We start from the raw sequence: 107117 nt of genomic DNA on the forward strand, positions 1-107117 counted from the left end.
TCACAGGATATTAAATGAAAGAACAGCCAAGTGGGATTTTAGGCCTACGGCCTACCTTCCAGGAGAGGGTTTCATAGTTATGATACTTTTAATTCTAGCGCAGGCTGTTATCAGGATAATATTATATTATAATTAAACTATTTTGATTTTTTATTTCAATTAAAATATTTTGACTTTTCTAGAAATCGAATTTATTTTCAATTATGAGATTTGTTCATTTTTCTCGTAGCAGTCGCAGCTCAGCTAGTAGCATAGTCGCGCTAATGATCTTCAGGGCGAAGTTCACATTCATATTCACTTCTCTGCAGACAGGAAATGAAAGGGCTCATAATATTCTGGTGCTTGTGACATTTATTGAAAGTTTCTTCATGCTATTTTTCATAATTCCTTGAGGAATTAGAGGGATATCTAAAGAGCGGCTATTTAATTTTACTTGATTGATTGTTGAATTAAATTTTTTATTTATGAAGTCATACAAAAGAACTTCCAGTTTGTCGAAGACCTCGTCGAATTCACTTCATGATAGCAGTTCGGGATAACAGGATCTCATGGTTACAGGATAGCAGTATAACAGAATCACTGTTGAAAATTTCATCTCAATAAATTCGGCTGCAAAAATTTCATCAAAACCGTGAAAATCGACGAGTCAATAAACTCGACGGAGCCACGGCGGATGACTCGGTCTGTACTCAGGTTGTGCGTATCTCATCATAGATTCGTACGTGAATAAAACATCGAATATTGGCTCCATAAAATCGACTGACCTAGAAGTTGATTAATTCTCGATTCGTCCATGTCTTCGTTTGTAAATGGAATCTGCGCTATTGACGGGAATCCTATACAGTATACCGTATATCAAGTCAACATATAAAATAAGCGAAAAATTAAATGAAATTTTGCTATCTTGAACTCAACAAAATCCATATCGTGCACGTGTATCTCCAATCTACAACGAAAAAGGAAAATCAAACGTCCAAGAATATCTTCCCCAATTGGTGAAGGGAAGGAGTTTGGTGAGCGCAGACTCTGTTTGTACAAGCCGTTCCGCAGGATCGGAGCTCCAAAGCAGATTAGCGGACGGACAAAAACGTTCGGAACACATTGTGCCGACCTCAGACTCATTGTTAATCAGTTTAGCGGACGCACTTCTCATTCCGTCCGGATTCAGTGCGATTCATTTAAGATTTGTTATTTTAAGATTCGTCATTTGGGGGCGATGCTTCACGTCTCGATGATTGATCAGCACGATGGATTTGACGTAGTGAGGTTCAGTGCGTCATGAGAACACCGACAGTGATGACGTTATCAGGTATATGTAATTGTTACAAGTCTTATAAGCAATATACCTCTTCTATATCAGGTATATTGTTTACATGTTTATATATAAAACAACATCACATGTGTTTTCTATGATGCCAGGTCGGGACATAGGAATCGGTTAACAAAATTACGATGTAAACATCTATATAAACACAAGTTTGGTCAAAGCAAAATAATGTTTGTATGAGTATTCATCTAAAATTGCATATGGTTTCAATAAACTTTATTTTTGATTTTGGTTCGCTGAGTCGTGGTTATTCATTCCATTTTTTGTCTAACTTTTCTTTGTTAAGTTAATATTTGATGCAGGTTTCCAATGATTTGAATGTATCGATCATCGAAGTGTATGAACTGCGGACTTTATTCTCAGTCTTCCAGTAATCTGGTTTAAAATCTACGTATTCTCAAGCTTGCTTATGACGAAGAAAGAGATTTTTGTCGAGTGGATTATTTTTTGCTAATTATTTATTATCATTTACCCGCTAGTTGAACATATTTCTTGGAGTTTTACACGTCTAGAAAATATTTGGTTTTACTTTAATATAGAAAGCAGAAAATATTAAAACTAAAAAATCGTCATTTTCTGTATATTCATATTTTAGCTCACTAATGCAATATAGAGTGCATTAGTAATTAGGATTTATGGCCCAAGTTTGGATTTCTTTTTACAATTCGACATCGATATGAGTTGTATTAGTAATTATGTAAGTCTTGTTTAATTAAAGTTCCCGCTCAAGTTTCGAAGTTTTCAATCAAAGGAAAACATAAATTATTGCTAAGCGTTGAACACTTGGCAATGAATAGCTATAATAATATCATTAATAATTGATAGCTATAATTGTATCTACTAAAAAATGCATAGCAATAAACCAGAGCCACATCTCATTAAGAAAGATTCAATCTCTGTTATGGATGCTTAGCAGACAATCGCTTACATTGACGCTTGATTTACACCTAAACTCTAATAAACTTCGAATTAAAACAAACAAATGCCAATCATTATTTACCATTATTACTGAAATGAGATGTCGAAGCCCTTCTGATCTTGCTCATAGCACGATAAAAAATGATAAAATATGTTTTGATAAATTTAGTTTATATTAAATAATAGTTATCTAAAGAGAGCAGAATATTAATTTCCCTTAATAATTCTTGTGATATTTTTTTCAGGAAGTGTGAGGCTCTGTTGATCTATTGATGCANTACATTCTTATTTCCTTTAAATTAAACTGTAAAAGTACATCAATCATTTATCGACAATAGAATATATTCATATTATATTTCATGGTGTCGGTGTCAAACCATTCATGTATAATTTGCTTTATGAAGTGGTATTTGTGACTTAATGTAACGGAAAATGCTGCGATTTTGAAGCGAAGAGCTAAAAAAATTGTGACCATGGGTCGTGTCGGGGATCATATTTGTGAGAAAATGTGTAAAAATGTGTAAAAGATTTTCGGAACATCACCGGAGAAAAAAATCGAACAATGAGTGTAATCACTTCAGTGAAAAGGACTGTAGTTCTCAGTAAAAATTAGTATTAATTATGCGTGGAGACCAAGAAAACGTCGTGAGTAGGACGTCAATAAAGGAAGTTGACCTCAGGCCAGCTCCGGTCAGCGTCATGGTCGATCGTCGTCGGATGAAGTGGCCGACGCTGGCTCTGATATTCCTGGCTCTGGCCTTTAGCTTCCCTGCTACTGCCTTCGACATCAGTAAGTACAAGATAGACGTTACAAATATAAACAAATAGTTATACTTAGTTTTGATTTTCAGGAAATTAATATCAAAGTAGGATGATTAATTTTACCGTGTTTATTTTTGAAGAATCCTCATTTAAGTTTCATTTAGAGCAGCGAGTAAAATGTTTCACTCTAAAATTCAACTTTCTATGTTCAATATATTCAATGCAGATGAATTGCAAAGTCTCTATTGCAAATTTTTATTTTCGGTTTTGAACCTGGATGCTTGACTGTCTTATAAGAACTTCGGATGAACGATTAATTCAGCCTTCCAGCTACTTTCAAAGATGTGGCAGGTTTTTGAAATTAGGTGGCATTCATCATCTCAAATACCACTGTAAAAATTGGAACGAAGACTTTGAATTTTTGAACAGACGAAGACTTTGTCAATTGATCAGACGAACAATTTGTCAATTGATCAGACGAAGACTTGGACAATTCATCAGTCGAAGACTCGGACCAATTGATCAGTCGAAGACGTGGACAATAGTTTTCACATTCTAATAAATATTTTTTTGCCCGATTATATGACCAAAGAAAATCTTTCCACAAATTTCAACTAATGAGAAGAAATATTTACACCGAATAGTTAATTGGTGGCAGTCGCCGTGGTAGTATTGGAAGCCATGCTCACTGAATAATTCATGGTTTTAATTTTAGCTTAAACAAATTTGGAATTTTCGAGAGATATTCCGACCAAATGTTTTGAAAATATTCCTGTTCACTGGGCGTGGTTTCGTTTTGTCTGCATGGAACGCAACTTATTTCATCAATAGCAGAATATTACGTTAGGCATTAGTTGTCCTTAAGACTCTTAGCTTAATAAAAGCTACTAAGTGTAATTTTTAGATAAATTCATGATGACTTCGTGCGTTAGATTGAATTGTAGTTATTTTTTAAATTTAGTTGTTGCCCAATAATTTTATTTTAAATCTCTCCGAAGTATGCAAATGCGAATACATTGAATGATGAGAAATAAAACGAGCTTTTCATTGAAATGTTTGAAGTTTTTTTCAGCAGAATTAAATCATCCAATAATAATGTTTCGAATGATCACAGAATGAATTGATCGACGTGTGCCATCACTCGATAAGCAGTCGATTTGTTTGTCTTATTCCTTGTTAATGCTTCGGAAAAACATATCGATCTTTGGCAGCTTTTGTAAATGTATACTTTTAAACTCACGAACTTGGTTTACTCCTGGGCCTATACCTTCGAAAAAAGTTAAGAGATCGTAAGTTCATCAGCCAATCATTAACGGCCTTCCAAGCAAAATACAGCAAACATAGACAAGAAAATAGAGCGTAAGTACTTACGTTCAGTTTTGAGAGTATGGCCCCTGGTCACCTTTCTCCAGGCATTTACTGATCTCGAGCATGACCGAAGCTAACAGAGCCAGAAGACGTCGTGTCGATCAACTTTAGAGATGCGGATTGGTTATGAAAGTTCTCAATACAATTGAGGATAATAGGAGAAAAACTAATTGGAGGAAATGGAAACGGTCAAGAGATAAGACCCGTTAGTTAGGAAATAATTTTCTTTTGAATTTTAGAAGTTTAAACAAGTGTTACATAATTCGAGATTTAAGAAGATACGTAAAATGGAAATTTATAATTATTTATTCCAATTAAACTTCCGAAGGACTGAAAAGTGTATACTTTGATAGTTTCGGGGATATTATGATTCGCACATAAAATATTAATTAAATTAATATCCTAATCGAAAATACCGTCTTCACGGGTACTGAGACCACCTCAATCTTGGACGTCATCAGCGCAAGCTAATTACTTACGTGGGTTTCAATTTCACGGGACTGATTGGGACAAAAAAGAAAGTATTGGGAGGGCATTTTCCCTCATTCCTTCGATGGCCTTTTTGAAGAGGCCCTCAGGACATCGTCTAATGAAGGAGTGCTTGCATATATTAGCGATGTCTGGAAGACGTGCAGCGGCTGTTCCATCTGAATTCTATCTCATTCAAATTTCTTTTGCATAGTTGGCACGCTGGTAAAGTTTAACGTCCAGCGTGCTTACCTGGCGCCATACTTTCAAAACTCGCTAAATGAACTTAAGTACTTACGCTCTATTTTCTTGTCTATGATTGGTGGATTTTGCTTGGAAGGCCGTCAATGATTGGCTGATGAACTTACAATCTCCTAAATTTTTAAAGTTAAGTATGTGCCCTGAAATGCTCTGATTATACATTTAATAAATTTTTAGCTAGTAGCTTTTCTCTAGGAGAACGATTGATAAGTGGTCGCACCTCTCACAAGCAACTTCTACGAATGAAACCTAAATGAAAATAATGCTCTCAATAATGCTAGTGGATGAAGGTCTAAATAGACTGTCTCCAAATAGAAAATTTGCCATGAGATTAGAAATCTTTGCATCCACATTTAGGGACATTCTTATTTACATAGGCTGTCGTTCATCAGCCGATATAATAATAATCGATCCCGAGCAGTCCACATATGTTATTTTAATTCGCTCAGTTACTATTTTTCACTTTGTGCAACTCGTCCACGAACCCTATTAAGCTGATAAAAATTCGTCACCACTAATGAAATTCAAAACCAACTAAGAGTCGAGTGAAGTGGAGAAGTGTTGTTTCTTAAAATGTGTCGAGTGAAGTGTAGAAGTGTTGTTTCTTAAAATGTGTCGANGACAGGTGTTGTATCTTAATATGTGTTGAGTGAAGTGGAGAAGTGTTGTTCCTTAAAATGTGTCGAGGGAAGTGGAGAAGTGTATCTTAAAATGTAAAAAAAAAACTCAGCAGATTTGAGAGCTTCTTTCGATCTATCAAGCTCAAAGGCGAGGTTCAATCGGCCCTGAAAGCCGTTGTATACAAACTTTTGCTCGCAGGCTTCAACTCTGAAGGTTCGATAGCACAGTTCGGTTGCTATAGGCTGGTTAACGTGTCGACCTCAGTATATGTAAGTGGGAGTGAACATTTTAAAACATTTTAAAACATTCGCAGATATATGTAGACATCGCTAAAAATATCAGTATTAATACAGTTTCTTAGTACGCCTAACTATTTACTTGCAACGGAAAAATACATACACCTGAAAAATTATAACAAGGTATTAATTAATCACTTTTGTTTTCGCTCAGTGAACGACAAAAAGCGAGCACAAGCGCTGCGCACTCTAACGAGGGGCTCCACACTTCGCATTCAGATGCAAACACTAATTATCATTTTCGATGGTCAGGCTCATAAGTTGTCAGAAAACAGACACGTATTTTGCCGCATGGAAAACAGACACGTTTTTTTACCTGTTTTTGTTGGCTTTACTGGCACGCGGAGAAAAATTTCTTGTTTTTGCAACCGTTTCAACTGATTGTCGGCATCTCATTATATATAATCTTTATTATATAGAGTATATTCGCATTCGCTGCTAAAAAACAAGAGAATTCTTTAATTTATCATTTCAATTTATAATTAATTAGTTTTACAAGCATTGATCAGATAAATATAGCTTCTTGCACATAAGGTCAATAAAAGTAATGTATTTCATGAGATATTTTTTTACCATAAAACTAATAGTTTTCGGTAAAATTAATTAGGATTAGAACCATCTTCAAACTAATTTTAACGCTGTATCTTCCAACACAATATGAACGTTGTTTCTATTATTTTCAAGTTTATTTCCTTATATGTCTTTGATTCTATTTTACAGCGAATAGTACAAAATGTTTTTTTTTCGGGACCACGTGCAAGTATAAACTAATCTTTAATCTTTTCACAAATAATTACTCGTCAACTTTCTTGATCCTCGCTCATATATTGACGATTTAAAGATGAACAACATTGTCTTATTCGATCTCATCAGTCGCCTAAGTTTGTAACAACGAATCATTTAGATTCTAAACCATGACACAAGTGTTTAGTAGAATAGCAATTTTTGAAAAAGTTATAAATGAATGCGAAATCGTTTGATGAAAAAAATTCGTCTACTTATGATAGTTGAATTAATCATAAAATCGTAATTTCAACACTACACTTTAATGTACTCTAAGGAGACATGATCTAAATCAAAATTATCGTATTATTAAATTATCCAATATTTTGTGAACTAATTCGGATTGATTTACGCATAAAGCTTCTTCAGCACTCGTCTTCATAAATCTCGTACTTCAATCCCTTGCAATATTCAAGTAAAAAGCCAAAGTAAATCATTTTGCCTTGGCATAAACTTTGCGTTGAGGCCTCGACAAAAAGTCAGGCCGAGTTCAGGAGGAAATTACGCACGCGCCAAAACTTCTCGCGAGGTAACATTGCGTTCCTAACGACGCATCTGAATACGGGAATACTCCTATATTAACGCTGCAATTTAGTACGGGAATGCAATAATTCATGATATTCTTGCAGCATACGGGACACAATACGGGAACATTGTGAGGCAGCAATGCCCTGGTGGAATTTTGTTCTCTTTGAGTTTACTTGCATTTTGTTGTATCTTGGTAATCATAACATTGGATCGCAGGTGCAATACATGCAAGCGATCATTCGCCAGCTGTTTAGAGACAATCAGGTTCCAGTCGTTTGTATTTTTGTCCTTGTATTTGACCGGCGATGTAACCAAGAATGCTTTAATCAGGGGAATTTGAAAAATTTATCCGCATTGTTACTCATGAGTCAAGATTTCTAATCTAATATAACAGAATTATATAACAATATAGTTATGCAATTACAGTTTCGAATTTTTGCATGCAAAAGCCATGACTTAAAAAACAAGCAGATTCATGACCTTTGATTTGTATCGCATATCGAGCCTCATATTTACGTAAGCTTCACCAAAATTTCAAAAGACCAAGAAAATAATATTATTTTCAGGCATGATTTAGACCATTGACAATACTTAAAAGATAAGCTGCTTACTGCTTATCTATCGAATATTTATTTAACATCGAATATTTAATTGTCAGATCCTACGTCTTAACCGAAAAATTCGTACCCAATACTCTAAACACATATCATGGTCTTCATTATAAACTTGGCTTGAAAACAACCGGAGTTCGTACTCATTTCATAGTACAGAGCTCATAAAGATGGCGGTGATCTTGCTCGCAAATAAAACTATACGGAGCAATCAAGTAGAATTTGAGTCTCGCGGAAAACTCTCAGGCAAATTGCAAGCCGCTTTCCGGCGTTGGGATTTTTCTTCTGCATCAAAGTTAAGAGCCTCGTAGCTGAGTTAAACAAAATTCACCTGAATCAATTATTCTTATTCATCTGTCATATTGTAAAGGGTAGATTTATGATACTATTTGTTGGATTTTAACAAGATTTTAATATAAACCAAAATTACTGACCAGAATTCTGTTTATTCCTTGTTCATGGTTTCACTAACATCGTTTGATTTTATTTTAGAATTTATGAATATTTAGGAATAGGCGGGCGGGTTACGAATAATTTTACCAAAAAATCGGCGTATTAACTAATAGCGTGGGTGGGTGTTAGGTATACTTTTCGTAATCCTCCATTAATTTGTGAACAACTACGAATATTATGCTTTTGTTTCAGCAAATGTGCACTCACTTGTATCTAATAAATTCATCGTAAATTAAGATTAGTTTTAGTTATACAACTAAATTACAGCTTATCTCATGAAGATTACATTGACAAAATTAATCATTCTTTTCTTATTTATGAATAACATTTGCGATTACATATCAAAAGTTACGTAAATTCAAGTTTTAATCACGAATATCTATTTATTTATTCATGTATTATATATTTAGAGAGTTTTGTTGAAAGCTGTCGCACATCTCGCAGCATGAATGTTCCTGAATGTTCCCAGCACCGACACGAGCGGCACTGAAGAAGTGGTCAATATTTGTAGTACGTGACTGGACGGCGCATGTTTACGCTCACTTTTAAATACCACAGAAAAAGTTGTGACTGCGTTGTAAGTTTGTCGGGAATTGAGTTATTCAGCGCAGCGATGCAGCGGCCGTGGTGCTAACGAGAGACAAATGCGACGCATGTAAAATTGTCCTTTTCCAAACTCGCAAAACAAGGTCCGAATACCAAAACTTTTATTCCAGTTGCTGTTTAGTTCCTTTGAATGCCAGGACTTTTTAAGAACTATGATTCTACAATGCATTTGAATTGCTTATGGCTCCTTTTGGAGGAGGATGATTTGTTATATTGGTCTTTTGGAATGCTAAGTATGTTAGTCCTACGATATTTCTTATTTGATTATTTTTTATTTGATTTGTTGACTCCCTTAGCTGCACAATTAATTCAACGATTCAGTTATGAACATCGGTGAAAAATTAAATGCCTTCAAGGTTAAGGTTCGAAACTCCATTGAAGGAAACTATACCCATTCAGCGTCTCAAATCAGAATACAGTCGAACATATCTCTGTCAGGTATATTTACTTCTAATGAAACTTGAAAACCCTTCGTAATCCTTCGAAACACTTTGCACATGAAGCATATCTTAATCCTTCCTCAAATGCAAATTTCTTTTCATTTACGTCAAAAATCCTGTTATTGGATGGTCGAATCCTGTTTTTGGATCCAGATGTTGGATAGTTTGGATGTTGGCATTCTGACTTCTTTTTCTTCGACTTTCCGCCCACAATAGATTTTCTGTTGAGATATTGAACCAATTTATTGAAGCCCTCAAGATAAAGCAGAGAAAAATCAACTTTCATATACATGAATGACATCAATAATATAATATTTCAAAACAAACGACAAAACAGGAATTATTAAAATTAGAAAATATTTACGGGCATTTACATAATGATGGCGATTTTAAGATTTTTTGGTTGTAGAATATTCTAAAAGAAGACGAATTTATCCTGGTAGCACAAGCGTTTGAAAGCGACGTGTTTGGGGGGACTTTACGAGCCTCGAACATGGCGTCATTTTAATGGCGCTCCTCATTAAATTTATTCTCTCGGAAAAATACACTGCAAGATCAAGAATATTTTTGCTCGCAATGAGAAGATCTAAAAGTTCCTCTATGTCAGAGACCAAATGCGAAAAAGACTCAACTGTGCGTTTTTTTTTGAATGTGGAATTTTAAGATAAACGGTAAGTTTCATGAATTTATTTGGAAATGCAATATGACATCGTTTATCATCAGGTTAGCTCTGTAGAAACTTGTATCCATTATTGCTATGCTAGATTAATCATTAATTGCTGATATCTCTTGTGATGCAATCAGGGTTTAGCAAAAATGCCTCTTCGCGTTCTTATACAGAAGATTTATCAAAAGGTGCAAATCTCCGTTTGTCTATTTCGTAAAGAATTTTTTTCATGACGATGCCAAGAAACTTCCCTTAAAACTTTTCACTTGGAAACAATTTTTAATTTAATAATCTTGTGGTTTAGGCCGGAATGCTCATATATGAGATCGCAGTGGTGTCGAAATCCGGCAGCCTGCTGTCTTCAAAGTCCGTTCAGATCTGAGCTTCACGCAAGTCCCCGCATCGAACGGATTTTATCCAGGATTCTTAAGGGATTTACGCTAGAATTTGGTTAGGATTTGCCGAGTTTTCCTTCCAAGCTCCTCCGAAGTGTCGAACGGAATAATATTGCCACGTGTATTTTTTGGAACGTCGTTACTTGCAGAGCTACATCTCAAATGTAGATATTCTCGACAGTAACATGTTACAATGTGTACTTCTTAGATAACTAATTGAGATGAAATTAGAGGCTTATTCCGTTCAGTAAAGGCAATTCGGGGAAATTAGACGTTAAAAAAATCATAAAGCAATTGAACACAAATATGCTTGCCGAACAAAAATTATTAAGTAAAATTATAGTGTTAAAAATACAAGTATATAAACGGCAATTTGAAGATGTAATTGAATAGCAGTTTCTCTGCAGTTGAACTACTAAAGTGTGTAATAATATATAAATTGGATTTGACTGATTGCATACCAATACTAGTCGTTGTCGTTTGCATCGCATTTGTGGAAGAAATTCACTGATTGGTTGACAAAAACGAAAGCTGATCAAGTTTAAAGTTGTTAAATATTATAACAACTTGGGGAAAATTGAAGCTCATAAAGATGTATTTTTGCCAAGTAAATACTAGACACGCATTCAGTTCGTGTGAAGATCACGTCAATACATTATTTTAGGGTGTTGTGTTGAACACTCTTGGATAATTTACATTGTTAAAATTGTAATTGGAATTTAAAGTTGAACTTCCCAATAATCTAAAGCAAAAGAAATTCTAAGTATTTACTGTACGTTCAAAATAGTCTTTACTTACTTTCAAATCCTCTGTAATGAATACATTAGCTCTCCAACTCGTATATTACATAACTATAGAGAAGAACGGAAAAATATAATTAAAATAAATCGAGCTTCTTGACTGAACTATTTTATAAATGTGATAGAAAAACTCGCATTAGACATTATGAAAATAGTAATATGATTAACATTGTCTTTCCTCCAAAAATGCGGATTCGTTTCAATAAAAAAACAATACACTTACTTGTTTGGTGTAGAATTATCCTGCGAAATTTTCTCCATTGACATTTTATTAAAAATAAATATATACTTACACATCATTCTATTAAAAATAGGAATACGAAGAGATCCTATTTCCTATATTTAATGACAATACGCAGTAATATGAGAAAACTCTGTACATGACCTGTGTATTCCCAGCCATTTTCTGGCGTGGGCCTAACTTGCGGAAACTCGAATAAAGAATAACGAAGTCCGGCGTCAACTGACCTCGTCTACGCGGATTGGACAAATCCATCGGAAAATAACAAGCTCGCCCTCGCGGCTGTCTGTCGTGGTCCTCTCTCAAAATACGACTCACAATCTTTATTTTATTTTACTACAAAGAGATTCCTTTTTGCCGGGCGTTCGTCACACGCCGGAGCGCAGTACTTCTTCTTGAACACAAAATGTTTGCGTTTGAAATTGTGTGTCTAACTAAATTCTCTGCCAATGAGGAAATGCATGTATTATAGTGCCTATGTTTATATTCACATGAACGCATATTAAAATGAAAAGAATTATTTAGTTAAATACGAATATTGAGAGTAGAAAGACAGAATTTTTTCGTGACAGCGCTCATCGAATTGGCCGTTACGTAATGTGAAAGAAAGATTTGGTTTTATTTAATTTATAGTAGTACAAAAATTTTGTTTTCCAATCACAATCAGGCTGTTGATGATTACCCTGAGAGATGGCGTTGAACGATCAGTCGTTTACTTACAGGCTCCAGGGCACAAGATTAAAGACATCGTCGAAGGATATCAAGCTTGTCGAAACCCAATAATTTACTTTTGCATGCAATAGAATTCAAGGCTGTTCATATATTTCCTCATATTAAGTCAATTACTCCTGTGATGCCAAGCCACGTGCCAATCGTTGCCTGCATGCCAAGCCACGTGCCAATCGTTGCCTGCATGCCAAGCCACGTGCCAATCGTTGCCTGCATGCCAAAGCAAAGCAACTTCCAATTACACGAAATGCATACAAACCTTACGTGAAATGCAAACCTAATTCATGTTTAAGGAATCTTTTATCGAGAGTTTCATTATCAAATAATCGAAGCGTAGCTTTACATCCACGTATAAAGTTCATCATTCTCATTCCAAATGCTTCTTGTGAGAGCAGCTGCAGTAATTAAAGATCGCTTAATATCAAAGAGCTATTACAGTGTAAGTCCTTTAAAATAAAAACAACGTAAATAATGATGCATGGAGTTTTTTTACAGCTTAACCAGATTGGATAGCATATTCCTTTCACAAGCTAGTAAAAAAAGACTCAACATCTGTTAATCTGATCGAGAACAGATGGACTGATGATTGAAATTGCGAGCTTTTTATAGTTTTCCCGAGTTATATATACTGGCAAACAAAGCTGATTGGGTATTCTAATGAGCTTAAGGTACAATTTACTATTTATTTTACATGTAAAGTCACAGGCACATTCCGAGTAGCTTCTGCATCGATACAAGAGTATGTCGAGGCTGAAAACGATTTTACATTTGGATTTAAAACAGAACAGGGTTAAGCAAACGGCAGACATGGACTAACTGCAGACAAAGCATAAGTTCCGAATATATTGGAAATTATCATTTTACGTACTAAAAGGGGTACACGAAATAACTTAGAAGATTTTTCACACATAGATGAAAATTAGATATGCACAAGTGGGTCCGGCAAGTACCAAAATAATTAAATTTATTTTAGTGATTGCTCTAATATTTTTTAAAGTATCAATTGCAAAGATAATAATAATTCACGTTGTATGGATTTTAAATAAGATGCCTTCACTCTTCTTATCAGTAGTGATATTACAGTAGATATTCTAGAGTGTCTCGGAGCAGAGTGTGGGCGCTGGCTGCGCAAGACGACAGCGGTGACACCCTGGGGGACTTGCCAGATTTGTAGGAGCTGATTAGACGTGACGGGGCTTGGCTCGGGGACCGACCCTGACAAATTTCTTCAAACAAGGTCCAGTGCTAAGGAGAGCAAAGAAAACCTCTCGCCAAGACCCTTAAAGCTCCAGCAAGAAAAAAAAGACTATCAAGGGCTGGGCGCTGCAGTCGTATTCGGTCCTTGATTTGTCCCGAGCAAGGGGCGACCGCTGGATTAGGTTACACTGACTGACGAAAACCTAGAGTACAGACATGCTCGAGTGCATTATGCTATTTGGGCCACATATTAATGCACATTTTTAACTTGAGAACTTCCCCATTAATTGTTGTGGTAGGGTTTTCCCACTTCATCACACTCTTCAGTGTGGTTTACTGGAAAATAAGAGGTGCCCAGCTAGGTAACAGTAAACTACTTACTTTTCAGTACCTATTTACATATGTTTAAAGATAATCGCATAAAATTAGAGCAAAATTAGAGCCCCATTTTATAATTTATAAATTTTAAATTGATTTAAGTTTCTGTAACAGACGCATACTTGTGTCAAAATAAAATTCATGAATCGTTCACTGAACTAAGATGAACTTAGTAATAAATAAAATAAAATATCTTGAAAGACTAGTATAATATACGAATAGTTATTACAGGCAGAAAAACTTATTCGTTTTTTATTTAAAAAAATCATTGAACAATGATTGAAGGCAGTCAAAGCATTATGTTTGTCAGATCATGTTTGCCTGATTCTTTATTCAAGAAGCCTCATGCATGGTGGAGAATTCCAAGATCCTGACCGCGCATGAAAATCCTCAAGAAATTCAGGTCCCATAAAATTCGGATTCAGGCGTCAAGAATTTGATCAAAAGCAGCAGCCGGACCGAGGCTTCCATGCCACAAAAGCACGACGCTCTGCTGCACTGTAGGCCACCAACTTGAGGCTTGCTTTCATCGGGGAATAAACATACCGTTTTATTGAAAAAAGTGTAGTATTTGAAACTACATTCATGCTCAAAGAACTAACTTTAAAATTCTTTGAACTAAGATTCATGGAATGCATCGATCTTAATCGAATTTCCTTCTATGGTGCTAAGAACTCGAGAACTTTACTTTAAGAATATAGTTTGTATGAATGATCCCATTTATTGCTTGAAAAACAGGAATTCAAAGATGGCGAGTTTGAGTGAACTACATTTGGCTTTGGGGAACAATTTCTTAATGAAGATAATATTGTATTAACGAGCTTGAGTGAAGTCACTTCGGGTTCATTTAGCTGCGTCATAGTTTATGACAACGGGCATGAATCGATTTCTGCTAATTAAGAAATTCATTTTAATTGATTGAATTGAACAATAGTTCGTGATGAAGAGAAATTTCATTCTCTACTGAAACTCGTCTCCGCCATACTTTTGAAAAAATATAACTCAGTACTCACTGCAGTGAGTGACAGAGAGCGCATTTTCTAGTCGACGAAAACGTGAAGTCACGGACGGACGGACGGACAGACGGACGGACATGACGAGCACAATAGCGCCTTTTTTCCATAAATGAGAAAATGCGCTAAAAATGAGGTATTCGTCCAAAATAATTTCAACCGATATATTATTTGATGTTAGAGTTTATGTATTTATATTTTACGATGTTTACTGACTATAACTGCAGCAATGATTTTAAAGTATTGAATTTCTGAATCTTTTCTTGAATTTGCCGATGTAACTTTCAAGCGGATATAGAGTGTTGGAGGCCTATAACTCGGTTGGTTATAGGATTTCAACCTAAACTTTGTCTTCGTACAAGATTTTGATATTATTGCTTGAAAATTGCTTTTCCTTATTCAGGAATAAAGCTGATAATTTGATGCTATATTTTATTCGAAAAATTGTTAACCTGCACGATCTTTCCCAACAGCTTGGTCGATTTTCAATTTGTCCTGAAGAATTGAAGCCTCGACAGCTTGAAAGGAGAACTTATTACAAATGTGATGTGAAACTCTCCGACATTCATAAGATAATTGAGAGAAATTTGATCTCGTGCAACTCTGTGAAACGTAAAATGTTGAGCGCCATGTCCTAACAAACCTCATTTACGATATAACCTAGCAACAAGACCGCTTTAAATTTCAGTCCACGTCTGACTCCCCCCTGCAGTGGATGCATTTTATTTCACTATTTGCGAAGAATATCCTGAAGCTCGATCAGAAGATGGGCCATTGTGTGACGCTATTTGGACAGCCGTCTTATTAAGGTTTGATCAGCTCATACAGCCCGGCCTGATCCCGAGAAAAGCATTCAAAACATCTCCATCTGAGTGTATTTTTGGCGTGTAATTTTTCCTTGGTGTGACTTGAGGGACCATACTTCATTGCTGGGCGTTGTAATGGTGGAGCCTAAAAGCCCAGACCGGTCGGCAACAGTTCCTTCCCACTGCGAGAATGACGTTGAAACAATGTTGAATTACGATGATCTAACGAAACAACGTTTAATTCAACGTGGATTCAACGTTAGATGACTAATGGGAGCTAAGAGCCCCAGGCTTTCAGCAGCAGCGGCAGGCTTGTCTCTTCCCACAGAAAGCGGTACCGACGACAGCTTTGAATTGACTTGCCCCAAAAATAGAAGCAATTCAATCATTTACCTTCATTTGCTTTGAAAGACTGCAATCTGGTAAATTTGGAGCAATCCAGCAGAGAAACACAATGTATTTGTAATGAAAATTCTGCGAAATATAAGCACAATTTTTCCAAAATTAGCGCAACCGAACAGATATGACCACGAAAATAATGGCAAATAAGAACAGGTCAACCGATGCCCTGATTTGTTATGAACAAATTATATAGAAAATCAAATTTCATAGCATCCCGTTTAATTCAGTGACATTGTTTGAGCAGAAATAACTTGTAAATATTTGGCTAAAAATATTGAGCTATCAAACACTTTTTGATGTACATATGTTTCTATTCCTTCATTTTTCGTTATGAAACTAATAAGAAAGTATATTTATAATGAAATATATATAATATATAACAAAATAACGAGACAATATATGATGTTCCTTCATCATAATAAGACCATATATTTTAAGCGAAAATCAACACGTTCTCAGTGCATCTCTGATCTCACGAAACCACGCTCCTACAACGTGATGGTGAAATCCGTAGAGTTTCTGCCTCGCCAGCAAACTCCAGAGACTTGGTTCTTCCCGAGGTCCATTCAGACTCAGCATTTAGACGGCAATCAGATGTGTCCCTCATTTTCTGAGGGCGACTCGTGGAAGAAGGGCTAAAACATTTTAGACTTTTGTTTGTAAATAACAAAGATGGCCAAAATAAAGAATATATGCTCCAGCTATAGGGCTGGAGATGGGACTTAATTTACAACACATGTCAGATAAGCAAAGAGTAATACACTGGAACATACAATTATCGCTGTTTATATTTATAAGTAGATTGATTCAAGCACATAATAGATATCATTCAAGTCCACCATTTAAATGTATAGGATGTTCAATTGATCATAATTTATATTTTTGGCAGAATTTTTTTCCCTCGAATAATTTACCCCACGTATACAAAATATTAGGAGCTTTCGATTTGTATATACACATAAATATAAATGGATATTGAGCGATGAACCAACTACATTTATCTTTGTAGGATTAATACTTACAGGAATTATCGGAATGATACTTTTTCGATTGATTTAAGTTTTTTATGTAAACGCAAAGATGACAATTAAAAAAAAAGCTTTTATTTGAGCAGCATTTTTGTTCGAAAAGTTTGTTTTGTTTTTCCTGTTCACACTTATTCATTTCTATTTATTTATAATTAATCGATGTTCAGTGATTGCCGTAAATTTGTCCGGGCGCGTCGATGAGATATCAGATATCCAACACCCCCCCTCAAGCGGTCATCAGTTTACCAGAACTCACTGTGGCGTCAGTTTGTTTGAAACTCGATCATACCCTAGCCGGGCTGTAAATATCGGCTTGAAGTTTAAAACTAATATAATTAGTTGATGGTACGGGTATTATGATGATGAATGCACTTACATTAAAGAGAACATTTTTCACAATCCAGTTCCTAGATACGGGTTTGCTTGAAGTCAAGTCACTCAGTAAATTTTGGCGGCCGTGAGTTATGCTCTGGCCATGCCAACGCTGGTCCCAGGTGAAGGGCCCTAATTTTGCCTGGTGTTCGGCCACTTTAATGCTCGGCTGTGAGCGCAAATGAGGGCCTCGAGGCACGTTCTGTAAACTGACAAACTGGCGCCCCTACTCGGGCCCCAGTTACGGCTCTGCAAACGGCCTCCCGATCTCCATTGCCCCTTCCCTCTGACGCCGTGACCAACTGCTTGCGAATAATTTGGGCCCTTGATATCGGCATCCCTTAAGAATTTTTTAAAAGTTAGTAAATATGTGCTAAAAATGACTCAGCCTGCATATATAGCACGATCAATTTAATAAATTTGATTCGCAATTCTGGTGTTTTCTAGATTAATTCTCTACTATTAATTATTAGATTAAATAATTAATTCTCGATTAATCTTGTTACCCTCAACGTCACGGCTCTCAGCTACAGTCCATGCCCCCGTGCCATGAACACTTTAGTGAGCATACGAAAATCTGCACATTAAACATAATCGCAAAGAAAGTTCACGATCTTTCTTCTTCCACAACTGTGATTTCATCTCATTCAGTCCATAATTATTTTACACTAGGTTTAAATATTTTGCGTATGTTGATGGAAGCATAGCAGTAGTGAACGGTAGTGGACGGTTTTACTTCACTGTACGATTTGACACGCGTGCGGAAATTTCTGGACCTAATTTTCACTCCATTAAAATTAAACCATTTATCTCTTTCTCCAGAACAATGCACTGCGCCGCTGGGGATGGAGTCAGGAGCCATTGTGGATAAGCAGATCACAGCTTCTTCCTCGTATGACATCACCATCACCGGACCAGCTTCTGGCAGGTACGTAAATATTTGAACCTTCTCTTCCCACTCTGGCTCGCTTGTCCATCACTCATCAATATACGTGATTTTCTCAAAACCTGAATTTGTCTTCCAACGTTACTAACGACATGTTAGTGTCGCAAATGGTACTCATAGAAAGTTCAAATCAGCCATCAACTTATTACCACTGAATTTTTGAAAGTATACCGCTGTATACTTTCCAATTTAAATTACATGAAGTTCTAGAAAAATAGTCCTATTTCAATCCGAATTTCAACAGCTCTATTTCAAAGGCATGGTGAAAACCACGAAAAAACACCTCCAATCATAGCGACAAAATATTAACCTCTTAAGTAAAATAAATACATTGAAAAATATTCTCAGGGTATAACGTCTACTTCTCAGGCTGAACGTTAACCGCCACGGTGGTGCTTGGTGTCCACGAGAGCCTGTTGGTTCGAACGACTCGGTGAAGCAGTACCTGGAGATCGACCTCATCTCCATGCATATGATCTCTGCGGTGGAGACTCAGGGTCGCTTCGGTAACGGCGTTGGAGTGGAGTTCGTCAAGACATTCCTGCTGGAGTATTGGAGACCTGGCTTCACAGAGTGGCGTGTATACAAACTCTACAGCGGCGAAAAGGTGAGTAGCAAAATGGATCATGTCTCGGTACACTCAAGTAAAGCTTGTTTTGATATTATCTGACGATAGTAACACTCATATCTTGAAAGCTGGCTGGCTTTTACCTCCTTTGATTAAAGTTTTCACCTTTTATTTCTTTAACTCCAGATAAATTGAAGTCATGGAACTGAAAACTTACTTTTTCTTCATCTAACTGCTTTTGTGAAAAAAACATTAGTGTTAAGTCGTAATTTGAAGCGTACGCAAGCACCCATGTCATGTCCACTGGCAACGGAAAATTCAGAACAGCTTTAATGAATCTGAAACGCTCGTGAAAAATTTGTGCATTACAAAATAAATTCAATTCATGATTTGAATTAAATAAAAAAATAATTAAAATAATACGGCCGAGCCTGATAATACGGCCAAATCTTGAAATCAGAGCGGATGAATTTTTCATGTTTAAATACAGATAAAATTTGTCGTACACTCGAAATCAAATTATATTATGCAAATCTTTTTTAATTTCACTGCGCAAATAAATTCTTTGCTTCTGATTGCCGAGATAATTTGGATCAATGAATCGCGTCGAGACGTGCATTCTACAAGAAACCAAACTAAACATAATTAAACAGTTGTTGAAAACACACTAATCATCAGACTTCTAAATATTACTACAAGATAAATCAATTATACATAAAAATGAGCACTTAGTAAATCATTTACATTTAAGCATAAAATTTTAATGCAAAAAAAATGTTTCTTTCTTGTTTAATAGTACCTTGATTAGATTTGAATTTCAATTTCGGACGGTATTTCTTTTATAACTTTCGGTCTAAGAGATTTGATCGCAGCCACCATTTTTAGCGCATTTTCTCATTTATGGAAAAATGCACTATTGTGCTCGCCATGTCCGTCTGCCCGTCTATCCATACGTCTGTCCGTCCGTCCGTCTGTCTGTCCGCCCGTCTGTCTGTCCGTCCGTGACTTAACATTTTCGTCAACGAGAAAATGCGCTCTCTGTCACTCACTGCAGTGAGTACTGAGTTATATTTTTGAGTAATGTACAGTGCATCGGAAATAACATCGTACAGTACAGTAATCGTACAGTACAGTACAGCACAGTAATGTACAGTGCATGCACACAGATTTTTAATCGGAAATGGCCCAATATATTCAAAAGCTCTGTGCGTTGGAATATAATATACCTGTGCCCTCCATTGAGCTACCTTGCATTATATGTTCCCAAGAGCTATTATGACAATAACGTTCAAATAGAGTTAAAATATTTTTGCCCATATATATGGTCCCCTTAAACCTCGAAACGAAATGCACAGAATTGGTACTAAATACTGAAATTAGTTGCATCAAGATGTAGGTAAAGTAATACAGACCGACTGTAATGATCGAGAAAACTAAAATCACGACTGGAAGAAGCTAATGCTAGATTCAAAACTCGGAAATTAATTAGTCTGTGGTAATTGTACGAGTTAACCCTTCGAAATATAGGTGATATCTTTATATCTTTAAAAGAATGATATTTCATAAAATGTAATTGCAATTTTTTTAAGAGTAAACATTGTATCCTAACTCAGGTAACACCTAAATTAAATTTCGCGCGTCAGTGAGCAATAAAACATTCACTCATGCAACACCGAAGCATGCGAGTGTCGTGAGTGTGCACGTTGCGTATGTGAAGCTCGGGGGAAATCTGTGAATTCATCGGCATCGCCTGCAAGCCTTGCTACCCCATGACCCCTCAGCTACATGATGCTCACTCATAAAATGCTCACTCACACGGTGCTCACATACACAATGTTCACTAACACATTGCTCACTCATAAAAGGCTCACTCACACGATGCTCACTCACACAATGTTCACTAACACATTGCTCACTCATAAAAGGCTCACTCACACGATGCTCACTCATAAAAAGCTCACTCACACGGAGCTCACTAACACGATGCTCACATACACAATGTTCACTAACACATCGCTCACTCACATGATGCTCACTCACACGATGCTCACTCACACGGTGCTCACTCACATGGTGCTCACTCACACGATGCTCACTCACACGATGCTCACTCACACGATGCTCACTCACACGATGCTCACTCACACGATCGCTCACTCACATGATGCTCACTCACACGATGCTCACTCACACGGTGCTCACTCACATGGTGCTCACTCACACGATGCTCACTCACACGATGCTCACTCACACGATGCTCACTCACACGATGCTCACTCACACGGTGATCACTCACACAGTGCTCACTCACTCAATGCTCACTGCACTGACCACCGCATTCATCATTTACTGAGCCACGAGTGAACTGAACTCCAGCGAACCGAAGCAAAAGGTTCAATGTTTGCCGAGAAGTTATTCCCCTCTTGTCTCTGCTGCGCATTTATTACCCTAAAAGTTCGCGTGACACGCAGCCATGTCACTCGCATGAATCTTCGACGCCTGTAGCCTGTAGGGAAATACCCTAAAATCGGCATGTCGCCAGCGCGCTCAAAACTCGGCTGGAGGGAATGGGCATTTCCAGAAAATGTCTGCATTTGATGTCAGTCCTGTGAATACAGCTGGCGTCATGTGCTGGTGGTGATATTTGTAGGATTTTAGAAACCTTGTCTTTGCAAAAGCCTCGGTATAAATTCAGAATGCGAATTCAGAAATGTGTTTACATTTGCAGATGAAAGGAAGAAATTAACAAATGGCTGGAAGAATTCAGTGAAGATGCAATATATGCCAGCTAACGCATGTTTATTCATTAACCTTCTTTAAATAATGTTCAAAGGCTTCATATGCACTGGTACGGTTTACCAGATCGGAATTAATTTCTAAAAATGGAATAAAATCATAATAAATATTAAATGAACTTGTCATGAAATACCTTCTAACTTCAATCAATTAGGATGGATGAGCGATATCAATAAAGTAATTAGTTTAAACGTAATTAGTTTAAACTAACTCAGTTACAAGTTGTCGCATGATTTCATGAGTTGGTTTAAATTAAAATAAAATATTTTTCAGTCTGTCAATTACAATAACAGTTTTTTAAACAGCCAAAATTTCACCCAATTCTGGAAATGCAAAAAAAAAAAATTGATGCAGAGCTTTTTCTCTCTTAATAAGATGATAAGTCGTAGCTTATCATTGCAGTTAAATTTCCAGAAAAAACGTTCACAGCTGCTATATAATCTGACCCCCTGTTAACATCTTTACCTAACATCAAATAGCATCCTTCAAAATTACTCATTATTCAACGATAATTGAATCTACATGTAGTAATATTTTAATCAAAGTAAAATCCATGTAACGAGGCTCCTGACTGTTGCATTTAGCGTTAAATTCTCACCAATGTTATTGATTTTCCAGGTTATGAGTTCGAAAATTGCTTGATGTCTTTTTACTAATGGTTGACTAAAAATGCCTCATATTTCAATATTAAAGGTGCAGAGGAAAATTGTAATGTCATTCATATTATAAACTGAGATAATTGAGCAATGCCGATCCGTCCGCGCTTTGCATTGCACCAGAGAAGCTTGGCTAAGCTCTCGTTTATTCTAAGAGCGTGAAGCTCATTCCATAAAATTTTAACACGTTTACAGCTCTCTAAAGCTCTCAGCCAAATTGCAGTTTCGGTTGTTTTTTTCCGAGTCATTCGCTCCGGGGAAGAAGGCGGACGATGATATTGCACTTAACCTCTCGTTGTCACGCAAAAATAGTTCCATATAATTTCAGATTGAAAAGTCCAAGCGACCCGAATTCATTTTATTGCACTCTTATCCATCGAATTTAAAACAGAGTTTTAATGTCCTGCGCTTATGGCTGGACTCGTAGCAATGAAACATAAATCAGTTACAAATTATGTCTCGAATATTTATTTCGGTCATTTCTGATATTGATTACTTTCTTGCACACACAGCGCATGAAAAATTTGTCATCCAAGGGCTATAATTAATTTATTGGTTTGATTACGAGCAAATTTCGAGAAATAAAAGTCTATGACTTTTGACCTAAACAACTTATATGTTTTAACTTTAGTGACTAGTTGTTAAACCAGTTATTTTGGATAAAATCCGGAACCCTTTCCCACCATGGGCCAAAAAAGAGACTTATGGAAAAGCAACAGACATTAAATAATCGATTAAGTAAAATAATGTAAAGAATCGACATCATGAGCCATCATGTGTTTCATTTCATCGAGATGCACAACTCTGGTCCACTCCTGCTGCGATAGCAGCAAGATATCCTTCAGGTTCTTACTCGTTCTTGCTAAAGTCGGTCTTAATCTTCGTTGTCGTCTAGAAGTAGATGCCAAGAATTTCTAATTTCCAGCCTGCAGCAATAGAACTGTAAAGTGACACACTTTGTACCCTATAAATCACTTTTCCTGTTAAGTTTGTGTACTTACATACATTAAAATACGATTTTTCAAGTGTACGAATATTTATTTCCCCCCACTGTATATGTTTCATCTTGAATAACTAGTTGATAAACCAGTTATTTCGGATAAAATCCGGAACCCTTTTCCGCCATAGGCCAAAAATTAGACTTATGCGGAAGCAACAGATATTAAATAATCGATCAAGTAAAATAATCGAAAGAATCGATATCATGAGCCATCACGCGTTTCACTTCATCGAGATGCACAACCCTGGTCCACCCTGCTACGATAACAGCAAGATATCCTTCAATTTCCTACTCGTTCTTGCTAAAATCGATCTTTACCTTCGTTGTCGTCTAGAAGTAGGTGCCCAGCATTTGCTATTTCCAGGCTGCAGCAATAGAACTGTAAAGTGACACACTTTGTACCCTCTTTTGACCCGCATTGAACCGCCTTATGTGCGTCTGTCAGCGTTTTAGGAGTGGCGTCAGCAAATCATGCTGACGCTCATGGGAACAGTTGTGGCTGGCATTGGCCACCATGTGCATGTACATGTATTGCTGGCTACACCGAACTGTCTCTGCTGGTTACAAGTCTCTGTTGATGAGAGTGAAAAACCGGTATCGGCAGAAATGGGTATAAAGGCAATGAATTCCTATTAAAACGTTTAGGATAGGTTCAAAATTCTTTACATTATAACGCAATTAATAAAAACTTTGCATTGGCCTTGTGAACTTGACCTTGTGATGAGTTTAGGACTTCGTAGTCCACGGTCAAGCTGATGCTCCGCCTTCGTCGTCCTCCGTCTCCGAGTCGTCGTCGGATGTAACGTTGGACGTGTTCCGTCTATTTGCCCTCATTTGGGCCAGCTGATGCAAGATGCTGTTGCTTGTCACTTGCTGATGGTAGTTTCCCATTACTGGACAATCCGGGATCTTTCTCAAACACTTGTCCAGTCGTCTCTTGAATGTTGCAAGGGTGAACATCGGATCCTCTCAGCGCTTTTGGCAAGGCATTAAAGAGCCTCGGTCCTACCACGGACAGTGATCCCTTACGAAGAGGCAGATTACAGATCCTTGAACCATTAATTAAAGGCAGATTGCAGATTATAAAAAGTTATTACCAGTCATATTATGTTTACTTTGAAGTTATTATAATTAAGAAATCAACTGCGATGCAAATCAAAATGAGATGAAAACGTGCGAATTAATTCCCGAGTTGAGGATCATATGCAAGACATTAAAGCCGACAACCGTCCAGCATATCATGGGAACTTCAAGTGTTGCTGGAGTGAACTTAAGAGCCTGGTTTGTGCCTCTCAGGACCATTCAGACGCTCGTAAAACGAAGCGTTCGTGCCGCCCGTGCGCAATGATAGCGAATATTTTAGAGCATCAAATCGTGACGCTCACGACTCCGTAACATTCACGACCTGACCCCGTAACACTCACAACACCGTAATACTTACGACACCGTAATACTCATGACACCGTGAAATTCACAACACCGTAATACTCACGACACCGTAATACTTACGACACCGTAATACTTACGACACCGTAACACTCACGACACCGTAATACTTACGACACCGTAATACTCACGACAACGTAACACTTGCATTCTGGTAATATTCACAATACCTTTACACTGACGATCCCGTAACATTCACGACCGCGTAACTTTTACGACCCCGTAATAATCACAACACTGTATTACTTACGACATCGTTACACTCACGAAAACATAACACACACGCAGTTTATTTAAACTTGAACATTCATATTTTTATTTCGTTCACATTGCTGTTATAATCATTGAGAGGTTGTTTGCTTTATAAAATGCGAAAAGTACAGTTAATAAATTTTCTTGAAGAAACGTACCGGAAAATTGCAAAGCTCGCTTTTAACGTTACATGGAGACTCATGAACGCATTTCTCCGTGAACTAAACAAGAACGAGTATAATGTAGGAGTTTATTATTACTTTATGTTAAAGAGTAGCTCAACATATGCTTCTATTTATTGCTTATTATGTCATGGTCGCCTTCGACTTGAATCTTGAGTAGTGTATGGCTCAACAGGATACAAACACAGACACAAGCAGAGATGTGTATTTCCAGTAACCGGCCGACACGTATCTGAGACAGAGACGAGCTGTGTCTCTTGACTACAACTATGCCGCACGGTCACAGCACTGTAGTCCCACATGTCTTAGTAACTCCGGTACAAGTAGTGAACTAAAATAAGGAGCTATATATGAATTGTGATTCGAAATACAATTATTGAGATAAGACGTACGTACCTGCATTCACATTTAAAGAGCAATTATTGAAATGCGAAGTACGTACGTGCATTGACATCTGAAGTACAATTATTGAGATACGGAGTACGTTCATTGACATACGAAGTACATATATTGAGATACGAAGTACTATTGCAATATGCTGCAATTTTACTCCGTTTTGCAGTGACACTCACTGGACTTATTAGCTGAACTTTTTACCGCTTTTGGACCGTGAAGGCTTATTTTTTGAGATGTGATGTGATCAAAAATCTTGACTTTTGTGCGAATAAAATAAAATCGATATATAGTTCACTCTATTTTATGCTTGATGGCGGAAAAAAAACCATTGAACTGAATAGAAACTTGGCTACCTGATATTCCGCCCAAAATTTCGTTGCATTTAAGCGAAGGAAAGGGCTTGGCTAGCTTGCCCAAGTGTTGGTGACGCGCTAAGTGGATGTAGCTTAGGAGCTTAAATTGAGATGAGTCAGTTACTCATAGCCAGTTCAGTCCACGGCACTCTGAGGGCTTAGTGTTGAACCAAAGAGTAAACAAGTGAGGCTTCTGCTTGTAAACAACCTGCCTTCTGCATGCCAATGGGCTTAATTGGTCGAGCTCGTGCTGGCAGTAATGTGACTTTAGCCGCACTTATAGACCCTGGATAAATATGACCTCGCGGTGTTACTGGATTATTGAGGGCAATACTAACTAGTATCGTAAATTGTGCATGGCAACTGTGGTTCCCGATGCACAATCGTATATGTTAAAACAAATATTGACTTCGTTGACGTTGATATAAACAGTATTAGGGATTTTATTTACGCTGATGGTTCATCCCAAGACTTAGGTGGGCTCAAAAACTCGTCGTTCTGAATACTGCGCTCAAATTTAAAATAACTGTATTGACGTGATGAACGAAGTTAGTACCATGTTTATACTATTGACCACCTGATAGTATTTTTTGCCAAACCGTGGCTCCCTTATCGGAGGGTTTGTCTTGCAGCGGCTCCCTCATCGGAGGTTTTGTGTTGCAGCGGCTCCCTCATCGGAGGTTTTGTCTTGCAGCGGCTCCCTCATCGGAGGTTTTGTCTTTCAGCGGCTCCCTCTTCGGAGGTTTTGTCTTGCAGCGGCTCCCTCATCGGAGGGTTTGTCTTGCAGCGGCTCCCTCATCGGAGGTTTTGTCTTATTTGTCTTGCAGCGGCTCCCTCATCGGAGGTTTTGCCTTGCAGCGGCTCCCTCGTCCCGCAGGCTTCATTTCTATGCACACAAGCGAAGGAGGAGGCGAAAAAATCAGTTCCGTGAAGAAGGTCCGACAATTGGCCGCGGTCTCGAAACTAACCTGGGCCCCTGAATGTCTTCTGAAAATAAATTACTTAATTAATCGACTGCGAGGCTGCGGTAAAATTTCTCCTCCAAATAGTAGATAAAGTTTGCTGAAGTTGGTTCTCCATGAACGTTCTCGTGGCTTGATTTGCTAGAGCATACTATTATTATTCAGACTATGACGTATCTTAGTATTTGAAAGACAGCTACTCCATATTCCGTTGAGCTACCTTTAGTAAATTGGAACCACTATATACACCATGTTTATCTCGTTTGAAATTCAGCACGCGTCCCGTTCTGAATTTAGTTTAAGTTTTACACTCTGCATTATTCACATAGCTCTTTTTGTCGCACTTTATTATTCGTTCTATTTCAGATTTTTTCTTTTTCCTTCTCGAACTTTTGCGGTCTGTCACATTATCTGCATGCCTACATCATGTATTTATACGGTCGCTATATCTTTATTATAGTTACTTTCTTCATCGTCTCCATTTCACGTCCTCATTCTCCCTTTTTCCTCAGTAGGACTCACTCATTTGTACGTAATATTAATTTGTTATTATTATTATTTGTTGTTATATTATTTGTTGTTATTCTTGGTATATATTTAGATCCGCTGGTACAGAGATGTGATCGACCGACCCTGCCTGAAGCGCACAATGGACACAGGCGGCACACGACAGCGCAATATCCCTAAAGCTTGTTTTTTTTCTGCGCCTACTGTTCTCATTTACAGGCTGGTGCTACTGGTGTTGTTGATGGTGCTGCTGGTGTTGTTGATGGTGCTGCTATGCTGCTCAATATTCAATGTGTACGCTGCCTGTGTAGAATTCGTGGTCGATCATATATCTCTTATCAGAACGTCTAAAATGCCTTAATAATATTATATAAATAATAATGCCACACGATAAACCTTCAGATAAAGTAAAATAACTAATTTGTGATGGAAAATAGTTATCATTTAAAGAAAATTTTGCAAAAAATAAAATTCAATAGCCATATAAGAATAAAATTGAGTCTAATCCCGACGCAACTACTGGTCGATTGAATTATTTTTTTATTTAAGTCGCTAACAACATAGCAATAGTTTTATGTGCTGTGAATATCGGACTCAATGGAGATATTCTGTCCTGAGGGGCTCCCTGCTTCCTCTTCATAATTCCGCGTCTGGAATACATAATTTTTTTACTTTGTAAGACTTAATGTGATTTAAAAATACTGGATATTTGTACTTACCTCGCAGCGCCTATTTTTACTTGCATTTTATAAAAGCATGTAGTCTAGGACCTTGAGGAGTCACTGAAATGTGCTCACGTCATTTACGTCGGCCAAAACTTGCCTACGACGTACAATTTAAAGAAGTACTCTTTCGCCTCGATTGCAGCAAGTCTTTGATTGTTCCCATTTTTCGTTATGAATCTGCTGCCATATAATAAATGAAAGCATTTTCAGAGTTTTATTCATTATCATGTCACTAATGTTATAGTTCATTTATCCAATTTGACACCTTAATTGGAGTGCAGCAAGGCTCTGTTCTTTGACATGTTTCTTTTAATGTTTTTTTAAATAGCATCGCCACATCGCTTATCAAACACTGTTAACTTTTCGCTGACTGCCATTATTTGTATCTCGAGTAAATTATCCGTAAGATACCGCGGCTGAATGTCATGCAGATGTTGTTGGAAGTGTCAAGGTGTTCCTGAACTGAGAAGTTAGTAAGTGTTAGTCTTCATATAAATAAAATTAATCGTTGTATCAGTTCTCATTTTTCGAGATATTAATTTCAAAGGGACGATTTTGGATTAGGTTGATGTTCTTAATTATCTGGATTTAATTTGACGGCAAGATTACTTCAGTGCATTACAGCAGAGCTGCCACAAGTTGTGTAAAGCTTCTGTTATTACCCCACCGTTTTTTACCGTTTCTTGGTTTAAAGGAGTTCGTTGCATTTTTTAATGTTATCTAATCCCTTAATAGGTGTGGACTTCGTGCACTTTGATTTAATGAAATGTACTATTTCATGTATGTTTGAGGCGAGTTGTAACGGAATCAATAGTCTCTTCTCGAGAACCGATGAACTACAATATATAGTCAGTCGAAATTGTTACAAATTGCTTTTGTATATAAATTCGGACAGATTTATTAGAAACATTCGTTGCTTCTAGGGGATACTTAATTCAACAATCATGTTATTTTATTTGAATTAAGTAATCACAATGGGATAAAAAGAAGAAAAAAATAATGTGGAAAAATTGTTTTCCGACTTATATTAGCATATTGTAGCATAGCATCTTCTGCGTTGGAGAAATATAGGCCTGTTTAGGCCTGTAGCTGAACATTGTACTTTTGGCGACAGATCTAAAAACTTGCCTTGTGACCAGATATTTTCAACTGACGCTGGTTTACGTCATCACTGAACTTTTACCCTTATTGAACAAAATGATATGTGAAAAATACATCAATTTTCTGCCAGATTTACTGACGAAAATATAACAAAATAATAATATAATATGGATCAATAATACTCTCCCTTCAGATCAAGCTCATAAAGATTCCATCATGTCGTTAGCTAACCTTTAACGATTATCTCTACAGAAATAATGTATTAACTTACGATAGAAAAAGGCCATCTGAGTCTTATGTGACCGAACCAAATAAGATTTAAGACTGTATCTCATAACCCTTTATTTACATTAATCTCTAGAATAAGTTCACATCATGTACGTTCAATATTTTTTTCGTAGATTATCATTGTTCGGTTTGACTGGATTAGAATTAGTTTGGATAAATGCTCTTGTCATTAATTATTGTGCTTAATTTCGTCAGAAATTAAGCACAATAATTAATGTAACTGTATCTCATAACCCTTTATTTACAATTCACAATTTTAATATAGTTATTATATTTATGTAACATATATCATTTAACTAAGATATATGACGGTAAGGGATATTTCTTATGGAAATCGTGAATATGTCATCATGAGTATTTATATGTCGGAGATTAATACTTAATAAGCTATGTATATGGCAGTGCTGTGAATATTTTACGTTTTATTTATTTGGGTGGCACAATAAAAGTTGTGTCCCATTACTCTAAAAACCATGTAAATTTCACAAAATTAAAATGAGGTATCACAATTTCATCACCGAGCTTATTTTTTATTCGAAAATTTTTTGCGTCAACCGCCAAACGTGAAATTGACCAAATCCCGAAAAGTTTGGTATAAATGTGGATTAATATCCATTTTTCTAAGTTCCAAACGTTCGAAATTATTCTAACTTGGAATAAAGATTATTACAGGATTTCTCGTCAGTCGGGCGTAAGGCTTTGACATACCTTCAGCAGATTATGAATTTTTAATGTTTAATAAAAGTCTCGAGATGACGTTTCCTGCGGAAATAATGAGAGCGTAACCGAGGGCTCCAGTTTTAAAGTACAGGGCCTAATATCGTTCAATAAATGCCGATATAGATATAAATAAATTTAAACAGGCCTTAATATCGTTCTATAAATGTCAATATATATGATATGTATTCATGGGCTTAATATCGATCTATATATGCCAATAGATATAGATATGTATACAGTATACACAAACCTAATATAGTTCCGTATAGGCCAATAGATATTGGGTGTCTCTTTGTTTTCAACAAAATGACGAGACACGCTTTATTTGGTCAGTTTCTGAAATTTATATTCAAAATACTAAGAAACACCGCATAATTCATCGCATATGAAAAATAAAATTTTAATTTAGTAGGTTCATGCTACCTTAGATATTTTTTGCATTGAAAATTATACCTGCAGCTCGAAATGCACTCGGTCCGCAATATGATCTTCTAGGTAGCCAGAAGCTTGGCAATATGGGGTAACTTTTTCTTGCCAAGGTTCCAGCTGTAATAAATAAAACTATTGTGTGATATTGGAAAAGTTGTATGATTATACAATGTTAACGAGACAAATGCAATAGCCGATACAATATACTTTTCAGCTGACATGACTGATGGGTTCAGGGAGAGATTATTCCAATTTATAATTGCAATGCATATTTCTTTACGTTTGGATTAGAAATGAACATTGTAAGGAAGTTAACGGGACAATATAAGCAGTACATTTTCATCACGTAAATTTAGTACATCATTAAACTTTGACAAAACGCATCAATTTTATCAACATTCTTCAGGGCTCCATTCGCAAAATCTAATTCCGTTTTGTTGTCCGTCGAAAGCCGGGTTTTAAACATCAAATTTCATGTAGATCGTAACATTTATTTTGTCCTGTAGGGAAATATTCCTTACGGAGGTAATCCTCTTAAGGGAATGATCAAAAGGCAATCGCTAAGCAGGAAAAAAATAAGTGATTATCAATATAGGCATTTTAATGAGAATTTATTCAAAACTTCGCATTTTCTGGGCAGTTCTTCATATTCAAGGCAATTGAAATCTATTTAGAAAGCTGCGTCCAGGTTTAACTTAATTTGGCTGATGTTGAAGATTACTGGAGATACTGGTAAAAACAAACGCATCATCGCAGAGTCAATAAGCAAGTAATAATTCATATATTTCAGTAGTACAGTGCTTACGTTAATTAAAGAATAAGGCTCACCTTAATAATTTAAGATTAAGTGCACATATTTCGTAGTGCTTTTAGATGTAGAAATTAATTATAGTAATGATTATTGATTTATTTTAACGCGCGACACTTCCGAATTTCAATAGAGGTCACCTTAGTACAGAGAATGACCACTTTGGCCAGTCAAGTTATTAATTTTAAGGTTTAGAGGTTAACAGCTAAAGTTTAAAGGTTTTAAGGTTTTAAGTCGAATAGGCAATTTGACGAGCCGGCTAAAGTGTTCAAAAAAGAAGTGAACACCTTGCACCCCAAAGAAGTGCACCCCAAAACTGAAATATTTACCTAAGCAAGAGTGCACAACAAATAAACACCTCATATTTTATGAATTAAGGAAACTAAGGTAACAGCGCTAAGCAGGAAAAAAAAAAAGTGATTATCAATATAGGCATTTTAATGAGAATTTATTCAAAACTTCGCATTTCCTGGGCAGTTCTCCATATTCAAGGCTGTTGAAATCCATTTAGAAAGCTGCGTCCAGGTTTAACTTAATTTTGGCTGATGTTGAAGATTACTGGAGATACTGGTAAAACAAACGCATCATCGCAGAGTCAATAAGCAAGTAATAATTCAGATATTTCAGTAGTTCAGTATTTACGTTAATTAAAAAATAAGGCTCACCTTAATCATTTAAGATTAAGTGCACATATTTCGTAGTGCTTTTAGATGTAGAAATTAATTGTAGTAATGATTATTGATTTATTTTAACGCGCGACAGTTCCGAATTTCAATAGAGGTCACCTTAGTATAGAGAATGACCACTTTGACCAGTCAAGTTATTAATTTTAAGGTTTAGAGGTTGAAAGCTGAAGTTTAAAAGTTTTAGGTTTTAAGTCAACTAGACAATTTGACGAGCCGGCCAAAGTGTTCAAAAAAGAAGTGAACACTTTGCACCCCAAAGAAGTGCACCCCAAAACTAAAATATTTAACTAAGCAAGAGTTGTGCACAACAAATAAACACCTCATATTTAATTAATTAAGGAAACTAAGGTAACATATTAAGTAAGTAGAAGAACTGGACACGACCACGCAGGTAGAGTTTTCTCATTTAAACTCATTGGAGAGCAGCGGCTCAGCTTTATATGGACTGAGCACGTTCTGCTTCTTCGCAGTAGTCTTTCCAGAAGCCCGGATCGGAAATTTTCCGAACAATACTAAATAATGAAGTGTTTCCTGTTTTATGCGATGCATATTTTTCCACATGTACAGTACTAAAGAGAATATTTTATAATCGCATATCAATTTTTCCGCTTGAAATAACTTTAATATTAAGAAAGAACAATAAAGCCCATTGTTCATCCGAGCATCCGACCGACAAGGGCGCCGCTCATAGCACGTGATTCCTTGCCCAAGTTCCGCGGCAAAAATTAGCACAAGTTCTTCATTGTATGTTTGATCCTTTCATCAAAAGCTCTCGGGACCTGCACGATCGTTGATGTAACTTTCCGTGTGCTTCATTTTAAGTTTACGTCCCGTGGTGGTTTTTGCGTTGCTTTGAGTTCCCTGGAGAAGTGAGTTCAGTTTAAACGTTTAGTTGCAAGCGAGTTGAAGTTAAGCTTGTGTTTCGCAAGTGAAAAACAGCATGCAACGTGTGCTGTAAACCAACGCTTGTTTGGTCAAGTCTAGCTTCGAAGATTTTTTACTTAACATGGCTTAACCAAATGTTTGTCATAGCATTTGTTCCATCGCATGGCTTAACCATATGTTGGTCCTAGCATTTTTTCCTTAACATGGCTTTACCATGCGTTGGTCCTGGCATTTGTTCCATCGCATGGCTTAACCAAGTGTTTGTCCTAGCATTTGTTCCATCGCATGGCTTAACCATATGTTGGTCCTAGCATTTGTTTCATCGCATGGCTTAACCAAGAGTTTGTCCTAGCATTTGCTCCATCGCGTGGCTTAACCAAATGTTGGTCCTAGCATTTGTTCCATCGCATGGTTTAACCAAGAGTCGGTTTTAGCATATGTTCCATCGCATGGCTTAACCAAGAGTCGGTCCTAGCATTTGTTCCATCGCATGGCTTAACCAAATGTTGGTCCTAGCATTTGTTCCATCGCAAGGCTTAACCAAATGTTGGTCTTAGCATTTGTTCCATCGCATGGCTTAACCAAGAGTCGGTTTCAGCATTTGTTCCATCGCATGGCTTAACCAAGAGTTTGTCCTAGCATTTGTTCCATCGCATGGCTTAACCAAGTGTTGGTCCCAGCATTTGTTCCATCGCATGATTGATCAAGTCTAGCTTCTAAGATTTTTTCCTTCACATGGCTAAACCAAGAGTTGGTCCTAGCATTTGTTCCATCGCATGGCTTAACCAAGCGTTGGTCCTAGCATTTGTTCCATCGCATGGCTTAACCAAGAGTTGGTCCTAGCATTTGTTCCATCGCATGGCTTAACCAAATGTTGGTCCTAGCATTTGTTCCATCGCATGGCTTAACCAAGAGTCGGTCCTAGCATTTGTTCCCTCGTATAGCTTAACTTACTATTGATCATATAATATTTGTCCCTCGCATGGATTAACCAAATGTTGGCAACATTTGTTACCTGCAACTGCAAGTGTTAATTTTACCTTACATTCACTTGTGTGACTTCGCTGACTCACGAGAAAGGAAGGAGACCAAATTTATTATTGAATTCTCTATCGGTAGACTTCAAGACTACCACGATCATTCCCTAAACGAATGGAAAATATGTTACTAGTTTTCATACCGCTACTTTAATCGAATGAAGACGCATTTATTCTTTCAAAGATTAAAGTTATGCATCAATTCCCTATGACGAGTCGCATGTATATTCTACTAATATTTTAAACCTAAGTCAACATATTTCGTGGAAATATATTTCTCTATCGTGAACGAACAAATTTTATTTGTAACGTAAATTTTGTTGCAGTGAAAAGTTTCCCAGCTCCCAGTACGAGCTTCATTCCATTTACTGCTCATTACCGAATTTTAAATTAATTATGTCATCATCAAACGATGAAATTTCGATATTATTCTGACTTTTCACTGGAGGATTGTGTCAACAGTTAATATTTACAATGTTTGCATATCGGTTCAAATGTCTTTAGGCTTATTTATGTGCAAGGAACACCTATAAATTAAATTAATATATATATAGTAGTAGTAAAGTATCTTCGGCATTAAAGAATAGGCCTGGATAGGCCTGTCGATAAATAGATTGCCATTACATGATTCTGTGCTGATGTATGAGCGAGGAATAGAGATGTTGAGCAACTCGGGCCAGTGATGAATCTAAAAATCGCTCATACATTTTTGAGGATTCTTTAAGAATGAGATGCAGGGAGCACTGAAATATATGATAAAACAGGCAATGATAAATAGAGAAAATAGCATTCATAGGGCTAACTCACCAGCAGGCCCGCCTCTTTTCATCATATCATAATAGAAAATTTAGCATTTTTACGGTAAAAATTTGTATATGCCGAAAAATGCAAAAGCTGGAAGGAATGCATGCGGTAACTGTTGTAAAATATGTTAGTTTCAATACTGAGGAAACAATTGCTCGCTTATTGATCGTAAAAAACGGTTATCATTCCCGAAGTGGTAAGCATTTAATTTTAAAAACGAAACACATCTTAATTTTTTTATATATTCGAAAAAATCGTACATTAATCAAAAACTAGCTCCTGAATACTAGACTTAGAATAAATTAAATTAAAATCAATATATCAGATGACAAGAAAAATTTTTTATCCTTTACGAAAACAACATTTCTTCGTAAAATTTTTCGATTATAAATTTTAGTTCGAAATGGTACCAAATCAGCGACATCGATTGTTGACAGAACACACAGTTTGTTACAAGTTTTCTGTGCCAAATTGCATTTTTTCGGCTGCCAGATCTCAAACTTTTCCGCTCCTATAAAAAGTTTTATTGCACTCGCGTAGAGTAAGTAAGCAGTAAATTCAATAAAATTAATATGGAGTTTGCTTATAATATTTATTTCTGTACATGAAAGCATTATACATAATTTTTACGTATTTTGTACAAAACTAACTGATCTTTGAGACAGTGGAGCAAGAGTCTTTGGCTGGGATCTCTTTGTGCTTGCTCGTCTCTACGACACACTTGTTTTAGTTTGAACATGTTTGAAAAATATAACTTGCATTTGTCATATCATCATTCGCAGCGGCAAAATTATCTGTGTGGAGCCATTTGCGTTCTACGTCGATTAGAATACAAAATTAAAGATGCTTGAAAGAAATTCAAGAAATTCAAACAACTCATTCACAACATCAAAAAAAAAAAAAAGAAGTAACAGACCCAAGAAGTGATGAGCAGTCCTATCATAAAGCGCACTTACATTTTGCCTATGCGTGCATAAAGTCCCCTTCATAGTATACTTTCAATAAATGTTTCGAGCTAAAGCAAATTTTTTGATACTCGTTACCAAGAGTCTCAAAGGGCTATTGAATCCAGCCTACGCCACGCTAACCATACAAAAATGAAATCGCTCAGTTGTTTGTGTTTTTTAATATTAATCTTCTACGTTCACTGATTTCCCCCAAAAATATTCTACATCCCACTGAAGCAAGCGCGCAAATTGCACACCATAGCTGTGAGGTAGTCGTGCTTGGCTGACAAGCAATACCAGCGGCCAAGGTATAATACCGCCCCCAGCAAGGTATAATACCGCTTTTAATCCCAGAGTTAGCAGCTCTACCTTTATTGCTTCACTAAATGAAGGCTAGAGCTGGCAGGGCGGCTATTGCAGTGTGGCCCGTATACGCTGACCGAATGTGAATTGCGTTGCCTTAACTGTAATTAATTTGCACTGTAATTAATTTGAATCGATGTAACTAAGGGTATTTGAAGGGTTCTCTTCCATCTAAACTATATTGGGCTTCCGCAACACCAGCGTTGAGAGTCACCACAAAAACTGCTGTCCTATTTCTTATTCTGGGATCAACTTTTTTAAGAATTATTTAGCCAATTAGTAAAGACAAAATTTTATCAAAATAAAAACTTAATAAACCAATGAAACATTCCAACTCACATCAAACGGACCGATAAAATTTATTTCAATTAATGAATTGAACATAATTAGAATAATTAAATTTCTCTATCACGAGATGACTCACACGAGCAACCATCTTTTTGCATAGAAGATATCAAAGTTATAATAGTTATAATAAGTTATAATAAAAAGAAGTATTTATTTCTGGTACTCAAGTTACTTTCTATGGAGTCGCTAAGATTAAATTGTCAATTCCAAGTATAATGATAGGAAAGGGTATATTTTTCAGGATGCTTATAATGATAAAAATACCTACTATTATAATCATATAATCTTTCAGTTTTTTGTGTATTTACATACAAATTCGTGCTATTGATCTGCTAGAGAAATTGCAATTAGGATGCCAATTATCCCCATTTAGTGAATTTTGATCTGTTCTGCCTTGCCTGGTTTCATAACTTTGGCTTTGACATAAGTTGTAAGTTGTTCATGCGGCTGAAACTACGTAGAATCCGACGCCTACGTTGATTTGGCTTCAAATGTACGTGAAAACTTTCTGAGACAGCGTAAGTTGAACTTCAAGTTATTTTCTCGCTGGAAAAATGGAACTTAATAAAACTGTATTTTAGGTAACTCGTCCTTCAAGTTTTCTGTTTTAGCTTGTGTAATTTATATGTTCCATAATAATTGTACAGAACAATCAACATAGAAGCTCCAGAATCGTCTTTCATCTTCTTGCAGAATAGGATGCGGTGCGTGAGTCCTGCACTGTATCTCTCACGGCAGGCACTCTTCCGGTGACATCGTAAAGTTCTCGCTAGAATTTACGGCCTTTCCAGTTCATAAATACGTAAAGTGTTCGAATGTGGCTCTTATCGCTGGTGGCAATGCGAAAAAGTCTTCAGAATTCACTGCCTCGCCAAGATTTTCTCCGACTTCCTGTGATTTCACACGATGAAGAAAGACTGACGACGCCTTGTGGAAAAAAGTTGGTCCCTTGGCGAAGAAACGTTTTTTGTTCGTTCAAAAAAGTGATATTTCGAACTGGGCAAAATTTCGAGTAGCTATATACTTCCCTCAAAATATGAAACTAAAATGATTTGAAGGCCAAACTTGAATTACCCAATGAAAAATGTAGCTTAATAAATAAATATAATAACTTATAAATAAATATAATAACTCTCGTAATTTTAGTGTGCCTTTTCGCATTATCTTGCTGTACATCGTCAGAAGATTAAATTTGCATGAACAGTAATTCATGTAATTACATTTTCATGACCTGCACTTACTTCTCATTGCAGTGGCTTCTCGTTTATTTATGGGCTATTGAAGAATGCAAATAACTTCTCAAGCAAACGAAATAATATATAAAGAGTCGGAAGCCTGTGCATTATTGTTTTGGCAATGCCGACGAAAGCGTCAATCATTTAAATTTTATCGGAAACTATTTTAACAAACGAGAAACAGATGGAGAAACATATCCGACGATCAAATACCTCGATCAAAACCTCGCTCTTTGCATCTAGAAATTTGAAGCTAATGAATATTTGACCGTATCTTTCATTAATAATTGTTAATATCTTGTACTCGCAAGTCTGTAATTATGCGAGTTTAATTTGCAAAATTTCAAAATTAGAATTTTCTTTTCATCGTATTATAATAGAATTCAACTTCAGATGTTGATGAACGAAATCATGTCCATACATCAAGATTGGGTTTGTATATAAATATCATAAGCAATATTATTATCACTTTCGCATTACATTATAAAATCTCATAAGTGTGGACATTTGGGTAAAAATACCTATAGAATATCGTTATCCTTGATGTCGCTGCTGCCAGCGACTCAAAACGTAAAATTTCGATAAATATTACTCGACATTTGGCAGAGCTTTGTCGAAGTTCTTAATCGTCATAGCCTTCCATATGCCGTGCCTGTAAGAGCATCTTTCAGAAGTAATATATGGTATTACTAAAAGTTGAAGAATGGCTTTCATCGGATACTTTATCCATTGTATCCTCTATCTCATTGTATCTTTCTGTATTACTTGCTTCACTGTATGGATGTATTTGAGGAGCTTTGTATGAGCTCTATAAGATACAGGAAGTCGTAATGAGCTCTATAAGATACAGGAACCATCTCTACTTCCTAATTTGTGCCGCCACTTTTTCTTGCGTTGTTATAGGAACTCCGGTAGTTAATTGGCAAGGGCTGGAGTCAAGTTTGGCTTCCATAGGACGACCCTCGACTTCATATTAGACATTATTGTGCAAGCTTAAGCTTCATAAATCAAATGTAGGGTCTCCCTTGCAGCGATAGGACAGCAACGACGCATTTTAATGGAGATCTTCATCTAACGCCGGTAATAGGACGGATTAGTTATGCTACCGCTGCACTTGTTGGCTTTCGCTGCTAAGCATCATGCGCTGGTATCCATAATTATTCATTTATACAGATGAATTCCCTGCTGATGTTGCCTTCGACAATGCCTTCATAATAGAAATTCATGCAAAATAATTCAGATGCTTGTCTTTAAAATTTATCAAGACTATACCGTTACTTATTTAGTCTTCGAAGTTGGATCTGACAAGGAGGTGACGTAGGCGCCAAGAACATAGTTACAGTATATTTCTTACATTTCAAGCCTAAAAAGTAAATGTTTCTCCGTTCTCTGTGTAATCTACTGTCAATGTAGACTTTATCTACCTAGTCTCATTCACGTTATAACAGGACAATTTTTTTTGTACATTTTCTCAATACTGTCGTACAGGCTGTGTTCTACTCGCATCATCTACCTTCTACCGTCGCTCAGGCTCTGTTCTACTCACATCATCTAAATGGAAAGTGAAATATTCCAATTAAAAATTGTATGGTTACACGCATGCACCAACAATGTAGTTGAAGCCAATGTACAGTCATTTGCAAAAGTTTAAGACCACCCACAGAATTTGACCTAAATCAGGAAATGACCCTTTTTGGGTGAGTGGTGTACAAGTTTGAGCCTGCGGGGGGCGTAACGGTAGCCGCAGGCGATCAGAGGAGTGTGTTCATGCATTTGTTACATCCCAGCTCTTGCATGAGAAGATTTTAGCTGCATGACAGTAGAATATTCATTTATTAGAAATGGGTAGAAAAGCTTCTCTTACCGAAGTCCATAGGGCTCAAATTGTGCTCCTACTTTACGAAGGTTATTCTGAACGCCAGATATCTCTAAAGATGAGATGCAGCAAGACTGCAGTTAACAATGCAATACGCAAGTTTGAACATGATGGCCATTATTCAGGCAAGAAAAGATCGGGGCGTCCGAGGAAAACAACCAGCCATGATGACAACATGATGAAGCTCACTGTTGCCAGATCTCCAACAAGTTCCTGCAAGGAAATTCAAGGAATGTTGCTTCGAAAAGGATGTGAGGTGAGCATCAGTTCTATTTCACGCCATTTAAGCAAAGAATTTCACCTGAAGAGTTTCAAGCCTGCTCAAAAACCAATGTTAACTGCAGCCATGAAAATTAAGCGATTGAATTTTGCTCGGAGACATCAAGATTGGACGGTTGCCAAGTGGAACACAGTGTTGTTTTCAGATAAAATTACATTTCAGCAGTTTGAGTCATGCCATCAACACATTAGGCGACCAGTTGGTAGAAGATTTGAAGAGAAATATACAATACCTACCAGTAAACATCCACCAAGTGTCATGGTTTGGGGGGCATTTAGCCATAATGGACAGCTGGATTGTACTTTCTGCCTCAGAAAACAACCATGAATGGAGCAAGGTACCTCAAGCTGCTTCAAGAAAAGCTTGTACTACACATGAGAATACACCATGGTGTATGCAAAATAGTACACTGCAGTGTACTATTTTCATGCAGTATGGTGCTCCATGCCATCGGGCCCGGCAGGTGAAAGATTTTTTGACCTCAAACAACATTGAATTGCTGTACTGGCCTGGAAATTAGCGCAATTTTGAATCCCATTGAAAATTTGTGATCAGTCATGAAGGATAAGGATTAAGGTATAGCAGCAATGCAGCCTTCAAATTTGAAGTCATTAGAAAAATGCATTAAGCAGGTATGGTGGAAAGAATTTTCCTATGAGTACTGTCAGAAACTTATCAGCAGTATGCCACGAAGAATCCATGCTATTTTTAACAATAGAGGAGGACAAACTAAGTACTGAATATATCAAATGTATCACAAATTGCTTGTTATTTCTTTACCTTGGCTCATCAAATCCAAACAGTTTGAATATCTTGCTTCAATATCAGTTTTTAATGCAAAAAAAACAAAATTTGGAAGGTGGTCTTAAACTTTTGCAAATGACTGTACTGTAGTCAACGCTTCAAAACTCCTCCATTTGTGGAATTCTAGTAAATATAAGTAGGAAGGTGATCGAAAACCTACAGCGTCTGAAATTTACACTAAATTTATTTTCTGAAAAAATTTCAGTGCGCCTTTACTCAGGAAACGCCTTGATTGCTCATCCATAAATAAATCGTCGATCTGATTGGAATTTAGACACAATGACAAAAATTATATAGAGCAAATAGGATAATAGGTTTGGAAGTGAAATGAACCCGCATGAACGTATAATTTCACATAACAATTATAGCTGAATTGAATGTAATTTCAGTTAATTTTAATTATACACTTCTCGAGCACTAATCAAATCTAATGCAAAAAAAAGAAACATTTTGATTCTGTGGTGCTTGAACAATATAATCGAGAATTCTTTTATTTTCCCCATAAATCTATAACATATTGTTCACATATTAGACTGAATAAATAACAATTGTTGCAGCTCTACATTCTCGTGCTTAAAATAATAAAATAAGTTAAATCTTCGGATTAAAACCCGTAGAGTAATAAACACGTTTTGCACTTCGTTACAAATAAAATGATTGAATTGACACGAAAACCATTGTGGATTATCATTTAAAAAGTATAATTTAAACTTCGACCTGAATTGGATTGACAGTCGTAAATTGAATAACTAGAAGGTCGTAATATTTTATATGATCAGTCCGTGGGTATTGCCGAGTCCACAGATATTGTACAGTCCACAGGTATTGATTTTACCTCAACTATTGTACAGTCCCCAGGTATTGACAAGTTCTCAGGTTTTAACGAATCCAATGTAAGGGCTACTGAATATTCAGGGATGCGCTCTGTTGGCGTTCTGTTCAACAGGTCTCTTAGCTACAGGATGATGATGGCCTGCAATGAACACAATAGTGATGCGCCATTTAATTAGTCATTAATGAGTCTTGCTGAGTAAATTTATTTAATGGGTTTTCAAAATTTAGAGCACAATTTGCAAAGTTTCAGTGAATGTTGCATGACTTATGCGCGGCAAATCATCAAGATTATTGTTCTAATACTTTGATGGTATCGGTATTTAAAAAATTGGGATTTTATATTGTAAACTGATTTATTTCGAACAATTGGTAGCCAAACTCTACATAGATCAATGATATGGTTGATGAATCGAATAATGTTATGTGAAATTTCGCCTTTACCTGCTTTCTTAACTGAAAACTTGATTCCTTTATTATTGATTGAAAAATAGTTAATGGTTTATTTTTAGCTTGTCTTATGATTCAAGGCTCACGAGGGCAATAAAGCGGGGAGTCAAGCAATAGCTGTAATGAAGGCTTTGGTTATATTTTCAAACTCTGGGACAGAGTGTAATCCTCTTCGTATGACAAATTAAACAAAAAAAATATTTATACTATCACGTTTGCCCTGCTTTTGTAGACAAATTTCTTTAAACAACAACTTCATTTATGAATATGGTAGTGAACGATATTTATGCCCTTGAACAGATGATCGCCTTCAAAAATTTGCAGCGGCACTACATGAAGACTAGCGATTTCAATCGTTGGCACTCAACATATCATAAGATCATAATATTGAACTAGATTTCATAATGTGAACAGTGGTATTTATTGTGGCCAATCAATAACTTAGTTTGACGTGTAATCTAAAAATCTGTAAATTCGTTTAATTGTGAGTCGCCGAGCTGTAATATTTTGTATTAGTCAACATAACGGAAATTATGAGTTTGAAATTTTTTTTCCGAACAGTGGCACAATTTTACAAATGTTCATCAAGGCTCAAATTTTATTTTTCACAGAAGCGATGAAAAAATCAATCAGCGAGGAAGATTGTATAGAAAACTTTTATTCATGATGGCAGGGGAGAATTCAGTTTCACGTTTTAGCAAAAATCAATATCATACTAAAATATTGCTCGAAATGGTTTGTTGTTGAAAGCAGTGAATAATTTAGGTAAATGACCAGCTATATCTCTTGTCAAAGGAACTTCGAAATGAAAGTTATTGGTGTTTTCCCTTCATACGTGCATGTGTGCTACCACCAAACAATTTCTGAGCCGTCTTGTTGCTACGGCCATCCATCATATAGATGTATTGGCAGAACAATTTTGTCCATGCAAATATCCATGGCTTTCCTATGCCTTTTTCAACCCCAATATTGGAATATTTAATAGGACAAGGTGTCCTTGTTCTACTCGGACGCCGCAGGTTTTGTATGGAAAAACGTAGTTATGGTTTTTCTATATGGTTGAGCTTTTTAAGTTAAAACCAATACAACGAGCAGTTGTGTCCTGGGCTTGCAGTGTAATGTAGTAATCAATAATATTATAGTGCGGAAATAAGGGCTTCGGAAAGATTATTAATATTCAACATTTTTGCTACTGTATAATAATATCGAATAAAAATTGATAAAGTTTTAATAAATAGCTATTTATTCAACCGAATCATTTGACAACAAAAGGTTGTCATTTCTTGTCTCATAAAGGATGGTGAAAAGTAAACGTATCGACTAAATGGATTATGTCAAAAACTTGATACAGTTTGGGTTGTTTTATCTCTACTTTATTAACAAAATAATTCAAATCCCATTAAATGAAAGTGAGATAAATAATGTGGAAAATTTATTATTTATTATTATTATCAACTCATAATTGGTGAATTATGATTTGGTAATGCCAGGTTGTGCTCATGTTCAGCGTGGATCGAACCGTTCAGAGCCTTTGTTGATGGTCGTGGATGCACGCCGCGAGTATGCTTCAATCTCATTAAAGAATATCCACCGCCAGAATATCATCCACCGCCAGAATATCATCCACCGCCAGAATATCATCCACCGTCAGAATATCATCCACCGTCAGAATATCATCCACCGTCAGAATATCATCCACCGTCAGAATATCATCCATGTCTCTTATACACATNCACGCCTGCCAGTAGAGTTGTTTTCTCTTAACTTCTTAGATGCATTAGATGTCCTCATTAAACTTTTCTTTCCTCAAAATTCGTTCAATAAAATTAAAGGTCTGTTAATTCGTAAGTGAAGTTATTAATTTAAACTAACGAGTTTTATATCATTGACTGATTAGAACATTCGAGCTGAAATCACTTTCTTTGTGATTTGGATACTTAATTTTCAGCATTAATTTTTCGTCGAAGAAGTTTTCTGCATTAATTCTTCGTCTTTCTTTCTCCACTTCCTCTACTTCCGACCTGACGTATTTATCCTCCGACACCCTCTGCTGATCTGAACCCCTCCATACTGTGGGCCCGAATGAATAAAAAATACAAGAAACCAAAGCCAAACCACAAGAAAAAAACTTGAATCTTAACAAGGTTTTAAGGGGCCGTCGAAAACGCCTTCAGCCCAGCCTCCCGCTTTGATATTATTCATAGACACGTGTCTCTGAAGATATTGCCTGTCGAAACTCTGACTAATGCTGTCTTTAATCTCAAGTACGGTGCTACAACAGAGAAATATTTCCGTCTACACTGACTCATATTCTTGCGTGAATCTCAAGTACGGTGCTACAACAGAGAAATAAATAACTCTACACTGACTCGTATTCCTACATGAATCTCAAGTACGGTGGACAGTTGCGAAATATTTTGATCGTCTTTAGTGTGAGCTTAAGTAAACTCGAGCAAGCCTATCTGATGGACATGTCATGTCCATGAAGCTGTTTACATGATGGACATCTAATTTTTCATGAATTTAAAGTTAAATAAATTTCTCAACTGCGCGTACGGAAGTTGTTCTTGTAATGCACTGACCGAGGATCATTTCTGATGCGCACTAAAAATTAATTTCAATAATGAGAATAAAACAGTAACATAATAAAATTTCCATGTAAACATATTATTTTCTAAATATTTATTGGCATGAGGTTTTAGTACTTGCTTTTTGAAATCTTCATTATTTTCATGAAATTTATTTCAAAACAGTTCTAGTGAAGAACGATGTTTTCTTTAACCCAGGCATGTTTAATAATGGTATCAGAATAGGCCTCATTCCTCACAACAGATTTGAAAAATCTTCAATTTTGGGCTGGTTTTCCAGGCGCATCTCTCGCTTTGTTCGCGAGACACGTTCCTGCGAGACACTTTTCATCTCGAGACCATAAGTTTAGCTGCATAGAGCGCGCCTCCACCGAAGCTTGCTAGCCGTGCCCAAGGCATCGAAATTCAGGCGTTTCTCCGAGCCTCACAACTTTGCTCATTGCTTTTGGTATTCGTATTACGTAATCTTCTGAAACTTCTTTTGCTCAAAAACAAGTTTTAAGTTTTTAGTGTTTGTTTTTGCTCATTGTATTAACTTTTATATTTGTTTTGAGGAATATCTCATTTAATTTGTACATGCTGGAGCAGCTTTTTACGGAATATTCTACATTATACATGATTTGTGGCAGTCGACGTTGTTGGGCATCCATGAACAGGATTTTTCTCAATAAATTTTGTATAGTCACGCTGCTTATTTTGCTTGTAGTGCATCATTACCTGGCTTCAACAGTAGATTTTCTCAAAAAATATCATAAATTTCTCTTAACTCGCGGTAGTATTTTTGTCGCCGGCCATTGATATAAATAAGTTATTTTATGAATAAAATCGAACCTCAACTTTTAGCGAGATCTGTTATACTCCGTAGTTATTATGAAGTAGGCGAACCACGCAAATCGTATTTCTGACCAGCATTATTGGTTCATTTTGATAAGTGGTGAGCTGGGAGTGGTATCTGCCGAGTGGTGACTCGTGTGTAAATAACGGTAGTTAATTAAGTTAACAAATTTCCCGAATTTACAGCAGAAGTGCTTTTCCTTGAGCTGACCTGGCCACTTCCACTGGACGGATCTCTTTCTTGTATTAATCGGATATACCATATCTTTGTTTAATTGCATCCAATTATTTTCTAAACTAGAATGAATATAAATCCATTTCATTATGTTTCCCGAAGAACGAACGCCCCATTATGAACGAAGCTCTTATTTACGCTCCATCGATATTCACGTTCTATTCGCGTGTGTTTACTCAACTGCTAGCTTGCAAGACTGATGAAAAACTTTATTTATTTTCATTTCAAGTTGTATGAGTTTTCTTATCATAAGTAATATTATTGCAGTAAGTGATCAAAATGACAGATTCTTGAAGGGAACGTCAACACGTACTCGCCCGAGCGCCGCGACCTCAACCCGCCCATCCTGGCCACGAAACTTCGCTTCGTACCGCACAGCGACCATCAGCGCACAGTGTGCATGCGCGTCGAGATACATGGCTGTCCATACCACGGTACGTAACTTTGTTATCGTGAAAAAATTCACAATATATTCGTAGGTAAATTTATCTGGAAAAATGTGTTAATGTACATAGTTTCCTCATTATGCATAAATGTTTTCGTTTAACGAGTAAATCTATTTCGCAAAATGTGTTCATGTACAGAGTTCCCTAATTATGCTTTTAAATGTTTTCGTTTGAAGATTGTTCACATGCACACACATTTTCGTTTCTCTCGGTTTCTCTGATCAATTATTTATACGAATCGAGCTTCCTCATTCGTAAATTCAAAAATACTGAAAGTATAAATAACAGAGCTATAACATCTACATGGGAGATATTAAACGTAAATATCGTGATCATCACGCGAGCTAACGTGAATATCTATTGATTAAAAATTTCGAATGGATGAGAACCATAAGTCAACGCTTTCGTTTAAAACATGTAAAGATTCAAAACATGTAGAGATTCTTATATCTGAAGCATAGCAAAAGAGGTGGAAAAATATTAAGTCTACAATATTAAAATCACGGCTTGTACGTTTGGTTTGAATGCGTGTAACAGAATAAGGCGGATGGGCGACTATTTTTTCAAGAAAATGTCATTTTTCTAGAAATTCATTCATGCCCAGGTGTTCTTCTAATCTAATGCAGTAGTTATGCAACGTCATTCTGATGCTCGCGGATAAGCTACACATGAACTAGGATCACATCTGGGCAGGAATAACATCTTTAAACTTTTAAAGAGAAACAACTTTACAATTTTTAAACATCAATACGTGCAAGTTGAAATTTGGAATGCATTTAATAAAATAATACATAGAACTCGTCGGAGAGAGTTCCCAAGCGGATCCTGAGAATGGTAAATAGCAATAAATAATTTTCATACTATGCATCAATCATGTGTGTATTAAAATTTTTGTCCCGATTATTCACACCCCAATTTTTGCCCCGCTCTTGTCCTCGTCTCATGTGTTCACTCAAGCGAACGTGGTACGGAAACACCTCCACTGTAAGCTATTGGGTTCTTCCTTAAGGAGATTTGCAGTCTCCAATCTGGAACCTATAATAGCTTTAGCTTGTTAAAACAGCCACGCCTCCAGCCCGCCACTCTTTGTAGTAAATACAACCCCTGGCAACTGAATAATAACAATAGCCTCGAGGGGTTCCTTTACCTTGGCGTGCTAGGCTCACGGTTCCAACGAACATAAAATATTCGACGTCAAAGAAATATTGGTCGCGGTTTTAACCCTGCCGGTGTTGTATAAATTTAATTTTTAATTCAATGGAAATATTTTATAATAGTGTAATCTGAAATATCCACAAAAACAAACCAGATGCGCATTAATTTATTAATTTATAATACTGACACATTTTCTATGATTGAATTATTTCAGACTGGTCTTTTAGCCTAATAAGTGAACCTGGTCCACTGATGAATGAAAACATAAAAGCGATTATACAATTAACTGACATATATTTTCAACGACCAATCTTGGTTCTGGTATGCGCATTGCAAATTCTTATCTTCTCGTCCCTATATAGAAAAGCAGATGCAAATAGTTCACAACAATCACGACGTTCGGTTAAGAAACGAAAGCTCAATTGAGATTAATTTGAGCAAGTACGAAAAATTCAACGTTATGTAACGATAACTAAATGTCAAAAGGAGGCTACAATTAATTCAATTCCACCGCATGATAGTTAGCAGAAATAAAGAATACAAAAGGAGATGAAAGCAAATAATAATGGAATGAATAATAATTATTATTTTCAGACATTTGATATCACAGAAATTTGGATGATTAGGCACGAAAAGGAAAAGAATCGGCGACAGGCCACATCAGGCCTACACTTCAGCGCCGACATCGCTATGTTATGTTATGTTATGATTGATTCGAAAATCGTTGACAAGTAATGGACGATGTTCGCTTGAGTTATATAACATTTTATTTAGCGTTGTGTTACAAAAAATAGTGAGTGAAACGATTATTGAATACTGAAAGTTCTTATTTAATTAAGATTGCATTCAACTTATATTAATTTCAAAATTTGTGTATAGTAAAAATTTGGGAGTGTAAATCATTGGCATTTATGTAAAAATATAAAAAATTATAATTTTACCCTAAAATTTCCCCGCCAAACAATAATCTTTACGATAAAGTCACGATCAAGGTCGAATAATTTCTTTTCACTTTCAGCTTGAATTTTTTTTACGGTAGACAGAAATTTGTATATATGTGTATTGTTGGACAATTTGAACAAAGAATGCGATATACCGTAATAAAGGGCAAATTTTTTGCACTTTGACGGCATTAAAGAAATTCTGTAGGGATTTCATGTCGCAATATCTTTTAATCATTTGTGTGGTTTGTTTACAATGAATAACAGGAGATTGATTGATTATACAGTATATGATAGAGACTGAGAAACCAACTTAACCATTGAGTGGAACACAATTAGACTGAAATGAAAGTCGACCATAAATAAAATATATTTTATTATTTATTCATAAGTTTCAATGTCAGTAGACATAAAGAGAAAATATTTTCATAATAATTTGTTTGTCGCAATGCAAAAATTTCTGCGTAATCGAAATCTCAAAGATATGAGATACCAATTAATCTTTTGCTAAATAACAAATCAGTGTATAATTCGCTGCAATCTCAGTCTTCAATGCATAATAATTTAATGAGAAATCCTACCATCGCAATTTCGGTTAAAAATGAGTCGAATAAATAATATCTCATTTCAGCATATGTCGATTTCCTTTTTTCACAATATTGCGGTATTTGTATTAATAGTTCAATTTTAGGAATGAATTACTTATGTACTCGATAGTGAATATAGCGATTACTCAACCTGTACTCAATGTTTGAAGAGCGCAACGGTGCTGATCAAAGATAATTTGCCTGAAATCCTGCTAATAGAGAGATAAAATGTCCAAGTGAGATATTAAATACAAATCCCGATTCGAACATCAGTTGCTTTATGTGTGTGATAGCTGAACTGGAACACATTCACGTATATCATAGAATGTCAATAATGTCTAGACGGTTATTTTTGGAAAATATTTTCCATTTCGAGAGTTATTTCGGCGGACAAATATCTACGCTATTTTTCGTTAGAAGGTATTCCATGTCCTCTCTAATGACTATTAAAATGACTTTATGTTATTTCGCCGTTGAAATCTTAATTATTACATTTAATTCGTTTAACATGTTCGGCAGAGGGCGTGTTGTCGTACTCCGGGCAGCAAGGCTCGGACCGCGGAACGGAGCTGCTGCTGCAGGACGCTACGTACGACGGCAGCGTCTCTGACGGCAGGCTCTTCGGGGGCGTAGGACAACTTACGGACGGTGTGGCCGGGGCACATAACTTCCGCTCAGACTTGGGACACGGGAAAGGTAGGAGTTATTGTGTAAAAAAAACTACTTTACATGATAATTGTTATGTAAAACAACAACTTTATATGACAGATATGTATAACAACAACTTTAGATAACAGTTGTTATGTAAAACAACAACTTTAAATGACAGTTATGTAAAACAACAACTTTAAATGACAGTTATGTAAATCAACAACTTTATATGACAGTTGTTATGTAAAACAGCAACTTTAGATGACAGTTGTTATGTAAAACAGCAACTTTATATGATAGTTGTTATGTAAAACAGCAACTTTAGATGACAGTTGTTATGTAAAACCTCAACTTTATATGACAGTTATGTAAAACAGCAACTTTAGATGACAGTTGTTACGTAAAACCTCAACTTTATATGACAGTTGTTATGTAAAACATCAACTTTATATGACATTTATGTAAAACAACAACTTTACATGACAGTTATTACGTAAAACAACAACTTTACATGACAGTTATTATATAAACTGAACTGAAACACACTTAGAGATTGCATACTAATCGGTAATTTGTATAAATCTTTCATAATTCAGGTTATTTACCTGATAATACAAATCTAGGCTACTGCGCGACTAATTTATTTAGAATGCAAATAATTTTTAATTTAATTTTATTAGCAGGCAATGGCTCATCCAAGGCATTAGAAGTGACCGTATATTTAGCGATTCGAATAAATCATTACAAAAACGAAATATTTTTGTTGTGTTATGAGAATCTATAAAAATAACCCAATTTTTTTCATTTATAAAATCAATTGTTTCTTTGTGCGAAAGTTATTCCTCAATTAGGGTTCGCTATCCACAATTAATACAAATTTGCTGTGAAAAAACGAGTGCATGTTAAACTATTAGAAGTCGAAAACAACGACATTTTAGGAATCCATTCAATTAAATTTTTGTGGAGTTTTCTTTGCTTTTAAGTTTTTGGTTAATTAGATTCATCTAAAATAAACTAAAATGTACATCTCTTGATTCATAAATAGAGTTTGATTATTGATTGATTATCTCTTGATTGATTAACTTATTATTTTACGTCTGGTGCCTCGTCGCAGGCTTCGAGTGGGTTGGTTGGCGCAACGATACAGAGCGACCTGTGGAACTTGTTTTCGAGTTCGAGACTGTGCGCAATTTCTCGCACGTCTATGTCTTCACGAACAACATGTTCAGCAAAGACGTGCAGGTCCGTGACGTGGTTAACATGTTCAGCAAAGACGTGCAGGTCAGTGACGTGGTTAACATGTTCAGCAAAGACGTGCAGGTCAGTGACGTGGTCAACATGTTCAGCAAAGACGTGCAAGTCAGTGACGTTGTCACATGTTCAGCAAAGACGTGCAGGTCAGTGACGTAGTTAACATGTTCAGCAAAGACGTGAAGGTCAGTGACGTTGTCACATGTTCAGCAGAGACGTGCAGGTCAGTGACGTAGTTAACATATTCAGCAAAGACGTGCAGGTTAGTGACGTGGTCAACATGTTCAGCGAATTCCCTTCTTCGTTTAGGGAAGACAATTTTTCACTTCATTCCTCCTCATAAGCGTGGACACTCATTTGTATTTATTCAATGACATTTCCCGCGCCACTCTTAAGACATTACGCTGAGCAGCTCGCTGATTTACAAACGCAATTCAGAAATCGACTTTATGACCTGCTTCATGTTCGGCGTCCTAAATAAATTCAAGCCAGTTTAATACAATATGTATTGTGCTCAGGAGTCCTGTTCTATTTGTAATCCCTGTAGTATAGAGGCTAATAATCACGGTTCAATTTAATTTTTCCGTTCGGTCACAGAATTGCAGCGATTTTCTTCGCAGATGCGATTTTACGGGAGTTGAGTCACTTAACCCTCTACCGCCGTATGTAAGTCTTCGGGAACATATAACTTTCAATTTTAATTATACATAAACTATTGATGTTATCATGTTAGCAACCTGAGGACGTTTGTACGCAACTGAGAACATTTTAAAGTTCTCGTATGTATCGACAACCATCAGTGCAAGTCATTTTGCGCTCACTAGAACGTATCCTTTTTGGGAAGTAGTCTTGTGACATTATTGCTGCGGTTACTCGTGTCAGGCCTTAGAAGGTTAAGTCATTCACAGTAACTTGAAGTATGCTGCTACTTTTATTATATACTTGCACCACAGCATAACGAATTAGCAGTGATACAGAATACCGGCACCACAACAATACAGTATACCGGCACCACAACAATACAGTATACCGGCACCGAAACAATACAGTATAACGGCACCACAACAATACATTATACCAGCGCCACAACAATGCAGTATACCGGCACCACAACAATATCCTACTCTGGCACAATAACAATACATTATACCGGCATCGCAACAATACAGTTTACCGGCACCACAGTAATACAGTATATAGGAACCACAACAATATCGTACACTGGCACAATAGCAATACAGTATACTGGCATCACAACAATATCCTACACTGGCACAATAGCAATACAGTATACTGCGAATCACATGTTCTCTCTGCTCGGCGTTGGCACCGCGGAGCAAAACAAACGTAAGCTGCGTAGTTGTGGCGGTGAAGGGAGAAAGTTGGTCTGAAGGGCTACTCAGTTCGCTGCTTTTCTGATCGACGGCGTCCAATCAACAAACACTCAAACGCTAAAACTTCTTGACAGCCTTAAAAACTTACCCAACTTATGGCCAAATTGCCACAACCCTCTCGGTAGACTCGCCGTTTTTATGCGGTATCCGTGTTTTCTGTTTCTAACTTTCAAAGAAAGGCAGCTCTTCACAGTGCCACATATTTTTTTACACAACTAAGAAGAGTCGAATATTATACAGGACTGTATAAGACTTTAAGTCTACTTCTATTCAACTATTTCACTAAATAAAATTATTCTATTTCGATCAAATTGAACTCTGAATTTATTATTTGTCTTTATCAGGAAGATGGTATTTCCGTTTAGGAATATGATTGTTTTCTTCCCAGTCCAAAAATTAGGCCATAGTTTGCTATGTAATGAGCATCAACAAGTATTTTGATCGGTAACTAATTTGTATTTATTTCGGCAACTAAAATTCTTTGAAATTCGAATTTGCAAAAACCTGAGCAGAGAAGCCGGTGCTTTTTTTCATTACAATTTGCCACATTATCTCGCATTAAAAAATTCACAGCTAAAAAGTGGACCAGCAAAGTAGAGGTCGCTGGTCGCAAAACGGTAATCATGATTGATTTCTCATTGATAATTCATATTTGCTTCTGAAATAAACTTGAAAGTTCCATTTCTATGCATGAGGTATTGGCAATGTGCAAGAACACATAAATAAAATTTCAAATCCTGTGATGTTTTTCGACATTTACATCTTCTGTCACAGTATTTGACTTGAAGGCGAAGTATACGTTGCAAATACATCCATCTTAAAGATTTCTAGAGTGTTAATTCCAAGACAGCATTTTAAAATCAATTCCCTTTTGTTTCTTGTCTGGCTCATCGCACCTTTATCTTTGAGTTTTTTGTCAACACCATTCGGCATGGAATCGTCTTATTTCAGGCGAATTTTGCCCCTTTATTTTAATTAGGCCGTTCATCAGAAGGTTTTGTGAGGGGCCCTTAGGCCCCTTGAGACATTTTTATGGAAGCTTTTTGCCGCCGAGACGTTCACATTATCCGCGAGCTTACGACCCAATGTCGGCGGCGCCCTCCGTAGACTTGTGTTCCCACCTGCGCTTGGCTCTTCTATAATATTGAGCTTTGTTTATGAGCTGGTATTACATGTGCGTCTTCTTATTTATAGTCTATTAATATGTGCGTCTTCTTATTTATAGTCTATTAATATGTATGTGCCTTCTGATTTATTGGCTATTAATACAAGCGTGTGCCTTTTGATATACTGTATTGGCTATTAATAGATGTGTGTGCCATCTGATTTATGGGCTATTAATACATATGTGTGTTCCTTCTTATTTATAGTCTATTAATATGTGTGTGCCTTCTGATTTATTGGCTATTAATACAATTGTGTGCCTTCTGATATATAGGCTATTAATATAGGTGTGTGCCTTCTTTTTTATGAGCTAGTAATACATGTGTGTGCTTTATAATTTATAGTCTATTAATATGTGTGTGCTTTATAATTTATGGGCTATTAATACATGCGTGTGCCTTCTGATTTATGGGCTATTAATACATGTGTGTGCCTTCTGATTTATGGGCTATTAATACATGTGTGTGCCTTCTGTTTTATGGACTATTAATACATGTGTGTGTGTCTTCTGTTTTATGGGCTATTAATACATGTATGTGCCTTCTGTTTTATGGGCTGTTAATACATGTGTGTGCCTTCTGTTTTATGGGCTATTAATACATGTGTGTGCCTTCTGTTTTATGGGCTATTAATACATGTGTGTGTCTTCTTATATATAGGCTATTAATACATGTATGTGCCTTCTGTTTTATGGGCTATTAACACATGTGTGTGCCTTCTGATTTCCCACTCAACACTCTTGCTCAGTGCGCGATCTCAATAATGTAACTTTTCTTCGGTTAAAATTATTTCACTTACTTCTGAAATAAAACACTTGATCGCAATTTTTCCCCACCGTCTCTCAGATCTATGGATTTGCGATGCTGAATTTCCTAGAGGTGCATAAATGTAATAACCCCTGGTTCAATCTAATAAGTCAGGCCATATGCCTCTCAGAATCACTAATACTATAGGTAATTTGCAAGTGCAATGACGGCTATTGATGCCGAGCTTTCCAGGGCCAGCGCTACGTGTCGAGGCATGCGCTGTAGCTGCTGAATACGATAACGTGTTATGTGTGTGTCAATTTTTCGGTGCCGGTACGTTTGTTGAACACGGGTGAATTTTTTTCCACTTGAGACTTGCGTACATGATTTTAATTAATCTACTATTTTGATTGGTTTTTATATTTGACGCACGTAGTTGGCTCTCTTAATTTAAGCTCATTTTTAATTCCTACTCAGAATTAGAAAAATTCTGCAATTTTTATTAGCCGTTTTTCGCGTCACTTTCCGTCACTGTTGAATAAACTCGTCGCAGGTTGTCAAATTCTTCTGCGAATTTCTTCATTTGATTGAACATACCGCAAACGGTTTCTAAAAACATACAATTGAAAAAATTGTAAACTATACAAAAATATAATATGGTTAATACAAGCATAATATTTCAACAAAATATAAGAAAATAGGTCAATATTTAAGGTTAATAATCTAGGTAGAGGAATATTCTCTTACCAGTGCGGGCAATGTGCTGTCGCACCAGTCGCAACCCATGCAAATTGATACAAATTTCTATCCATCTCGGCCTTGCCTACTTTAAAATAGGAAAATATTCAGTAATTAGTTCTGAAGACGACTCAAAAAATTTACGGCTGCAGAAGTATATCTAATCACACTCGCTTATGGAAATAAGGCGTCCAATCTCTTGCACAGAGCGGAAAAATTCATGGTGAAGAAGCCTATAAAACTTGTCTGTAGTAAAATATGAGTATAAGCTGTCAGATTATAATGGAGTTTCCGTCAGTAGCATGCATTCACGTTCCAAATTACAATGGAACTTTTGCGTGCCAAAGAAGCTACTGCGATGTCATGGATTTCTGAAACTGTTACTTGAAAAATAATCGTGCATCTGAGATCACACAAGTTTTAGAGCATTAATTAAATAATGGCTTTTAATTAATTCGAGTCTCAAACTAAAGAAATGATTTAACTAGCCATGAGAATGATATAATCCATTTATTTATTAAATAAATCTATTGATGATTAGTAACCACACTAATTTCTCTCGAGTAAAATAATGGATAACGTCGAGAAAGTTCCGCCATCATTGCCTTGATCCTAGTGAGTGACACAAGGCTGTTGGTAATTCCGATGAAGCTGGAAAAAACAGAAATGTTAAGCTCTCAAATCAATAGTTTAAATAATGTCAAGGTTTCCTATACGATGATCTCACTTAATGAGTTCTGTACAAGAGGAGTAGTGAAAAAATATCAGCATACTAAATTTTACTGAATATTTTATTGATGGAATTTTCAATTGGAATTTCTCAGGACAGTTGCCTGGAATGCGAATACGAATGAGCTGCGGACTCGAAAATTTATCCGGCATGAATCTCGGGCACAAGTTGAATCAATAAAAATTACACAAGCAAAAATGACAAGTACAGCAAAAATTAGATTGAAATTACTTGCAGCGTCAAATCTAAAAATTGTGTATTCCTTCTAATATTCTAGACCTAATATTGTCTATTCCTTCGATTGATTGGTATTATGTGTTTTCTAAGTCTGATTAGTTTTTTATCATTTTACTACAAGATTTAATACAAAAACTTTCTATTACATATATTTCTACACTTATTTCATGTTCTATTTAAATTCAAAAGCTCAATGCAAATACCAGATTGAAGAATAAATCCCGGATCAAGCTCCTGTAGGGAACACTGATGCATAATTAATACGGAGTCTCGCAGCGTCGAGACCGCTTCCCGATATTAATGTGACAGCTTATTTCGCTTATAATTGAACATGCAAGCCAGCGGTATATTTTACTTGTATTTATACAAGCAATCAATCACTGGAAGCACCTGGCTTCAGCCTGCGTCGCTGATCATCACTTTTTAATTGTAATTGGTGTTCTTCATCTTGCTTAGGATGCGATTAGAGCGTCAGCTTCAATATTTCATCCTCTTATTAGCCCTTAGGTAATATTTCAGACGCTGTAAGGTACCGCTAATATTTCAAGACTAATATCCATAAAGCTGCGTCGGGGTCGCAAGGTACAGAATTTGCTAGACGTGCGTACCTTCAATCTTCATTATTTAAATTTAGAGTTTTTTTCAGGATTTTACTCCTTTCTATCATTGAAAAAGTTACGAGGTGCTCGATGTAATCCAATCAATGTAATTTCGGGGATTTTAATACTTTTTTCAACTGAGGCGTAGTTTTTTTCTGGTCCACAAGATTAGTTCTTTCAATATATACACAAGCGGTCAAATAAAACAGCAAATATTGCAATTTTTCTGCATGGTAACATCCATGTACAAGTTTTTCAACAAAAAAATTTGATTAGTTATTCGGGTTGGGAAATTTTATTTATATTTTCGACCCAAGCAAGAGTTGAGAGGCTGACGCTGAAGCAGTTGGGTCTGTTATCGCTGTAAACAAGACAGAATAAGTTTTTATTCTGTACACAAGGAAGATCATAATCTGACCGATCCCTAGTTTTGACGGTTCGACCATTAGGATTTTCACATAGCCCAGCGATAGAAGGCAAAAAATTTGCAGGTATGCATGACGCAACATAGATGTGGTCAGTCTTCAATCTCTGCGTGAAGGATCCCTTTCCGTAGCGGGACCTTTGGATATTTAATGCCTCACATTGAGCATAGCGGAGGAGGTCATCCTACATAGAGACCTTCAGGAAGTGACCGCATATGCTCTTAGACACTATCTCTCACATCATCCGCCTCTCTGCCACCACAGTTTGCAAGAAACAAGCCACACCATCGGTGCATCAGCTGACCCTACTGAGGGCGGATGAGCGGGAGTTATCTTGTACTGCCCCTCGGGGTCCTGGAGGCGAGCATGTCAGAACTGCCAGGGCTCAAGACGGCGTAAAAATGAGGCAGCGTTCCAGAGTTGCATTCGATTGCTACATCCGAAACATTTACCTAGATCATTAATTAAACTTACTCCAATAAATTACAACCGTGGTGTCTGTAACCGTCTGGAAAATGATTAAATCTTTCGAACCGAGATTATAATAATCCAATGGCTGCCCCTAAATGAGTTCACGCAATTTATGAATATTCATACATTTAAAACCACTGAATTCCTTCTTATTCACTTACGCAAAGCAGTTATTATTTAAATTTTGTCTCTTCAAGCAGTTCTTTTCAAGCAGTCTCTTGACTCAGTTCTCTTGAGACTCATCAAGGATCAGTCTCCACTCATCAAAGACGAGTCTCGAGCTATCAATTTGCAAACACCTGGATTTGTCAGGAAGTTGAAGTTGTTCCCAGATTAGTTTCAAGTTTTGATTTCGAACCGTGTATACGATTCCTTTTGTATGTATTTACGTCATTTCAAAATTTTATGTGTATTAAAACTCTCCACCTATTGAGATTGAATATTCAAAACGTCGTATTCCAGTGAAATGTCTTTTGGTAACCTGCTCTTTCATCTCCCAGCGCCAGCACGAAATTTTGTTCGGCTTATTGAAAAAAAATAATAATAAATTGTTCATAAAAAGCATTCTCTTGTCTTCAATCAAACCAGCGTAAATTAAGAACCCTATCGTCAAAATCATTGCTTTGATCGACAGGTGTTCTCAGAGGCCCGCATGTGCTTCTGAACACCTGTTTGTGCTTCCTTTTGCACTATCAATAAAAATTCTGTTCATCATTAACCCATAATCATAATCTTCAACAGCATTTCTGTAGTCAACAAGTGTTCACGGAGGTACTGGTGTGGCTGAGCGTTGGAAGGCACCAGTACCTCGGACGTCTTCTCACGTACCGATACATGGAAGATAATGATTAAATTAATGTTAATCACTAGCTACCATCATCATTGTTCTATTCAACAGGTGTTCTCGGAGGCGCGGGTGTGGCTGAGCGTTGGAGGTCAGCAGTACCTCGGAGGCCCGCTGGTGTACCGCAGTACCGCTACATGGAAAATGATCACCTAATTTACTAATTAACCTAACCTAATTTGAAAAATGATAATTTAATTTACTGCCATCACTATCATCACTATCACTATTCAACAGGTGTTCTCGGAGGCGCGGGTGTGGATGAGCGTTGGAGGCCACCAGTACCTCGGAGGCCCGCACGTGTACCGCTACATAAAAATGATAATTTAATTTACTTTCATCACTAACTATCGCCACTATCATCATCGTTGTGGTATTCAACAGGTGTTCTCGGAGGCGCGGGTGTGGCTGAGCGTTGGAGGACAGCAGTACCTCGGAGGCCCGCATGTGTACCGCTACATGCCGGACCCGGTGAGCGAGTACGCACGTAACGTGAGCGTCGCGCTGCGCGGGGCTGTCGCTAAGTACGTCAAACTGCAGCTCTTCTTCGCCGACAAGTGGATCCTTGTGTCCGAGGTCTACTTTAATTCAAGTGAGGCAATGGTGATATCAGAATTATTATAACATATATTATTTGATCTATAGGACTTTCCCTCCGAGGTCTACTTTAATTCAAGTGAGGCAATGGTAATACCAGTGTTATTATAACATATATTATTTGGTCAATTAGACTTTCCATGCGGTTTTTAGGACTTCAGAGAACAATAATTAGTGTAGAGATTCACGTTCAGTATGATAGTCAGTGTTTGTTTATATATGCCTCGAAAAAAATTTATTGCTGTTGTAAAGTAAATTCGAAAATTTAAATAATCGATGCGGTTTTTAGCACTTTAGAGTTAAAAAACAATAAGGACTGTGGGGGGTTTACGTTCAGTGTGTTAGTCGGTGTAAGTTAAGGACGCACGACGTCTATCACGACGTCTACCACGCAAATACTAATTTTATTGTTGATGTTGAGTAAATTTGAATACCTAAACAACCCTTGGATACACTTCAAAAGTCCGAATGCCTAAGTGGTTGTGATAACTCACGTGAAAAATATCGTCATTCAAACATATTTTTTCCATTTCAATTATAATAATAATGTAATAAACATGTGCATTTTATCATTCAACTCTAGAAATGATTATTATATGAGATATATTATTATGAATAGTTCAATAAAAAAATCAATTTCCAATTTCTCAGCCATCGCCACGGGAAACTTCACGGAAGAAACGGAATCGGACACAGCGCAGCGGGAGGTGGCGGGGGGAGGGTGGAGCGCGCGAGGTTCGGGGGGCGGTTACCTACATGATGGCACCCCCGTCGGGGGGACACTCCATAAAAACCTTGGTAAGATTGTAGTATTGATAACTTATAATATTTTTACTACAAATTGTTCTTTTTATAACTAATAAGTATTATTTATCATTAATTCCTAATGATAACAAATAATTGAAATTTATTCTGAATAACAGAATCAAATTAAATGCTGCTTGAAAATTCTTTCTCCTAATCATGGACAAAAAAAAAGATTCGTGCAAAAATAGTAGGGGTACTGAATTAAGCTATCATGTAGGACTCTACGTAGATTATATGGATCATTCAATTTTTATTTCTTTTCTCAATTCGGCTAAGTAGACTTTTAATAGGTTTTGGAAATTCAAATTTTCCGAGCGAAATTCCACTCTGATTTTACGAAGGTTCGCAAGAGGTCGGATATTCGAAGGTCGGAAGGTTCGAAGGTCGGAAGGTTCGAAGGTCGGTATTCATTATCAAGTTTAGATGTACGAAAAACTCGCCACTCCATATTGCTGACGTTTCATTTCTTCTTATCTAGAGTAATTTAAAGTACTTTCTCTTTCCATCATAACATATGGCGTTTTTGTCTAAATATTTAAGATAAGCCAGAAAATATTGGGCGCTGAGAGATTTTTGAGTATTTAAGATAAAAGAGAATCCCGCTTTCACCACTCAATCAAATTGAGCAAAAGTCATGCGCGTAGAAGAAGTTTTTAGGGCATTTTCTCATTTATGGAAAAAATGCACTATTGTGCTCGCCATGTCCGTCCATCTGTCTGTCCGTCTGTCTGTCCGTCCGTGACCTCAAGTTTTCGTCGACGAGAAAATGCGCTCTCTGACATGCACTGCAGTGAGTACTGAGTTATATTTTTATGTCATGCCGAACACACGCGCCAGACGCAGTTTAATTATTTACCGTGGCATTGCCGAGCGTGAACGAATGTCAGCGCCTGGGATTAAGATCTGAGCTGGTGATCAGCAGACACCATCGAATTGCTGAGTTAACACGCTGGGTTAAATTTGTTAACGAAAAAAATTAGGACAAATTAAATTTTCTTTGTCAATATTGACGAATGTTCTGTGAATAATTATGGTTCGTGAAAAGCCGGAGAAATTTCCGAAAGACTCTGTTACCCACTTGCAAAATTTTTAGTAAATGAATAGTGAAATAGTGAAAGATGTTATACATAACTAAAGTTATAATTAATGAATTCGTCCTAAAAAATTTATTTTCCGTCCAAAAAAAATATTAGGTTTCAGTATAACTGTTTTGGTCGCTCGTGATGAATGATCGTAACACTGCTACGGTATTTCTGTGGCAGTAGTGACAGACCTGAGCGCCGGGGCTGGCAACCACGAGCACGTGGCTCTCATCATCGGCGTGCTGGTGGCTGTCATATGCCTGCTGCTATCGGCCATCCTGCTTATCTGCTGGAGAGCTCGCCGACAAAAGGCTGGACACATCACCCACGACGTCTACACCGGGCCCTTCGGCGAGAAGCGCGACGTTGTCAACCTTAAGGTGAGTGATGCACGACGTCTACACCGGACCCTTCGGCGAGAAGCGCGACGTTGTCAACCTTAAGGTGGGTGATGCACGACGTCTACACCGAACCCTTCGGCGAGAAGCGCGACGTTGTCAACCTTAAGGTGAGTGATGCCACGACGTCTACACCGGACCCTTCGGCGAGAAGCGCGACGTTGTCAACCTTAAGGTGGGTGATGCCACGACGTCTACACCGGACCCTTCGGCGAGAAGCGCGACGTTGTCAACCAAAAGGTGGGTGATGCCACGACGTCTACACCGGACCCTTCGGCGAGAAGCGCGACGTTGTCAACCTTAAGGTGGGTGAGCTATATAATGAAGAATAAACCTCGCTGTTGTGGAATCAAGGCAATCAAAAAGTAATATTTCGACTTCTAACTCGTGTGCCTCACCTGCATGCGCAACGTAAATTTGCATGTTTCAACAAAAACCAAATTTGTATTTAATGTTATTTATAAATCAGCTGCGGATGCGAAGAAATGGGACTAAATTCTTATGTTCATTCGAGAAAAGATCGATTGTGAATCTTACTTACTTCGATGTGAAAAGAGAGCAACTAGACGTTCAAAGACCAATCAACATCTTTCAAGGCAAGATTTATTCTCGAATGTATATCCGATCATTAACAAATAATGCGCGTCATTGTTACAGTAAATCTTTCTCACACTTCTCTCACGATTGGCAAGTATCATAATTGTGTTAATTATACATGGTTTATTTGTTCATTTCTAGCCGCTTAAACATTGGCATATAGTCAATCAATTACTGTCATAATAATAATAATTAAAAATCTTAATGATTTCCATTTGAATATGGAATGATAAGCTGGTTAACTGCCTGAATAAATGTCATGACTCAGCATAAGTCGCATCATGACCATAAATGTTGCTTGCAAGGATGGGAACATGATGAGATGTGATCAAATTTTAAGTTGTGTGTGTCTATCAGCTTAAATATAGGAATTCCTATATATTTATGGGTGAATCGTTACAAAAATTCCCTCTATGCCTGGTACAAGTTTGAAAACCTGTTTAAGAACGTCTGAGGAAGTACTATAGAAATATTGTACAAGATGTTCCTATAGCCGAACCATTAGCAGAAGTATTATCTCTGAAATGAGCAATCGTCATTAGAAAATTCATAGGGGAACATAGCGCACTTTGAGCAGATTGTCCAAAAAATATGAGGTTCATTTTTATGAAGTTAATAACCTTAGTTTAAACCTAAACAGCATTTTATGTCCAGCGTCCAAGGAAGCCGAGAAGAGGCGCGTATGTGACATATGAGATAGAGATGAAGATGACGGGTGAAGTGGATGATGAGAGAAGGAAGAGGAAAGAAAAGAATACCACATGAGGGGAGAAAAAAGGCCCATGAGGATATCAAAGATAATGGGAAAAGGGGCTTGAAAAGAAAGGCTGTATATACCGTAAAGTAAACAAAACGTAAAACATGAGGCGAGAGCAGATGTCGTATGATCGTATGCAAAGATCGGGCAAAGAAAAAATGGTGAATATATACTGGATGAGAAGTGAAGACAAGCGGTAAAGTGTAAGTGTCTTGGCAACTTAACTCTTAAAATTCGCAGCCTATACAGTCGTTTCCCCATCTTCCCCTTTTACAGGTGGACTTGAAGTATTTTTCCTAATCCCACCGAAGTGATCTCTCATATTTTTACCCTCTCCCCCACTCATTACTTAGCATTTTTCTCCTGCAAAGATCGCATTTTCAGCATCATCCCTCTTATCTTCTTGACTCGACTTCACAAAGATACCAAGAAGAACAAGATCTGTCTAAAAAAACTTGGTAAAAAACCAACGCCTGAAGTTGTTTGCTGATTCTTTGGTGCCAGCGATATTTTTTTCCAACCGTCGGTCGCATTATCTGTGCTCTATTCTACCCCACATCTCGAGTCCTAGCTGCTATTCTTGCTCCAGTGGGAGCTGGAGCTTCTTTTTACAAGGCTTTTGTGCGGAGATATTTGTATTCGAAGCACCTTGCAGGCTCTCGATTCAATACAGACTCCCGGCACACTGCGCACCGGTGCAGCGAGCTCATTCAGAGCACGTGCGCTCATGCGATGGCTTATACGCATTTCTCTATTGAGTCCATCGCACGCTGCTCGGGTCATAGACTCCATGCGCTATTAAATAAGAGTATAAATGTATACTCCGAACTATAAGGCTAACACTTATTTCATTGTAAAGCTAGAATATTCACTGTTGTTTAATTGTTGTTTGTTGTTAAAAACTGTTGTTTTAATTTTTGTTGTAATGTATCAACATTCCCATAGATCAACACACTGATATCATTCTTGGCTGTGAACTCTCTCAAAGCCAAGTATTTGGCGGCACTTAAATAGAGCACAAATAAAATTATTATTCATCATTATTAATAATAATTATTATTATTGCAATGAAAAATATTATTTATCACTATTCATTATTTATAGTGACTTACTGTTCATAGCGTCATTTTTTAACTCTGGATATGAGAAGTCCCTGAAAACCATTAAAATGCTTTTCCCGTTAAGTCTAAACATATAATTTATTAAGTCCATTCTTAAGTCCATTCTCATTAACACACCACAACTATGACCTTACGAAAAATTTAATTACTCTGCAATAGGTTAGATCTGAGGTCTAGGAGTTGCTAAATTGGATCGTTAAAAATATAATCTGACGTTCCTTACTGATATCAAATGAAGTGTCTGGTTTACAATCAAAATTTCTGCCTTAATATATCCTATGTTTCAAACATGAATTATAATCCGCGAACTGACGCAGGACGTACAGAAATACTTGAAGCCTCCTGCTGTGCTTCAGCCTTCCTACGCACGGCAGATCTCAGCCCCTCGTCCTAACCCTCCTCTCCGAGCATCCTTCTCCTCTCCTCGACCTCCAAAACTCCAGCGTCCTCACTCGACTCTTCCTCGTCAGCATCGACAACAACAGCACAATCCCTTGCAGTTCAACAACAACAATAACCTCATCTCCTCAGTGCAGCTGGCCAAGCAGAGACTCAGCCACCAAGAGGGCAGAGAGCGAGAAGCCGACACAGAGTCCAGCAGCACCTCGCAGGTAGCCTGGGCCAAGAGGTCGCTCGGATTACGGTACCAGCACTTGTTCCTTTGTTGACTGCAGCACCTCGAAGGGATTTTCTGGACAAGATTTCCAGCCGCACAGTCATCATTTCTTTTATTGTTAAATTGGTGACTTGGGTGCAATGTTTAGCACATGTCTTCATTGGCATTCACGTAGGATTATGGAGTATCCTGCGCCAAATGTTTGGCTCACTGCATGCGTTACCACAATAACATGATCAGCACTTTTATTTTCCTACACTCTGGCGCTTGGATGAGAATCTCAGCACTTCTGTCTTTGTAGTATGCAGTTCTTTGAAAATTTTTAGTGCAGACCCATTGAAATTATTCTAAATTGCCCATTTAAAGTAGCAATTACTCGTTTGAATAGAGCATATCTGTTACGCATCTGGTAACAGTATTCAAAGACCCATTAATAGCGCACAGATCAAAAAAATTCTGCTCCAAGAGTTAAATTAAAAACTTAGAGTTTATACATGCACATCTCTTGTTAATTATTCACCATGGCACTCGAATGAGATACTGTGATATCTCCGGCACTTCATTTTGTTGCTTAAATTGCATGGCTGGGTTCAAAAACAGACATCAATCACAAAACTGTGCTTCAATCACGTGTTTCTGTTGTCTCAATCAGATGCTTCCATCAGATGATTACAAAATCCATCACGAGGCCATGACCGGAGATCATGAGGCAAAAATTCAAATAAACGAGTAGAAAATTTTCAACAAAATTTTCAAAGTAGATACAAAAGCCCAATTTTGCAATTAGAAAAACAATAACGGAACAAACAATCTACAGAAAATTTGAGGACAGAAAGAAGCCAGAAGAACGCTATATTTATCAGCCTTTTGGTACTTTCCGCTCCATAAGCTCCACTCGTTCTCAGTAAATACCTAAGAATATATTTTAAACTCAATATTTTACAGCGAATAAGAATAGTTTCTTCGAGGAAAGCAAATGAAGGAATCATCAGTATAATGGCGTTGCTTTGCACTCTTCAATTATGGCATCTCGAGCACATCACAGCTACAAAATGCTACGAATATGTACTTTAAAAATCCTTTTAACCTTGAAATTCTTGAGCTATCCAGTGCAAATCTCAACGGTTACGTGATCACGGCAAGCGACTTTATCGCACGCATGCTCTACTAAATTAAAGTTATTCGTCGTGAACAAAATTTTTGAATTGAGTATATATATACTTGGCGTCTTAAGTTTACACGGCGTCGTATTAGCTAATCACAGGGCATGATTTGTTTGAAATTATTATGTTCGCCGGCCATGCTTTTCTCAGTACCTCTTCTCGCTTAAATTTGAGGGCACTTTGATGCTTCTGGCGACTATTTTTAATATGTACTTTATTCGATGTTAATTATTTATTAGGATATTTTTGAACTGCATTGAATATAGCAAATTTCAGTAACACTATTTTTATTGTATGTAAATTGACTGTAAAATGTAGCATGGATTTTAAACCTGTCCAAAGTATTATTAATTATTGTTTTTTTAAATTCTCCAACCTTCGATTTATAAATCCAGCAATCAACTGTTTAAGTGATCACTATATTGCAATCTTGATCGGAAATACATATATGAGTTTTGGTTTGTAAGTACTGCGCTGGTGAGATGGCGCTGGCGCTGCGACAGACAATCCTTAGGCTCAGCCAGCCTATCGTTTTTCAATTTACTTAGAAGCTACATTTTTATATATATTCATAAACAAAGCCCTTATCATTTATTTTCTCATCAACTTGTTTTATAATTTTCCCTTCTTCACAACTGATACTGATTATAATATTTGGCGTTTCAATTACACAATATCTTTCTTCTAACTGATTTCATCTGACAGCTTTGATAAATTTTCCGTGTTAGTCATTTTTTATTTTACCTCAAGTTTATATAGACAGTCGTTCAGAAATCACGAAGGTTTATTTCATATTTGCTGCTTTTCGGCTTTCAATATTTGGAGCTCCCCCCTACTTGAAAACCGACCTCCCTTATTCATCCGCCACTGAAACTTTAATAAATCGTTTCTATTTTCCTGAACTAAAGCACTTCAAGATGATATTGTCCAATTTTCTTTTTAGGTTACCCCAGGTTGACAGTGATCGATCCTCCTAACGTAACCGTCAATATGACACTCGAGTTAAATCAATAATAAATTTCCTCCATGTGAGTTTGCAGTGGGTGAAAATTTGAAATTATTATAGAAAAATTTATGTGGCTGAAAATTGGGATCACCTGAAATTAATTGGTCTTCGTATGGGTGTCAAGGCTTCAAGATGTAGATATGTATAATCAGATTAAATATTGCCATTAGGGCCAAATTTACTGAGTAATCATTCATCAAAATTATTTTTCGACTATTATTGCTTGTATTTAACATCTCTGACGATCGATCGCTCGCTAAGAATTAGCTTACGATTGGCGCGAAGACAATCTTCATCGTTGTCTTTCACCACAATGATGAATTCGCGCGGATTGTTCCCGATAAAACCAAAATCATCCGTAATCAGTTATTTATATTTTATATTTTTTCGATCACTGAATTGTCAGATTTTTACAATTATTATTTTGTGCTCTGCGGAACTAATTGTATCCGTCATCTAGATATGTACGAAGTGAATGAAAATTCCTTGATAAGTAATTGATCGGACTACGATCCTACGATAGTGGCCACTATTCGATCAGATGAACGCCATGAAGATACAGCCAAACTTTTCTAATATTAAGGGCCGAAAGGTCATCGGGTTTCAAACGAAGGTCATAAAATAGCAATCCCATGACAAACCAGACACTTTTGTTCAACTTTGAGTCGTATTTCGTGTTTTAGAGACCATTCAGCATAGCCCCATTACCTTCCCAACGGCAGATGCACGTGTGGTTTTATCTAACTTCCGTTGAAGCTTTTATGCCAACCTATGAACTCTCAGCATTATTAATGAAGAAATCATTCATAGAAGTGAATCTACAATAAATAACAGCAACAGGAATAAATAGAATGAATGAAGCATCTTCATATGTTTATATACTATGCAACGCAAACATTTTCTGCAAATTCTGCACAACTTCGTCAACTCAGGAGGAATTCTTGTATGTAATAAATGTTTGTTTATGCAAGGCCACATGCATCAGGACTGACACCTACTGCGAGGGATCGTGCGACGAGCGTCGCGGACCACTTGTGTTTTTTATTAATCACGTCGTCATTACAGTAAATCGGTTATTGTGCCCCGAGTTCTTGCTTTTATTCATGATTATAATGTGTAGTAATTAATAATTATTCATTGTTGTTGCGATTTAAATACTTGCACTCTTCGTCAAATTGTGTTCTAATATTTAGCTGCTCACCAGTTCCTGCCAATCACTTTTCTAATGATGATTTTTTTTCTCTCAAAAATTTTCCTTTCTATTTAATAACTAAGTTATTTGTTACAGTAGACTCATACCCCATTTTCTGGTCATTCGATATTAATAATTTATCATAAATTGATTGATAGTCAAAATAATCTTTCCTGTTCTACACATTATTTGCCTTAAAGAATTTATGATATGATTTTTAAATAAACATCATGTTTCCTCACTAGTGAGCACCAATATAATTTTCAAAGAATTACTGCTTCTACTTACCATATTTTCAACCAAGTAAGTATCCTAAATTACAAGAAGATAGAAGCACGACAATTCACAATTCTTACAAATGATAAAATCCTTATAATCGCCATTCATTCTGGCCAAGCAAGTATCTCAGGTGCGAATAATAACAGCAAACTGACTTACAGATCTCTAAACTACATCCTCTAATGTAGAGAGTAACTACCGACTCAACATGGACAATACCCCCACGAAACTTTATCGACGTCGGAAGACCAACAGAAAGATTTTTAGCGCATTTTCTCATTTATGAAAAAAATGCACAATTTTGCTCGCCATGTCCGTCTGTCCGTCCGTCCGTCTGTCCGTCTGTCTGTCCGTACGTGACTTCACGTTTTCGTCGACGAGAAAATGCGCTCTCTGTCACTCACTGCAGTATATTTTTTTTATTTAGAGGAGACACAGGGTTTCTTGTAGCCTGTTGTAATTGCGTCCATGCATTTTTAAGTTCAGGAGGCGTCATCCTTCTTCTTAAACCATAAAACTTCTTTATGGTGAACTGCTGCGAAGACCATAGCATGTTTTCTTGTATTTTTATTTGTTCATTTTTTTCAAACGTTTTTAATTTTTTTTCCTGATTCATGACTAATTTTTTTGAGTCGTCAGGCAATGTAATTTACGCAGCATATCCTCTAAGGGTTTTAATAATGCTTTGATAATATTATTCTATGCCATTGGGTACGGATGGTTGGTACCGATTCCAAATTAACTCAGCATCAACGCAACGAATTATTCATTTATAATTTATAACCTGCATTCCTATGGTTATGTTTATTATTTGACTTAAGCTGGGACTGGTCAGCGGTAGCGTCTCACCGGGCCTACATCGTCATTCGGCAATGCATATTCAGTACATTTATTCATGCAAACTTAACAGATATATTGGCTCTAGTTTATAATGTATTTTTAGCGCAATTTCTCATTTATAAAAAAATGCACTATTGTGCTCGCCATGTCCGTCTGTCTGTCCGTCCGTCCGTGACCTCAATTTTTCGTCGACGAGAAAATGCGCTCTCTGTCACTCACTGCAGTGAGTACTGAGTTATATTTTTTTGCTTCAGCTCGGCCTGGGCAGTGGAGAAGGCAAGTCAGGTCTTTACTCTGAGCCCTACCAGCTTGCGTTCAGCAACTTAGTGGGCTACCCTAGAATGCATGGCAAGGACTCGTCCCTCAACAGACTTTCGTCACCCGACTACACCGGTAAATAATTATAATTCCATATTAAAATTTGTCACGCTTCTGCCCACGTCGCACATTCGACAATTTAAGATCAACTCTACCTCAAGGCTAACATTAATACAGCACAATTTCAATATATTGAAAAGCATAGAGGTGATGAATTTTTTAGCAAACATCGGTGGTAAAATGGAAAAATATTAAAAATTTCCTGCTAATTTCTTTGCTGTCGGTTCTAACTAATATGTAAATTTTATTTCCACTTTAGCTACAATATTATTTTGGATTCTAACCTTCGTACAGAAATACAGGAATAACTCTACACGCCCGCGACGAATTCCTGATTCACCCTGATATATTATTTTTATTTTCAACTTCAATTATTACTTACATGTCCGCAATTCTTTCATCATGAAAATCTATTGCACATTTTTGATACTTTTATTTGTGATATAATGTGTTAATACTTTTGTGATAATAATGTGATAATACTTTTGTGATAATAATGTGATAATAATTTTGTGATAATAATGTGATAATACTTTTATTTGTGATTATAATGATAATATAATGCAGTGCCGCACATCACGACGTCTGGAACGGAAGAAGAAGTTTTATACGCGCCCCCGCTGCTGGCACACAACAAGGTCCCTTACCAAGGTCCTTTTGCATCCTTCATGAGTAAACACTCACTACTGGGCTCTCACTCAACCTCCTCATCCATCATAGCCAACCCCATGGACAACGGCACCATGCCTGCTTGCTCTACTCTCAGCCACCGCAACATATCGAGTACTCTTACCCGCAACATGGCCGCAGATTTGAGTTGTGGTGAAAACAACACAATTAATTCAATACCTTCTCGTCATGGTGGGGGTATGAACACAAGTACTCTAGGCAGCACCTTGGGAGGTACCCTTGGTAGCACCCCTGCAGGTTCCTCAGGAGCTACGGTGTCTTCCAGTTCTGGAGGATCAACCAACAGTGCTGGGGCGACACATCAAGAAGAAAATTTCTACGCAACTACTGAGATTTTGGAGGTAAAACTGGAAGATAAACAGGTTTTTTCACTGCCTTCTTGTGCAGTTTAAAATAGACTTCGTTGAGATAAAATGTCAGGCAAAAACTGCATAAGTCAAAAATAGTCATATCAGTGCTGTGAAAATCTTGAACAGTTTAACATTCGTGAAACAAAAATTGAAGTAATAATTGATGAGGTAATAATTTAATGAATAATAAATTACTGACAATGTAATGAAGTAGTAGAGTAATATATAATGAACGATATTACTAAAATATATCGTGATGTACTCGGTTACTCGCGTCAGTAATTCCCTGCACTACAGAACGGTGGAGGCCTGATGGCAGGGGAAGACGTGGTAGCGCTGATGGAGACCAGCCCTCCACAGGAGATAGCGCAAGATAAGATTACGTTGCTGCAAAAACTCGGCGAGGGACAGTTTGGCGAGGTGACCGTCCTTTTCTGCACGAATATTTCCAGGGAAACCTGAGACTTTCATCAGATTCACTTCTCTGTTGTTGCTTGCTATCAAATTTTCATTGGAAGGAATATTGTTGGAAGGAATGTTGTTTTGAGTAATTTTTTTAGGCCGCTATAAATTTAGGAAATTATGAAATAATTTTGAACGTTTATTCATTGCATTAGATTGCATCATGTTAAGCACTTGCATCTTTGATTGAGTTTGGAACCTTTGCTTACCTTTGGCAAAGTTAAGTTTTTTTTTCGAGCCTTAAAAATAACTTTTTTATATCGTAGTTAATATAATTTTGAATACTTTTTTGATGGTATTAGATATGGTTAGTTCAGTTCTTAGATTAGTTCTAAATGGATTTATTCCTCATAACATCACATTTCGGTGGTGTACGAATCATGAAAAACTGTCAATGAACTGTGTAGGTTTCTGTGATGGAAATCACGGTTTGGAGTTTAAAATCGTTATATTGAACTCATTCAAACGATTTACACTTCAGATATTGTGAAAGGTATTCAGCTTCACTCAGGTCCAGCTCAGGTCCCTTAAACTCAGATTCAACACAAATATTCCTGTGCTACAATATAAATTTTCCTTGTAATATCCTAGAGCTGTGTAGGAATTAATTTTTGCATGGAATACGGTAGTAATCTGATTCATGATCTTTTTATCAGCTAGTCCTAATTAATTACCTATTATTACCTAGAATTAATTACCCATAATTGCCTATAATAATTACCCATAATTACCTACATTTATTTACATATAATGACCTATAGTTACCTATAATTACCTATAATTACCCATAAATACCTATAATAACCAATAATTACCTATAAATACCTATCATTACCTATAGTTACCTATATTTACCAGTAATTGCCTATAATAACCAATAATTGCCAATAATTACCAATAATTACCTATAATTACCTATAATTACCTATATTTTGCCTATAATTGCCTATAATCACCAAATAATTAAATTCACCAAATTAAATAATTAATTGGCCATACTTGTGCATGCTTGTCTCAGGTGCACCTGGGCGAGCTGGCGCACGACGGCGGCCGCAAGCAGGTCGTGGCCGTGAAGACGCTCAGGCTGCAGGCCTCCGCCTCAGTTAGGTGAGGCTCGTGAGGCTAGACGAGGTGAGTCTCGTGAGGCTAGACGAGTCTCGTGAGGCTAGACGAGGTGAGTCTCAAGGAATTTAAAAGCAGAGAAAACGCCAAGAAAATTCACCATATCGATATTGAAAGCGTTTCGGAGTCCAGCTCCATCATCAGTTCGACTAAACTAAAAATGAATAAAATCACTTTAAAAGTCAAAATTCAAAGACAGACATAAAACCTAAACAGGACCTAACATAAAACCCTATTTGAATACACCAAATTGCTAGAGAATTAAGCTGCTCCAGAAAAAAAATATATATATATATTTATACACAATAGAGTCCTGCAGAAGCAAAGAAAAAACTTGCACTTAGATGCCCTCATAAATAAAAAAAATGCCTCATAAAAAGTTTTGAAAATGCAATTAGTAGAAAATTCCCAAAATGCAATTATATTTTCTTCAAAGACATTTGAAAACACTCCTGAGCTGCACTAGTACTGTAGATAGTTCAGCAGCTTGTGTCATTGAACACATAACTTCATGCATTAATGGAAATTTGCCTTTCTTAATAACCAGAATTTAGAATGCATTTTTGACTAAATTCATGACATTACTGGCTGCCCAGAGGAGATTTTGTGGATGATGATGATAGCATTGTTATGTAGTCTACAACTGGTAAACTATTTCATACTTCACCAGCCAGTCAATTGTTGCCCAGCAACTTTTTCTTATTAATTTCTCACATTTTTATTTTTTGTTTCACAAATTTGGAAAATAATTGATGAGAGCAAAAGCATCTTTGTAAATATTTTCAATTGTTGCTATAAAAACTTGGCTCCCAATGAGGTGCACATGATAAAAAAAAATATTAAGAACAATCACTAAATAACATTTCACCCTATTTCTCAGATGTCATACTTAACTATATATTTAATGCTTTTCATTGCATTTTCAGCAGAAGTGTACATACATTAAATATACAAACAGGGATAAATGGCACCTTAAATTATGACCAAAAAAGCTTAAAAGGACAACCAGGGGTTTCAGGAAATAATGAGCTGGGCAAAGAAGCTTATGTGGATAGCATGAGTTCAGTTAAAATATGACAAATTGTATTATTCAGTTCAGTTAAAATACTCACCTCCCTGAGAGAACTCAGAATCCAGTTCAGGTAGCTGTGCATAAACAATATCCCCCAAAGCATCTTGGGCATAATTTGTGATTCCTATTTTGCCACTGCTGCCAGACACCTCCACCCACTCATGCTTGTCACTGAACTTTCGACCTGCAAGAAAAAGTCATACATTAAAACTAGGAAATCAGTCTTCATTGATTCATCCTCTATACCTAATTCTATGACCTTTAATCAAAATGATAAATCTTGATTGCAGGCACTATGAATGATTGAAATAGCTGTAAAGTTTTATAATATTTGTGTACATCCTTCATATATACTGGTATATAAATGAGGTAGATTGCATTTACCTTTCCTACCAGCACCTGCCCACTTTCCTGCATTTAACTTTCAGCTCACACACAAAACAGCAGGCCCCCTCCTCTGCCACGATTTTACATGCAAGGACAATAATTCAGTGAGGAATTCTCAAGAGGCATTTAATTAACCAGTACACATAGCATGAAAAAGCCATCACACAACCTATCACAGAGACACAGTCTGAAGTGGATACATCACAATCAGAGTCTGAAGATTGACCTGCATCCACCCAAAAATGGCAGAGACTTCGTGTACTATCCAAGAATTCCACACTGAAGTACATTGATATTTCAACATTGATTTTTCTGACAGGAGTTGATAGCACTGCCTATTAAGTGATAGCATCTGGCACTGTTTAGTAAGGGCGGCCACAGTAGCAAGATACAATGCACAATTACACATTGCATTGAAAATTCTCCAAAGCGCTCCTTTTTGACAATTTTCCAGGCCCATCGTTTTTAATGATTAAGTTTAAGTTAAGTATTAAGTTAAGTTAGTTTAATAATTAAGTTAACCAGTACACATACCATATTTGGGCACAACCAATTGCAGCTGGAAAGGATTACATAACAATCCCATCAACCAATCACAGCTGGAAAGGGATGTCATAAACAAATATGTATACAATGGATTGAAAGTGGAAAGTACCTGGACTTTCCAAGCTTTCAGGTTTTGCTTTTTAACACGTTTTTCTTAACTTAGCTTCGCGTTTGTTTGTTGTTAACATTGACAACAAAAATTAGCCAACTTCTGATTGCTCTAGAGATCTGAAATTCGGCATGCAAGCTATTTTCGCCTACCAATTTCAGATACAATCAAAAAAACTAGCAATTAGAGACCTAAATTAGCTTAATTGAGTAAAGTATATATATATAGTATACCTTCAACCGGGGCTACTCAGGACAGATTTGAACGATTAGTTTTAAATAACAGTTAATAACTTCTTACAATGAAACATTTCATAAACAAAGTTTAGTCTCATTTTATAGCTGATTGGCAGGGCTATCGAATGGCGTTGTCAAAAAAATTCCATATGCTATTCGTAAGGTGCCAGACGCAAAATAGAGATTGTCCCGAGTAGCCCCAACTGATGATGGAGCTGGACTCCGAAACGTTTTCAATATCGATATGGTGAATTTTCTTGGCGTTTTCTTTGCTTTTAAATTCCTTGTGAACTTGAGGTGAGTCTCGTGAGGCTAGGTGAGGTGAGTCTCGTGAGGCTAGACGAGGTGAGTCTCGTGAGGCTAGACGAGTCTCGTGAGGCTAGACGAGTCTCGTGAGGCTAGACGAAGTGAGTCTCGTGAGGCTAGACGAGGTGAGTCTCGTGAGGCTAGACGAGGTGAGTCTCGTGAGGCTAGGCAAATCTGAATCTCACGCATCTGAGAGTCTATTTGTTCATTTACTTTATACTCTAGAATATATTTCCTAAAAAGCCTGCCTGCCTCTTAAATATTAGCGAATTGCATACAAAAATTATTTTTACAAACATCGTCGTACTTTTAAGTATTTTGTCCGGCTCAGGGAAACTCAGTTTCATCTAAATTAAAAAAATATTCTCGTCCTCAGGTGGATTAAAAAATGTGCTAAAAAATATCGCCGTTTTATCCACCAAAAATTTCTCCAGCACAACAACAACATCAAATCGTCAGCTTACAAAAAGCGATTGTTGTAGTTGTATTTAACAATAACACAAAGTGCAGTTGCAGCCTCGTAGGAGTTATCTCGGTATTCGGATAATCTAATGGCGCACAAAAATGTTCCGTAGAGAATTTCTCCAAGTCAGTTTCTCGGAACACTTCATCACTTTCAGGGCCATTGTGAGATGAATAATTTATTGACAAAGAGGGGATCTCGGCCCCAAATTCATTCCATTATCCACCATTTGGGTTTGTTTTAATAAGTTGATGTCGTAATTCCGTGTGATGTTTCTCGCGCCTAATGGAAACCGACGTCCCAGTGGGGCCGTTCTACCGTCTACAAATTGACCATTTCACAGCTCTTAACTTCTTTCCTCATTTCCCTTCTTCCCCTTGTTCCTGTCTCCCCTTCTGACTTCTTCCTCTCCCCCTTTTTTCTCTTTCGACTTTTCTATATTCCTACATAGCGAACACTATTATGTATTTCTCTCTTTTAATAATAATAATTTGCGCCGTTATTAATATAATAATAATTAATAATGATTTGATTAATAATGTAATTAATAATAATATTTTTAATAAACTTGCCTATTGCTTCTTTGACTCATATTATTGAAATTGTCTAATCTGATTTTCATGCCGCGAATCCCCTATTCCAATTAATTTTCACATATTGTTCAGTGTTACGAACTCTATTTGTGAACGTTACATACCTCATCCCGATTCTCTAATAGATATTCCAATTTATTGCTATTTTTGTAATTAATTTTTAGTAAATAGAGTTGCAGCATCATTCTTATCATAAAAATACCGTTGCCGATAACATTTTTCAACATTAGTTATTTAAAAATTGATGTTTGTCAAGTTCCTCGACGTGGCATAACTCAACAAATTTTACTCGCCCGATCTTTCATTATACAAACCGCCATTTCCAAAATTATTTGGGTTTGTAAATTATATGTGCAAAAAACTTCCCTTCGTATTGACTATTTTTAATGAGTGTTATTTATGTTACATGCCTTATTTTTGCTGTATTTCACAGTATGTTCCAGCTATAGCGTAGATCTTGACGCGCGTCTACCAAGCCTCATGTCTACCTTCGCTCGACGCCTTGAACAATACGCTTGCATCCCTCCTCCCTCACAGTCCTTATCCCCTTTGTTCTCTTCTTACCTGCTGTTATCCCCTGGTCCCCCTGTTTGGGCCCCTTTTTTCCATCCTATTCCAGGCGATTGGCCCCCAAAGGGACCATAAAGTCCCCTTTACGGGAGCGTCTCTAAGTACCACCAGCGGACCTCTGATCCTCTATTGCAGCGTCCGCAAGAATTGATATCCGCATAAAAATTGGCATTGGCCGTTTCTTTCATTATATGGAAACTAAGATATTACGAAGATAACAATCAACTAAGATATTAAGAAGATATCCATCAACTAAGATATTACGAAGATATCCATCAACTAAGATATTACGAAGATATCCATAAACTAAGATATTACGAAGAAATCCATCAACTAAGATATTACGAAGATATCCATCAAAATAATGAATTTTGGAGCATTATGCTGCTTACAATAATCTCAAAATGAACTTAAAGATTTCAAAACCTATATCCTGCTCTGCAAATGCTTAGGAAAAGTATAAAATATCGCGAGTTTTTTCCGTACTATTGAAATGTCAGTTCGGTGTTGACGTGTTGTCAATGAACACTAGTTTATTTGTCCAAATTGGTTATTCTCTCCACACCTCACGTTCGTTCATTTGTTATTAAACTATCTCATATCATATCACAAATTGATTTAGTCAGATAAAAATAACAGACGAATGAAATACCATAAAAAACTAGGCTATTCAAATTAATTTATTTTCAACTTCTTTGAACTAAAATCCCATATAAAAATGAATCTGCGAATTCAGTTCAGAAAATTTGCACGTATATACCATACATCTCTAGCACAGCAATCCTCTTGAAGATGCTAAGCACTCTCTATCGTTTTGATGACAGCTGTGAGAGCTTCCTGAGGAGAATACTTTGCTGTGACCGCACCATCTCATCAGGCCAGATCATGCCATTTGTGGCGGTTATGCCAGCATTGCCAGTTTTTTAGTGGCACTCGGGCCATGCAGTGCAATCTCCATACTGTCGTCTGCTGCATGTATTGTACATGTGCCATATATGGTCTGACTGCCGGCAATCTTTTGTGTACTTTTATATAATTGAATCTCATGACCTTTCTATTTGCCTGGCATATGAAGGAGATTATTGTGAGTGGTGTGAAAATTAATGTAAAGGAGATTATTACTTTCGTGAATTTAATTGGAAAAGGCGGCTACCCAAACGATTGTTTCCCCCATCAAGCAAGTGTCAATATTGATTAAATGAACAGTAGATAGTACAGTGCAACTCATGCAATGCAACAAAATAAGTAATATTTCTAGATCCATGACTACGTTTACTGCAAGAAAAACTTTGCTGTAACTCTAGACTTAGGTAGGACGGGTTGCCTTTCCAGTAACTTATTTCTCTTCCTAAATCACTATTATTGCAACATTATCAATCATCATATCAGCAACATTATCTCGTTATTCATCATTATTGATGAAATAATTTATCCTTGCACAATCCAATCATTTTCTGTAGACCCATCATGTGTCCAAAACACATGATGATGAATTTACTGTAAGAATTGCACAAGAGAAAAGCTAATGAAGATATTGGAAATTGTAGCGCAAGTAAACCATTGAGGTTATTGAGAATTGCATTTCAGGTAACCCTGTGAGGTTATATAGTGCATTGCATTGCAAATAAACCCCTGAAGTTATTATGAATTAAGTAAGCCAGCAAGGTTATAGTGCATTGCATTGCAAATAAACCCCTGAAATTATTATGAATTAAGTAAGCCAGCGAGGTTATAGTGCATTGCATTGCAAATAAGCCAGCGAAATTATTAGGAAATAAGTAAGCCATTGAGGTTATAGTGCATTGCATTGCAAATAAGCCAGTGAAATTATTAGGAAATAAGTAAGCCATTGAGGTTATAGTGCATTGCATTGCAAATAAGCCAGTGAAATTATTAGGAAATGAGTAAGCCAGCGAGGTTATTCACCTCGTAATTTACACGGCCAGTTCACGAGAATGGCCTGGAACGAGCTCGCGGTGCCAGGCTTTTGCACGAATGGTCGCCAGGCACGCGTAGCGGCCTCACGAACTCCAGCCTTTCTCGGTCGTTACGAAGAATTGCTTCCATTAGCTTCATTACTCTCACAATATCGCGGTGTGCACTTCCACCGCCTTGTAATGCCGTAGAAATTAATAATCCGCACCTCGGAAAGTGCAGCTTTTTAATACAAGGCTTCCGAATTACTTTTCGATATCCCGGAGCAATTCGGCCTGAACTTCGGAACGCGTTTCGGCAACTCCATGGAAACAAAGATCGTAAAGAGCATCTGGATGACGCTGGTCGTATTGAGCGAGAAGATGGTGCGTGAAAGAGGCTCCTTTTTATACCGTGCCAAACGTGGTGTTGATAGTGACATCTATTCGGTATGAGAGTTACAATACAACATTGTATTAGGACCTAAATTACGTATATTTTTATGGTGATGATGTTGTCAACAGCGGAAATTCGGCGAAAATGTACTGGGTACTATGGTACAAATACAGACCCGTGAAAGACTCGGTATAACATAGTGCGTTTAATAACTATCAGTATAACAAATGTTGGAATTTTGTGCGGAATATCGCAAATTTAGGAATATACTGTATATGTAGGAATTTTATATATAGGAATTTCTTGCCCTGGAGGAGCTTAAAAAAATTGATTAACTACTGATACTCTTGAGTAACTTCAAAAACCTAAATCAATAATTGATTTCACATTTATAAATAATCACTTGTACGTAATTATTTTGCTTTTTTGGGTATTTACTTAGGGTGTTTTTTTTTCATTGTAACGCCTGCCTCATATTGAACGCGAGGTCGAGACATAAAATTTTTATTGCAATATTTAAGCCACTATGAACTAAGCTCTCAACTTTGACCCCGAAATTTTCATGCGGAAATGAATAAATTTCAATATTTTTGTACACAAGTAAATAATTTGGTCCCTATGCTGTCCATGATAATGGTTATTCGGGCTATTCTAAGATTTTTCCTGGACCAGCCACGAGCTAAGTTTAAATATTTCTTCGTAATACAAGCCACATGTTTTAATTTCGTTGCCATGTTCCCGCCCTCCTTCAATTTTTTTTTTTTTTGCATCAACACTTTTTCAATTTACCAGAGCGGATATGAAACTCGCTACATGCAATCCTGGGATAGATAATTTGCGTTAAGCTCCTGATTTCCGCCGAGGCGGACGATCAATATTAAGTAAGTTTGTGAGTATCGGCCTCCTGCGTGCCGCACGATCCATTTCAGCGGCTAAATGCACCCCCAACTAACTCCGTAGTCGGCGAAAGTTTTCGGCTACGATTTCTTATCGTCAAACTTGGATGAGGAAAAGTTTCGCGATCTAAAAATGGCAGTAAAAAACTGTAAAAACTGAGCTGCAGCTTTGCCAAGGATGGCGGCGGCCATGTTTACACTAGTTGCTACTGGTTAGTTGCTGCAGAGCCTCATAGATCATCATCATTGCCGGGACGAATGCGTGATTCTTCGAGGCCAGATGGTGGGAGAGATCGTATTATATGGGCTACATTTCTTAGAAAAATCTTAACTCTTTAACAGCCACGGGAAAAACTAAATAAAATCAAACACGGGCCAGGAAAGCGGTGGCATAGAAATCACGAAGATAACCTGATCGCGACTGAAGTGAAGCAGCAGGTTTTCGGCAGGACAGGCAAGGTGGTAGAGTGGTTTTGAAAGTAGAGACACGAAGATGGTGGTTTTTGCCAGGAGGTACTAGGAAAGAGGGTACTTTGGTCAGTAGGCACAAGATGCTAAGATTGTTTTCTAATCCTAGTGGCAGAGAGAAAGATGGTTGTTTAATAAAAAGCGAATACTATATCGAAATTTCTTAACTAGAGAGGTGTGGAAAAAGATTCTTTGACAGAGACATTGAGGACTGGGTTTTTGGTACTAACAACAAATAAGATGTAGGTCGCTGCAAATAACAACGTGTAAGAAAAAGATTGTTGACAGGAGAGCTTTTTAAGAAGGGTTTTGTTGACAGTGGATACGTGGAGACAAGGGGGTTGTTGACGCTGGAGGTGGGGGTGGATGGGTCGCTCGGTCCCTGCTGGCAATATATTGCCGAGACCCCCTCTCTTCCGACATTTATTTCAGAGAGCACACACCTCGACCGTACATTGCGTGACTCCAGCACGCTAAACTTAAGGCTCTCCCTCATTTCTTTTTAGCTTCCTTCTTTTATGGACTTTGTCTCCTAACAGACTCCGCATCATGGCTCCTTCGCATCCTTTTTTGTCATCGTCATTTATTTTACTTATTTGTCTTAAAATTTACATAACTGGTTAGTTTCTTCTGGTTCAATATTTTTACCAAGACGTTGCATCTCGAATTTTTTTCCTGTGATTTTCATTCCATCTCTTCTCTTGCTCACTTTTTTAAAGTCTTTTACTTTTTAAAAAGTCTTTTACTTTTTAAAAAGTCTTTTACTTTTTAAAAAGTCTTTTACTTTTTAAAGTCTCACTTTTTTAAAGTCTTTTTACTTTTTTAAAGTAAAGTTTTTGAGTCACTTTTTAAAGTCGCATTAGTTGCTAACTGTTTATTGTAGTGTTTTAGTAGTTGCTTACTTTATTAATTGAAATTCATTTCATGTATTACTATCTAAGCTTTTACCTCAATTACATGACTTGAAATCGTCTCGTCTCATCACCTTTTTCTAAATTTTTCACGCCATATTCGTCACTCTTGGTCAACATGACGTTCTGGTCTTTGACCAGAACGTTCCTCACACACTCGCTCATTTTCACTTTTAGCTGCTCACAGCTTCCTGTCTGGCATCTCACAAGCCTGCTGAGCGCTTAGCACCTCACAAGCCTGCTGAGCGCTTAGCGTCTCACAAGCCTGCTGAGCGCTTAGCACCTCACAAGCCTGCTGAGCGCTTAGCGTCTCACAAGCCCATTAAACACTTAGCGGATTATTAGCGGACAAGCCGAACATTAACAAGTGTCAGCATTGGATGGCAATTTTATAACTTTACTTACGTAATCTTTTTCAAGTTGTAAAGCTTTTTCAAGCAGTTGTCTACTGCAATATATATGCAATATTCATTTAATTTTTTCGCAGAGGATACATAGTAGATTATCTTCTAGACATTTTTAATTTTTTAAATTAATGACAAAATATTAAATTTGACTAAAATTTTTGCATTAAATTTGTTTATATTCTACTCTGGTACGACAATTATTCCGGCCAAATAACTCAATAAATCATTACATGGCTGTAAAGCAATTCTCTGCGTCGCGGCGGTATCTTCAATAATGTTATTGCTTGTAAACTCTCACTCGCGCCGCGGCCGTAATCTCAGACGGGCCCAATTTTTCACGGCTAAAGCATCCATTAAGCTTAATTTGCTTAAGGTGAGCAATGCTTCGTCTCGTCGGCCTGGAAGTTATGAGCCTGCGTCTTGCAAGTCATTTCTCATGCCGCGTTACCCTGAAACATTCCTGAGAAACTTACCCTGAAACATTCCTGAGAAACGAGCATTGGCGTAATTTGACTTCTGCAGTTCTCAGCCGGCTCGCTGGTGCAGGTCTGCCGAAAAAATACTTCTGTATGAAGGGTTGTTGCCGATTAAATTATAATATATTTTTTGTTTGATGCTTAAAGCAATAAATTAATGTTCGCGATTTCCTTCACTGATGGTTGTGTTGGGTCTTAATGATGAGGTCTACTGACATATTCTCCGCGTTTATTAGGTGCTTCAAAGTGCAATAATGGGATATTCGCAACTTCAGTACTGAAGTTAATTACTATCACCTATGTATACCTGTGCAGCGCTTGTAACCATTACTCCTCCTGCCGCCGTCAATTTTTAGTGATTATTACATTCTTGATCACCAGCGCCGATGTTCAACACAACTTCCTCGATAAAGCAATAAATATAGGCTTATTGGTCAGTTGTTCCTGATTTTCCCTGGAGTTGCGTCCGCGTTAAGCACTTGTTATTTATTATTATGCTTCTCGTGCTTAATGTAATTTTTTTAGGAGAATTTTGCTTTGATTATTATAATAGGTTCATTCTAAGCAAGAATTTCCGCTATAAAAAAGTTGTATATATAGGGAGAATGGACTCGAAAACACGTGGAGTAAAATAATTTTTTCAAGTTTCCCATCCCAGGAAGTAAATGTATTTTTTCAGCCCATCATCTGATGGAATTATTATCAAGCATTTCAAAAAGCTTGGTAGCACAAAGAATTTTTTAAAAGGATCTCGAGTCCAAGCTTCTTGTGGTAAAGCGACAGCGCGTGTCAAATAAATTTCAACCGAATACAGTTTTTGTGGCATTCCCTTCACAAAAGCTTCTTGAATCTCCCAAAAGTGTCATACTGTCTGCCTCTGAACTTGGCAGAAAAGAGACGTCTCTTTAGCTCTTAAGTGGAACCTACGGCACCTTGCAAAAGAGGAGCCAAGAGCCCTGAAGACTCTTAGCCAGAATCCCCTTGCTCGTGAGAGCCGCGACCGTCCCCTGAGAGCTCGTCTGTCCATCAAGCCTGTCCTCGCCTTGCCTTTGATGAGGTCACGGGAGCATCGTACGTCTGGCAGGCCGTACGTATGGCAGCATCGTACGTCTGGCAGGCCCTACGTATGGCAGCATCGTACGTCTGGCAGGCTGTACGTCTGGCAGGCCGTACGTCTGGCATGCCGTACGTCTGGCAGGCTGTACGTCTAGGAGGCCGTACGTCTGGCACGTCGTACGTCTGGCAGGCCGCACCTCTGGCAAGCCGTACGTCTGGCAGGCCGTACGTCTGGCACGTCGTACGTCTGGCAGGCCGTACCTCTGGCAAGCCGTACGTCTGGCAGGCCGTACGTCTGGCAAGCCGTACGTCTGCAGGTCGTACGTCAGGCAGGCCGACAGAAAATCGAGTGCTCTGTGATTTACTCATGCAGCACAGCAATAAGCATATATGTATTCGAGCAGTAAACATACAAACGGATTTGTCTGATGATTTAACAGTCGTTTAAAAAAGTTGAATTGTATGGGAGATGGGCAGTCCAGAACGCAAAAACTAAAATTTGTGGCATTTCACTAATTTTGTTGCTAAAAAACTTTATTCTTCGAAGTAATAACATGATGTAGTTTTGGAGTGGTTCAAAATCATGAATCACAACTACAACATTTAAAATAAAAATCATCATCATTGCATGCTTATGTAATTTAGCGCATTATATTTTTTCGTAACATACAATGTGGCACTTTTATCCACAAATTATTCATAATACTGCAGGCTACAGGATTGCTATAGAATTCGAGCTCGTGTAACTTAAGAAGACGCATTCTTTCGTCGCTCGTTGCAGCAGAATTCATAATGAAACTCTTCCATCGAGTATTTAAATTTCCAGATGGTGAACTATAGCCTTTCAGAAGCTCCATTTTACATTATGCCCAATTAATTTGAGAAAACATTTCTTATATTGGGCCAAATTTAATTTGTGACATTTTGGTTTATATTAGGCCAAATTAAACTTGTGAAGGTGGGGGCATCTGTGATACCAAATTCAATTTTCTGTGTCTTGCTTCTATGATGCCAAATTCAACTTGTGAAGGATTTCACAAGGTAAATTTGTGTAAATTTAACTTGAATTTTAGTGTCTGGCTTCTATGACGCCAAATTTAACTTGCGAAGGATTTCACAAGTTAAATTTGTGTAAATTAAACTTGAATTTTAGTGTCTGGCTTCTATGACGCCAAATCTAACTTGTGAAGAATTTCACAAGTTGAATTTTTGTAAATTAAAATTTAATTTTTAGCGTCTGGCTTATATTACACCAAATTTAACTCGTGAAAGTTTGGCTTATATTATACCAAATTTAACTTGTGAAGGTGTGGGTTCGAGCGTGAGGTTGAGATCCTGGCCAAGCTCCGAGATCCCCACATTGTGGGTGTGGTGGGGGTGTGCACCAAGGAGGAACCCTTGTGTCTCCTGGTGGAGTACCTGGAGCATGGAGACCTGTACCAGTACCTCCAGGCCAGAGTTGCAGAGACTACATCACCGAGGGCCACGCAAGCAAAGACCATAAGGTAGAGTCCAAAATTTAACTTTCCTCAGATTATTTTCCTCCAAACTTCCTGAATCAACTTCAGCAGGTATAAATATCCTATGTAGTTCTAAAATGACATGGTTCTTAACGTCGGAAATTTAATGCGAGAGAACGTATAGCTTATATGCAATTGAAGAGTTGTTACTCAGTGCAATTTAGTGTTTGATGCACACGCGTAGCCCAGCATCTTACACCAACATCGTCATCCGATGCTACAGTTGTGGAAGACTATATCTAAAGTTATAGGGTTGACCGGGTTTTTCGTTATGAAGTTCCTCAGTAAATTATTGATCCGTAACAGTAGCTGCTGAAAATGTTTCTTACTTTATGCCAACCTGCTTATATCCAAACCAATAAATTCTGTGCTATATTATCTAATTTACATAAACAATTGTATTGGCGCACTAGTTCCCAAACTGTGGCCCATGACCCTAAAGAAGTCATAAACATTCATCAGTGAAAACACCATCAACTGATTCACAGCACCGTATATACTTACTCAATTAACCTATCATAGTAACTGATCACAGTTATTATAATAGGATAGTAGAATCCATTCGAATGGAATAAACTCTTTCAATAAACTTTGTGTGAAAGTGAAAACCTATACCGCATATTGGTGCAACAGCTCTACTACATTCAACATCGCTATGAAATAATGTTATAAGAACTGAAGCTGTTTTACAGAGCTTTGTTCTTGCAGTTATGGCTGCCTGATATACATGGCAATAAATAATGTTATAAGAACTGAAGCTGTTTTACAGAGCTTTGTTCTTGCAGTTATGGCTGCCTGATTTACATGGCCACGCAGATCGCGTCAGGCATGAAGTACCTTGAGGCACTCAACTTTGTTCATAGAGATCTCGCTACTCGGTGAGTAAGCACTTCTATCACATTGTTTTACATAAAGAATAATTATAATCTTTTATCTTTAAACAAAAGGTTTTATCGTTTAGTCATATTAAATTGCAAATTTTAGGTTTTAATATCTGACATTGAATTTTGGATTATAAATTGTATTTACTTGCTAGGTTTGTCAAATTGACGATGGAGCTGGACTCCGAAACGTTTTCATTCATAAAAATATAGTGAACTTCTGCGCCGATTTTTTCGTTTTATATTCCTTCTTCAATGTCGTAAAAATAACTTCCAAATTCGGATCTTTAGGTACCAAATATTTTAATATTTCTACTGACTTACAATGCACAGGAACTGTCTGGTTGGGGCCAACAACATCATCAAGATCTCCGACTTCGGCATGAGCAGATCTGTGTACGCCTGCGACTACTACCACTCGGACGGCGCTGGGCTGCTGCCTATACGATGGATGGCCTGGGAGAGCGCCATGCTTGTATGTCTCGCTCTTATTACTTTGGATTATTTGTTGTTTTTTTTTTCACTGTTAACTCTGTCTTGTTTGTGCTTTTTTGTTATTTTTTTGCTATTTTAACTCTGTAATGTTTTTTTGTTGTTGTTTTTATTTTTTTTTTTGCTTTTTTAATTCTGTATTGTTCATTATTCTTTCGTATTTTTTAGTCTGTGTTTTGTTCATTTGCTTGTTGTTATTGTTTTTGTTCCTCTAACTTTGCATTGTTCGTTCTTCTTTCGTATTTTTTAGTCTGTGTTTTGTTCCGTTGCGTTATATTTTGTGTGATATTTTAGTGGGAAATGAGATTCGATATGTGTAAATTCACATGTTAACTTTATGAAAAATTGACACAAGTAGCTGCAATTATCTTATCAATTTATGAAATGTCTAAGAAATATTAGTAAAATTCCTCATTTTTGCTAGAGAAACATAAAAAATCTGAATTTTCCCCCAGGGCAAATACACGACAAAGAGCGACGTGTGGTCGTTCGCGGTGACGCTGTGGGAGGTGTTGGGCATGGCGCGAGAGCAACCCTTCGAGGAGCTCTCGGACCTTCAGGTCCTCCATAACCTTGCCGCGCACTACCATAACGACAACAGAAAGGTACCATCAACTTATACTTCATGACAAGTTGGGCTTAAAATGCGTAAAATGCCTTCATTGCTCAATTTTTCATGAATTTTTCCTATGAAAGGTACCACCTCCTTATATTTTATAATAAGTTTCAAAGGATATAATAGAAGTGTCGGCACTGAAGAAATAGGCCCATGGCCTGTTGCCGATTCTTGTACTTTTCGCGACTTGATTCACAAGGGATCCGGCCAATGAAAGCAAATCTTTCCATAACTGACGATTGATTGAGATAGCTACTGGACTTATTGCCTGGTCCGTGATTTTCTAGGCATTTTAAAACCGAACATATGCTCCTGCATAGCCTCGTCTAGTCTGTTCTTGAAGGTATTCATACTCGGAGCGCCAACGATGCTACCAGGGAGGCGGTTCCACATGTCGGTGATAATAATGATAATAATGCTAATAATGGGTAGTAAGTAATATAAGTACAAAGTAATAATAATGATAATAAGTTTTGGATTTGTAATGCTGTCATCTACACGTGATGTTCAGTGCGTATGTTTTCCGTGGAATGTCTGTTCGCGATCCATTGGCAAAGTGCTTTCCGTTCTTCCGTAATTATTTGCATGCAAAATTTATCTTTTTCTTGGTCGATATCGATAATTGAGGTCTTTATTTGTTATAACTTTAATAAAGGTGAAGTCATTTATGTCGTCCTAGATTTATTTCGCCAAGGATCAACTTCTTCAAGGCGCAATGCTTTAATTGATCAGCATTACTGTTCATTACACTATCCATTTCTAATTTCCCCAATTTGAGGCAGCTGCAACTTCGCCAACGTGACATCGTGTGTAGTTTTTATGGCCCACATTTTGGGCGACTTCTTTCTATTTTTTTCTGCAAAAATAATCTTCTCACATAATAAGCTTTACAATCTTCAATACGACACCCTTGATAAAAGCTTTTCGATATATTGTCATGGAGTTTAAAAATCATGTCAATCGTCGTTCCTCGTCTGGTGTCTTTGTCGCTACCAGTTATTTTTGAGGACAGTTTCGATGCGTCGTCTCTGAGTTTACTAATCATGTAAACTGTTATTCCTCGTCAGGAGTTTACTAATCATGTAAACTGTTATTCCTCGAACTGTTATTCCTCGTCAGGAGGTTACTAATCATGTAAACTGTTATTCCTCGTCAGGAGCTTACTAATCATGTAAACTGTTATTCCTCGTCAGGAGCTTACTAATCATGCAAACTGTTATTCCTCGTCAGATGTATCTATCGCCGCCTTCGGGATGCCCTAAGGAGATTTACGAGCTCATGAAGGAATGTTGGCGAAGAAACGATGTTGACAGACCTTCCTTCAGGGAGATTCACATGTTTCTGCTCAGGAAAAACCTCGGATATTCTCCGATCGTTTGAATGTCAGGCAAAATAATGAACGGAATGCTGTCTTACAAGGTGGTACCGTGTTCCGGCTCATGCTGGGCAAGTTTGCCAGCTTGTTAGCGTATGCGCGAGAAGATGGCATGAAAATGTCAAGTTTTCAGCAGCACAAACTAGGGTGACGGTAGAGATACACACGCGTGCTTGGTTCAATTCATGTCAATTTTGTGTGTAAATATCCACAGTTAAAACTTTATGTCGAAACACTTAGAAAAATTTGTGACTGTAGTTCCTTAAATTAGATAAGTCGAAGATATTTTGGAGTAATTTATGTTGTAAATACATTTTCATTCACGTTGCTACAGCATTTAGAATTGATGTGAGCGGCTTGCGATAGATGAACAAGAACAAGTTTAGGGCCGACCAATGCACTCTATTCAGCATGGGCAACGGCATGAACAACTTGCAATTGAATAACTAGTTAATTTTAACAATTTTTTGGCCAATTAGTCGTGACCAGATGTTTTTGAATACAAGTAATTGTCTAAATTCGAGACTTCATTTAAAATCTTTGTATGCACCGAAATAATTGTTAAACTTTTTTTAAACATTATTCATTAACACAAAAGCATTAATTAAGATATATATTTATAACCAATTTCTCTTCCGTGTGCAGTAAATTAAAAAAATTACATTGGTTAAAACCGAAGTTTAGATTCACTGATGAAAAAGTGAAACCTTCGGATTCACATAATATTGGAATTTGTTGATCACATAATCCCTAGATTACTTAGAATTTAAACAGGTATTTCTGTCATAACAATGCCCGATAATACTTCACGACTAGAATAAAGAGCGTCAGACATGACTGAAGCGGATCGCTGGTCATGGCATTAACATTCATATCTTGTCTACCATCTACACACATATCTTATCTACGTTTTACTTACATATCTATTCTACCTTTTACTTACACATCTATTCTACCATATACTTACATATCGTGTCTACCATCTACTTACTTATCGTGTCTACCATCTACTTACATATCGTGTATACCATCTACATATCGTGTCTACCATCTACATATCTTGTCTACCATCTACATATCTTGTCTACCATCTACATATCTTGTCTACCATCTACATATCTTGTCTACCATCTACATATCAGGGTACTCTGTAAATATTCGTACAGTAAATCCCATGTTAGGCTAGGTATAATAATTCTACGTACTCAGTAATTGGGTATGAACATGTTCTCTCTCATTCACTATCTAACAGTAACGTTCCTTGTGACATTCTAAACTTTCATTCTCTGCCCTGTGCCCTATTCTCAGGTTTATTAAGAATATTTAGTCAATAGAAATTTTATTGAAATTTTTTACCTATAAATAGTGGTATTCCTTAATGCAGCGCTGAATTTGAATCATTTACCGCGCATCATTGTTATATTTATCTCACTTGTGTGAGATAAATGACCCTTTTGTGCATTTTGCATGTTTTCACTTGTGTTCATTTTATTTTCACATGTCATGTTCAAAAGTTTTATATATAAGTTGGTTTATGTGTCATAAAATTAGTTTCACTTGAAGCCATGTTGGAGTTGCCCAACAACTCCAACATCGCTTCATGTCGGAGTAATTAATTAATTAACTAATTAATTAATCATGTGTCCCTTAATTTCGTACGTACCAGCGTAAACTTGAAGTGTGCAATGGATAAAGAAAACATTTCTCTGTTATTGAAAAAATCGAACGGATTGAAAATGTCTCATACATTTCGATCGCTTTTAAATTTCATACTTATTTATCACGATCGAGTGACCTCTTGTTACACTAAGTTCTACATTATTCAAGTGGCGTATGTCTTTTTATACATCCACGTGACTTTGTATTCCAACGTAATAATTTCATATCCTCCCAGGATAATATCAGAAGATAAAAATTAACATTAATGAAACAAGACACTGAATACCTTGGAAAAAGCATAACACGTTTTCAGTAACGATCAGTACAGTCTAGTTATTTGTTCGATCACCTATAATGTTTTCTGATTTTATTAGAGGCATTTCATTTTTTAACCTGTTGGCATGATCACATGTCCAATTTGCTGAAGTTTCATTGTATCATTAATCTGAAAATGGTGATTTGTTTTTTTTTCGCATATAAATGTTAAGCAATATGTCTCCTAAAGTATAAATGTCAAGTCATTACACAATACTGTAATAAGCTCGTGAAATTAGCTCCCTTGACTGTGTTGAGGTTGCCTTCATAAGTTCCAGTTGCTGCCATTTAATGGCCTGCTGTATTGCTCGATTACTAATTCGACTGATATATAAGCCATAAATTGATATTGCAGCTACAAATCTATCTCGATATCAATCAATCTCGGAAGTGAAAACTAATGCGTAAATGCATTAGTTCATCACATCGCGGTGTCGCATAACAACCTGATACCTGTTATCCTGTACCTATTTAATACTATACATGACTCTGCATGACATTAATTATAGTCTTTGAAACATTTGACTTGAAGGACTATGTCAATAATATTGTAAATACAGTTCTAAATGGTACTTGGTAGCTCATGATTAGATAAAAAGAATAATATCTTCTCCCCGGCCCGCATGGGTTACCCCTAAAAAACTTATCCTCTTTCATGATCTTTTTATCTCATGCAGTCCCTATAGCTGTCGTGGAGAATCATTACAATTGTAATGCTTTGTGATACAACACCAAAACAATGAAGATCCCAATAATTAATTTTCTAATTATGCCTCGTTGGGTGATCATTCGTATTTAGTTCAATAGATCAATAATCAATCAATATAGAGGCGTGCCACCGAAAGATATTAACTATTATAATTGCAATTATACTAATTCACTGCTTATCTCTTGGTATCTTTAATTTCATGCTATGCTCTTGACTTAGATTAGTACTAAAAGTACGTTGTACAATACATTATATGATGGTCAGACTGAGAGTTTGACCGTAAACTTTGTTCACATTTGTTGTAGCTTTTTCTCAACTGCCAGGTACAATTTATCTAAGTCATTCTCTTGTTCTTATTCACCATGTTAACTGATTCTGAATATCAAATGAATCACGAATACACCCAAGCATTATGGACCCATGTCATTTAGACTGATGACATCACAAGCTGCATGTTTAATCGGTATTTTACGGATAAGGTAAAGGTAATCATGAAGTATACAGATTTATTGTAAACAATGAACCCAATTTAATAAATTCGTATTTATACAAGTAGAAATTCAAAATGGAGAACTTATACATCAACGGAAAGAAAAAGATTTAAAATTTGTTTTACTTATTTATGAATGTTCAATGTGTCCCCCTTGTGCTGCACGGCAAACATCTAAACGGATCGCTGTCCTAGTGTCCCCACAGTAAAGTTAGTTTACTCCACTAGTTCAGTTTGTTTTACAGGGCCATTTGGTAGCATGAAATACTAGGCAACATTAATATATAAACACGTGCTAACTTCATTTGTTGTGATGCGACTTTTGTTATTCATCATTGTAATCATCATCTCATTGTTTCTTATGTTTTTATAATTTATGTAAAACACACTAAAATATAATAATAATTAACTACGCAAACTTAAATTTGACAGCAATATTTAGATCGATGAATTAAGTTGATATCCAAGCCTTGCACTTATCAATGAACATTTTGTTTCCTACCATCCATGAGATATGAAACAATCGAGGTAACTTTATAATGAAATTTATAATTGAAATATAAAATTGAAATCTATAGTTGAAATTCCCAGTAACTTTATAATTGAAATTTCTTCGATTTTCGCGACAAAACATGTGTGGAGTAGGTATGTATATTAATATGACCAATCAGTCAAGAGTCTCATTCATGATTCTTGTCTAACTACATTCACTCCTTACATTGTCAGTAAAGCTCATGAATCATAAAAAAACTTTTTAAGTTTAATCTGAAATTAATAAGTTTACAGCTCGTAGTACAGAATTTCAGACAAAAAATTTCCATGACAATCATTTTCTTCACTCTCATTCCACTGTCATTGTAATTGCATGAATTTCCTAATTTATCCAGCTCAACTACATTGACAATAATTTTGAGCAGTATTTGTACCACATTAAACGCTGTCAAACTGTTTCATAAACTCTATTTAGCTTGCACTGTTTCTTTCTCGCGCGTTGAGATATTTGGATACAAAAGTTATAGAATCTTTAAATATTACGGGTTTCCTCTTCACTTTAACGTAATATTTAGCTAAACAAACCTTAACACATTTAAAACAAGAAAATTATTTCAATGGAACCTAATTGGAGGATGCAATCAGTGATCCAGTCTCAAAACTTTCAAAAACTCGAAACTTTGTTTCCTCAGAACTTTCAATGCAATAGGTGGAGAATTTCAGCTGGAAAATCAATAAAGCTGATAAACCGAAATACATGCAGTGAGCACTGAGCACATTACAAGGTTTTTGTTTCGTTATAAATGTGATGAATCGTGGTAAAAAGTAGGTCGAATAAAATGTTAATGCTTTAGTAACAAAGAATTAACATTAACACATGATTCAAGTCATGTGATAATACGTTGGTGACCACTTTCATACACCATGTTTTAATATACTGATAACTAATGTAGTGATTCATGTGTAAATAGGTTAATAATAAATTTAATGAGAGATGTGTTGATACGCTCGCATTCAATTTAAGTAATTATGTGTTAATTGGTTAGTAGCACTCCAAAGTCGTAAACCAATAAGACCTTAGAAGAGGCTATGGTGCTCGCTGCCGAGGTTAGGATCAAACATTAAAGGAACAAGGCTGCTATGCGAGACATCCTTCAGCAAATTGGAAACACATGCTTTTTTAATAAGTTTTGATCACTACAAATAATCATGCAATTCAGCACAGAAGTGGCCTAAATCTCATTACTATTCCGAAATATCTACTGTCGTTCTAACCCTATTATTAATTATGATAAAATTGAACACATAAATTAAATAAAAATAATTATTAGATGCTTAATTTTTATTGATGCGTGCAGTGACTCTGAATCAGAGTTCAAAGCACCAGAAGCGCTGATGCTTGTCGTCGCGTCCGCGAATCACAAATCCGACATTTAAATAAGACAATTTTCAAAAACTTGTTAACTTATTTCATAACGGGAAGAACTAAAATGTATTTTGTACCTTGAAATATTATAATTTTAGTATTTGATATATTATTCTTTCTATGTGTTAATCTTTAGCTAATATGAACACTAATTAGCTGCTATTTCGATCGATATTGTGTAATTAATGTGAAGCCATTTTGAGTAAATTATACATTCGAATTTTGAAGTCACCGTGAGGAGTTTATTTTGTAAAAATTTATTTTCCAGAAAAATAATTTCTACGTTAAAATATTTCTATCAGATATAGGTAATTTCGCACTGCGTTCACCCACAAAATGATCAAAATAGGTAGTCTCCTATTTTGATCATTTCTGAATGTGTTTCTGAATGTGTTCGTAATTTTTTTGCTGTGCTGAATCACTGCAAGAGCTCCTGAAGGTCACTGCTAAGTTTTCATTATTAAAATCTTACATTGAACAACTGAAATCATGCGTCAGCAATTGCTGAAAAATTGAAATCATCCATAACTGGGGTGAAATTAATTGTTTTTTTTTCTGAATAAATTATAAGGCTTCGGAGTGGGCGATATGTACATGCCTTTAAGATATACATTCTAGAACCATTATAGGTATAGCACGGTATGCCTTAACTATACACATCTCCCTCTGTATATAATCCATAACAATAAGATAAATGTGTGAACTTTTTCATTACCTGAACATGAAATTTAGATGCATGAGCAGCACACTTTTGAAAAATTAGCTCTATTCCTGGTAACTTCGTTGTGATTACTGATTACTAGTGTTGTGAAGGCATTTCTAAACCGTATAGTTATATGCTACTCAGCCTAACATATGTCAGAGAAGTTATACAAGAGTAAAATGATCCAAATTGTTCAGTCTGATAGAAAAATTTCAACAAAAAAAAATAAAAAATACAACCTGATATTCAAAACTTCAAATGATTTTCCATTTTCGTCTCGGTGACAATAACAAAAGTCGTATTGTACAGGCTTTGTTTTCTAAGAAGCAGTAAACTGCCCCAAATTTAACCCCTTTACCAGTTTTATTAATAACAATCTACGACATCAGTGTTCGGTAGAAGTCAAGTCCTATTAACTGACATGAGACGACAACTATTTGGAAGCGCATATATAATATGCATAGAATTTTAAAGAATACTTCCAGAGACTAGAATTATAACAACCAATCTTCAATATTCCTATTAGTGCAGAACAATTTTAGCAGAAAAAATATGATCACGGTTCAACAAACAATAATGTACCGATTACATTCAATTTGCATGCGTTTCTCAAAGTGGAAACTTGTATAACTGCATACACAATATTGTGCTGAAATAATCTTCAATAATTTTCCCGTACTTATATTCAAAATTCAGAAGATTATTGGGTAAAATTTCAAACATAGTAATTATAATGAGTGATATTTATCTCCTCAATGCGCTTTATTATTTTTTTCTGTGGTTTATTATCTAGAAAAATTATTATTAATATTATTATTATTATTATCTACTAGAAAAGCTCCTGGGTAGAAGCCTATTATTATGCGCACATCACTGGAGAAATTATTCATGGAAGTCTCGATTTTGAAGTAATTTCTGCGAAATTTGTAAAAGCTACTGAATTTTGTAAAGTTCTGTATATCCTGTAATACAACTCTTGTACCTCTAGACATTCTTTCAATTCCCTCTTCGTCATGTAGCGAATCAAAGGAAAAATAAAATCAAGCCTTGGTCCTTCTTTGCTTCATTTCGGCACTGACGGCCCAATTTGATGACAATGTTCAGGGCGCGTCCACGCGAGTCGTTTGCTTAAAAATATAACTCAGTACTCACTGCAGTGAGTGACAGAGAGCGCATTTTCTCGTCGACCAAAACGTGAAGTCACGGACGGACAGACAGACGGACGGACAGACAGACGGACGTACATGACAAGCACAATAGTGTACTTTTTTCCGTAAATGAGAAAATGCGCTAAAAAGACAATATAAAAATAATTATAAGTTCATGTTCTATTCCGCGAAAACTGTGTTGGGGTCAGTGACAGACCAACTCGGCCGACATGATCGAATAGAGTCATTCTCACTCTAAATAAAATCACTTTATTGCACAATCATCCGCTATAGCATATACAATCCACTATAATATAAACAATTCACGCGCTGGTCACCTAATGTTCCACTGGAGAAGATGACTAAGTCTCGGATTTGAGGCTTTCCTAGAAGAGTAAAATTAACAATAATTAAACTAAAGCATGGAATATACAAATCAAATTATGCAACACATATCGGTTCAAATAAAGTCGGCTTCACACCGCACAGTAATCTAGCAACTGACGCCTTCCGCATTCCAACTTCCGTAAAATCTAAACTAAAATGGCGAAGATCAACTTGAAAATAATTGAGGTATTCCAAGTAAAATAACACGTAAGATAATAAAATACAAGCTTAACCAACAACTGATAAATTTTATCAATTTGTCGTCGCTATTACATTTGGCAGCTGTTAACCCGGGCTAAATAGAAAGACTTTTCCAGCCATACCGAGCAGTATGAAAATAGAAAAAACAGAACAGTTTGAAAATAGAAAAAGAGAGCAGCCTCGTGCATGAGTCATCCAATCTCACGCCTACTTTCCAGTTAGAAGTCCTAAATAAAACAAGTCCTATCCAAAAATTCAAAGTCTCTCATTGGAAGCGAAAAATAAACGACATGTAAATGCCAATTTGTTTTCTTCCAAAACACAGACCACTGATAAGTGTTCCTGTGTGAACTTAGCGAGTAATGCAAACTTTCGAGCATTAAAGAGATATAGCTTCAGGTCTTGTAAGAGAATTAGTAAAAAAAAACAAAACAACGTTAACGATAAAATAGAAAGTACCACAATTTTTTTTCAATGAAGCCTTAATATTTATTATTGCATTCATAAGAAATCAGCAGAAACTCAATTTTTTTATTCGATTATTCTCAACTTTAGAAATGGAAATTTTTCGGTTATGTTTTAATGTATGGTATTTTCTGTTTGTTAATATTATGATGTTTTTTTTACTACACGCAAAATTACTACATAGACGGCTGCCAACATTTTTAGCCATGTTCATTGAACTCAATTTTTTGAGAAACTAAGTATTGCAATGAAAACACAGTTGCTTAGTTCAACAAGACAATTGACGAACGACATTCCCGCAATGCAACCCCAGGCAATCAAAGTGATTCCAAGAGTGACCTCCGATTGCCACTGCGAGCCTTCAATCGAGGCCTGCCATCACGAGCCTCCAATCGAGACNTAAAAGAGACTTGCCACAGCGGGCCTGCAATCGAGACTTGCCACCACGGGTCCTTAAAAGAGACTTGCCACAGCGGGCCTGCAATTGAGACTTGCCACCTCGGGTCCTTGAAAGAGACTTGCCACAGCGGGCCTGCAATCGAGACTTGCCACCACGGGTCCTTAAAAGAGACTTGCCACAGCGGGCCTGCACTTGAGATTTGCCACTGCAAGACGCAATCAACTTCCGAAAACCATTGACCAATCGAACCCTTTCTGGTTTCCTCAAATTTCTGGTCAAAATTTGATTACGACTTGACTGGTACGAGAATTCAAACGCAAAAAAATATTTATTATATTTTACAATTGAATTTCGATTCAATTGAAGGAATAAAATACAAATGGAGAAGATGAACGCACTGCAGGAAAACAGCTAACATGGCCTTTGAGCAGAAATATAAGTCGAGTAAAACAATATCGGAACTTTGAAGGAAGGAGTTACTATTTAGAATGCGCATTACTGTGATTACTGTGAAATTTCACTATATAAACATGGTTAAATTTGTCTCATAATGCACTTGTAGTTCTTTTGATGATAAGCAGCCATGTATGAAACAGGAATTGATTAAAGTTCACAGATCTGGCATGTAGGAGCGGACACTTTATTTATAGATAATATTTTAAAATAGTAGTGGTTTATGTCGCAGAGTATGCCAAAATATCATCATATGCAAATCAGTAAAATAAACACGGAACATAGCTACTAATCTCTTACTATAAGACCACAGTAATAGTTCTCTTGCAGAACAATTAGAAGGAATAAGTACAACTTTAAAGGGTGCGGCTACTCGTAATAAAAGCTTGCAAGCATGCCAAGTTAAAGCCAGGCCATAAAGCTGGCGGTTAAAGTGCAAATGATTCCCGGGATCAATAAATCAACTCAAAAAAGCAGTTTTGAACTAACAAAATAAAAACTCACATGGATCAATTTAAAATAATTGAAAGTTAGGAAAAGTTTAATTTAAATTTTTATGTTACTTCTCTAAACAGTTTTTCAGCGATGGAATTTTGACATTCGTGACGATGCTCACAGGCAGATGTGGATACAAGATATTTTTTAACAACCGTTAATTTACAACGTCCTTGACTGTCGTAAATGTATTAACACTCCCATCACAAAATACAGACACGTTATCCGCAAACTTCACACAATAACGATATTATCACTCAAGTCACATATGGTAACATGGCTCAGGCTCACCACAACTTCATTATCTTGGTGTTTGGAAGGTTGCGGCAAGTAAAATTAAAATCTTACAACGTATGTCAGATGTTAATTATATTACTGAATTAAATGGTGAACAATGGAAGCCGCTAATGAATATCTTTAACAATGATTCTACGTATTTTCGATTGTATGTCCATTTTCAAAATATAACATAAGATAACATAAGGTAAGATAACATAACATAACATAAGATAACATAAGGTAAGATAACATAACATAATATAACATAACATAAGATAACATAAGATAACATAACATAAAATAACATAACATAACATAAAATCACAATATAGGCGCCTATTGTTATGGATGCGCGGCGCTGTTGCTTGTCATGGAGGCTGTTGCGTCTCGCGAGCCGCTGAACAAAGTCTCGCTGCGCCCTTTAAAGGCAGCTGTTAACTTCTGATCTTGTCCTGCGTGTAATCTTGCTGAGTGAATCCCGTGTGACTGGGATTCCGTGGCCGCCCTAAGCCGATTCAGTTTTTGTGCGTACCTTGCCGGTCATGAGAGTGTATATTTTCTTCCGTATTTTTGAGCAAAATTAAATATTTTGCAAATGAAACGGAAAATTTAAAGAATATTTTAAAGCGCGAATGGAATATGTACGGCTGCAGTAGTGTCCATGATTAGCGAAATGAAATGTTTAATGAACCCAGAATTTTGACCATTGCAGTGCCTGGGTAAGGTGTGAATTGTTATTACCAAGTTGGAGTTTTAGCGAAGTGTATTAAGCTTCGTATATTTCGCGATAAGTGGGTTCTTGTTGCAATTTCTAGCAAAGCTGGCAATTCAAATAACAATGTTAACCGAAATTACATATTACAACCGAACTGAACACGAAAATCTGAATGGCCCAAAAAAAATAAAACACAGGGAATCGAATTTAGAAATTTAAACAAAAATTGTAATGCTGAAAAAATTTCCTACAAGAACGCAAAGTGATAGAATAATTTAAAAATCTATTTATATTTGAAACTGGAGTCTAGTAAAGTCACCCTTAAGTCACGGGCTTTGACTTTCAGGAGGATTTAAAATTTTTAGTAAGATTTTCATCAATATTTTGCGTTGTTTGCTAGGAATTCCGTGTTTTAAATTTTTAAGGTTGTCTTCCTCAGAGCTCAGCCCCGGCATCCTTTAGAGAGGCAACCAAGCGTGTCTGCTGCTAATGAGAGTACGGATGGGCTATACAACTTGCCTATTGCTCAACTCAAGCAACGATGGCGTGCTTGTAAACGCCCTTAAGTGGGTAAGTCCACTCACATCGAGTCTGTTTATCTCGCTCGACTTTGCCTCCTATATAGCGCTTGTAGGACGTGTACGAATATGGACTCTGATTATGCAGTGTAGTTTCCGAACTTTTTAAACGATACTTTTATTTCTTTGGATTTTTGGAGGGTTTGAGAGTTGACAGGAAGAAAACTATAACTTAAAAATCCTCTTGACTGCGGATATGGCCAAAGGATTCAGATTTCCTCATGAAAATACTAGATTTATAGACTTTAATTACTAAATATTATTGCATAAAGCCACAAGCACATGCTTTAAGAGTTGATTTTGTTGCTACACCCACCGTTGCTACACAGACACAATATTCTCAAATTTTCAGTCATAGAAATAATAAAAATCAAAAATTTACAAGAAGTTTTTTTTTATTTTGTGTTATTCATTTGTCGTAAGAATTTGATTTAAATTAATTCCAATTTCGTGTTGCAAGCGAAATTGGCCAATTTAGATAAATTTGTATATAATAACTATTTTTAAAGTAACAAGCACAAGTGAAGAACGAGATTGGATACAATTTAATAATTATTCTACGAAAAATTATTATTAAATCAATAATTCAATTAAATCTGTAATCAATTAGGTACCGCAAATAATTGTCTTATTAATAATAAATTACCATGTATGTTTATGTGCCTCGTGCCTACGAAAGAAGTGAAGGAGAACGAGACAGAGAATGACAGAGAGGCCATTAGGACATGAGTGCCCTGTTGCCGCGCCTCTCCCTCCCTATCACAGCCTGCACTGCGGAGAGGCATAAGAGTGAGGCTCACCATGAGGACACGAGTGCCCTGTTGCCGCGCCTCGGCCTACCTATCACAGCCTGCACTGCGGAGAGGCACAAGAGTGAGGCTCACCATGAGGACACGAGTGCCCTGTTGCCGCGCCTCGGCCTCCCTATCACAGCCTGCACTGCGGAGAGGCCCGGAAGTTGAAAATTTCCGGACTGCGTCCGAGGATCGCGTCAGGAAATGCGGAACTGGCGTGACTCCGCCGCCTGTTCACAAAACGTGGACTGAAGAACCATGATTTACGCACAAACTATTTCATTAACTTTGCGCACGTATAATTTAGAAGAACTGTAGCCTAATTAAAGTGGAATTTTGTCCTATTCGCAGAATTAAACGAAATCATTTTTCGGATTTTTTTTTGAAACGCTGAATGATCAATGCTTAGAACAGACATATGCCACCACGTGTTACGGGCTCAATGAATTAACAAGCAATACAAAATGGCTAAAAATCGTAAGTGAAAGTAATCCACAATATGCACTGTTACCGAATTTTTTTTAATTAACTCGATATAAACATTGTATTTGTAATTTTTATAAATCTTGCTCTTAAGATGAAGACTTACAATAAAGTGATCATCTGAATTACTATCCAATCATCAATTCTTCATGCATGATATTTTCTATGAGTCATTCTACCAACGATAGCATCAACTGCAATGCGAATGGAGTGACCCACTGGCAGGCTTAAAAGAACGACATTTCGAAGTTATACAAAATTGTGAAATTGATGGTTTAAAAATAATGTGATGCCTCAGCATAATAAAGCTTCTTGCATTAACTCTGACTTCTGATCTGCATACTTCTACCTTCCTCTGTGATAGCGATATTCAACCGTAAAACTAATGCCATTGTATATGCCAACATTTTCAATGTAAATTCCAGAATTACATGACTTAAAGGCATAACGTGAATATTTTTATTACTCCAGTTTGCATGGAAATAAAATGCGGAGCAGCTGTGGCAGTTGATGCTATCCGCCGGATAGCGGAAAATTTGTTCTGGTTGCTGAGGTCGAAGGCGCGTGACGCGGACCGCTTATCCTTAACTGAATCTTACTTACGACTTCCCGAGTCAGGAAATCGCGACTGGTAGAGGAAATAGAGGCACACGGTTAGATGAAATTGAAGAACGGTTAACCGAAATTGAGGCACACGGTTAAATGAAATTTAAGAACGGTTAACCGAAATTGAGGCACATGGCTAAATGAAATTGAAGAACTGTTAAATGAAATTGAGGCACATGGCTAAATGAAATTGAAGAACGGTTAACTGAAATTGAGGCACACGGTTAACAGAAATTGAGGCACATGGTTAAATGAAATTGAGGCACATGATTAAATGAAACTGAAGAACGCTTAATTGAAATTGAGGCACATGGTCAAATGAAATTGAGGAGCACAGTTTACTGGTATTGAAGCACATGGTTAATTGAAATTGAGGCGCACAGTTAACAGAAATTGAGGCACATGGTTAAATGAAATTGAGGCACATGGTTAAATGAAATTGAGGCGCACAGTTAACTGGTATTGAGGCATACAGTTAAATGAAATTGAGGCGCACGGTTAAATGAAATTGAGACACATGGTTAAATGCAATTGAGGCATACGACGTTAAACGCGCTGACTGTGCGCAGTTATGGATGTCCTCGAGCCTACTTTTTAACAAAGCACTTAAATATTTAGAGTGCAACTTGAAAATACTTGGATAGTATGAAGTAGAGGATGACTTGATGATCTGTCATTTGTTGAGCTTGACGATTAAACTAAAGGTAGGAAAGGAAAGGTAAGTAACGATCTACGCAGTTCCTCCTATCCCTGCGCAGTTTCTGCGAGCGCACTTTCTGTGGTGCGGCTAAGAAAGCAGTTAGGAAAATATTCTTTTGGCCACTGCTGGAGGCATCATTTGTTAGCCGCCACTTAATTGCCAGCAGTTCAGACCTGCGCCATTAGTGGCTTTCTTGCTGATAACTGAGACTAGCGTCGCCTGTGGGTGTGTTGGTGGAGCACATATGTTATGGAGGATGGTGGACCCGGTGGTGGACCAGAAGTACATATGGACCCGGTGGTGGACCCGAAGAACGTATGTTATGGAGAATGTTGGACCCGGTGGTGGACCCGAAGCACATATGTTATGGAGAATGGTGGACCCGGTGGTGGACCAGAAGCACATATGTTATTGAGAATGGTGGACCCCGTGGTGGACCCGGAAGATCGTATGTTATGACTTCTCCCGTGTACATAAGGTTGGGACCTTTTAGGTAAGACCAGAGTTGATGAATTCAGGAAAAAATTCTGTTTTTAACCAAACTTGTCCTACATTGTTCAGCAATTTGGTATGTTATCATTTACTTATGTTATGATCATTTTATTGCTTATTAACCTCTATTATTTTCTCTATGAATACCATGCATATCTGTCACTTTGAGTATCCCAGTGGTATGAATCTATTAAAATGAAGCGTAATTCAAGCACATAATATTTCCAAGCGTATTTAATTTTGAATGAGAAAAAATTAAAATGGACGGCTAGCTGTTGAAAGGATTTTGAAAATGTGGAAACAAACTTGTAGGGATGGGTTGGTTAAAGCAATATGCGATAATAACATGAAAGCTGCACGAGTCTTATTCTAAGAATATAACTATACTCGAGAAACATGGAAGAATTAAAATTCTAATCGGACCATGTCAATTTCTGCATAACGATAGAAGTTAAGATATTTAGAATTTTGGATACAGTTGAGACCGATAGAGAAAATTAATCTACGGACTTGAGTCTTGATATTTAAGTATATTAAAAACAACTGAATGTACAATTTCTCGCATACATATTCGCCGGAACTAGCTTAAACTTGAAAATAGGTTTTAAAATACCAAAAAAATTCGCTCTTTTAATCTAATTTCAAGCATAAGGTTCAATGATGTATGAGGAATGTAACACACTATGAACCAAGCGTCAGTGCGTATCTGAATGCTTAACCAAACAACTCCTGAAACTATAGACTCTCTAATAAATCCTAAATCCAATTATAAACATTTGCCTAAAAATAAACACAAAAGAGGACCATGCAAATTTCAAGCGTAAAATAAGCAGGAGCTTAAATACGATGCGCGATCTTTGCCGCCCAAACCACGAGTGCTCGTCGCCAGTCTCCCTCGCTAATGAAGTGTCAGCATCGAGGGGAGCTTATGATGGACACACTAATTATCTTCTCTTTACTTTATCTTTTACGAGTCTAATTATCTTCTCTTTACTTTATCTTTTACGAGTCCTTCGTGCATCCTTCGCTACATCAACAGTCCTGCGTGCATCCTTCGCTACATCAACAGTCCTGCGTGCATCCTTCGCTACATCAACAGTCCTGCGTGCATCCTTCGCTACATCAACAGTCCTACGTGCATCCTTCGCTACATCAACAGTTCTGCATGCATCCTTCGCTACATCAACAGTCCTGCATGCATCCTTCGCTACATCAACAAACATTGCATTGAACGAGGGAGAGGGAACATGGTGAGCAGAGCTGGGCAGCGCTACTTTGAAATGTAGCGGCGCTACCGCTACATGCTCTAAATGTAGCGGGCGCTACCGCTACCGTTACACCCACTAGATTGTAGACAGCGCTACCGCTACCGCTACAGTAGAATGTAGCGCCGCTACATCAGCCGCTACGATGGCCAAAATTATTGGAAATCTCTAAATATTTATTGTTCTGCTATTGGGATTTACTCATAAACATTTAATGATAATAAAAAATTTTCAAAACATATCAAGACGGGGTTCCCACAAAATCTCTTTTCCCGAAATAAAAAAAAAAGTTCATCGAACTCCAGGAAAACAAAAGAAGTTTTCATGGCGTGTCCTGAGGAAAAGTTGTACTGGGCAATATACTTGCGGGGCTCTTGGCTAGAAGAGGTCGCTAATTGCAGGGTGTGGCCGTGAGGCCCAGTTATTCTGTCGTAAAACTGGCGACACTCACAGTAATAAAGGGCTCATAATCGCGGCTTTTGACTCGCAGTCTAACCGAGCAAGTCGATCCCAGTGACAGCCCTCGAGGCCGCACTCATAATAATAGAGGGCTCATAATCGCTGCTTTTGACTCGCAGTCAAACCAAGCAAGTCGCTCCCAGTGAACGCCCTCGATTTAAACAATTAATTGGTAGATTCCAGTAGAGACAAAGATGCTGAGGATAGAAAATATTCTATTGCCAGAGATATAAATAAAGTCCACTCCGTAACTGCAAGTATTTATCTTGTTAGATTACGTATATTAAAATAAATTAGTTAATATAATTAATGATCAATATACTTTTCAACTTAGAAATTATGGTCAAGAAACAAATTTCTGGAAGGAAAAATTTTATTCGTCTATTATGTTTATTTTATGGACAATCAATGATTTAATGAGAAGTACAGACATAATTGAGATAAATTCATCGAAATAAACTCATAACCTCTTCCAACACTGATTTTGTTACCATATAAATTGGCACCGCATGCCGGTGCAGAGCAAATGTATATGGGATTAGTTAATTAAATGTAATGGAATTAATCGATCCGGCGAGTTGAGGTTAGCCTCAATGTGATCTCTTTGCATGGATCCCTGAAAACTTTTTTGTTCCTTCATTTAAGCGCGAAACAAATGCATTGAAACTTATATATTAATTGTTCATTAATAAATAGCACAATAATGTCATCAATTTCGCAGCGAAATTGGAAAGCTTGAACATGTAATTTGTAAAATGCATTTGACCAGCTGTTCATTTTTAGCGCATTTTCTCATTTATGGAAAAAATGCACTATTGTGCTCGCCATGTCCGTCTGTCCGTCCGTGACCTCAAGTTTTCGTCGACGAGAAAACGCGCTCTCTGTCACTTACTGCAGTGAGTACTGAGTTATGTTTTTTTTAAGCTGTAACTGATAGCCAATCAAATGTGTAATATTGAATAATACATATTAATTTTCAAAATATACAAATATATAGTTATATATTTTAAAAAATATACACAAATGTTTCAAAATATTTAACTTTCTTTTAACATCATCTCACTCCTTCTTCCGTCGAAACACAAAATCTTCTCCATCTCAACAAATCGATTCGATCCCTTTCTCGACCACGACCGAAGATCCCGGGCGCCATTATCGGTGCCTTCGCTAATTCGTATTAATAAAGCGTTCTGTTGCAGCTTCATATTGTGTTCACATCACGTAGACTTGCCTGAAATCTTCGCTAATCCACTTCGGCAGCGCTGCAAAAGATTGCCATCCGCGGCTTATCCAAGCGGCGCACGGACGATCGATACCGTCCCTGTGCTACCAGACTGGAATGACTGGAACGCAGAACTGGAATGACTGGAACGCAGGACAGGAATAACTGGAACGAAGAACTGGAACACCGACTAGAATGCAGAGCTGGAATGAATGTAAAGAATAGCTGAAACAACTATAACGCAGAACTGGAATAACTGGAACGAAGAACTGGAACACCGACTAGAATGCAGAACTGGAATGACTGTAAAGAATAGCTGAAACAACTAGAACGCAGAACTGGAATGACTGGAACGAAGAACTGGAACACCGACTAGAATGCAGAACTGGAATGACTGTAAAGAATAGCAACTGGAATGACTGGAACGCAGGACAGGAATAACTGGAACGAAGAACTGGAATGACTGGAACGCAGGACAGGAATAACTGGAACGAAGAACTGGAACACCGACTAGAATGCAGAACTTGAATGACTATAAAGAATAGCTGAAACAACTAGAACGCAGAACTGGAATGACTAGAATGAAGAACTGGAACAACTGGAACGCACGCAGAAGTGGAATGACTGGAAAAAAGAACTAGAACGCTGAATGGGAACAGCTGAAACACCGACTGGAATGACTGGAACGCAGTATAGTAATGACTGGAATGCAGAACTGGAACAACTGGAACGCAGAGCTTGGACGCAGAACTGTAACCCAGAACTGGAAGGAAGACTGGAACAGCTGTAAAGAAGAACTGGAACACTTGGAACGCAGGACTGGAACAGCTGGAGCAACTGGTGTAGCGAAGAACGAGAACAACAGCTTGAACGACTAAGTCGCAGAACTGGAAAGGCAAATGGAAGGACAGGAAAGATGAACATAATATTTTTTTTAGCCATGGTAACTGACATGAACTTTATTTCAGCTCATTGTAATTTAGCAGAGAATAAGGCTAGAAAAGTTAATTTTAAGAACGAAAATCGTCATTTTGACCTACTTTTACATAGAATTTTATATTTCTGAACATGAAAGGTTTTGTACTGAACAATTTTGAGTTCAGCAATTCTAAAAATGTTCGGACTGAGATAGTGTATCTTTATAGTGAGCTCAAATAACATGCCAAATAAATTTTTTGTGAATTTTACAATTGTGTGACCAGTGAAGCAGCGGCTCAGGCAGTATTCTCAGAACCAGAAAACATATCATCCAATCAAAAGAGACTCTCCCACGTACGATTGTGCAGTAATTTGATAAACTTTAAATTTAATAACTAATCAAATTTCTGAGCTATAATTTGGTGCTTAAAACATTTCAATGATTGTCCTTAAAAATAGAATAAATTCGACAAATTTTATTCATACGGGCTCGTGCATCAACTTCATTTATGGCTATGTCATTTTCAGGAGTCGTGAGAGGAGCTCTAATTAGCCTCAGTCTCATCGCAATCATTGACACGGCAAAACTCGTAGCAACCTTAGCAGACTCGCCGGCGCACAGACCGGCGCACCTATACTTTCAAAAAAGTTATCTCTTAACTTAACCAAACTTAACTTAACCAAACTATTGGTTGATGAACTTTAGAGATCGTACGTTTATCAGCCAATAAGTATAGGCTTAGGAGCCTATACTTTAAAAAAAAGTTAAGAGATCGTAAGTTCGTAAGTTCATCAGCCAATCAACGGCCTTTCAAGCAAAATCCACCAATCATAGACAAGAAAATAGAGCGTTAATACTTACGTTCACTTAGCGAGTTTTGAAAGTATGGCCCACGTGAATAGAGCGACGCGCGGTGATTTCAGATGCAGACTGCATCATGTACGGGAGCAGGAGATGGGAATCGAATGTTAAAATGTATAGAACAGGATGTGGTGAAGGAGTTGTGGGATTTATAGTAGAAGGAAGGGAACAATGATTGTTAAATGAATATAAACTGCAAGATATCTGATAAAAATTACCACAACATGCCTCGACACGGTAGCAAAGCAAGGGTGTCTGATTTATTCTTCGATTGAAGGATATCAGTATTGGGGCATCATGAAAAGAAATATTTCACTCCTATACAATACCATACCATACAATACTGTACAGCACTTGACTGTACTTTACTGCACTATACTGTACTGCGCTGTACTGTACTTTACTGAACTATTCTGCACTGTACTGTACTGTATGAAGTAACGTGAACTAACGCAATGACGAAAGAGTGAAAGATGATGCACTCGCATGACGATGTGAAGCAAGCATGCAGAAATGCGACCTGCAATAAGATAAGGGGCAAGTGAAAGTGAGAGTTTAATTATGATGTAAGACAAATGGGAGTAAAATAAAAATAACGAAGTTTGAAAAAAATAATTAATTCCGACTAAGTACTCAAAGTTAAGAAGACGCAGGTGTAAGAGAGGATGACCTTATGACCTTATGACCTTATGATGAGTTTAGGACGTCGCAGTCCACGGTCACGCTGATGCGCCGCCTTCGTCGTCCTCCGTCTCCGAGTCGTCGTCGGATGTAACGTTGGACGTGTTCCGTCTATTAGCCCTCATTTGGGCACGCTGATGCAAGATGCTGTTGCTTGTCGCTTGCTGATGGTAGTTTCCCATAACTGGACAGTCCGGGATCTTGCTCAACCACTTGTCCAGTTGTCTCTTGAATGTTGCAAGGGTAAACTCCCCTCCTCTCAGCTCTTTTGGCAAGGCATTAAAGAGCCTCGGTCCTACCACGGACAGTGATCCCTCACGAAGAGTCTGTACTCTGGCCGCGGCTCGGTTATTAAATGGGGGAATCCTGCACAGTCTCCCCCTTCT

The 107117-nt window shown here is 37.0% G+C and overlaps 1 protein-coding gene across 1 annotated transcript; it reads left to right on the forward strand.

Moving 5' to 3' along the window:
• The first annotated feature begins 2552 nt into the window (after window positions 1–2552).
• LOC108664947 (discoidin domain-containing receptor 2) lies at window positions 2553–87618 on the forward strand. Its single transcript, XM_047880896.1, has 19 exons — window positions 2553–3035; window positions 18293–18398; window positions 18786–19023; window positions 46095–46242; window positions 49457–49633; window positions 50703–50830; window positions 58572–58779; window positions 59436–59582; window positions 60854–61053; window positions 63864–64157; window positions 68897–69035; window positions 69588–70051; window positions 70358–70480; window positions 71541–71629; window positions 83758–83955; window positions 84756–84848; window positions 85185–85326; window positions 85799–85948; window positions 87190–87618. Exons 1-19 carry the CDS (start codon window positions 2867–2869, stop codon window positions 87337–87339), a joined length of 3363 nt encoding a protein of 1120 aa, XP_047736852.1. The 5' UTR covers window positions 2553–2866; the 3' UTR covers window positions 87340–87618.
• Window positions 87619–107117: the final 19499 nt, after the last annotated feature.

Source organism: Hyalella azteca, unplaced genomic scaffold (assembly GCF_000764305.2).
Source record: "Hyalella azteca isolate HAZT.00-mixed unplaced genomic scaffold, Hazt_2.0.2 contig6537, whole genome shotgun sequence".
Taxonomy (NCBI): domain Eukaryota; kingdom Metazoa; phylum Arthropoda; class Malacostraca; order Amphipoda; family Hyalellidae; genus Hyalella; species Hyalella azteca.

What these genes read in the sequence shown, in the direction of transcription:
- LOC108664947 (XM_047880896.1), top strand. Translation starts at nt 2,867, where the DNA reads ATGCGTGGAGACCAAGAAAACGTCGTGAGTAGGACGTCAATAAAGGAA. An exon ending in AACTCTACAGCGGCGAAAAG is followed by an intron (nt 19,024 to 46,094) that starts GTGAGTAGCAAA and finishes TCAAAATGACAG; the next exon opens with ATTCTTGAAGGGAACGTCAA. An exon ending in ACATGGCTGTCCATACCACG is followed by an intron (nt 46,243 to 49,456) that starts GTACGTAACTTT and finishes CATGTTCGGCAG; the next exon opens with AGGGCGTGTTGTCGTACTCC.